At 42.3% G+C, this 134,948-nt stretch overlaps 10 protein-coding genes across 17 annotated transcripts in view; 2 read left to right on the top strand and 8 right to left on the bottom strand.

Annotated features, from left to right (window-relative positions):
• Positions 1-18,219: 18,219 nt before the first annotated feature.
• Positions 18,220-21,704, bottom strand: LOC105182004 (ubiquitin-like protein 7). 4 transcript variants are annotated; one of them, XM_011139134.2, is made up of 7 exons: positions 21,664-21,698; positions 21,509-21,599; positions 21,297-21,437; positions 20,720-20,925; positions 20,435-20,571; positions 19,161-20,192; positions 18,220-18,506 (listed from the first exon to the last, which is right to left on the bottom strand). In XM_011139134.2, exons 3-6 carry the CDS (start codon positions 21,433-21,435, stop codon positions 19,571-19,573), a joined length of 1,104 nt encoding a protein of 367 aa, XP_011137436.1. In that variant the 5' UTR covers positions 21,436-21,437; positions 21,509-21,599; positions 21,664-21,698; the 3' UTR covers positions 18,220-18,506; positions 19,161-19,570. The 4 variants fall into 4 exon arrangements, with proteins under 4 accessions (XP_011137436.1, XP_025153447.1, XP_025153445.1 ...); XM_025297662.1 differs by having other exon boundaries at positions 18,224-18,506; positions 21,297-21,599; positions 21,664-21,704; XM_025297660.1 differs by having other exon boundaries at positions 18,224-18,506; positions 21,297-21,675.
• Positions 21,705-28,106: 6,402 nt separating this feature from the next.
• On the top strand, positions 28,107-32,544 carry LOC105182003 (5-hydroxytryptamine receptor 3A). Its single transcript, XM_011139130.2, has 7 exons — positions 28,107-28,407; positions 28,652-28,696; positions 28,862-28,971; positions 29,547-29,760; positions 29,938-30,124; positions 30,235-30,387; positions 31,530-32,544. The coding sequence occupies exons 1-7, from the start codon at positions 28,177-28,179 to the stop codon at positions 31,871-31,873; spliced, it is 1,284 nt and encodes a 427-aa protein (XP_011137432.2). The 5' UTR covers positions 28,107-28,176; the 3' UTR covers positions 31,874-32,544.
• Positions 32,545-33,573: 1,029 nt separating this feature from the next.
• Positions 33,574-35,545, bottom strand: LOC105182002 (uncharacterized). Its single transcript, XM_011139129.2, has 3 exons — positions 35,090-35,545; positions 33,908-34,255; positions 33,574-33,810 (listed from the first exon to the last, which is right to left on the bottom strand). The coding sequence occupies exons 1-3, from the start codon at positions 35,397-35,399 to the stop codon at positions 33,653-33,655; spliced, it is 816 nt and encodes a 271-aa protein (XP_011137431.1). The 5' UTR covers positions 35,400-35,545; the 3' UTR covers positions 33,574-33,652.
• A 4,325-nt stretch (positions 35,546-39,870) lies between these two features.
• Positions 39,871-41,267, bottom strand: LOC105182013 (uncharacterized). Its single transcript, XM_011139143.2, has 3 exons — positions 40,961-41,267; positions 40,187-40,543; positions 39,871-40,055 (listed from the first exon to the last, which is right to left on the bottom strand). The coding sequence occupies exons 1-3, from the start codon at positions 41,265-41,267 to the stop codon at positions 39,871-39,873; spliced, it is 849 nt and encodes a 282-aa protein (XP_011137445.2).
• Positions 41,268-42,895: 1,628 nt separating this feature from the next.
• LOC105182012 (hydrocephalus-inducing protein homolog) lies at positions 42,896-66,486 on the bottom strand. The gene is made up of 41 exons (XM_025297612.1): positions 66,467-66,486; positions 65,878-66,124; positions 64,893-65,144; positions 64,521-64,698; positions 64,214-64,420; positions 63,948-64,127; positions 63,770-63,862; positions 62,618-63,051; positions 62,297-62,397; positions 62,114-62,240; positions 61,801-61,911; positions 61,398-61,640; positions 60,932-61,155; positions 60,624-60,750; positions 60,413-60,549; positions 59,918-60,154; positions 59,263-59,566; positions 58,936-59,196; positions 58,314-58,644; positions 57,896-58,192; positions 57,036-57,280; positions 56,083-56,385; positions 54,515-54,692; positions 54,070-54,298; positions 52,997-53,227; positions 52,247-52,551; positions 52,013-52,172; positions 51,747-51,942; positions 51,051-51,284; positions 50,420-50,592; positions 50,143-50,347; positions 48,982-49,556; positions 47,427-47,562; positions 46,427-46,717; positions 45,736-45,981; positions 45,515-45,628; positions 45,024-45,257; positions 44,644-44,871; positions 44,170-44,315; positions 43,568-43,751; positions 42,896-43,051 (listed from the first exon to the last, which is right to left on the bottom strand). Exons 1-41 carry the CDS (start codon positions 66,484-66,486, stop codon positions 42,896-42,898), a joined length of 8,880 nt encoding a protein of 2,959 aa, XP_025153397.1.
• Positions 66,347-68,114, bottom strand: LOC112588280 (uncharacterized). Its single transcript, XM_025297681.1, has 4 exons — positions 67,924-68,114; positions 67,104-67,184; positions 66,863-67,024; positions 66,347-66,790 (listed from the first exon to the last, which is right to left on the bottom strand). Exons 1-4 carry the CDS (start codon positions 68,024-68,026, stop codon positions 66,615-66,617), a joined length of 522 nt encoding a protein of 173 aa, XP_025153466.1. The 5' UTR covers positions 68,027-68,114; the 3' UTR covers positions 66,347-66,614.
• Positions 68,115-79,486: 11,372 nt separating this feature from the next.
• Positions 79,487-84,887, bottom strand: LOC105182009 (hydrocephalus-inducing protein). Its single transcript, XM_025297611.1, has 13 exons — positions 84,780-84,887; positions 84,490-84,708; positions 84,175-84,400; positions 83,977-84,115; positions 83,022-83,122; positions 82,523-82,844; positions 82,227-82,413; positions 81,944-82,068; positions 81,758-81,851; positions 81,076-81,299; positions 80,586-80,653; positions 80,302-80,516; positions 79,487-79,762 (listed from the first exon to the last, which is right to left on the bottom strand). The coding sequence occupies exons 1-13, from the start codon at positions 84,885-84,887 to the stop codon at positions 79,487-79,489; spliced, it is 2,304 nt and encodes a 767-aa protein (XP_025153396.1).
• Positions 84,888-85,952: 1,065 nt separating this feature from the next.
• On the bottom strand, positions 85,953-86,744 carry LOC112588282 (keratin-associated protein 5-4). The gene is made up of 2 exons (XM_025297690.1): positions 86,568-86,744; positions 85,953-86,405 (listed from the first exon to the last, which is right to left on the bottom strand). The coding sequence occupies exons 1-2, from the start codon at positions 86,636-86,638 to the stop codon at positions 86,186-86,188; spliced, it is 291 nt and encodes a 96-aa protein (XP_025153475.1). The 5' UTR covers positions 86,639-86,744; the 3' UTR covers positions 85,953-86,185.
• Positions 86,745-103,543: 16,799 nt separating this feature from the next.
• On the bottom strand, positions 103,544-110,340 carry LOC105181998 (beta-hexosaminidase subunit beta). The gene is made up of 7 exons (XM_011139126.2): positions 110,013-110,340; positions 109,244-109,469; positions 107,233-107,354; positions 106,414-106,786; positions 105,421-105,707; positions 105,006-105,268; positions 103,544-103,869 (listed from the first exon to the last, which is right to left on the bottom strand). The coding sequence occupies exons 1-7, from the start codon at positions 110,211-110,213 to the stop codon at positions 103,692-103,694; spliced, it is 1,650 nt and encodes a 549-aa protein (XP_011137428.1). The 5' UTR covers positions 110,214-110,340; the 3' UTR covers positions 103,544-103,691.
• A 5,960-nt stretch (positions 110,341-116,300) lies between these two features.
• brp (ELKS/RAB6-interacting/CAST family member bruchpilot) overlaps positions 116,301-134,948 on the top strand; it is a 105,566-nt gene continuing 86,918 nt past the window's right edge. For all 5 annotated transcript variants that reach the window (XM_025297686.1, XM_025297685.1, XM_025297684.1 and 2 more), the window contains exon 1: positions 116,301-118,009. In XM_025297686.1, coding sequence (XP_025153471.1) covers positions 117,221-118,009 — 789 coding nt within the window. In that variant the 5' untranslated portion in view covers positions 116,301-117,220. The remainder of the gene's footprint in view (positions 118,010-134,948) is intronic.

Below are 134,948 nucleotides of genomic sequence, written 5' to 3'. Positions count from 1 at the left end.
CTTTAATTGTCCGGGTGAACGTGAGGGTCTTCACTTTGACCCGGCAGCTACGTCGGACCCGCTCGGAGGCTCACATGATTTCACATACGCGCCGTGCACAACGTGTGTCTCGCCCCTCTCATCGCCTCTCCTCCGCGTATGCTGCCTCTCCCTCCCCTTTGCTGAAAAACTTCCTCGATTGCATTAATGAAGCGTGACTAACGGGGTGCGCAACATCTGTTGCATAAATAATACAACTTGACGCGCTCCGGCTGCTATCCGCGGCGACGCAGGTAAAGCGCACGTCTTGCTGGTCGTCGCGCGATATGCTTGCAAATTTCAGTTGTTATCTGTCGTAGACTCGTATGTATACCAACAGAAAAGGAATCTTAGAACAAGCGGAATCATCTCAATTTTAGAGGATTTTATTCTTATATATGGCTTTAAGAGGATTCCTCTAAGATTAAAGAGGAAAATATCACGAACACATTACTCTCTAAAAGTGAATCTGTGAAACTCATTGTCAATCAGCGATTATGCACCGATTGTCAGTGCTAAGTATACTACTGAAAAATTCAGTGGTATATTTAGCACTGAAGTATACACTGGGGTATACCACTGAAAAATTCAGTGATATATAATATTTAGCACTGACAGTCAGTGCATAATCGCTGATTGTCAGTGAGTTTCACTGATTCATTTTTAGAGAGTATTCTGAAAGTTACTGATAAAACTGAAAGTTAGTAGTAGAGATTATATATGTTATATGTATAATGCAAATCTTACTGATTTTAATATAAATTTCCTCTTATACACAGATTATTTAATCTTTTTTTAAGAGGATTATTATTTATTCTCTTTTTACTGTACTTTATTACTGGTTATACTAATTAATTTGAAAAAATTATTATTATTATTAATGTACACAGCGAAAAGTAATATATGTATATATAGATGTACTTCTGGCTCCAGTTATGCAATAAGTAAGCATGAATGAAATAAGATCATCATAACAAATAAATTTCCAATCAGTTTTGTTATGGGCTTCATAGCTACAAAGATGTTCATCAATGTAATAATGTTTTCCTCTCTTATTGTATTCCCCTCTCACTCTGTTCCTTTTTTATGTGATAATAGGCAAAGGGATGATTCCCAATATGAGTGGATAAGCAAATAAATAATTCGCACGGATTACATGGACAATCGTGCGTTTCCACCGAAGCTGTTCAGTCACGCGAGAAGACATTTTCACAAAATGTCCCGCGACATTTACGACCCGATGTATTTCGCGATTTTGTAATATCGTATGCGCGCGAGCAAACGTCGTTTCGTCGATTGACTTTGCGCAATTTATCGGCGCGAGAGACGCTCAGTCCGCAATATTTATGCCGTACAAGGTGCTCGCGCTTACGTGAGGCTTTTCCTAAATTTCTTCAAGTATATAAATCTCCATGACCCAGTATGTGCGCGTGCAATCCGTCCCATTCCGTCGCGTAACCGGCCGCCGCCGCGCCACTCGCATATTTTTATCCCCTTTCTCTTCACTCATGTCAGACGCTTTTATCCGCAGGTAGACGTCTACTTTTACTCTAATCGGTGTGCAGAATAGACACGTTTATTCTCCGGGCGAATAAATCTACTCGATAGCACCGCGCAACTTCGCTCGCTGATTTACACGCTGATTTTACAGGCTGTTTCACAGCGCGACGTACTCATCGTCCGCCGCTTAATCGCGATGCGTGATTTATCGTTAAAAAATCGCGCTTCCCTCGACGGAAAGTCGCGAGGCGGGAGGAATGCACACGCGGGTCCAGTATCGGCTATCACAACAAAATGAAGACGTTCCGTTGCGAGTCGTCGGACGAATCGGCATCGTTCTCGCCTGCGTCCGCGAGATGTTAGCCGCTGAGCAAACAAATTCCGCTGGGTAATTTCCGCTGGAAACGAAACGTCGCGCGTTACACACACCGGGGGATATACCGACGTGATTGTAACCAGAAATACCAAGGACAATCGGCATTCGCTTCACGCCTGGCTAACGCTTTTGGCATATGAGCGCACTCTCGAGCCGATCCGTGACTGAAAAAGGACACCGCGACTGAAAAAGGGAACGAATCTAGTGAATCACATTTTCTCGACTCACGCTCTATCCGCGAGATCGATGCAGCGAAATTTCGAGTTAAAGCCGCGTGAAAGAAAATCTCAGTTTGTATAACTAGTTGGCGGGACCAGACGTAAAATCGGTAACGAAAAAACGTTGTTGAAATTCGGAGCTTTAAGAATCTCGGAGAAAGAAAAATCGTCGTTGAGGTACGGAGCTTTATATACGAGAATATTATACAATTTTTTTGAAGTTCTTAAACATCTCCTAATACGTAAATCTTTAGGATTTCACAAAAAGCTTTAAGGATCTTTAAGAATCTTTAAGAAAAAAAGTCAAGAGAAAGTTAAGATGATTTTCAGAATAAAAATTAAAAATAACTTTATTCTCAAAGAAAATCTGGATATGGGGGCAAATTTATGCAAAAAATAATAAAATCGTATGAAAAATAATAATTATAGGGTAAACAAACAAAAAGCGAGAAATAATATCTGTGTTACCGCCGTAACCGGAACATTCGTTCTGACATTCAAATACGTTAAAAATTGATTGAGATAATTGGAAACGATTGTCTGAGGAAAAACCTCTTACAAGAATTTTTCTGCTACTATATGGGAAAAAAATACCGAATCAATGAAAATTTCAACGAAAGTTTTAGTTACACCAACGGAGTTGTCCCTTCGGTAAACCGCCTCGAAATAAAAGATCCGAGTTTACCACATCTATCTATTATTCAAAATACCAATGATGCAAAATATTGAATTATCTATAAAAAGATATCCAGCCAAGACTCAGTCAGCTATTCTCTGAATGAGTGAATGAACAATTAAGTAAACTCATTCAGCTTTACAACTCTCGCGTATTCACAGTTAACGCGTTATCAGCGTGACGCACTTAGGAGAATTCTCCTAAAATAAATGTTACCCTGCATTAGTCATTGTTAATATTTGGCGTTACGTTGCACGTCGCTTCTTCCGATAACAGTCTCGCATCGTAAAGTCACGTCGACAACGCATTGTCACGTAACGTGCGGCAATAAAAATCTGAATGGTAACGCTCTCCTTATTTGCACGTTCGTGATTTTATTGCTTTCGGCTGCCTTCGAACGATACACGCAGCACGGAATAATCGCGGGAGAGTTTTCCAGCAGTCTCAAACCGGAGAAAAATTTTGCAGCGGTTTTCCGAGGGTGGAGCGAAACAAAACGAACTCGCGGCGGCACAGCGGCGGCGACGACAATATCGCGTCGTCGCTTGCGTTCGCGGGTTAATTGCACAATTAACAATCTTTGCAAACGATTGTCGCGCGATGATTTACGAGTCTCTCGAGCGAATGCGTAATTAATACCGCGAGAAGAACAGGCGCATTGTGACTGTGCCATGCACATTTACCGCTCTGCGTATTCTTAAAAATGTGTATAACAATAGCGAGAAATTGTTCGTGAAGAAAAACAGAAAACAGGGAGGAAAATATCAATCGCGTGATCGAGAGCGAGCAAAATTTCCCGCCTTGACAAATATTAATCGTGAACTTTGTTCTGACCGCAGTGTTTGATAACGAGAATGTTAAAGAGCCGCTAATGAAAAAAAAAATTACGACATCTCTATATAGAGAAAAGTATCATTCTAGTGATAAGAAAAGCGATTACCCAATATACTTTTCTTCTTTTTAGTAATGTTTATTTTCAATATAGAAGACTTTCTTGATAATAGATCTAAAAAATACTGTTTATTCTCTTTTCGAAAACATCATAAAATGTGTACTCTATAAAGAAAGTAAGTCCCGAATGTTCATTTTGATTATTTTAATATTCTTGATTATAATTCTTGATTTTAATATTCTTGATTTGAAGTACTGAATTTAGGGTTGAGAATATAATATTTTGAATAGATTTGATTTACTTATGATAAACTTATAACAGATTTGCGGATATATAAAGTTATCGAATACTTGGAGAACAAGTAACATTTGTTTGAACGCAGCATGTATTTTTCTGTGTGTAGACGGAGAGAATTTTATAGTGAAAATTACTGCAAATTTTCCTGAGCGAAGCATTGACATTTTACAATTTATTATCTTTCTGTTTGATTGATAGTTTACGAACTATCTACGAATCTACTATCGCAAAACTTATCACGTATATGAAGTAGCATGACGGAAGAAGACTCGGTTCAAGGATCATGGCGGAGAGATCCTTGGCTGAAGCCGCGATGCTTTTCCCGCGGAGCGCGCGACTCTCGTTCGCGAAATGCGCGGGCCGCGCAGATTAACAGCGCGGGCCCGCATTATTGCGACTCGCGTTTATAATTTTAGATATTAGTTCTGCAAGAACGAGGCCTTGCCGATAAGACGGATAAGAAAAAAAGAATCGAGAAGCGGGTGAATGTCAGGCGCTTCGACATGCCGCGCGATTCTCGAGTGACGTCGAGTACGCGCGACGCGCGTATTATTATCACGAAGAATTCGTCGACATGTATTGATAGATTCGCGTCTATCTGACGATCATGTATGTATGTATGTGTGTGTGTGTGTATCTATCTCTCTGTTCGCCGTCGCATGTGCATATCTGCCTTTTATTCTTACGGCGCCAGCTTTCCACGTACGGCTGCCTTACGCTTCTGGTCTCGTACGTGGCGGGACAGTGGCGTCCTTCCGAGAAGCACCTTCATTACGCAATTCGCGTTTCCGTTCGTATAGCGAATTTCTATCGTGAAATTTTCCCCAAGACCCGCGAAAACGGAACGTCGCCTCGCGCTTAACGAGAAAACGAACGAGCGACGCGGAGATTCGCGCTTTTTTGTACGCAATGTACGCCTTCCGATTTATCAGCTTGGTTATTTAAGAAATGCATAAGAAGAAACATCGTTGTTTCTTCTCCCCGCGTCTGAATTTCGCCACTGCGGATAATCGGATCGTCCTATGATTTGACCGCGCTATCGCGCAATTACGAAACGTTTATAAATAAATCTTGAAATCACTATCACGATTATCACACGCGCTATCGTGTTTTGTAACATGCACTCGCGAGTGCACTTCCCCATAGATAAACCCGAGCTCTATCGCAACATCATTCGCAATCCCTGTAATCGTTGGTGTCGCGCGACGTGATTTACGAGCGCGCTCGATCAGCGCGCAATGCGCGCGATTTATGAATGCGAAAGTCGTGGTTGTAAGTTAAAATTGTCCTCGCGAAAAAGCAGTCGTGGTTGTAAATGTCAACGACGATATAATCCCGCGCGGGAATCAGCACGGCTAAATTCCAAGCGTCTCTAACGTTTTTGACGAGGCTCTCTCTTATCTACTTATCACATTCGATCACAGATACGAGCGAAGGGATTTCCCAATCAGGTAAAAAAAGAGCCGCTGGCACGATTTGTTCTCTCAGCTGAAATATTTAAACGGAATTTGAATACGAATTGTTTGACAGAATCTCCGCGTCACGCGCTCGCTCGTCAAGCGCGCCCGCGAGGCGACGCACAGTGGGGCCAGATGACATTCTTTGGTTCAAAATTCTCTAGAGACCTGAATTTCCAACCAATTATCGACACCAATGGATCAGGTTGATCCTGAATAAATTCCGAAGAGATCTGTCTTGCCAAAATTAAAAAAAAATTTTTTTTCTCAAATTACTAGCCCCAAAAGAGGAAAAATTATCGTTAAACGCGAGAAACTTGTGAAATATTCATTATTCGACATTTATTTCTATCTAATAGCGTATTCAGCGGATTGAAACTATGAAACCAATCAACAGACACCTCGAGATTTATCGATCTTGAACTAGAAACCCATTAACCCAAAATTCATATGCCGAAAATACAAAAACATCAAACATAGACCCGTTAAGCACAAAACCGAGGGATTTTGAGTCTTAAGTCCATCAACTTAGGAATCTATCAATCCAAGGACTTGTTAGCTCGTGGATGCATGAAGCCGTATATACATATTAAGAGGCCCAAATAGTTCAAGAACCCAATCTAGCTCGAGAACCTAATAATACTCGACGTTGAATTCAGCTATAAAACATTAAGTTCGAGCCCAGAAATGTACTTTAAACGATAAACTTTTAAGACAAAGCCTAAACCCATGAACCCTGAACCGATAATTTCTTCAAGATTTCGGCTAGACAGATCTCTTTGGAATTTATTCAGGATCAACCCCTCATCCATTGGTGTCGATGATCGGTCGGAAATTCAGGTCTCTAAGGAATTTTCAACCAAAAAATGTCATCTGGCCCCACTGTGCGACGTCCCGTTTTTCTTCGTGAGCCGGAGGAAACGTCGCGATAAAAATGCGAACGGAAACGCGATTTCTGGTTCTTAGAGCCAAATCCGGTTCACCGACACCGGTTAGCTCCTGCTTCCTGAACGCGTTCGTTCCTGAACGCTTCGTTTCACCGCTGTTGCGTTAAGTGAACCAACTGTTTCCTCCGCGCGTATTATAATTTTGTGAAAAACTGTCTCAGGACTTCTGAATCCCGATAATTCTGATGTTCCAGGACGCGTGCGTCCTGACCTACATTTACGTAGCAGTGTCTTGAGGAAAAAAAGTAGCGCTGTCTCAAGCATATTTGACCGGCGGACAAATTTGCTCGCTCGCTTTGAACGCGCGCGCGCACGCACGAGCGAGAGGCGCACCTTCGGAGAAGTCATTAAGGCCTCACCTTGTTGAGAAGAGTGGGATTGTGTAGCTCGTCCAAGGAGGGTCTGTGCGCCGCCTGGATACTCATGATATTCCTATAGTTGTCTAGCCTGGGCAAGGCCTCTCTGGTCATGTGCCTGAGGGACTTCTTCGTCTCCTGCTCGCCCAAGAGACTCGCCCGTCCTTCCAGACTGTCGACCCGGTTCACGTGGAATCTGGTCCTCCTCAGAGGATTCAACTCCACCGTCTCCGAGTCGGTATCTCCGCCGTTGATCCCGTTCTCGTGCGCCATGTTTCCGGCTTTTCCGGCGTTTCTTCGTCTCTTCCTCAGCTGATGCTGATGATCCTGCTGCGTCTTCCTCCTTTTCTTCTTCTTCCACTGGCGCGGCTACTCGGGGAACGCGCCGCGAGCCTTGAAGCTTGAAAATCGAGCGGCCGAACAAACGCCAATCTAATTTCCGCCTGGTTTCCTCGGGAATTTATCGATTCGTCACAGACGCTTGTTCGATAACAGCCGCAGCCACCTGTTGACAATCGTTGAGCGTTAACGTGCGTAGGAGAGGCGGGGGAAGCGAACATAAACATCGGTCTTGTGTGCGTTTCGCGTTGCGAAATTCCGAGCGCGGTTATGCAGTTGCACTTTAATCGCAATTCAGTGTAACGTAAAGTTCTGTCGCTATTACTTGTATCTTTATGAAACTGCGCAGTGTTCTAAAAGTGCGTGTCGCGTCGGCGGTGTTTGCAACGCGATGCGACGATAATGCGTCGCATTAATAACCGGTATGTTGAATTAATTTTTTATGATTGCGAAACGTGAGACAGAAATAGAACGGGGCGCCGCACCTGCTAGAAGTCGAATCGCGCGTGCGCCCAGCCGAGCTGATGATAACGCTTAATTAAACTTAATCAAATATACACAGATCCCGCGGGACACCTATGTCCACATTTATCGACCGGCCGAAATATCTCGACGCGAGAAGCGGTAAAAGCGATCGAAGATTTCAGGGGCCGCGATAACGAGCGCGATCGAAACGTTGTTTCTCGCAGGAGCTTTAATTGCCGATAACGATCGCCTCGGCCGCGATGCGAATTCCGCTTTAAGGAAGGATGAGGAAGGAAATCACTCGGAGTCATAATTCGCGCACACACGAGCGGGTCTCTCTCGTGAAAGTCGATTAAGATGCGATCAATATCCCCCCCCCCCCGACCGTGTGCGACGACTTATGTGTATATCATTAATAAAAAGCAACTTATCGCTAATGAGGTACGATGTCCAACATTGAAATTTTAACGACATACGACTTCGTGTGTAACCGACGGTTTATTGTTCCCCTTCCCCGAGAGAAGCCCGTGGGAGGCTCCAGACGAGAGATTCCGGGAGTTCAAGGTGAGAAGTCACGACGTGGCGAGCGCACTTCGCGGCAATTAAGTAACGAGCGTCGCGTGGGTGCGCCAATTATGAAATTACGCTTGCCCCGCGCGCGCACGATTATCGGTCCCCGGTGGGTTAATGCACGAGTTATCTAATTACTGAGCAAACTGCGCCTTCGACGCATCGCGTCTTCCGCGTCGTCCGTGACACGTCCGCGCGTTCCCACGCGGATACACGTGGACACGCGCGGATGACACGCGCGTGACACGGCGCTTTCCGGCACCGGGGCGACTGTTATCGAATCATTATCGCCGCGACGCGATTGCCAAGTAATTCGTTCTTAACTGCGGCGAAAGGATTTGCGGTGCGCGCACCGCCAATGCGCTCTCTCCGCCGACGACCGGCCGGCTCTTGGACAGTGTAAATTGTTTGGAGCGCGAGATTCGATGAATTTTCGTCTGTGCGAACATTTTGCTACGCGGAGGAAGATGATGAGCGTACGTTGGGAAATTAGCATCTGAATTTTTGGGAACTGGCACGTTTCCCCTGGAAAATCGTAACACCGAGATCCGAATGCAGAGGCAACGAGGTCGCGAAATACAATTTTCTCCGAGAGGACAATTGTTCTGCGGAGGAGCTGTTGCTTGGAAAACAATGCACACAGGTGTATTAATATCTACCTGTTTAGTTAGGCTTACTGTGTACTCAAATGTATAGATACCGCAGGTACTGTGCAAGACTGCACAGAAAATATCATTCTGCTGCTGAAAAGGCGATTGGTTTCGCTTTATTTTTCTTCGTTCGAGTAATGATTTAAGTGACGACGAATGATCTTCAACGAGAAATATTTTCTTGATAATAATGAAGTATACTCATTATGAATTTTAGAGAAGCTTATTATTATACTAGATAGTCAAGAGAAGAATTTATTCTCCTGTTAAGAATAATATAAAAATTATACTCTATATAGAAAGCAAAAGGAATTTTCATTTTAATTTAGTATTCTTGATTTAAGAACTAAACTTACGAAGGATTCAGAAAGTATTTTGAAGAAATTTGATACTTATGATGGATTTATAATGGATTTACTGTACTTGAGAAAATTATTTCGATATCACGACTTTTCGAGAGATTGACCTGTTTTTTAAATGTCGAAAAATTCTTTTTGAAACGACACATGTGTCTAGCAAAAGAACGCTTTTGTCCAAACATTCTAATTGTATTAAAACCCGATTGAGGTAACTGAGAAAAACTGACTATGATAAACTAAATAAGAACCTTCTGTAGAGATCTTTCTCTTCCGGCAAGCGAGTTTTCCGTTCGCTCCCTATTTTTCTCAGTCAACGAAAAATTTAGTTATACAAACGTAATTGTTCTTTCCGTGTAGCTGAAGATCCTCGTGCAGCTATGATCGATTCTGCGTAATCCAATGTATTTATATAGTATAATATAAATATACGCAAATTTGACCCGCAATTCACATTTGTCCTGCATTTTTAATAAAAAGCACAATTCCTCTCTGTTCGCGCCAGACAATTATTCTTGCACCTTCGTGCCAATTACATAGTGTCACATAATTATGTCCCGAATGCTTCTCCAATTACAACACGCTCTATTAATGTCATACACAGCCGCGACTAATGCTACATTTTCGGATGTGCAACATTGATCGTTCCAGCTCGCAGTCGCATACCGGATGTACCAGAGAACTGTTTCGACCTTAATTTCCAACGACGGATTCCCCGACGGATTCACCGCGAATGGTACGCCCGCGATGCACGAGATCGACTGACGGCGCGTAATCATCACGATGCGTCGTCTATGATAGCCGATCGATCGATAGATCTCGCGTTCGATTGACATGGCTAATTAATTCGACAGATTGTCGATATCTCAATTTGATTCACGTGCGCCGGAAAGCACACAAGTATCACGCAACGGCAGTCCCTAATTTCTCCTCCCCTCCTCTCTCTCTCTCTCTCTCACTCTCTCTGATATTTACATCGCGCGTGGAGTTATCTTAATTAGCAGCTAAGTAAACCGATCCGAAACGTGCGCGCGAGATCGAAGTGTTTGCCTTGCTCCGGCGATGGCGCCTCGTTCTCCGCCGCGCGCTCGGCGTCGTGCAACAGCGGATGCGGAATATTGTCAGGAGCGCTTTTATAAGGCCGTCGCGGCGCCCGCGAGACGCAAGCGGCGAGATAAGTCGTCGCAGTTAGGCGATTTATTCGGCGGGATTGCACCGACGCAACGTCGTCGAGCGACACACAGTGTCGGAGATGGACTTTGCCCCGGCTGGAAGAACCGCGAACCTATTGCCTCCTCCGTCGCGCACGCACGGCCATTTCGGAGCCCGAGATGCAAAATTACTCGAGAAATCACTCGAGGAGAAGAGTATCGGTGGGATTAACGCGGCAACGGACGAACCGGACGCGTTTCGCCCGAAAGTAACGGAGCTTGAACGCAAGTCTGTTTCGTAATGGACTGACCTCGCGATGAGCGGACCAAGCGCGTTTCGGTTTGGAGCGAACGGGATTTCTGGTCTTTTTCTTTTTTTTCTTGAGATCGAATCTGGTCCCTAATGAATTAACGCGAACGAACTGAACGAAGCAAACAGAATCTCTGGCTCGTAAAGTCGAATTCGATTCGTGGTATGAATTAAGGTGCACGGAGAAAGAACAATTCCGTTAGCGTAACTAAATTTCCCGCTGCCTGTGGGTGAACAGTGGCTAATTAGAAAACTCACTTGTACGGACAGAGGGAGCCTCCCCCCCCCCCGGGAGGTTTCTAATCAGCGGATTGTTGGCAATTATCTCGGACGGAGTTTTAACACAGCTGAATATCCTTCGGGAGAATTTTTTCGCTCGCAGTAACAGACTCATCTCTCTCGTTGTCGAATTTTTATCCGGTCTTCCTTCTTCAATTACGCCAACTGAGAGCTTTTTCTCCGTGTAACTATAAACGAACTAATCGCATTTTGGCCGGAAGAAACAGAATTGTTGGTTGTTATGAACCACAAGACCGGTTTTTAGGAACTATAAATTCCGTTTTCTTCGAGAAAAACGCTTTTGCTTCGTTCATAGTCAAGCCAATTTCATCGATCTTTTCTCTCTGGGTGTAACAAAAAAATTAATGTACGATTAAATATGCCCGCGACACAAGCACCTGTCGTCACGGTATTCAAAATTGCCGAATCGATTAATTTAGTTTTTCGCGAGACTGCCGGGAGCTTGCAGCTCCATCCGGTGATTCCAAATCGATTGTTCGTCGGAAAACGCGTTAGCGGAGTGCGGATATTTACCCGCGAAACGCGGCACGATGCGACGGAATTATTCTTCCGGCGTATTCTCGACGATGCCTGCGAGCGACGATAAAATATGCCAATCGTTAAATCTCGCCGGCGTACGGTAGATACTCGAGAGTATTACGAGTCGCATCCGTGATTTTCAAATAGCGACGATTTTCACATCGTCGTCAACGTCGTCGTCGTCGTCGTCGTCTAAGAATGCGACAACGTACGAAGAATAATGTAATGTTCTCGAATTTCCTGAGAACGCTCGCATTAATCGGTCTTACGTCGTCAGTGACACGTAATTTGATTGATTGAATTGGATCTCTCGAATATAATCTTGGCTGATTTAATATTAGTCTCGGAGGTATAATCAGTGTATTAGTTCGCTGAAATCCTAAAATAAGATAAATGCTCCAATTAGTGACTAAGTGACTTTGTCATAAAAAGTAATTATTACATCAATAATATACGTCTAATGACGTACGTGTAGTCACTAAGCTAAGCTACACAAAATTGATTTTATCAAAGCACTTAAACACCTGAGATTTTGTCGTTATAGTTTTGTGTTATATCTTTTTAAAATTTATCGAAAGATTTTAACTTGCTTACATTTTCTCAGAAACGATTGAAGTATCATTTAAGGGCATGGCAGTTTCATTTTGAAGAAGCTAAAGAATATACAACTATACAGAGAAAATAAATAGACGCTTGATATCAATTATTAATTTCTAAAATGTCGGCTGTTCCAACTGTCGTCGTCAATAGTATGTTTATAGTTTAGTGTAACGAAGTTGTCTCTGCTATAAATTTGGCAGTGGAATTTCTTTTACTTCCACTGGTCAAAATTCATGAGATATAAGACAGTTCAAGTGATAGTATTTTCACTGAAACTCAGTGAGATTATTCACAGATATTGATGAGAAATATTCCTTTTACTGATCCAATCGGAAATTTTTACCGATGAAAGAATTTCTACCGAATCATTTTTTAAAAGAGAGAGAGAGAGAGAGAGAGAGAGAGAGAGAGAGAGAAAGAAAGAAATCGCCAATCGCAACTACTCGCGCTGTCCGGGTCGCCGCAGTTGAGGAACAACAAAATGAAGCTCCTCGGCGAACGATTTTTACCCCCTGCGAGCGCGCGGAAAAATTAAATCCCGCCGCGCAACCGAGTCCGCTGAAGAGTGGTTTAAACCGGTTTACAGTCGAACAAGCAAATTCGCGCTTAATTGACAGGCGTCTTTATTAAAGAGCACCTCTCCGGAGGCATATTCTCATTCTAAATCGGACGTTAACCGATCCGGTTCGGATTCGTACAAACCAGTTTACAGCTCGGGTTGTGCGAATGTTATTCAACGATCGATCACACGATTAGAATGTGCAACGGTTCGTCAAGTTCTCTTCCTTTTTTATTCTGTTTTTAACGAGCGAAGTTTTGCCAGGAGACCGAACGCGAGAGAAATCGGAGTTAGTACAGTTTCCTTTTCTTTTTTTACAGAGAAACGACAATTCTCGTGGCAACGGACGACGGCCGCGTGACACCCATAGACACGTTCACGTATATATATATATATTTTTTTTTTTGCGGAAACACTCATCACGGGTAACGAAGCGTTGCGAGCATCAGCGAGGCTCGGCCGCCACCGAAATCCGCGCCGAGGAAAACGTTTTTACTGGCCGCTCGTGGTTGCTTATTGTGCGTCCCATTATAAAAGGTGTGAATAATGGATAGATCTTACTTTCGAAGAATATAACAGGCCAGTTGCGGTTAATGATTTACTGATCGGTAAAAGATCGAGATTCATTTTGTATTATTCGTATTCATGCGTCTTTTCGTGCGAGAAGATTGACGTCGAAATCTTACCCAACCTCGACGTGAAATAATTTAACGGTCACGGACTATACCTTTGTCAAGAATAAACGAAATGCAAACGGTTCTCGGAATTGACTTCGCTTGGGGCACATTTCTGTCGGGATAATCTGCTGCTCGAACGAACACATTCGCGCGTTGTAACACGGATAAGAGCTTAATCTTGCGAGATTAAACTCCCCCGATGATATATCGGTCGCGGAGATTCGAAAGACTTCGGGGAAATGTCAAACGGGTTCTTCTCTAGAGAAAAAGAGAGAGAGAGAGAGAGAGAAAGAGTGTGTGTGTGTGTGTGCGTCCTTCCTCAGTTCCTCTCTATCATATATGCTGGAGAGAGAGAGAGAGCCTTCAAGGAGACAGACAGATGCTGCTGGGATTGTTATCTTTGTCAAAGTCACACATCTCCAAGTGCTGAAAGCACGACTGATAAACATAACAGTCTCGTCACAATATTGAGCACTGAGCGATGAGAAATAACCTTCCTAAATAACTCAAATTATCTAGTTAACTAAAATAATTGGCAAATTAATAATCAAATTTAACTAGTATCTAACTACTAAAGAGAAAGAAAGAGAGAGGAAGACGGAGAGAAAGAGAGAGAGAGAGAGAGAGAGAGAGAGAGAGAGAGAGAGAGAGAGAGAGAGAGAGAGAGAGAGAGAGAGAGAGAGAGAGAGAGAGAGAGAGAGAGAAGAGAGAGAGAGAGAGAGAGAGAGAGAGAGAGAGAGAGAGAGAGAGAGAGAGGGAGGAAGGGAGGGAGGGGGAGAGAGAGAGGGTTGGATAAATTAATACATTTTTTAACTAAATAAAGTTTAAAGCCGAGGACGAAATTAACTTGGTTAATTTAAAAATCACTTCAGTCAAGCAAAATCTCAATCATTCAGTGCCTAATACTGTCTCATCAGCATCCAGCTGTCTCCTTGAAGACTCACAGCAGTGTACCATACGATCTTGTCTGTCTTTGTCCGAGGAAAATTGTAACACGAAACGGTCACATTTATGGCACTCGCGGTACCCTTTGAACATCTGATTTTGTCCACTGACCTCGAACCGTACACGTCCCGAAACACGTTTCGAGAATCTGAATTAACTGTAATAAGGCAGTCACGGCGTCCATCAGCTTTCCGCCATGTGTGCAAGTTACTACTCTATTCCGCAAAGTAACTTAAATTTTTACTCGGCTTTTTGCTCGGCGTTTTCGATCTCGCCTTCATGAACGAAGGTCGTGCGCCCTGCAAAACAATTTCACACACTTTCGATTTGCTCTTTTGTCCCGTCGCGCCACGGTCGAAGGCCGCGCTCTGCCTCTTCGAGCGCCGTGCTTTATCTTATGAAATACGAAGCGTATGTAGCACAGGATACTTCGGTAAAAACGACCGCCCAGGCGAAGTAAAAGGTGTTCGCAAAACGAGAACCCGTTTCGCGAAGAGCGGACCCTACGGTCCTCGGGTATCCTTAATCCTTAGACTGCGGAGCGCTCGGAAGCGAGACGATCGAAGTGTGGCGCGGAGCTGTCACAACGTATCACTTCCGCGATGTTAACGAATAAGGACGCTATTCGAGCTGTCTTCTCACAGCGGCGTAATCCTGTAAAGTCAGAATCTCGAAATTGGAGAAAACAACGACCCGAAAAGTTATAATCCTGAAGACTGAATGTCCAGTAGTTCGGAACCAATTTTGCGAACTACTGGAAGCATGAAGTCTGGCAAAGCCACATCAAAATTAGTATTTATTCCGCAAGGATAATAATGTCGACGGTATTTCACGTAAATCGACGTAACACCTATTTGAGAGATGGAGACGAGGAATATAAAAATATATTAACGATATACGGTCAATTAGACGATAAAATAACGGCTAATTGCCATGAATGACCTCGGACAGAAAGGTTGTCCGTGTCTTTCATATGAGCTGCACAAAGCATTCGTCTTGCCTAATGAGAGAATTATCTCATTAGAAAAAAGAAATTCCTTCGACTAGACGGATACATTCGGAAACTCGCACAAACATTACGGACAATCTTTCTGCCCACGACCGTACGTTTAAGGAAAAGTTTCGGCGCGCGTGTCAGGTTAAAAATCTAATACAAATAATCGAATTGCCACTACTACATTTTTAGTCCAAGATGTACACATAAGGCGGGAAAATTGTGTAAGTAATTCTAATCACGACGCGGCATAAGTGGCCATGCGCATCAATTTCGACTCTGCGGGGTAACTTTGAGCTCCTAATATTTTGAGAGATTGAAAAGTTGCATTCAATTTTCAGAATTATGACTTTTGGTTGCTTCGTTTCTTGAATTTCAATGCTCCTTTCTCAAGATTATGCCTGCCCCCGTCACAATGAAGACTTTCGCTCGGCGCATATTATTCGCGTCGCTCTCGCAGTCTGAAGGTTAAGAAGACCCACAGGTCTCTCCTGAAATCGAAAATCCACATCAACGTCGAGCCGGAATATCGTTAGGAATAATAGCGAGGAAAAATCGAGAGACAAGATTGAGTGACGAGCTTAATCCCGCCTCGCGGGAAACCGGGAAGAGACGGGCGGACTTTTAAAAGTTGCCGGCGCGCTTAGCAACGCCGGGCCGGTCGCGAGCGACGGTGTCGTGGTCTTTATTGCGAATACGAGTGTCGTGAACAGGGCCGGTGCGAGGTCCTGGCGAAAGGCCTGGCGACGTCGCCTCGCGCCTCGGAATCGGTCGAGGAAATCGCACCCCGAGCGCGGACGTTCACGACTCCACGTGACAGAATTGTTCCAGCTGACGGTGCCAACACTGAGCTTCAGAGTTTAGCGTCAAGCGACGAACGGCCGCGTCGCTTGCAGGAGGACCCAGACAGTCTCGCACCGGCCCTGCTTCCACGCTTCACCGTCGCACGCGACCGGCTCGTTTCATCGGAGGCGGGAGGGACCGCATTCTCGCCGCGTGTTCAGCGCGAAACGTGTCTGTCCGGAGGCCGGTGCTCGGTGCCGTGTCATCGTCGTCGAGCATCAGACCGTCGCGGACAGTCGCGAGCGACGGAGAAAGCACCAAAGGAGTCGTATTCGCATTGGAGCCTCGCTGCGATTATTCGCCCGATGTTTCCCTGTCGCAGCGAGTGATCCTCCAGGTGAAACACCGGGGAAAGTAAGGCCGGGAGAAACCTCAAGTTCTCACGCGACGAGAACATGACTCGCAAGCAATCGCTGTACGCTGTCACCTTTCAGAACTCGTGTCAAAACTCCAGGAGGAGGTCGCCCGTTAGATACAGGACACCCGGACGCCGGAGCCTGCAGATTTCCTCGCCATAACCTCTCGCACTATGAATAATCGGCTTCCCGTCGCTCCTACGGCCGCTGAACACGTGTCCGCCTCCTGGTGCTTCAGCCCGCTAACGAACCGTCCGCAGACGCGACCATCGCGTCGAGGCGAGAGGTCGCCGGCTGAGAGCCTTTCACGGATCTCTCGCTAAGTCTTTCTCCTCTTCCTCCTTCTCCTCCTTCTCCGCGACTTCTCTTCCTCTTCCTCCTCCACCCGGCGCCTCCGCTCGAGTACGTAGAGAGCGTGCGGCCACACGCGTGTATGCGCTGTGTGTGTATAGGTGTCCGACGTTGCGCGAGCACCACGTGCAGTCGATACACGTATACACTCTGTGTTGTGTGCGTGTGCGTGTGCGTCGTCGTCGTCGTCGTCGTCGTCGTCGTCGTCGGCGGCGGCGGCGGCGGCGACTGACTTCGAGCAGGAACTCGAGAAAATCGCGCGCTGCTCCTGCAGACCGTCCGAACCACGCGAAATCCCGATTCCGACTGACGGCTCGTCGTCGCACAAATCCCCTTTACTCACGCGCCTCGCTCGCTCCGAAGTGCGAGCGCGGAGACCGGCGACCGGCACACGCACCGCAAGCTAGCACGCACGCGTGCATGTACGCACGCACCGCAGTGCCGGCGCACTCCACGTGCAACTGCAAGCGCGACTGCATCTCCTCTCTGAAATGTTTTCCTTTTGTTTTTTTTTTTTTTTTCATTACGACGAGCAGTGATGCGTCACCCTCTCGCGTGGATTGCAGTTGCAATTATACGTATATGTCATTATTTTGCGACGCAATGGGTCCGAGTTTTGATGCGGTTATAGGCTTCAATCGGGTCTAAAATCTCCGAGTCTTGCCATATCCTTGCTGAGAATCCTTCAGGATAGTGTCTCTAAGCATCCAAGTCTTTTGATCTATCCACGTTGTTTCACTTTTGGAGCTGTCTGTTTTATATGTATTACGAAAAGATAAAATTTTCATTCTCCTTTCTCTCTATTTTATATTTTTTTCCATATTAAAGTTCATTGTCTTTCTATATTTTTCATTTCTTTACTGAAGTCAATTTTAAAATAAAATATGAAAAATAATTTACACTCATCTGATATTTTATATCACCCTATATTAAAATAACATTAAATTTTCGAAATAAAAGATCGAGATTCGACGGTACTTTATATATTTCGAGAAGAAATCATCTCAATTTTTCATTTCTCTAGTTTTCATAAATTTTTCTTTCAACTTCTACCTACTGGAAATCTCTGTTCAAATCGAACTTTGGAAACATTACTTGTGAAATAACTCTCTATTAAAGTAAATTACTAACTAAATTTCCAAAATGAAAAATACCGGGACTTAAAAGTTAAAATTAAGTTTCGAATTTCAGTCAAAATTCAGGCAAAATTATTTTGCTTATGCACTTAATATATTAGTTGGCTCCTGAAAAGAATATCCGAAGAGGAGACTCTTTTTCTTAGCAGGACATCGAATCTCATTATCTTGAAATATATACTTACTTATATATTATATAGTTACTTGTGAACACTCGAAACTCTCCGAGAATACCAGCAGGATGACTCATCGCGAGCGATGCTCATGCACGTCACACTTACGCGTAACTGCATTTTGCGACGCATTCGATTTCGTGTTAGCAGCAGGCTACGTCACTGCCGACACGGATGACGCATGTATTCTGAGAGCATTCGGCACTGATACATTTATATACAATGAAGCGTCGGCGCCACGTGGCTCGCACGCGGTGAACGAACTTTCACCGCGGCGCTGCACTTTGCAAATCTGATTAGCAGATTTTCGTCCGTCGCGAACGTAACGACATATGTTGTGCGAGTAGCAAGAAAGAAGAAGCATTACTTTGAGAGATCGTGCAAAATTAAGTTAACAACGATTACCGTTCCGATCGGCTCCGGTTTCCACATCGGCGCGCGTTTTCTTATGCTACGGGCTGTCTATACATAGGCGCTGAAAAGAACGAAAGAGATACATGATGAGTCGAGACGTCCGTGACCGTGTATCAGCATGATTAAAATTTGGTGATTAGCATTATGCAATATTCGTATCCGAGTAATAATTGTTGGGTCACTTGTGCTGTAATCGTGAGGTGACACCGATCGCGATGGACAGATGAAATCAATTTGTAAAACGAATGAAACTCTTTACGGAGTTTCTTGTCTCTACTGCGTACTCAGTCACTAAAAATTGATTTTGATAAGAGCCGCGCACAAGGTAGCTAATAGCAACTAGTTATCTTAATTGATGACGTCAGAAGCGAGGAACTAAATTCTTGCAAAATACGTTGAAATAAAATATGTGCTCACGAAATGACGTTTACAATCGATCGGGTAGATTTGTAAAATAGACCGAACACCTTCCTTTTGCTTTAACAATCAATAAACAATCGTAAAATTAACATGACAGAATCATGAAAAAAAAAATAACTTAAAAAGGTAGGTTACATATATGTGTGTAATATTAATCCTTTAATACATCTTCCTACTTCGTATCTTGCAAAAATGAATATTTTCCTCGCTTCCGACGTCACCGACGAATCAAGAGGGACCACGCCTTAACGTGTGAAGTTGTCACGACGTTTTAATTAATTAATACATAACATACCCATAACAGCTTACAATTTTATTCGATACGTTTCTATTGACATATTAATATTAATCATCTCATTGCGCGTTGCCATCACGAATGCAAATGTTACATCGTAAACTGACCTAGAAAACAATATTAAAATAGTAGTCTGTGAAGGAGTCCTCTCAGGAAAGATATACGCCAATTCTGCAAGCCCCCGTTGCGTCGTTATCGATAGCGCGAGTAGTGAACGATTACAAAAAACAATATCTCACATCTTACGTGCGTATGCTTCAACACCGACTTGCGTTACAAATTTATAGCACGCATACATGAATCGTGTCCAGATGAACCATCATCACTATAGAGACTCCAGAGGTCGTTTCCTCCTGTGTCTTCCAAGCATTTACATCAATGAATCCCGTAGTTCCATAGTCTTTATCCTATTAGTTGTCTCCGAAACCACTGAATACGAGCTCAATCGCCGCTTGCACGTCGCCATTGGTAAACTGTAGAGCCTGCACGTTCAACATATCGTCTTGGAGGCCCATCTCGTGCATCTGCGCCAGCTGTCTCTGCAGATCGGTGGTCTGCGGAGAGATCGGTGGCAATATCGGGGACAAGGATGCCACCGGGGACGATGCAGCTTGCGCCGCCGGATTGGCAGTCGCCAGTGCGACTTGTCTCATCGCTTCCATGAACATCTGAGGTGTTACCACACCGGTGCTCTGGTTAGCAGTCGCTGATTGGTTAGCACCTCCACCAGCTCCGGTCGACGTAGAAGACGCTGGATTCTCTGTTCGTTGTGATGACGCCTGGGAGTTGTTAGCAGATGGATCGGGGAAGCGCAAGTTGTCGTTCATGGGATGCGTAGAGAAGAAATTGGCGATATCACGCGCCATTTCCTCCTCCAAGCTCAGGTTATCCACGCTATAAGAGCGTGCAGTAGCCTGGGAGCTGGCCATCGAACTGCTCGAGCCGCTGGACGCTGCATTGTGCGCTTCTTCGTGCACAGCCGCAGCGATATTCTGAGCTGCCTCGATAAGTACAGGATGTAGCTCTGCGATTCTAAATGTACATCGAGACGAGAAGTTTTGATTGAAATTATTTCTTACATTTTGAACTACAAAGTTTCACGATGTATATATATCTATCCGAAAAATTTCTCACGGAATTTTAAGTTTGTATTGTGAAATGTTAGCAAATTATAAGAAACAGACGTTCTCATATTTTGTCTCAAAATGGACAATAAATTAAAATTCTAATTATTATTACAACATCATGCAAATTAGGATCCTACAATTAATCACCTTTTGACAGTGTCAATATCTGTAAAGTGTGCCATTAAATCAGGATCCTGTAGCATAGCAATGGCAACAGAATCTTCATGCAATCCAGGAGATGAGGAGATAATATTGTCTATAACCTCTGGCCTTTTACTCAAGCGCTGAAACATAGAGATATCTGTTTTTCATCAATGTATTAACCGATATCTAATGTGATATAAAGTTATGATTCATGAAAAATAAATACACTGAACAGAATAAGTAACACACATATGTACAAGTTAAAGATAATATAACTAGAATAATCACATGTAATGCGCTTCTGAATGCAGGAGTCTCATTGAAAGACTTAAATGCTGATGTAAGCTGTAAGATACTGTCTTCTGGTATGTACTTAAATGGTACTGGTGATTCTGATTCTTTCTTCGGTAGTGCATATACTAATGATCCATTTCTTAATCCACTAGATTCTATAGTAGCATCATCCTCCAATATAAGTCCGCAATAAATAAGTTCTGTCAACAAATATAGTATTCGTTATTATTATGTACTAATGTTAATCACACATATGCAATATCACACTATTCAAACTTGTATCTACCTGAAGGAATATTACAGAAATTCTAAACTTTAGTTACAAATAAAATATTAGCCTAGCAATTACTTAATAATAAATTTTGTTAACATATTCAGACTCGATCTCTTCTTAACAGAGATCCTAAATAGTATTACAATTTATGTTAAACTTCTTAATAAACTATATTAAAAGAAACAAAATTTTAGCTAAGACAATGAATTCATTTCAGAGTTTACTGCCAAGATTAATATTGAGTAACAAAGGTTTTGACAAAGAGAACAGTCTTCAAATAATACCAAGTCATTTTACCCAAGGTATCATTAGACAGGTTACATCGTTTTGCAGCTTTTCGCTTCAGTTCCTTCACTTTGGTCTTCAAGTTCACGTCATTCAGTGTGATAGTTGTCACTGTTTCTGGATCTATTTGTATTCCGAAGAGCAGCTCCATAGCTGTCATAATGGTTGTATGGATAATTCAATACTATTTAACGTTTCCAACTTGAGATTTTATTGTACGATACCTTCGATCTTTGATAATCGACTAATAATAAACTTTTTCGAGCTCAAAATGCATACGCTTCGGCTATGTTTGGACACTCCGATCTTTATTTTCTGCAGCAATACGAAACAAGTTAATTAATTAAAATTGCCGTCTTGTGATAAGACAAATACTCACACATGAATGATCGACTAACAACCGTTGATTTTGAACTTATAGCTAAAACACCAATTTTCTGCGACACCGACTTTCTGTACTGGGAAAGGGCGCCATCTACATCCATTTTGCGAGGGGAACTACGATGCTGCATCCACTTTCCTACATCCACTTTCAGGCGGTTTATGTCCGTGTTGCAACCACAGTTGCCATCTCTATGCCAGACTATGCCCGGGAGACCAAAAAGAGCGGGAGAGGAAGGGGAGAAGCAGGAAAAATAAAAGTACGTATTAAATATTAAAACTTTGAATATATATTCAGCCGTATCAAAGTTTCCTGTATAATAAACGATTTGACATATCTGGAGACGCATGATGTATCGTTACCCGCGTCCCGTTCCCTTCGTTCTGCTTCTCAATTTAGCATCCCGTCCGCTTCGGACATTCGCTCGTGGCACTGACAGTGGCCGTCGATTAGCATTCGATCCGCTCGAAGGAGCACGTGTTAATTAACGCGACGAGACTTCGATTATAAATATCCCGCGAGTCGACGAAATATCTGAACTTTAGAAAAAAGCATCAGAGAAAATCACGTTGATGTTGTCATGGGTGAAATCTCACCCTGGTATATATTTTTTATTTTCGAAATAAAAAAAGCCAAACGAATGCAATTAAATGTTATTTATCATCATTGAATATTAGATGAAAAGTAGAAGAGTTATTGTCCGGAGCGGATAATCTCACATTTAATAAGAACGAGACAAAATTCGCATGGGATGAAATTCCACTCTTTAACGCTACCATGACCTTTAATTATTCTCTGAAAACGGCGCCACAACAACTTTGACACACTGTACAATTAGTTGCTAACACATTTTCTAATCGTACACATTCCTCTTTAATTAACATAAAGCTAACAAATATCCGATGCTTCGACAGAATAATTTTCTTTATTTTCAGTAATCAATAAGTAAATCAATGTCGCGTACAGTTGAAAGGCCTTCTCGCATTCCCCTCGTTGTCCCGGAACCTTTCAGAAAAGAAGAGACGCCCAAGGGTAAGTCTCTCTTGCTTCAACCGCCGCCGAGGCTCGCAATGTTTACATCGCGTCGATTGTGTTGATCGGCTCGCGAGCGACGACACTTTTTGCCCTTCGTGTTATAATACTCGCGCACCTCGTGTATTCGACTTCATTCCATCAACAGCAGCCGTGCGCGACGCGCTCGTCACTTCCGTCTCGTACAATTAAAACAAATGTATCTCGTCGGTCCTCGAGATATTCAATCGGCATCGCGTCGGCATCGCGTTGATTAACCGCACAGTCGAATCGCGAATATCGGCGTTAGAAGCGTGAGTGAATGAAATCCGGAGGACTCCAGCAGCCGGGAAGCAGGGGACGCCGGCAGCGATACGTCACATTTTCAGGTATGTGGAATCACTTATTATGCGGGGGGTCTCCTATAACGAGAGCGGACGTTTGACGAATTTTCCGGGAATAAGAAGTCGGAATTTCGCGCTCGGCATTCACAATCCGTCATCATCCGACTAGTAATCATGACTTTATGAATCTGCAATTACTCTCGTCGATCTCTGTCTGTCTATCTATTTATTGCGTTGTTGTATACAAGAGATATTGATCCAGACGGAGACGGATAACGATCCATAAACGCGGATCTCTAATTTATTATGTTCTCAATCAAACATTTTGAATAATTCGTAACTGTATGAGTATACCGGTTTTGTGTAAAATATTCAACGTCATACCGCTTCTTAGACCGCGACCTTTTTTGTTTTCGGTCAGCGCTTCTTTCAAGTCTGTTTACTTTCGTTACGGGATCTAAATTTAAATGTTCATTCGTAAAAGAGTATTTTCGAGAGCATATAACTGTTGTCTCCGCTTCTTGTTGTCATTTTTTTTCGTCAGCTCTTTCAAGAGCTCCAAGTTCTATCTAGACTTTCAATGTTAATAAGGAAAAAAAACCGTAGCGAATATTCTCCACTCATCCCGACCAAACATTCTTTCTCTATCGCAGCTTACCAACCAGAAATGCTAAATTTTTGTTCCAGACGTTGCGGGAAGCAAGTCCGGCGGACGCGGATGCCGCACCGGAGGATCCGGTTCGGGCAGAGCAGGGTCGGCCGGAAGGTAAAGTTTACAAGTTTCCTACACATCTGTGTTCAACTCTTTACAATCTTTGCCTTTGCAACTTGTTCCTCATTAGCTTTCTTGAAAGCTTCATGTCTCATTTAAATTTTCAATGTTGGAACAAAAATATAAAAATCAAAATCTCATATCAAAATATTTCCGTATTTTCGACTCGTCTCGATCAAAGATATTTTCTCTCTACCGCAGATTATTAACTGGGAAAACTACTTTTCTGTTTCAGTTGTTGCGGAAAGTAACAACAATCCGGCAGATGCGGATGCTGTACCGAAGGATCCGGTTCGGGCCAAGCAGAGTCGGTCGGAAGGTAAAGTTTACAAGTTTCCTACACATCATGTGTTCAACCCTTTACGATCTTTGCCTTTGCAACTTGTTCCTCATCAGCTCTCTTGAAAGTTTCAAGTCTCATTTAAATTTTCAATGTTGGAACAAAAATATAAAGATAAAAATTCCTTATCAAAATATTTCCGTATTTTCGATTCGTCCCGATCAAAGATATTCTCTCTCTACCACAGGTTATTAACCGGGAAAATTACTTTTCTGTTTCAGTTGTTGCGGCAAGCAACAGCAATCCGGCGTACGCGGATGCCGCATCGGAGGATCCGATTCGGGCCAAGCAGAGTCGGCTTGAAGGTAAATTTACAAGTTTATTATAGTCCTCTGTTTGACTCTTGGCAATCTAGAGCTGGGATATAATTTCCGACTCGACTTGAATTACGATCGCAGAGGGTAAATTACTCTTTTACTCGCCCGTACTCGTTGGTCAAATCTAATGAGCGAATGTGAATTTTTTGTTACAGAGTTGAAGCGGAACGTAGCCGGCTCTGACTGCAAGTCGTTTCGGTGAGTCAAAACGAAAAGAGAAATAATATTCTGCATGACGGATGGGGGACGGATGGGACTAAAAATATCGTTCGAGTCAATGCAAATTGCAAATAGATTCTTGCATGTGTGTGTTTGTGACGTTGAATAAAATACATTACTCGAAACAATCAGGGGATTACTTACTCAATAGCCTGCATTACGTACGAGATTTAAAGTACCGAATGATTCTCTTTTGATTCGGTCATCTGAATAAGAGATATTCATATTTACAAACGCGATACGGTCATTAGCTGCTTTATTTTCATTTTTCAAGCGGGCCGCAGAATTATTTAACGATTTAGCTATTTGACAGTATTCAATTGTCCGTGTAAAATATATTCATACGCATAAATGCCGATACCGTTGGCTACTTTTCTTTTATTAGCAAAACAGGCTGTAGAATTATTTGGCAATATTGTCCACTCATCACGATCCCTATTGTTTCGAGTAGCGTATAATGCGCGCAGAAATTGCGCCAGTGCACGCCGAGCTTGAGGTATCCTCGCTCGCGTGCCTTTGAATATCGCGACCGCGGTTATCAAAATATGCGTTTTTACCCGCGCTACTAACAAAGAAAGCTTAAATTCTCATTTCGCCAAAGTATCGCGAACGAAGTAAACTTCGTTGTGACGGAGCTATGCGTGAATGCGGACGATGCGTGAAAACTTTGCCCCGCTTCTCTATCTTTGCGCTTCCTCGGGGCGACCCCCCGGGGTTTCTGATCGTCTAATATTTCCTCGCGTGCATTCGCGTCGCGAATATTTCACTCGTAGATTTCGATACTTCCACATTTTCGCGACTTTTCAGACGCGATCGCGAAAAACGTCATAAAAATCGTTGGACGAGTCGGTAAATTTTCACACGGTTCTTGCTCCTCGCCGATCGAGTTTATAGAGTCCGTTTCGCAGCGCGCAAAAAGTTTCCACCGGTAACAACGTAAAACGTTCGTTAATTGACGCAAATATCGCCGCTCTAATATAAATATCGACCGCGTCGCGAAAGTGTAGCGATCAACGTGGGACGCGCTGCAAGATGGATGCTGTACGACATGGAGAGCGGCAGCGGATATGAGCGGACATTGATGGATCTGGTTGGATGTAACGGGGCATCATCAATATCATCATCGGTGAGCGTTTGACTCAATGCTCGCAGAGAGCTCCTTTATTATTACATAGTGCATGCCGCAAATTTGCATTGACTTTTGAAACGAAAAATATATTCCATAAATTATTGCCATATATTATTGCCATATATTGTTGCCATATATTGTTGCCATATATTGTTGCCGTATATTATTGCCATATATTATTGCCATATATTGCCATGTATTCTCGCCATATATTATGGCCACTTGAAATCGCGCGAATAATCGAGAAAACTAAATTTACCGGTAATCGTAAAGGCGCACGGCAGACGTCACAGACGGATGTCAGCAGCTCGTCTCAGGGCTGCCCGATAACAATACTTGCTGCAATTTAACTTTAAACCTCAGCGGCCTTCGGTCGCAGGAAACTTTCTATCGCGGACTAACCTCAAGTGGAATGTTCCCGGAGAAGCGCTCTTGACAAACGCTGCTTGATAAACGCTGGTTATGAGCGAACTTGCTTCGTTAGGGCTTCGTCGCGGTATATCATTGTCGCGGAAAAAAGGAGTTAAACATCAGCCCCGTTGTGAAAAGAGGGGCGATGGCGTTCCTTCGCGAGTAGAATGTTAGGCCCTTGCCTAAGAACGCGAGCGTTAAATTTCACCGCGGCTGCGAACGTTCCCCGACTGGTCGCATTGGGGCCGGCTTCGTGTCGTTTGCGGCTGTCATCGCGTGGAATGACAGCTGAGTACCAGTTTTTGTATCAGAGGATTTCTTTTAAAAAAAAGGTGCGTGAAACCTCGATCTTGAATATATCAAAACGGGTGAAGAGAGAGAGAGAGAGAGAGAGAGAGAGAGAGAGAGAGAGAGAATGAGAGAGAGAGAGAGAGACAGGGAGAGACAGGGAGGGACAGGGAGGGACAGGGAGAGACAGGGAGAGACAGGGAGAGACAGGGAGAGACAGGGAGGGACAGGGAGAGACAGGGAGAGACAGGGAGGGACAGGGAGAGACAGGGAGAGACAGGGAGAGACAGGGAGAGATAGGGGAAGATAAGGAAAGACAGGCAGAGACAGGAAGAGACATAGGAAGACTCTTCAGATTTCTGTCATTAATAACTCGATAATTATTACGAATCTCGCAAAACGGTATTGAACTTTTATGTTTGTCTCAATTCAATCTACCTTCACACTTCGGGTTGGCAGTTAATTACCGGACACTTCGTATGATCTTCATGATATTAATTATACACAATGTCAATTCTTTTTCTTTTGTACATGTTAACATGTTAATTCATGTTATAAACGTGTAACAATGTGCGAGACCGTGCTTGTCAAGTACGCTATTATGGTTGTAGCACGGACATAAATCTCCTGAAAATGGATGTAGCACGGACTGCCACCACATACAGGTTTTATCGCCGAAATCTGAAAGTAGATGTAGCATCGTAGTTCCTTTCTCAAAATGGATGCAGATGGCGCCCTTTCCCAGTGCGGAAAGTCGGTGTCGTCGAAAACGCCGTGTTGGCGGCTCTCACGTTCTTTTCTGGTCACACTACGACTCAAAAATTTTCATTGCCGAAAGTAGCAACTCATAGCAGAAATTTTAAAACTAAATGTGACACATAACGGAAACTTGAGGTTGGAGTCTTAACTAAATATGGTTCGAATCTTGGTTATTTAGTTCGAAAATCTCCGTTATGAGTCATTACTTTTCTTACGTTTATTCCGTTCTGGAAAATAGATAAAATTCAACAAGCTGTGACATCAGCAAAAATAATATTGGTAAAATATTTAGAAAAGCATTTTGCAGCTTAAAGCTTCTAGTTCTCATATATATATATATATATATATATATATATATATATATGTATATTGCGAATAATAATTTCTTTGCCATGTTAAATCGTTCTATTTGATAATAAAAAAAATTTTTGCAACATTGCTTACAGTTCGAAGTAACAACTTATAAAATTTATTATATCTATATATTGTATTTATTTATTGTACTACATCAAATATAACGATTTAACATGTCAAAGAAATTATTATTCGCAAATAATATAATCTTCTATTGTTCTATCTCACAATCACAATCTTGTGCAAAATATTTTTTTTTAATAATTCAATAGAAAATAAAACAAAATAATTCTGACTTGTCATTGACAAAATTTGCTCAGAACTGACGTATGATTAACGAGTGGCCAGAATTGTAAATCTAAGAATCATTCTATACGGAGTCCTGTGATATGTTTTAAACATTGATAAAGAGCTTGTCGTCATGGGGCGGTCTTCGGGGTCTGCAGTTTTACATTTCACTGGGCGTACTATTATTATCGTCACTTCGATACGCGTGTTCATCATCGTTGGACGATAGAGTTGTCGCGCGTTCACTCGTCGTATGACTTTCTCATCGTACATCCAAGATGGATGGGAACGGTCTCCTCCTCATCTTGTTATTTATCTTCGACGTCGTATGTGTCGACGTGATAATGTCGTATAGTTCGAGACGGTGCAATGATGTCGAAAGCCAATCGAGCATGCTTCAATTGAAGAGGCACCTCCTCTGCGAGTACGACCCTGACGTAAGACCAGTGCAGAACAATAATAATGTGACGCGCGTGAAACTGCATATAATTCCGCAATTTCTGCAATATGTAAGTACCAGTGCGATGCTAGCATACGTAAATACCTTCGCCAGAAAATCCCCCTCCAACGTTTCAACAAACTACGCCGAAATGATGGTGATCAACGACGGAAACAACAATAATAATGTTGAAAGTTACGAAAGCCTCTAAATTCAAAACTGAGGGGAATTTCTGAGCCTGAAAAGTACGACGCGGTAAAATAGACGCAAAGAGGGAAGTTCCCCACTAAGTAAAGCCGCAATCTGCTTCCCAGATAAACGAGGAAGAGATCTTCGAACTGCACACGTGGACATCGATGGTACGTTTGACTCCGAACGATTGAGACAATTGGTGAGACATCGGTCGCCCGACCTGGGCGATCGATCGGTCGATTTCCGAGCATTCTTCGATGATAATTAACACCGTTTGTTTACCCTCCAAAAACTCAACGTAATGTTTCGTTCTTGTAAAATGTGACGAACAGACGTGGAACGATTCGCACTTGACGTGGGACCCCGCGCAATTCGACAACATCCAGCTGATGTTCGTGCCCGCCTACGAGATTTGGGTGCCGGATATTTATCTGCATAACGTGTAAGTAACGAATCTGCTTGACCGATTCAATTGCACGAGATTATTTGTGTGTGATACATCGTGTGTTGTACATGGGGTGTCTCGGCTTGGATGTTCAGTCAGCTCCGACGCAGGTAGAATTCATCAAGCTGAATAGAAAAATCATCAGTTTGTAAACGAAATCTTGGCTGAGAAATTCGCTCCACAGCATCATGTGCTTCTTTTCGTTCTATTTACGAGTCCTAATTGCACACTAGAATCGAGACGATTCGTTTGAAAATTCGTCTGAGCATACAACTGGCCGACTAAAGATCGCAGCATTTCCCCTCGATTTATTTTGCAACACCTTCCGTGAAACTTCCTGTCAAACGGGAGAATCTTTTTTGTTATTCTCAGGGGAGGATTCATTTCCCTACTAAATACGCGATACGTTGCAAAATTCATCGAAGGGGACTGTTGCAATCTTTAATTGGTCTTCAACTGTACAAAATATCTTTCATGTCGGTGTTGTTCAAATGAATTCAAGGGACACGGTTCGCCGAGACACGAAAGAACTAATCGAGCGAATATCGTGCGTACACGTTTATGTCCGTCAGGGACATAGACAACACCATGTTCTCAGGTTTCATGCAGACAAAGTGTTGGGTCTGGAGGAAAGGAATGGTCCAATGGTTAACACCGGCGAAGTACTCCACGTTCTGCGTCGCCGATAACACCTGGTGGCCGTACAACATCATGAACTGTTCCATACAGTTCGGCTCGTGGTCGCATACCGGCGACGAGATCGACCTCGTTCATCATACGAATCTGGTGTGTATGTGTGTATGCGCGATCATTTCTTCTCGTTCTTTCCCTCTTTTCCTTCTTCTTTCTTGCCGACAAGAATCGGTAGTTATTAATTCAGCAAAGGGTTTACACGAGTACTGCAAGTTCAATTGTAATTTTTTTCTCCTCATAAATCTGTAAATTGAATGATTCTCTTTAAAGACGACGATGGCGGATCTACACGAATACCAAAAGAACGTCGAATGGGACTTGCTGAAGATTTATGTAACGAGCCAGGAGGAAAAGCACAAATATAATTCGAACACTACCTCCAGACTGCTCTCTTATCATTTTATTCTGAAAAGACACTGGGGTATCATACGCATCGCATATGTGACACCCACTATAGGTGTGTACTGCGTATACTACACACGGTTATCGTTTTATTTCATGTTAATTATCGATGAGAATATTCTCAAAACGGTCTCGTGACGCACCGGTTCGCTTCTTTACTCATAGTGTTGATGGTGATGACGTTGACCGCACTGTGGCTGGAGCCGAAGTCCTTTGAGCGGATGGTGATCGCCAATTTCAACTTCATCTGCCATTTATTATGCATACAAGACGTGCATTGGGAAATGCCGAAGAGCGGCTTCAATACTCCCAAATTGCGTAAGTACAGTAGGAAAAAAAAATTTAATATCTCTAACAAAACTGTTTAGTTGAGGTATTTTTTAATAGCAACCAAATATCTTGTTTTATATAACAAAATATTTAGTTGTCTCAACTAAATATATTTTTCTGCTTTGTTCTCTGGACCAAAAAATGATTTTGTTGTTGGACTTCATATATAAAAATTAAGCATTTTAGTTATTTTATCCATAAAAATTACATAATAACGAAATATTATCTTACTTTAAACTAAAATAATGCTCAATGGATACTATTTTGTCTTTCTGTGCACTAAAATTTAGATTTTATATATTAAGAAAAAATTATAGTATTTTTAACAAAATTCATATAGTTAAAGCTTTTTGGTTGCTATAACAAAAGTATTATGTTATACGAACAAACTGTAATCAAACAAGATATTTGTTTACTAAGGAACTAAACAGTTTTGTCGGGCATATTTTAACCAAATTATTTTGTTGTAACAACAAAATTTTGGTTCACGCAACAATACATTTTTCCTAATGTTTGTTTATATAACGTAATACTTTTGTTATAGCAACCAAAAAGCTTTAACTATATGAATTTTGTTAAAAATACTATGATTTTTTCTTAATATGTAAAATCTAAATTTTAGTGCACAGAAAGACAAAATAGTATCCATTGGGCATTATTTTAGTTTATAGTTTATAGTTAAATAATATTTCGTTATTATGTAATTTTTTATGGATAAAATAACTAAAATGCTTAATTTTTATATATGGAGCCTAAGAACAAAATCATTTGGTCCAGAGAACAAAGCAGGAAAATATATTTAGTTGAAACAACTAAATATTTTGTTATATAAAACAAGATATTTGGTTGCTATTAAAAAATACCTTAACTAAATAGTTTTGTTAGAGATACTACATTTTTTTTCCTAGTGTAGTTTGCAATCGTGATTTTACACAATCTCATCTAATTTTATGCAGTTTCATAAAATCCTGCTTGCTCAAGTATATCTCGCGATATCTTCGTTCCTCGGCACGATTGCTTTCCGAAAAGAACGAAAGATGTGATCAGACGTTTATCTTTTTATCTCCCTTCATTGAATCGCCTCGAGAAGTCTCCTCGAGGTTCGTCTAACATTCATTAATGATCTCCAGTCACTTTCTATGAGAGCTCTTTTGCGATGGCACTGTTCGTGTTGATCCTCACGAATATCCTGCGACAACTGCAAGAACTCACCACCCCGCCGCCTGCGTGGATCTCGTCAGCTACGACGTCCCTCTTACGCAGCCGGGTCGGTCAGATTCTGTTAATTAGCATCCTGGATCCGGCCGTAACAGCTAAGATAGAAATTGACGCGGACGATAACGCCGATCTCGTGCAGTCGAACAGCAAGAAATCACCATGGAGCTACGTGACAGTATTGGTCGGCTGGTTGGCATTTTCGGCCATCCTCCTCACGTACATCGTGCTATTAGCTACGTGTCTGCCGACGATCTGAAACGCCGATGCCTCGTTAATACTTGAACTGAGCGCGGGACTAAGCAGTGATCGGCGCTGTAATATCGCCGCGTTTCATTAAAGCGTCGCGATGAACGCGTTAAGTTTCGGCGTAGACATCGATTACACTCAATTCATTCTTCTGCGTGTACTTTACATCACAACTATCACAGTAGTTGAGCAATTTTTTAATCTAGAGTTGAAACGCTATCAATACGGGGAGAATATTCTTTGTTACTCTTCTTTCAGAACATAACATATTGATTTCGAGCCTTTTAAATGTTAGCAATTCATACTGTCGGCTTTGAATTACATGAACATCTAAATCGATCATGGTCTATGTAAGAAATTAGGTACTTACCCGGCGAAAAATAATTATATTATGAAATAATTATAATAAATTTTGTCTCTTTATAGCGATGTATAATTATACGTAGTTATGCAGCGTATGCGTCACAGCAAAGTTTGCGTATCGTGATGGACACCTTGTATATATCTAGACTGAAAAAATGCTATTGGACAAATACAATTAAAGTGACTGCTTATGTCTACGGCAGTCCGTGATATAAACGTATAACTGAACGAAATAATTTCTTCTTCTCGTCGTTCAACGACATTTTTCTTCAGTGTCGATATATATATAATTTCATATAATTATATATGGAGATCATATATGGAGAGACAAAATTCTCGTGTAATCTTATATGTCAATTATATCTTTTTCTTATAATCTTTTTCTGATTGCGAAGATATTTAGAATATATAAGATTCTATATTAAATCTTTCAGCCTGTAGATATTCTTCAGTCAGTGAGATAATATTATTGGAACATACAAGTAGGGACCAAGTTTAAATCTTATCTCTCTATCTCTACCTTATCTTCTCTCTCTTATCCTCTATCCTATCTTATCTCCTCTTATTATCTTCTCTATATCTACAAGGAGAATGTCGTTCATTGGTAGGATGCTATCTATGAATTCCATTCGTAACACTCACTAGTTGCTTTATCTTCGCCGAGAGCAAAGATAGACAAAGATAGACAGTGTCAGTACGTACAATTTTCGAGCACCCCGTGGATCGTTGTATATATTTTAGCGCAAATGGCGCTATATTTATTCGAAAAAATATCTGACAAGCGACAGTATAATTATTCGATGTACACACGATGTAATTTTATCGAACAGTAACTCTTTTTCGACGAGGGTCACAATCAAATAATTAACCTGTCAGGTGTCAATCAACTTTATCATGCAAAGGAAATTTGACCCTTTTCCTCCGCCAAGAGAAGCTAACGGCAGTCAAAAATGTGCGGAACAAGCATTGGCCGAATTCAGCTTTCAACTACCTGCGCTCAGCCCTCCTCTTACTTTTTTTACTTTGAAAGACCAAAACGCCGCTATGTCCACTTTCTTTTCCAAAGGACTATCTCATTAATTCTGTTATTCATTTAATACATATTCCTTTATTTATTTCCATTTTCTTCGTCTTTGAACAGATATCAGATCACTCGTATAATTTCTAATAAAAACGGCAAGAAATAAAAATATCAATATAGATGAGGAGACGAACGCATGAACTTTGTAATTGGTAATTACAAGCCGGAGAAATGTCCAAAACATGATTGAAAGATACTTAGAAATAAAAATCAGAGAGTTATTATCTAACTAAATTGTTATATTATCTAATTAAATATCACAACAATATATTGTTTATGTCATATTATTATAATATATGTAATATTATAATTATTTTGTCAATGGTAAACGCATCTGTATGTACTTTACGATGTATGTATTTTATAATCGACCGCGTAGATCAGCAGGCGTTCAAGTATACATCCCGGTAATGGTAGCTTCTTTAAAGATTTCGTCATTAATTTTCCTTTCACCCTAATGCACTGGAAAATTACTTCGCGGCATAAACCTTGTAACGACAGTACTGCGGAAGTATAGAATAATATATAAATAACACAAGGGATATCAGTTCCCTTAGCAGGTCTCGTCGTTTGGCAGATCGACATCGTGCAGATACGTACCGTCATATACCGGGAGCGTCCGCAATTGCAGTACAAATTTGTTTAACTGAATCAGCAAATATTTTTGTTCTCTCGAAGGTAAGAGAAACTGGCTTTGATGTACGGCATATTTGTCCACTACGTATATAAAAGTGTCGTCTCTGTGAGGAAGTTGGTAGTAAAATATGCCTACAAGGTGACGATGTAGCAAGTCCGTTTGGCTATCTTGAAGGAGTACTTTCTTTTCATATATACTAAGCACGTGCCGACGCAAGATACTGAATAGAACTTCACTGCAAGATGGTTGCGGTATTTCTTGATTTTCGAACAATTTCCTAAGTAACCGCTCCCTTTGGTCTTGAGTAACAACTTGAGAATAAACAAGGAAACAACAATGTATAATTCAGCACACACATAATGTTTAAATGCACAATAAGCTACTGAATACTGAATGCGTCCAGTCATGTACACACGCGTGTGTTATTATATCCAACGGATAATTTAATATTTTGATTATTCTCTCCTTATAAATATGTCATTATACCGACAAGTAAATATTGACAATATTAAAAGCAAGACACTCGTATATCATGCTGCTGTTGTGTACCACGTATTCTTTGTTTAATTTTAACTTACAAGATATCTCGACGTATGTATGTATGTATGTGTCGGAGTATGAAGATAAAACTCGTTAAATTAAATAGAATAATTTTCAACCACTTTGTTAGTTATCACGATCACTAATGTGATATTAATAAAAGAAAATAGATATGCACGATAGAAAAAGCTTGTATTATGATAACATCCAGCATTACTTCCATTGTGACCAAAAGATTGTTTAGAGATAAATTCAGGCTAATTTCAGGTATAATTTCAAAATAATTTCAGATGAGGTTTTAGCTAAAGAACTCACTGACCGCGTTCTGTACATTGATTGACCAATCTTGTTTCATCGACAAATCAATCATTAACACTGCAGTTTACATAAAATGGTAGAAAATTTTTCCATGTAGTTTAACGAGTTCCACCTTCATACGAACACGCGGACATCTAAATCCGGGTATCCTACACGCAGATACAAATACATAGATACGGAGTGTGCAAAAATAGCCGTCGTCGTTTAACTTCAGAGAACGTATTATGATCTAACGTTTCTCAAGTACACAATCAGGGGCTCTGAATAATCGATCGGTACATACTTACACGGATAACTTGTATAAGAAGATCGTAAACTTATGAAAAATCTGTGATTCTGCGGATCTTCAACGCGATCAACGAGGCAACATTGCAAAAGATTAATGTATTTTATGTCTGATCTGCGTTTCGTTAATTCCACGAGAAAGACCTCGCATGGTTTCAGCGGCTTCTCACTGACAATGTAGGGTGTTTCAAACATATTATCAGGATCATCTATTATAGAGAGAAAAGAAGGTTGAAAAACCGCGATAGTGTTATCCTCATAAAGACTGATCGCTGGATGCATTGTGCGTAATTTGGGAGCACCCTTGTTCATTGTAACTATTTTTAATTATAACTATTTTATTACAAATAAAACTACACTCTCGCGAAAAAAAATCTGTGATAAGCGTCGATGAAACTTTGAAATCGTAGTCACTATTTTATAGAAAAGCGAGTGAATGATCATTTGACAAGCATATGTCTTCGTTAAATACTAACCGACGCTCCGCTCTAGCCAAGTTCTATATACTTGCTAGTGATAGGCGATATTTTAGAAAAAGTCAATTTCTGTATCGATCTGGAATCGATATAACTAGAATCGATTTACTAAATATCCGATTTGAGAAATCTTTTAAACATCATTTTCGTGATATTTTTCTGCTCGCAAGAAACAGCGTATAACATTTTGTCATCTTTTTGAAGTATTTCTAAGTTATCAGAGTCATATAAAAACGAAATATCTTTTAGAGAGCTATTTGATAATATATTATTGCCTGAGTAGAAATACCTGTATATCTAGGACTTAAACTGAATAACTAAAATTTTAATCAGTTGGATTGTAGTTATATTTGTATAACAGTTTTGCCTTCTTCAGTTTTATTTTCTTCTAAAATACATAAAGAGAAAGCAATACTCTAATTGTGTCAAATGTTGATTCTATCGTGAATTCTTTATTAAATAAAACAATATTGAGGAATAAGCATATCAACGGAACAAAAATCAATTTTCTATTGACAGAATCGACTTATACAGAATCGACTGAGAAAAATCGATTTTTGGATAAAGAAGACCCATTTTCTTGAAATCTAACAATTCGGACATTACTAAACTATCTGCTTATCCCTTCTTTTGTATTCAAAAAGAACCCTTTCTTTCCCTTTTAAAGGATTCTTTGTATTCCTCGTTTCTTTCATTTTTTAAATAGATACTAATTTTTAACACAGATGTGAATTAAATATTATTTGAATATGTATGAAAACAAATTGCATCAACTTTGTAAACAACAGTCATAAGTTGAAAATGCCCAAAATGACACTAAATGTTATTTAAAATATTTGGAATAAGGAGGGGGGGAGAGAGAGAGAGAGAGAGAGGGAGAGAGAGAAAGAGAGAGAGAGAGAGAGAGAGAGAGAGAGTTGTCATTATATAATTAAATAATATTGTTGTGTCCGAGCCACAAGGTTTGTGGCAGCGTCCGTTGTCCGTGAGCTTTAGACATCTGATGTCGATTTGGACAACTGAAGGATGATTGTCTAGTCGGAAAATCGAAAGAGGGGAAACAACAACAGCTGACAGAGAGTCTCCGGTAAGCTATCATCGAGGACAAACGCGAGAATTGTCAAATAGAGAATTATTCCTGTAAAAAGCTTGAGCGAGCTGCGCTGTAAATAGTAAAGCTTCTTATTCTAACGCGAGTGTTCTCATTTTCTCGAATGCGCGGCGCGAATGTATGAGTGAGCGCAACAATATATTATATTATATAATTATATACATTCCAATGTGTATACTATTATTATATAATATTTCACACAATCTTATTTTACTGTTTATAATCATACAACTAAATTTCAATGACAGATATTACGACTGCTTATTGTTTAAACCATATATTGCAATAGTTACAATGTGAGAAAGTTTCGAAAATATTAAAAATCTCGCGATTAAAAAAATTATCCGGTTCTTGCTGTTATATTCCAAATTTTCCTCTTCTCTTGTAATTTCTTTGTATGGGAGTATCTCTGCGTGAATTAATCTATTTTTGCGCATGAACCTTCAATTTCTTAGTCAGAATCGTCGGTAAAGACAACCTCTTTAAACGTTTCTTTGTCAACTTCCCTCTTCTCCCTTCTCAAATGCTGAAAAATGACTTCGCAGGATAATGCCTGTAATGACGGCGCTATAAATAGACAGAATAATATATAAGTAAAAATAGGTTGATTCTTTAATGTCATTTGACGGATCGATATAATTTCAATGGAACTTACCGGTATATAACGGAAGCGTCCGAAATTGCATCAAATCTGGTAGCATGTATATACACAGAGATACTGGTTTCCCCGGCGATAAAGGAAATTTTGTTGTCGTAATCATATTTTTAGCCACAATGAATCGAATACCTTTGTATTCGCTCTTTTCTATATAAAATATGCCTAGACGATCACCCGATAAATTGCATATAATATTCAGATCATCTGAAATATCATTGTGATGCACGTGCTGACGCAAGATATTATTGCTATAAACGTTGCTATTTTTACAATTTTTGGTCCCGAATGAATGTAGATGTTTTGGAGAAAAAGTCCAAATAAGAGAATTGAGCGATTCGTTGTTATTTTGCGTTTCTGTTCCAATGCAACAAAGTAGCCGATGACAACTTTTCATAAATAAGCTTGATGATCTCCAATATTTTGGCAGTAAAAGACGGTTTATCATGATGGGAATTTTTCAGTATACCTTCGGCTTTGGCTAGACGCCATTTGTACCAGCTCTCTTCATCCGACGGGATGCTGTTTTTTTTTTTTACAATTTGGGAGCGCGTTAATATTTTTCGTCTTTTCTTGTCCATTTCTATGGATTCTAAACTCACGAATAGCCTTATTTGCGTCCGCTTGCCTCGTTCAACGCCACGCTGTATTCTGCGTTCAGAAAGCAGATATTTCTTCAGACAGGTCAAAATCTATTGTGTGTTCGAAAGATCCTAGTTGTAGGGCATTTTACGATGTCTCCAATCGACTCATTCGTGCCTGTTCAACACATACACACACTTAACGCCAACACGACGTTCTATTGTGCGCCGAGCACTGAGCGCACGCCAGATGCCGCTTCCTATATAGTGATATAACTTTGTTAATATTGCGATTTGAGCGAAATAGTTGCACAGATATATTCTCTATACTAAATAGTTGCAAAAAAAATCGACTTTTTGAACCCGCTAGACCAAAATACTTCCTTAAATCGATTGATTGTTTAATTTCTTTGAAAAGATTCATGCAATATTTGTTTAAAAATCTATTTCATATATCTGACAGTTCTCAAGATGGCAGGAAAAAGATGAATCTTAAGGGACAATTTCGTCCCTTAAAGTTACATTTCGATTCCTCGTAGGACTAAATTCAGCGTGATAATTTCGTTACATGTATAATAGTTTTACCTTCTTCAGATTTATCTTCTAGAGTACACAAAGATAAAGCAATATACTAATTGTATTAAATATTGTTTCCGGGATGAATTCTTTATTAAACCAAATAACAGTAATGAATAACCATATCAATGGATCAAAATTCGGTTTTCTATTGACAGGATTGATTTATATAGAATCGATTCACGCATTGAACAGAAAAGATTAAATTTATAAAATTTATAAAAACCGATTCTGGAAGGAAGAAGAGAGAATCTTCTCGAAAGCGAACTAAATTTGGCCATTAAACTACCTGTTCGTCCCTTCTTTTGTATTTAGAAAAAAACTTTTCTTTTTCCTTTTAAGGAGTTCCTCGTATAATAGTTCTTCGTTTTCTACCTCTCCTTTTATTTATCCAAAGTTTTTCATTTTTTAGACATATATTGGCAATTAAAAATGAATGATACATTACGGTTATTCGGTTATGACTCCACACACACACACACACACACACACACACACACACACACACACACACACACACACACACACACCACACACACACACACACACACACACACACACACACACACACACACACACACACATATCGAGGATCCAAATAACTCTCATAATAATTAACCCTTTCGCTTCGGCAGTCCGAAGTGCCGTCACTGAACGGAAGTACGCGCCAGAAATGTGCACAATGCGCGTGGTTTATGTATATACGTTTTTCTAAGTCTTAAATAACAATTGTGCTTCATAAGACAATCGTTGCTCTAATATAACAAGTATAGTTTACATTTTTAATATGAAAAGACTTATACAAAATTGTATTAGTTATTCTAAAAACATTAGACCAATTACAGTTTACATATTTTTAGGTGTTTATATATTTCCAAGACTTTACGATTAAATGTTTAATATAATTAATAATGTAATGCAAATTAGTTAATATATAATTAGTTAATATATTAAATCTCTAAAAAAACGTATATTAAATATCGTTTCACTGTTGAATGAATTCGACAGATTTTTTCGATAGAATGAAACAGTAAACGATCGTTTTGATGTCTGAAGTATATTACTTAATACATTTTGATATCGTAACAACAAAGAGTAGTTTTAATATGTGATTAATCCAGTATATCAATAAAATCAACAAAAGAGGTTCTGCCGATAACGAAGAATTTATCATCGACTACAGATGACACTTGTATACACATCATATGGATGCCGGATATATCCGGTGCTCGAAGCGAAAGGGTTAATTATACAATTATACTTTTATCTTTTATAATTATACTATTTATTTTTATAATTATACAATTATACTTTTATCTTTTATAATTATACTATTTATTTTTATAATTATACAATTATACAATTTATATTTTATTATACAATATTAACAAATGAGGTGAGAAGAAGAGGTAACATAAGTGAATTCTACGTGTTGTTCGTGATTTATCAATTCTTCAGTCAGAATCTTCGGTAAGTGCAAGTTCTTTGCAGACGCCTCCGTCAATCCTTTGTTCTTCCTCTTAATGTGTTGCAAAATTGCTTCTCGGCATAACCCCTGTAGTGATGGTACTGTAAACAGAAAAATATATAAATAACTAATATATATAATATATAAAAAAATATATAAATAATAAATAACAAAAGGTCGGTTCTTTAATGCCGTTTGGCGAACCGACATAATTTCGCCGCGACGGACGTACCGGTACATAACGAAAGCGTCCGAAATTGAATCAGTGGCCTGTTCATGCGCAAATGCAGATATATTGGTCTCTCCGGTGAAATATCAAACAGTGTCATTAGAATAACATTTTTAGTAATTAAGAATCCAAGGCCATTGGAGTATGTCTGAAAGTTGTCGCATACCATGTAGAATATAGCTACACGGTCACCTGGTAGACTGGAGACGTCATATTTATCAGTATCTATAGGAAAATACAATTTTGGAACATAGTCCCATATGTGTCGATGCAAAATATTTAATACATCGGACTCATATAACTTCTCATATATAGTTCGGTCAACGCACCACTGAGAAATGAAATTGAACATAGCGTCAGCTAAAACAGTAAATGCAAGAATAATAAATCATAATTCAATGAATGCACGATGCGATTATAAATTCTGGATATGTCTAACAATATACACGCATTTATTATATCTATTAGTTAATTTAATACTTTATTATTTATAATTTATAAATATTTTCTTATCGAAATATTATTGTACTAATAAATGTTCAACGATATTAAAATAAAAAAATTTATATAATGCTACTGTTGTATAATACACTTTCCTTATATAGTTTAAAGAGACGATATCGTAGATGCGAAGAATAAAGGGAATATATATGTCATCGGCGCAAATTTAATTAATTGCAAAATATGCCGATTTAAGACACTTTAAAGAAACATTCAATAATTGATATAATCAAGTAGAACACAAGTTTTAAGTGAATAGACCGTAGGGGTACATACCATTTGAAGAAAATGAAATTGAATATTCGCCGCAGCTGGGTTGTGGCGCGGTAAGTAAATTATCATGGCTGAATGCCCACATGAATAAATCAATTTCAATCTTTACGAAGCCAAGAGTACTAGGGATCCTTATCTTCTCTATCTCAATGACTATTACTTCGAATTGCCGTAGCGGTTCCTTACTCACGAGATCAAAGTCACAAGTTTGATTAACTTCGGGTTTAAACGCTACAGTGTCCTCCGCGAAAAGCTGAGTTCGGCTACTAGTGGAGCGCCATTTGGGAGCAGCGTCGTACATTTTATTCATTTTGGAATGAGACCTACACTTGTACGTACACTTGTATGAAAATTATTTGCGATAAGCGTTGACAAAATTCTTTAACAAATATTAGCGACTTTAGCGGAAAACTATTAAACGTTCACTCAACGGAAACTGGACAGGCACTAAGCGAGCTTCACGCTCAAATATATATGCATATATATGTATACTAGTTCATCCCTTCTCCTCAGTTGTAGAAAAGAACTTATCTCTTCTCTCTCAGAGGGCGTTTCAGTGAACCTTCATTCGTTTCTTCACCTTTTCATTTTTCACCTTTTCTTCTTTCACGAGAAACAGAACTGAAACATCATCTCGGATTAGAAAGTAAACTAGAAATTGCCACTTTCTTTATTTTCGAGTAGAAACTTAAACACTGAAAGATATCACACTTTGCTCAAATATTTCTATCTCTAATAAAATACAATATGATCAGACGTATAACATCGATACACATGAAGAAGCATTGAGCTTTATAATCGGAAATTTACAAGCAGGAAAAGTACGAAACTAACAGTCATTTACCAAACAGAGGTGATAATTAACAAACCAAATGTTATTTTTTATATCTGTAAGCGGGCGGAACTAATTTTTTTAGTACCCGGAATCGCCCGTACTGGGCGTGGAAACTTGAATCATGCAAATTGAAATTTCGCTGAAGCGATGGTAGAGACACGATGAAAGTATTGTCATTCACCTCTCACAATCATTTAATATTAGAATTGCAGAACTGCAACAAGTAGCCGAGTCAGTTGTAAGTGTGCTCGCGCATAAATCTTCTAATTTTATTTAGGATCTCGTCAGAACTCACACGGAAATATGCGAAAAGTTTGTCGAGACGCCGGTCGACAAGGATCTTCAGATCATGTTAATGCGCAATTAAAAGAATCAGCAATTTGTGACAACATCGAGGTGTAACATCGACGCCCGAACAATTACACAAAATGTAGTGACTGTGATACAGAACGAATGCGGTCCCGAGTGGATGCGTCCAGAAACTCTTTGGAATCGAAAAGCCCGAAAAGCTTACCGAGAAGGAAAGAGAGTTGAAGAGAATTGTAATTCGATATTTTGCTAGTTATGGTTTTATAAAAATCAGCAATTGTCTGTATCTTTTAGTAAATCTTCGGAAAATGTCTCGAGATAGACAGCAGTCGGTAGACTGCTCGCTCTCGGCTGCGATGGTCTTTAGAAGCTTGACCTCACTAATGTGGCAAGCATTTTGTGACTCAATTGGGGGGTATTCTTTATAATGATCAGTCGGTGACTCAGGGATAATGCTTTGTCGAGGCGACCGTCACGATACCTGCGATACCACAATATGGACAATCTCCTGGAGTCCGCCTGAGCAAATATTGGTTCGTTGTACGACGAATCTTCCAACAAATTTTCCAACGTATCCGAGAGCTTCAAATCTTTTGAAAATTCGATTGCACTCTTGGTTATATTTTAAATAATATTATTACATTACAATATATATTTTTATTATGTAATATCACAATCACAATTTTACAGGCATTTATTTTATTTTACGGGCATCGTTGTTGTTCAATATGATAATATTTTGTTGTAATATTTCAACTGTTACATTGAGACATTTAGAAATTTGTCGTTTTCCCTCAATCATGTATACCTCTTAAATAATAAATCCAATTGATGTCAGATATCTTTGGATCCGTGCAATATACCAGAAGCTTTCCAGTTATCGTGAAGCTGTTTTTCAGTTCATTTCCTTCTCTTGAAATATCTTTTAGACTAACAGCGATATCGACCACCTTGTCGTATCAATTTGTTACAAGATTAGTGGCTATATCTTTTATTTTTTATCTTTTATTTTATTTTATTGTACGACGACTTACAATATTTGCACATTAGAATAATAAATCTGTTCGTTTTAATTTGTTGAATGATATTCTTCATGTTAAAATGATATTTTCTAATCTATTTATTTGCATTAGATTAGTTTGCACTTTCCGGACTTAAAAAGAAACAGATATATCGTTGAAATTGATGGACGAAAGAGGAAAAGAGAACCGTGCAGCAACAACGAGAAAGGGAAGATCAAATATTAATATTTTTCAGAAACCTATATTCGAAAACCTATATTCACAGCTATATTGTCCACATGTTATTAAGTTGATGTTAAAATTTAATTTACACTTAAATTATGCTTATATTCCTCGTCGGATCGCTAAAATTGTAAGTCTGACGTACTTATTCGATAAATAAAATCTTTTAGGCAACGAAAAAAATAGGGAATATAACAATCAATTAATATATAATATAGTTACCTGTTTCTCCTTCATATTTAATAACGACGTCTTTGTGCTAAAAGCTTTGGGATCGTCTAGGACGATCTCGAACGATTGGACACTTCTGAATATATTTTTGAATGGTATAAGAGCCGGTGTGTTGCAAGCAACTTCATAGGGTCCTCGAGGTATCGGTAATGAATACGTGCCGACGAGTGGAAATCTACATTTACACATTATATACACACACATATATATATATATATATATACACTGAGAAAAAATTATATAAAAATTAAACAAATATTTGGTCGAATACGACTGTGAATACATTTATTTAAATTAAGCAATTATTTTCTAAAATTCAAGAAAAAAGTTTACATTCAGAACCTCTATATTTCATTTTAGAAATTAGTCGCTTAATTTGAATAAATATGTGCGTGCATGCGCATTTCACAGTCATATTCGAACAAATATTTGTTTAATTTTAATACAATTTTTTCTCAGTGTATAGTGAGAAATAGAATTATCGACGATTATATCTCACGGGTGTGACTTATCGTATTCTTTAACTGCGTGTTAATGATCAAATAAAATGTAGAAATAAGGGACACGCGTTCGCCAGCGACAAATTGTCATACAAAAATTCCCCGGCGATCTCGGAAGTGGCTATTAATGTGGCGAAAATATTATCGACGTCGCTCGGCTCGTAAGTCACGTTAAACAAGGTACTCTTCAAGGCCGGCACTTCGATCTTCTTCGAGGCCTCGAAGCACTCGTTGTCCACCTAGCGAAGGATGGATACTCGCGTTATCGTGGAAATACGTGGCAGACGTTACGCAGACGAACCGAGAAGCATTCATTGTAGGAATAGGCTTGCGAAATGCTCTCTTCGCGAATTTATCGTAAGAGAAACTCCCTAGATAACGGAATCGCGAAATGGAGGATTCTCTTGGAATTTCATTAAAACTGGCGCAGCTCCTCAATAATATTTTATATTTTGGTTATTCGAACCTTCTCGTATAGTCAATCTCAATAATTGTTTCATAAAGGTATATCGAGCGAAGTTTTGAGAAGCTTGTCAAATGTGCCTCAGTTTCCCAGTTTCCACGCACCTTGATCGTAAACACAGCGTTCTTTCTCGTGATATTTCTGATGGGCAAGGAGAAGGTAACATTGCCGCCGAGCATCGCGATGACGCGCGTGGTCTCCTCCGCGGGCGCTGGCGCGGCCTTCAATCGCAATTCATACGGGAACAGGCCGAGTTTGTCGCAATAAACGTCCAGCTTCACCACGGTTTCATCGCTAGGATGTACAGGATGATACTCCAGATCGATGGTTTTCTATCGCATTTGTGTCGATTGTTATTTGCCTGTTGCCTCTTATGATAAACTATAACTCGGTGTGCAACAATGAAAGGATCATTGGTGCAGACATGCTGAAGAGTGTATGTCTACTTTATTCGTATATGTAAGGTATATTGTCTGCAACTAACGCTGGATAAAGGCGCCACCGTCTTCGGTACGTCATGGATCGTGACGTATGGGTGCTGACACGTCGCCTTGTACGTTATCCCTTGTTGTTTGAGTGGATTATCGAGCCTCAAAGCGTAGCACACCGGAATTCGCGCCGCAGTGACTAGCTTGATCGATTCGATCTCCTCGGGCCGCGCGATGTTGTATTGCAACTCGTAAAATTCATATTCTCCCTCTTGATTGGTAAACGTTACCTGGACGTGATGATGATGTAAGCGACTTTGATTATGTCGCAATGAAATGTACTAGAAGAATAGTCTAGAAGATCAGGGATCAACTCGAAAGGGGATATATCGCTTACATTTTAAGAAGTTAAGGATATTATCACGTATGTGAATTTGTATGAGAAAAATTGGTACATGTAATGTCTTAACGTGTCTTTATATATAAAGTACACTAATAATAATATCATAATTGGTTAATTATTCACGCTTTTCCGCAAACGACGTACCTTAAAGTTGCATCTCGATTCCTTGTAGGAGTAAAACTCCGCGCGGTAATCTCGCTGACTGTTCGCCGGCACGTCTATCTTGCTGTTACCGACGAAAGTGATGGCATTGAAAGCCTGCAAAAAAATCCAGAGAAGATGCATCTTATTGTCCGCGAAATTATTGCAAAATACTCAGAAAGCATTGCCACTAGCGTGCGACATTTTCAAACCTTGCTTGCTACCTCGGCGTCCAAATTTTCGATCTTGCACTCGAACAGTTGCTGCCTATCCGTCCAATTATAGACAGGCAAGAGCTCGATAAACTTCGTCTTCGCCGGGAACTGACGTGTGATCCTGCGAAGGACTTGCGGAGCTACACTCAGTCCCTTAAGAGCGTACGCCACAGGCGCTTTATCGCTCGGCAGCCTCAAGAGCAAGGTACCCTGAGATAATTTACGAAAAGATATCACGCTTATCGACTTGTTGTACTTTGCGCAGAATCACAAGATTGTCCTTACGCTCTACTTTCGTCAAAGTAGCGAAGAGAATTTACCAGGCGGAAAGTCAAGAGACTTTTTTATTTATTTCCCGACAGAAAATTAATTTTTCATTTGTTCCTTGCACATTTTCATTCTCCGATTCATTTGGAATATGTTGTTGTAACGATACAATAATATCCGCACTTGAGAAAATACAAAGGAGGTTTACAGAAGAAGCGTTTTTAGGAAGCTGTTCAGCTTCTTGTTCAGCACAGTTAGACTTTGCTCTGTGGAATTTGTCTTCGAGATATTGTTATTATATTAAAGTTAAAGAAATTAAAGAAAAATTGAAGAAACTAAAACCCTCATTTTTTTATCTGTCCCTTTATACCGTTCATACTTTGTCAGAAAACTGGCTTATTATCAATCAAATACTTTTCTTCGGTGCGGTTACCTTATGCGGTTTACTGTCGCTGCTCATGACTAGAGGGGCGTAGGTAATTGCGCATGGAGCCGAGTTCTTCGGCGGCACGTGTAAAACCTCGTCAACGGTGAAATAGTCGCCGTTGATCTCCGGCTTCAATCGCCATGGAACGCCGGTGTCATTCTCGACGCTCAACGACTTTGTCACTTTCTCGCGCACGTGACACGTGAAAAACAAAGTGTCAATGGGCTCTGGCAGCTTGCGGCAACTTCCTGTGATCCTTACGCCGAGGACACCGTATTTGTCGATTTCGAGCAACGCCTGCTCGAAATGCCAAATTTTAGCGTTCCCTGCTAATTATCGTTTCGTTTATCGTTTCATCAAAAAATCGTAATCGAACAACTCAAAGCCTCGCTATCTGGGTAATTTAAATTTCTCGGGTCCAAATTCAGATTATAACAAGAGATTTACAGCCAGCACCGAATTCGAATCTCCAAATTTGGACTGGAGAATTAAGAAATATTAATTTATCGAACAGTAGTTAAACTGACTGAATTTATTCATTGTTAATTCCTCGGGGGGGAAACGCTAAATCGCTGCGAACGTGTCTGCTTGGTCCATTCCACTGCGAACTTATAAATTCGAATTCGGATCTGATGCTTCAATTGTTATCCGGATAACTCGAGTTTGAAGCGTGACATTTATATTGGCCTTAGCAACAATTTGTCCCAAATGATCCGTTGAAACGGATCGTGGAGCGATTTGTCGGGACCGAACGGAGCCTCGAGCGTACAGGCCCAACACGTGCGCGAGAAACGTTCAATTTTCAAGTTCTGAACAGATGAATAACTCGAGAAAGTTAAATGCGATTCGTAAGGACGGCGATTGCACCGCGCTGCGCGCGGTAAACCGCACTCGCGCCTGGCGTACATTATACGGCAAGCGCGAGACTCCCGCGGAGAAGAGCGAGCATACGTATATTTGCACGCGTATAACAAGTACAGAAGATGGAAGTTGTATGTGCGCTCACATCGCCCTCGATCAACCTGTCATGCCGAGTAGGTCGGAAACTGACAATGAAGTTGACGCTCATGCCGGGAGAGCAGTAGCCGGCCGCTGGAGCGATGCTGAACTCCCGTGGCAATTTCGATGTGTTCCACTTGAATCTAGATCAACCGAACACGCATTGATTCAATGACGTCAATGACGTTAATGAGCACGAACGATTATGATATTAAACGACGGGCGATGCGTCGCCTCGAGAAATCTGAATCTCGATATTCGAGAATTGCGACAATTTCCCGGTCGTAACACCAAAATCCGAACACAGGCACGATTTCCCGAAATATAATTCTGCTGGAGCGTACTAATCGTTCCGACCGCTGCCGAGAACAATGTTACACATAGTTGTATTAACTTGCGTGTAACCATTCGGATGCACCTTGCTGGATTCAAATAAGTGGAAACTAATTCATCGAGTTGTTCAACGAAATAATTTAAATGTTTCGGCGAAATTGTATCTTGGAAAGTTTTATCGGTCTTCAGATTTCTCGGTATTGTGGCTTTTCGGGAAATTGTGTACCACGTTTTTTAGATTTCGATATGTTTTTTCTTGGAATAATACGTATCCATCGAAAAATTTAGATGAATCCAAAAAATCAAAATTCCGAGATCCGACAATAATTTTCGTGGGACAATTTTCCGAAACGTCATAATGTTAAAATTAAAATATCGCGACAATATAATTTAAACAGAATTCGAATCTGAGGCGTGAAAGGCTAGTTTCAAAGATGTGTTGTGTTAGAAATTGAAAAGTCGCTATGATTAATGACTTTCCCCGACATTTTTGCTGAAGAAAAATTGTGAGAAATTTTCATGAGAAATAGCGCTGTATAAATAATAGATCCTATACATACTTTTATGCCCACGTAGAAATTTCTCAAAGTTTTCCCAGCGGCAATGCATAAGTTCTAGATAGCCCAGACAGCACTAATGTCCAAAACCGAGACATAAGACGTCTTTCAGACGTGTTTAAGTCGTCTTTGAGATGTCTAGACGTAAGAAGTCTTATGTCCCAGTTTCGGACATTGTGCTGTCTGGGTAGAATGCCTAGATTTGTCCTAAAATAACTTTTCTCGCTATAGCACTGATTAAAAATCCGATTTTTATGCCAAAAATGGTTTGTTTGCAATCGGAATAGAAATATTGTGGGAATTTGCACTGTCGCTCTCCACAGATGAAACCGGTGTATGTTTTATGGAATTATATGAGGAACTCTCTTTTACATCGAGTATTTAATTAAATAAAATAAAAGAGAGAAATTGAAGGCACTTGAGATACGTGTGCACTTTTTGCATATTCATAACTATAAAGCACCGGAATAACAATCGCGGCGAATTAATATTTGTAACTGATAATTATGCAAACATTCAAAGTGTCTCACGATTCGTTCATCGTCTCTGACATAAAATGACGACGAGAAAAGAAATCTTCGGGAAATGTCTGGCGGACTAAACGAGAAAAAGTCCGTTTAGAAATGTTCTATATGGTTAAGGTATTCCAAACGGAGATTTTATAGGAACAACCTTGCACCAATTTCCCCCGTATTCAACAGCGCAATCTTCGTCTCATCTGTGCAACCTTGTACCACAAATCCGAAGGAAAGGTGGGTCTTGCTGAGACGGAAATCCTTTCCAATGCAACTGCCGCATAAGGTGAATAACGGTTGAACGACGAAGTCGGCCTGATATGCCACCTGAGCGACGAAAGGTCGCATTCTATGCGTGGGCTTGTATTTAACAATGACATGGACGATTTTTGCTGGCCGCAGAACGATCGATCCTGCTGGTTCGATCTTGAGAACCTCGGACGACAGGTCGGGTTCTATTATCTGGAGAGCTTTCTCGTCTGTGTCTGCGCTTTGTATTTCTGTGACCGAAGCACGCGTGCGATCCACCTCGGAGTCCTCGGGATCGCTTCTCTCCCGACACGCTTGAATTCCTCTGCGAGACTCGAATCCTGACAGGCGTTTCGTTAGATCGAACCGCAACTCGAGCGCGGCACGTCCGTCGTTTATCACCGGCACTTTCTTGATGATCGTCTTATTAATTGATAGATTACCAAGATCCACCGACTTGTCGCACGTGTTTACCAGACGCACCTGTCGGAATAATTACGATTCTCTGGAGGACGAGTTCTTACGTCGATACGATAAACTGTCCAATTATGAGTAGCTGTCCGACAATGAGTAGAACTTATTGAACACGTTGACTGCCGTATGCGGACCGTACATGCGGAAAAAATAATTCCATTGGTGTAATTGAATTTTCCGTCAGTAAGAATAGAATATATTAATAGGTGGAAAATTTCGTTTCTTTATCTGAACTGAATTTTAATACAAATGAATGTTTGAGCAAATCTATTTTTTATGGTAACAATTGTGGTAACAGAGATATCATTTCTCATCACTGAACCAATTAAAAATAATAATTATATTTATCCCTCGGCAAAATTCACAATAAAAAATTATTGCCGCAAGAAAGCAAACATGTGCTGGTTAATTCGCACACCTTAACTGCGCGCAAGATAACCCGTACTTGGCAGTCGATGCGTCATGTAGATGCAATTACGACAGCTAGCGTGCATGGAATTAACATCCATGCAGTGCAGTGAATTAAATTAAAACTTCTCTAATACACTTTGTACTACGTTGCGCTACGTTTGTACTGCGATACACGATAATGCACCTTATACGCGATTCCTTCGCCTGTAATAGTGATTTCCTTCTCAATCGCCGAGTCGATTGTGAAGCGCAGCTTGTCGCGATAGCACATCCGTTCCAATGGGCGAAATCTTATCGGGATGACGACGTTCGACCGGGCAGCTATCTTTTCCGAAAGGGCGTCAAGGGTCACAGAGATGTGCGGCTTCTCCTCGAATTCGCATTCCAACCTGAAAAGATCCAACCGAAATTTCGCCTTAATTGATCCGCATTGTACGTAACGCAGCGAACGGATCACGCACATGTACGGGACACTGTCGAAATTCGTAATACGTAGATCGACGTGATGCTGAACCGCGGCGAAGGTGTCTTGCACGTAGCAAGGTCCGAAATCGTGATGATTGAAACTGAACTCCAGAGACGGCTTATTTGCAGTCGCTTTCAGGCTTAATCGGTACGTCGGCCCTTTCGAAATCTGAATGAGGAATGAGGAATGAGGAACGTGTTCAGGAGATCTTTTTCAATTGAAATTTCTGTCGGATAAAGAGAATACTTGTCAGACTGTAGTACTTATGTAATAAGTACTTATACATTATTTATGCATATCCGACGCTTGTGAGAATCAAAATAAAATGTGTTTGCAATTATTACTTGTTTATTTATTTATTCATTTAAGAGAATCACCCCTGATGTGTATCAGGGCACTATCAGAAAAAAGTCGAATACGAGAAGAAAATTAAAAAAATTTAATAAATCTAAAAATAAGAAAGAAAAGTATAATAATAAAAGAAAGAAATTATAATTATAAGCTGCGATTGAATTAAAATTGGTATACATTAACAATGAGAAACGCGCCTTATTGAATTTGTATATTTTTTTCTCTTTCGTAAAAGATACTTATTACTAACGTTTAAACACACACGAGAGCAATACCTTCAACAGGGCGCGATGACCTTTTACCACTGTTTTTCTCAACCCTGTTACGGTGAGACGACAGACGACTCGCGACTCGCTGGTCGCGTGACCTTGCTTTTCGGACACTGCGAGCGTGTACATGTTTCTACTAACTATTTCCGATGTCATGCCGAGATCCCAGGAATAATAAATTGTCATTTCGCTCGAGTTCGTTATTTCGAACGTGATCACGACGGGCACTTTCAGCATTAGCTAAAGATAAAGATCACTTGATAATCATGAAAAAAATATACTGCTGCTCTTCATGGGCGAAAAAGATTATATATAATTGCATAAAATTATATATAATTATATATAAATTACATGTAATTACGTATAATTATATATTAATTATATATAGCTCATATATGAAATTTCTTTCTACACAGCCACGTATACAATCGTGTTACACGGTAGTAAACGTTCGCATCGAGAAAATGCTGTTAAGTGGAGAGAAAGGGACAGTTTCTTTCAAGTAATCCACATCGCGAGCTCCCACAATCATAAGGAGCTCTCGGTTGTGTTTGTAGGACGGTTATTTGTTTCTACGTGGATGTATAGTTGCACGTAATTAAACATGGCCATATGGAGACAAGATTCATATACACAGGTACAATGCGTACAATTCTGTGTTTTCGGGTCTTTAATTTTTATTAAAAACAACTCGACACCCACTCTGCCGCAGTCGACGATATTTTCTTGATCCTGCTCGAGTCGCACGAGCCGGCCGTTCCGGTCGACATAGGTAACCGACACCACGACGTCGTACGTAATCGCCGTAACGAGGATGGTGAGCGGCGCCTTCATTTTCTTCACGGCGCATTTTACAGGGAATTGAAATTCACCGACCAGAGTGGGCTGATACTCGAGCCTGCCAAGTCGCGCAAGTACGTGAGTGCGAGCGTTCTAAAAATTGTCAACTTGCTGTCTCTCGTATTTACCGTAGAATCTTCTCGCTCCTCGCATTTAAAATTCCGCTCATAGGCGTTATCTTCAAGTACTGCAGGCATCCCTCGGAATACAAAGAGTCGCGCGTGACTTCGAAGGGCATCTGGAATCCCTCGTCGTTGATTATACGTATCGAGTCCCGTACGTTGGTACCTAGGAAGTATAGCAGGACTTTGTTGAGCGAAGTTCCGAGCAATTTTCCCGTGGCTCAACCTTCTTTTTCTAACCCAGTACAGTCGGTCTCGTCCTCAGGTAAACAAGCGGACAATAAACAGACGGTTCTCTGACGATCGCTACTATCAGGAAGAGGCACTGCAAGTTGTACTTCTCGATGGAAAATAACCAAAAGGACTCAAAGGTGCCGACGCGCTCTGCGAGAAATGCGAAAGCAAACTCAACATGCTTTCCACGCTCGGCGACTCCCTCCGGCAACACGCAGTGAAAATTCGGAATCTCGCCTTCCGCGTGACGGGTTCGATCACTCCATGCGAAACGATAATCGTCCGATGTTGGATTTAACATTCGAAACTTTCTGTAATTTCGAACAAGACGATTTCTGCCTTCTGATAAAGAGAGTATTATTATTTATAACGAATTACAAAATCGATTTTCGTTTTCTATCAATACATGGCGGTATTTTCAGTACCGCGATTACGATTCGATAACTTTAGAAAATGAACTGTCTCTCGTTTCGAGTGAAATTCATCTTAACCCTTTGTATCCTGGATTAATTTTCCGAGCGACTTTTACTCGACAATTCCGGCTGAGGAATTCGTACGCAAATGAAGAACCACTCTATATTAGTGAAAAATCCTTCTATATGAATGGGAAGTCACTCGATTTGTGAGAACCGTCACTCTGCTCTTCGAGCGAGATTTCAGCCCAAGAAACTTTGAGATGACTTTGAGGCTTCCGCGCTATTCGCGCTCGCGCGTTTGTACCCGCGTTTTCGCTCGCTTTTCTCACATCGGCCATACCTCACGTGAGTCTCGCCGACACCGACCACGTGGAACTCAATTACTCTCGTATCTGCCGGAAGCGAACCATCACCTGCCGCTTGATAATCGATGGGTCCTGGCAGTTTCGCGTCGCGCCTACCGTCGGACGGATAGTTGCTTTCCGGTACGTCAAAGTGGCAGTACGGCAGCAAACTTCTTCCCGCAATGGGAATCGCCAACTCGTTCAGTCTCGGGTCGGGATTCTCCACTCTGTTGGCCGATAAACGGATATGCATGCGTGCAAATAGTATCGGGAGTTTACGAGGTTTGATCGGAAAGTACCGAGAATTTTTAATGTTCTCGAAAAGTATTTATTTAATCTTCAATGTCAATCCCATCTCCTTCAAAGTAGGCCCCCTGTGATATTATACACTTATACCAACGTAGTTTCCAGTTTGAGAAACACTGGTGGAACGCCTCTTTAGGTTATCGTCTCGAGCTGGATCTGCGATTTCGCCTTTATCTCATCTACTGTTGAAAAACGTTGTCCTTCTGAGTTTGGGAAATAGGAAAAAGTCACAGGAAAAAGTGACATAGTATCGTCGCCAAAGGCCTTCTTTAACATTTTGAACGCTTCGCTGCACTTAATTCCGTTTTTAACACAAACTTTCAGACAACTTTCAGACTCTCTGATCCGACTGATTTCGCCACACAAAAAATCGCCAAACACACTGAAGCACGTCTTGCTCATTCGCTCGTCAAACACAAACCAAACGTCGCAGCTGCCTGAAAATTGACGCGTACGTCACTGGTAGTGCTACCAACACACAAAGAAAGAATCAGCTGAAGATAGACAAGATACAGCGCGCGCGCAATTTCAAAATTCTCGTTACTTTTTGATAAAACCTCGTATCACGACGCAGTCGACGGTAGATCCGATGGACGAACGGAAATGCATGCATCTCTTTCGCGTGCGCTACGCAGAACGAAATTCGCGATCGCAAGCCGCGAATTTCGTTCTACGTAGATCTCATAGATCCGCTGCGCTTGGGCATTTCTGTTGCTCAAAGCGTCAGATCGTCAGAGCGAACGAGTCGCAATAATGATCGCACTTGCAAATGAGACACGCTCTGTAGTCGAACACATCCATGGGGGAGAATCGCAGAGTGAATTCTGCCGATTCACCCGGCGGCAGGATTCCTTTTTCGGGCTGAATCCCGAACGGCAAGTCGTCGCTCTCTAACCAACTGTCGCTACTGCGCTCTGTCAATCCGGCTCTGCTGCTGAAGAGATCGGACGGGACGCAAGCTTTGGCAAATGCTTTTATCTCGACGATGTCGTCTGTGGAAAAAAAAAAGTAATTTAATTCGTAACGAGATTTGCCGGCACACGACGACGAAGAAGCTTCTCCCGGTAGAAGTATGCGTTTTCTCTGTGCGCGATATTGATTGATAATTGATCAGCTGATTCTACCGACCTACCAACCTCGCAGCTAAAACTAAAATTTCCGAGATCGATTTCGGAGCTGACCTCATATTGATCTCTAATGGAACTCACGAGTCGGGCGTGCGGACAAATTAGTCGCGGACCTCGCATCTGCTCGTGGTGGTCTCGGCGTGGCTCGCGAATAATTTGCGGTCCGTCTCGTCGGGTACTGCTCGTCCATATTTATCTGCCACGTGTACTCCACGTCGACTGTGCCGGTGTTCGAGAAAGTGAATACGTACTCGCGCGTCTGCCGGGAGATAGGTGCTAATCACGATCATGTTGTATTTCAAACTGGCGGATATTCAAATTGAAAAGCGCATCTTCGCGCTGCTTGATTTGGCGGAGACGAAATTTGAAAAGCGCCACGTGATTCCACATGAAAAGTTATAGTACCGAAATCTAAATGTCGAAACGTTTCGGAGTAGTAATTTCTTCTCGAAATAATCGCACGCTTTAGGAAAGTTATCATATATTGGGCAATATCGTCACGGTATTCGGATTTCATCATTATGATTTTCAAGAAATGACAGCAATTGCTAGATTTTGATTTTTTCGAGCAGCGCACGTTCAATCTTGATTTCTGAGTCATTCGGATGATCAGGCAAGAAAAGCGCATCTTGTTCATACTTCGAGGTGGTGGAGAAACGGAGATTTTTATTTTCTTACCCCCGTGAGAGAGAGAGAGAGAGAGAGAGAGAGAGAGAGAGAGAGAGAGAGAGAGAGATTCACGTATTACGCCAACTTTAATGGAAAATCAGTCGAATGCTGCACACGCACACGGTAGTTTTAATATTTAACGAACAACAGCTGGAATTGCTCGGATATAAAACCAACAACGACAGTGTCTGTATTTTACCGCCGGTATTCCGTGATATTTATGCCACGCGATGCTCGTGTACGCACCAATTCGGAAAATCCCCGCGTTATTATGAACAAATATTTAAATTCGATACGGGCGAGTGATTGTGAAGTTGTTTATATAATTCCTATTTTTTGTTTTCGATTCAATGGCCGGACCTACGCTACAATCACAACGAACAATTCTGCGACTGACGATCAAGTCGTGTTACGCAATACGGAAGAGCGAAGCGATACATATCGGTAAAAATTTCAAAAGTTTAAAATATTCAAAACGTTATTGTGTCCAAATATGATAATTTCAAGGAAAAAGAAAATTAAGGAACAAAAACATCGCGAAAAGTATTCCTTTTCGAGAACGTACAACGTTGAAACTATCGACGATTAACGTGATTTATTTCTACCGGAGCGATGAAAATGACAAATTTTTTTTTTTTTAATACGTTGTGCAAAGGCAGAAATGTTTACTTATCGCTTTTTAGTTTTACTAAATAACGTTCATTAAAAATATAAAATGCATCGTTGTATAAATTTGAGTATTCTCAATAAAAAATCCGGTTATATAAAAAAATTTGAGCATATTAAATAAAAAATTAGAAACCGATCGTACAAAAGTTCGATTAATTTTTATAAGAAATTACAAAGCAGTCATTCGACCATTTAGTAGTTCCAGCGTTAAAACGCACCCCCGCTAAGATTTCCATGAATCGGCAGCGCAGTCTAATTGCGTGAAGATTTAGGCAAGAGATAAATAGAGAAGTCTACAGGATCTACGCAACCTGAAACATTAACGTGTCCTTGAAATTGATCTCCTTAACGAGGCAGGAGTACTTGGAGAATGCCACGGTCGCGTTAAGCAACACTTGGATGTACTTCGTCGTGCCAGGTACGATCTCGTGGCTTGGCTCGTTAACGGGCTCGACCGCTTTTCTCGCGAACGTTCCCTCATTTGTTCCTTGCTCGCCGGCCCCATCGTTGGAATTTATCGCCACCCAGCACACCTCCGTCTCCCGATCGTCCCAACACGGTTCTTTCGCGGGATCGACGAGCTCGATCGCACAGACCGTACAGTCGAGACGCGTCTGAATAGTCGTTACGAGATTATTAACCTCCTCCTCGTGCTCCATCGTGGTGTTAGTGAAATGAATGCTCCGCAGAGACGCAAATATCGGGAGCATCAGCCGCCGCTATCGACCGTTATCGTAACCGTTTGTGAAATATTGGAGATCTAATAAGAGAGTAATTTCGGATATTTCAGGTACAATGAAACAAGATTATAATAAACAATAAATGATCAATTTATTATTAATGGCCCTTTAGCTAAAAAATGTTAAAGTAGAGCGAAAATAAAAATAAAAATAAAAATATAAAAAATGATTACATTATTTGCACATAAGAAAGAATTGATAAATAAGGAAGCAGGCAAAGGAGTAAACAAAGTTTATAGAAATATTAGAACAAATAAATAAATAGATGAGAAATATAGAAACAGAAATATACACAGAAAGAATTATAAAAGAATATCCATTTTATACATTTTATATTTTTATTATACTTTTTTGTTATAATTTTGTGAAACTATATGTGTGAAAAATAGCGCAGAGCCGTAAATTAAAATAATTCATTCTTTCGCAGAATTGTAACGACATAAAAATACAATCGTTTCATTTTACCTGAGAGATCCGAAAATAACTCATTGCATAACAGACCAATACAAATTTGATCTTATTACATCGACGTAGCTCGCCGGTTCCGAGGAGAGGAACGTCGCGATGATTTCCTTGCAAGTCGAACTCTTGAGATGACCGATGGACGGAGTGAATACAACGTTGGGATGCGCGCCCCATTGGAATCGCAAATGCCGGTCCGCCGATTTATTGGTGATCTTGAAGCTCTTCCTGTATATCTTGTTAACGAAGCAGCATCCGTACTCCAATTTGTAGGTCAACGAGACCGGTAGCGCAGTTGATAACGAGACTGTAAGGTAATAAATAAATTAATAAACAACCGGTGAAGATAATAAATCAATGGTTAACTTATTGACTGCCAAGTACGAGGTATCTCGTGGTTGGTTTACGACAGAGAACTGTCCCATGCGGATTAACTTCTACGGGTTTTCCTTTCTTATTCGAGAATACATTTTATTTGTTTCATTTAATATAATCTAATGATCTAATAAATAATAATTAAAAAAGGAATAATAGAAATAATTTAATTTACTTAATTCACTCAATTTACCTAATTTATGTAATTTAAGAAATTTAATTCATTTCACTGAATAATGAATGCTAATTTATTAGCATGTTAAAATAACAAGCAAATTTAAGAGCGACATCGAAAATAAAATTTCCCGATGTAGCAGTCAAAAAGCTCGTATTTTAAAATTAAATTCCCAGTGAGGCAAATTATAGAGAATATATGTGAAAAGTATACTTTAATCAAATATATATTTTATTATTTATGAGAAGAAAGAAATGTGTCTGAAATTATTACTGAGATTGTCAGAAATCTCGGCCGACCGTGGCAAATATACAACCGCTGTATAATTGCTCTTATATCTCTCTTTATCTTTCTCTTCCTGAGTTCCTTTACCTCCCGTCACGCTGTCCGACCGTGAAGACGATCTTCGCAATCTGAAATTTGATTCCCGTCTCTCGTTGACAACGACGGTGGACTTTGCACTCACGAGCTTCAGCCCCTCCAGTACAATTAATTCCGCGTATACCTCAGCCTTCAGGTCGATCGTCAGATTCTCGTAGGGATTATCAGCTACAAATAATCGCACCAAGCCCACGTACTTGCCGACCTCCCGCGGGCTGAATTTCACGTCAAGCGAAACCGTTTGTCCGGGCGTTAAGTGAACCACGAGGCATCGATTACCACCCAACGCTGCAATGTTTCGTTGTCGGAAAATCGGATGTTCCTCTTTGAGTTTATGATCGTTATTTCAGTTTATTTAATATACGTATTTAGTTCAGTATATTTCATCGTAAGGAAAAGCCGAACTCACTTCGCTCTGCTCCGTAATCCCGTCCATCCGTCGAATCCTCGTCATTATCGTCGTGAGAGCCGATAGTGAAGAGGCATTTCGGATCCTCGTAAATCTCGACGATCACTTTCGCCGATACTACACCGACGTTTTGGAAGACGAAGCTTTTCGTATCGGTATCATTTACGAGCGTACGGCCGAAGTTGAGCACAGCTCGTTCTCGTTTTCCATTCGGCGGCTCTACTATCGTCACTTCTGGCACGCAAGCTTGTCCCGTTAATTTAACGGAGAACTTTTCGTCCTTCAAATGCGACGGCTGCTCGACCTCTATCCCGAGGACCGCGTGACTCGTCTGTAATTAAGAACATAACACTGAACACGGTGGAAAGCCGACGTGAAAAATATATTATTAAATTATTCCATCAGAGAGAGACAGAGCGACAGAGAGAGAGAGAGAGAGAGTTTCTCCATTTATCTTCCTCCGCTCTTTAAAAATCTTTTCTAACTTTTGGAATTTTCCCCGTTCCTTTTTTAGGGAAGCTGAATTTCGCTGTTAGTTTGTAAGGAACCTCAAGGATACATTCTTCGGCTCTAGAATTTCGTCCCTTTGCATCGCACGCTTTGTCTTTTGTGAAAACGTTACCTCTAGTAACGTCGGCTTAAACGTCACGGCAAATTTTTTCTGGCTCATCGGAGGGATGCTTTGTTTGTCGGGTGCCACTACGAACGCGTCGGGTTGAAAGATGACCGGTGAAGATGATTCTTTGTATAAGGTAATTTCTACGTTGGCAGGTATAACGTTTCGGTTGTAAAGCTCGAAATACGTTGTATGGGTGTGATACACTTTGATGTGCCGAAAATACAGACGTCTCTCTTGACGAGCGAATATAGTATGCGCGTCAATCTGTTATAATAAATGATTAATGTGGCAACTTTGCATTTTTGCAAATTGATAAAACAGGAAAGTCACCTCTTTTGGGCAGATGAAATCCTGGATACGATTCACTATGTAATTTTCACGGAACATGGCGTCAAGATTGTAAAGGTCGACGCTAGGTAGGCAAGAGTTTACGGAAAGCGTTACTAATTTGCCGCTTCGATCCTCGGGCACGCTGTCTGGCACGAAAATTAGTATTTGCTCTTCTTGCGACCCAACGAATTCCGGGTAGCATTCGATTGTTACAGTATCGACTATACCTGGCGCGACGTCTCCCTCGGTCTTGGTTACGGTAAAAGGACCGACTTGCAACTTGGTCGTAAATTCTGGAATTTTCCTGTGCGAACAATAAGACGTTACTAAATCAAAAGCTACGCCTCTTACGTGTCGTCACTTAAGTATCGGAACAATTAAAAAATTCAGCTCGCGATCAAAAAGTATTTTGGCCGAAAAAATTACCGAACCTTTTCAGTCAAGTTTACCTTTATTGCATATTTCATGGAAACGAATTAGTGAAGTAATCGCAATCATACTCTGTCGTTCATACATCACTATCGCACAAAGTGCGAGTTGATTTATCATCGAAAAGAGTATAGAAAATTGAATTTCTTGACAGAGAAATTTTTCGAACAAGGAGAAGAAAGAATTGTTTCATTTTTTTTACTTGGTGCTTGAGCTTTCGATCGGCGACTGCTTTTTATCCTTGCTGTCTAAATTATCTGTCATTTTGTCGGAATCTTTTTGGATTATGTTCTCCTTCTTAATCTGCGTCATGTAGGTGACCGACGGGTGTTCAATGGGTGTCTTCTGGATGAAATAATGAAGAGGGAACTGTCCAATATTTTCCACATGCAAGTACATCGTCTCTTCGGTGCACACGGCGAGAGAGGCGAAATTAATTTCGGGGTAAGGAAAAACGCGGAATCTATGATTGAAAAGAACAATTAACACGATATCGAACGGATATCTGTCTTCTAATAATATACTGATCTGATCCCTAAGATATAATTTACTAATAAAAATTGAGATCAGCTAAGAAAAAGATAAGTAATCTAGTCGAGAAAAAATCGAGAGAAAGAATCTTTCGTTCGGAAATATGATAAAATTTAGAAATATACTATTAATACTTTGAATGTATTATTAATATTTATGCTATTAATCTTCTCTAAAGATAATACTTGACCTAGTGTAATAAGCAACTAGAGAAACAGTCAGTGGAATTTTCGCAACCATGGCAGCTTGTTTATTTATATCAAGAAGATGACATTGAAGTATCGGACACTGTTTCAGCGTAATTTCGTTTCTTGGTCGAAAAGTTATCTGAAAAGGAACGAAATTTTATTTCAACCAATTGATTCGCGTTTATTATTAGACAAACAATTTCTTCAAAGTACTTGTACGGTTGCCTCTTTCTGCGATTCGATGAAACCAGACGCAGGACTAATTTCGATATTTTCTTTCAGTTTGGCAGACAAATCCTGTGCGATCATAGCCAGCTTGTCTGGCTCATCCAGAAGTATACTAAACGAACAGCATACCAATAATGTATCATAAATTTAACATGAAAATAATTGTGAAAAAAAGATACGTCGCACGAACGAATATCGATAGCGTTAAACGAAAATGGAGATGAGGATTTCAGCACATGTTAGCTTTTAAATATCTTACAAACTCGCGAAAACATACTTTTCTCTACACTTACACATATTTTACTTCGTAATTTCCCCGATTGCTTATTGTGAAGTTTGCACTTGTGGGACAACCAACTTTCACGTACTTTAAATCAATTGGATTTACATGATTAATGTCAACAGCCACGTCGTACGTTTCGCCAGATAGAGAGAGGCTTTCCGTAAAAATCGATTCCACATCGTTCTCGTCGATGAAGAAAGCGTCGAAAGTCAAACTCGCGTCGACCGCTCCAACCTAAAGCCGCAGAAATTGTATTTTTGAAGAAAAATTTCATCTTTACTTTTTCACAAATGAAAAACCAACAGCAAAGCCAATCGCCAAAAAAAAAAATGCAAAAATCGACCGAACCAAGATGTGCCAACAATTTCCGCTCAAAAATTGTCATCATGTTGAAAAAATATCTCACAATTTCTTAAGGAATTTAAATTTCAAATAAATAAACGCCATATATTTATTGCTTTAATGCGATCTCTCACTTTGCTGGCATGGTAACAAAATTCAATCTCTTGATCACTCCCGGCTTTCACGATTCCGCTGATCGGGGCGAATGATATTTGAGGATCTAAGGATTCATCGGGCATTAGACGCCAAAGGATCTGAACCGGGGATCTGTTTCGAATGGCACGAGTGAGAAAGTCTCTCCTATACAGGAGCACTTGGCCGAAGGACACTTGTTTGTCTTCGAGTTCGATATCCAATTTCGAGCCGCTGCATCGAAGCTATTATAGAAGAAGTCGCATTAACATCAATGTTCTGCGACGACCTCACCATATTTTATATAAACGAATTATTTTATTTTAAATAATATATATTTTAAATAATATAACATTTATTTTAAATTATGCAAAATACCTTAATTTATCGACGTGTTATATTCACCTGGATTGTATCGACGTGAGGATTATTCGTCACGCATATGTGCAGCTTGTCGGTAAATGAGCCGAGTTTCGTGACGCCTGCCGATATCTTCAGCGATCCGCGCTGTCCAGCCTGCAAATGCAAATTGTATTTATTATATAATTACGTCAAGTAATTTCCAAACGAAGAAAGATATTTGAGACGGCTCTGACGGTGTGAAGAAGTAATTATCGTGCCCAACATCTAGCGACACTTTTCATCAACCTCTTACTGGTCGGACGATTGTATGAAAAAATACAATGTAAAGGAAGAATCAAAAATATCTACAGCTCACTGGAATGTGAAGCTTCTCTTCTTCCAGGATGAAAATATCCGGTATATTTTCCTCTAAGTAGAAGCACACCTCCGCATCAACCTTGGATACGTTGCGGAATTTGAATTCCGCCTCGCGACGATGTTCACTGTTTGCAAATTACGCGTCTGTAATCTTCGTTAGAGAAAATACTTCGAAACGCACCTCTTGTCCTTTCGAAACACCAGCAAGGAACCGAAATCGTAAGCACCAGTGTCGGAGAAGTACGCAGGATCATGTATTTCGGCGATCTTCGATTCCTCCACCTGCGCGAATCGCGCATTTCATTAGTCTAACAAACCCATTGTTTACACATTTTTCTAAGAAAGTTTTTTTCTAAGAAACTTTTCCAGTTTAACTTCGGTTAAACTGCTGAAAGGGGGAAACAGTCAATATCCTTGATAGCTCGATAAAAATCACAGAGAGGGGACTCGGCGAAATTCTCTCGTGTCGAATGTTTTGAATTATGAATGATCACATTGTTACTTTTGAAAAGACGACATTAGGATTCATATCCAGGCCGGGGACATCCGCGATTCCGCTAACATTGATCTCGTAAGTTATATCATCGCCGTCGATGACGGATAACGCGTATGTGTGTCGGTGAGTTCCCATTTCCTCGGGTTGATATCGGATCTTGAATTTCTGACTCTCGCCGGACTGCAAGATCCATCGTGGCTTCAGCGTCTCCTCGAGCATTGTTGTATTCGCGTTGTTGGATTCGACGGTGTCTTTGCTCCCGATCGTGGATGCGTTCAACGACACAGCGTCCGCGGTTTTACCGGCGAGACGCGATCGTTTTCTTCGTTTCGCCTTCTCGACGTGATTCTCTTGGTTATCAAGCGCGTTCGCTCTCGAAGAATCGATCCCAGCGAGCGTGGGCTCGCGCATCGCGCACAACGAGACGATTCGATAGGTTCCTGATTAACGGTATAAAATAATTAATCAATGAGTGATGGATAATATAAGAAGGGATATTAAGTAAGTAAGGGGTAATAAGTAACAAGTGGGTAAGAACGATATAAAATAACGAATCGGTAAGAAATATTAACCAACGATTGCGACTAATTATTTGCAACAATAATAACTTTAGATTGTGCGAATGAGTACTATTTACACAAGAGAAGAAAACGAAACGAATGTACGCGAAAGGCGAGACATCAGCATGAAAACGCTGTTCCAAGACATAACTCGATTAATAAAAACACAAAAAGTCAAGGTTAATATTGAGATTGAAACAGAAAAGAATAATCTAAAATAAAATTTAAAAAATTGAACAAAAAGTATCTCAGTAAATTATACAAATATCCTACTACAGCAAAATATAATATAAATAATTATTAATATGATAAAAGTGTCGACGCAGTCGACGAGGTATTGCATACATTCGAAGCTGCGGTATAATCCAACTTCGTAGCTTCGAATCTTCGAATTTTGTTCGGAGATCTGCGCGATTAGCATCGTTTAAATGTTCGAATGTTGGAATATTCCAACTTGGAAATCTCGTTCTTCGAATATAATGCCCCCGAAGCTTCGAAGCTGCTTGAGAGCCTTAGTACAAATTCTCATGAGCGAAATAACTAATTCGTCCTCGCGCAAAAACACGTTACGTTGAGAGACGAGTTGTGATATACTCGCCATCATTGCCAACATCTCGTTTCCGTATGTCACTCGGCTTGAGAATGTAATATCTCTTCGGCTGGAGATCCGGCTCTGGCGAAATTTCCACGGCTAAGCGCGAAGTATTATTGTTTCGTTAAATTTTACATTTACATTAACTTGAGGGGTTCATTTCAAAAGTGATCGCGTCGCTTACGAAGAGTTTCTCTGGCCGAGCTATTTTCGCTCATCTGGTTAACCAGCACGTCGTACATCAGCCGGTCCCACGGATCCGTGGCATTTACGTACCAGATACGAAATTCGCTCGCGTGTGTCTGCGGAAATAAATTATAGCGGGAGTTTCCGCACAGCAGGCTCATCGGAAATACAAAGCGTGCTAAATTATACATCACCTTCTCACTGAAAGCGGGGCTCTTGTCTCCTGGCTTATCGGTTTGCACGATTTTGCCGTTTATCGTGAACAGCGAGTCCTAAAAATCGATGACGACCTATATAACTCCCAGTTTAATAATTTATACGAAGGTGCGCAGTACGATAAGATCGCGTGAAATATTGCCTTCCTAAGAGGATCCCAATTTTTGATGATGTTTTCTATGGCCGAAAGATTATTGCGGTAATCGTCCATAGCTTTAGCAATATTTTCCAATTCTTCCGACATTTCCCGCTTCTCTGAGGATCCCAACAGATAAACAGATGACAGATAAGAGGGGGACCCTAATTTACCCTTGCTGAACAACTTAATCTCTGTCAGGTTCAACTTTGGAATTACCTGGTTTCTCGTCGTCGCTGTTTTTCAGATCTTTAAGATTTGGAATCGCTTTCTTGCCAACTGGCGCTTTGGGAGCGCGAGATTTATCCTCCCGATTGTTGAATTTTTCGCTCTTCGTTATTTTATTCGTTCTCCTACTTTTCGCGGTGTCCGACTTGGAAGATTCAGGCAATGATTTCTGTAAAATATGAATTTTGTCGACGAGTAATATTCATAGGAGAATCACAATATTCTCGTCGACGACGAAAAGCAAGATGAAAACATTGTTACACACATGCACCCAGCTATGTAGGTCTTTATATTTAAAATTCTCGAGAATGGAAGAAAGAAAATTCCGACCATACGTCTGCGTAGTTAAATTAAAGTGGATACTTTTCTTCGCCTTAGCTCTGTCATCTGTTGTAGAAAATCCGTTCGCCTTTGTAGCGCTTCTTGCTTCTTTATCGGCAAAGTACGTTCCAGATACAATTTCTTCTCATCTTCTGCAAGTAGTTCATACTCAGACAACCACATTTCGTCGATTTCTTGGATTCTTTTGTCAGTTTCTTCCGCCAATCTTCTCGCTACATTCGTACGATTGTTGCAAGAACTTGAGAACTCGATGCAAAAACTTAAAGACATAATCTTCAAGTGATATAATCTATTAGATCACAATTCACCTTCTGATTCTCGCAATTCCTCCATTCTTCGAATATATTTATGCATCGAATTCATAAAAGTCACAAACAACGAGTATTCTACGTATCCGACGATGTCGAGTAGTACGAGAAGCGTTGCAATTTCATCTTTGAAAAATGCGTTCTTCAAAGTCTGCAGCACAAAGCCCTTCTTGAAGCCCGGCAACAATAGCCTGCTCGTTGAAAAAAAAAATAACGAGAAAAAAATATATAGAGAGTTCATAGAAAACATGTTTATAATACCCAACAAATTACCCGTATTTGCATGATTGATTATTATTGTAAATTTATTTACGGGTAAAAAGACACCCTTTGAGATGTGAACGTGACGAGGACAAAGTAAGCAGTGAAATTAAAAAATGATTAATAAATGTCAATGAAAAATAATTAAGTAATAAAATTTAAGGAAGACAAAAACGGTGTAATACGTATATGTAAGATAAGACGAGATACCATAATCAAATTTTTTTTGAAAATATATTTTAGTCGCTTAAACTCTACCTTTCTCGAAGAATTCCAGTTAATAAGCGAACATCGATTCCGAGAAAAGTGTTATCCTCGGACTCCCCGGCACTCCTCCTCTCGCCGGGAGATTTGTCTTTCGTCAATTTTGCCACATAACGCGACAGATTTTCCCGCAGCAGCGAGATCACTTGAATCTTGCATTCGTAAAGACTCACGGGATCCAGGAATTTCAAATCTTGTTCGCGTGGAATTTTTGCAAGTCTCCCTTCAGGTAGAATGATTGATTCACTAGTCACGTCGCTCTCGGAATATCTTCTGTTCTCTATCGCCGTTTTCGGCTTGGATTTAATGGTTGTCAGGGATTTCGGTTCTTCAGAGGATATCTCGTTCGCCACCGCTTCTCCGTTTTGTTCTACAAATTTGTTTACTTCTGCTCTTGGCGATGCAGTTCTCAAGACGTCTCTAGTGTGAAAAACCAATTCGAAATTATCTACTCCCTCTTCAATGAGGAAACACTCGAATTTTTCTCTCGGACACGAAACTCTTACAGAGATTCTCTATTTAAAAATTCAACTTCCAATTAACACGTTCGCTATCGAGGTTTATTTCGGGAGAACTTTCCCTACAAGTCATCTCGTTTCCTTTTTTCTTTTGCCCATAATTGTGCAAAACAGATTTAGCTTGATAATTCTCGATTCGCGAAAAGGATATGGGGAGCAGAAGGTAGAAAAGAAAGAATCGTCGCAACACGAACGTGACCCCGATCTCTCGTGAGAGATCGTTGCGTCACACTTCATATATTACAACATAACACGTCCTGACATCATCCAGGATGTCTATACTTAGAACGTCCTGAGGCACTCTCCAGGAATTTTCAATGTGTCTGGAATAGTTCTGCGATGCCTTGTGCTATTTGGGGCCGATGGCGCGAACGTGTTAATTTCTCGTGTGATTACTTGTATTTCTCCAGCTCTGACAGGCATTCTCGATACACGTCGTCGATGATCCGTCGCGACTCGACGGAGAACTGGTCGTCGCCGAGTGCGATTCCCTCAATCATAACGTTGTCTATGCACAGCAAAGGCACTCCCAGTACCCTGGCGCTTCTGCATGCGGCCTCTTGATATTCTAATAACGACAGCGCAGTGTAGCAAATATACCTCCCGCGCCCCAACATACTTCCGTCGTACGCGAAATTACCGGTGAACGGCGCGCCGTGGAAAATAATGCAGACTTTCTTGGCCGGTCGGGCAGGGTCGGGCTCTGGGATCGATTTCCTCTCGAGACTGTCAAACAGTTCCTTCACGGGATCTTTCATCCTTTCGCAGAAATGAGCTTCTTCGCGCAGAGCCTCTATGTAGCCTGCAAATATGCAGTCATATTTTCACCAGACGATAACGATAATTTCGCAAAAATATTCATCGACCGAATAGCGACTCACAAGCGAGCATGTGTCCAATCTCTTCGGGTCTCCTCGTCAGCCATACTGACCGCTCGGGAGGAGAATTCTTGAGATTTTGTTCTACGATTAAACGACAGTTGAGTACAACTATAAATTATATTTAAAGCTTCTGTTTACTTATTTATTGCAAGTACAATACGACAATAGATATATTTAAATGAAATATAAAATGTACAAATAAAGCAGACAAAGTAAAATAAAATTTCTATGTATAAAAGTAGAAGAGAAATAACAATAAATTGAAATAGTCTGTACTTATCCAAATTATCACAATAAAACAGATAAAACAGATCTCTTAAAATTATTAACTGAGCTCGTACAAAATCGCATGATTTTAATGTACAATATGCAAATTACACGATTTTATGATTGATCCATTTTGAGGCAGAACATAGAGTAAGGATCTTTCGGAAACGCCGCTCCCGGGGACATAAATTAAAATTAAGAAGAAACAATGGATTAGAACAATCACAATATTTCCCACTATACATAAATATCCGAAATTTTTGAAACTTTGAGAACTCGAAAATATACAATTAAATATATACGGAATTAGTTCTATTACGAAGTTTGATATTTAAAATTTTCAAATAGAGTTCTCAAGGATTCAAAGTTCCCAAGTCGAATTATTCGAAGCTTCAAAGTTTCGAATATGTCAATTATTATAGTACCATCTCTATAGTTAAACGTCATGATTTGAGAAAGAGAAAGAAAGAGAGAGAGAGAGAGAGAGAGAGAGAGAAAGGGAGAGAGAGAGAGAGAGAGTTTATCTTTGATTATTCTCAAAGTGCGTACATACCGCTCAACGCAGAGACATTTCCCTTCTCGATTGCTTCCGCTGACAAAGCATGCGCCATCTCACTCACAAGGCTATTATAGAATTCCATTAAAAACGACGGCATTCTCTCCCCGAGTTTTCGAGGCGGTAATAGGATTTCTTTAACTCCATAGTAACGAATCAGCGCCTCAGCCGCTCGTTCCTCTTCCGGAAAGAGGCTGCGAACGCGTCGCCGTTTATTCAATGAGGTACATCGCAGGATGGCGCGCATTCTGCGCCATTTCACCCATTACTCTCACTGTCGACTCTCATTGGACGTAAAAAGAAAATGAGCAAACAGATGAACAATGCTCTTGTATTTTTTTCCTCTTTTTGTTTTTCATCATAGCGATTACCACAGATGCACGAGGCCGGCCGCGTTTCGCGTTGCAAATTCCCATTTTCGATCCGTCGTGGAAAGAACTTCCGCAAAAAGGGTCGATTTTCTGCCCGTTTTTCGGTCCTCGATTTTGGAATCGAATTTCATGCCAAAAGATAGTTCATGATGAGACATTAATTATAAAACAGTTTTACGTTGAGTATACGATTAGTTTCAGAGATGTAGAGGGTCAAAGTGATCACCTACCTACCTACCAAGAAATGGTATGACACTAATAACGATTTATCGCACGAATTTTTGCAAAATTCGGTATCTATGGGTTCTTTGAGTTGCTGATTATGAATCTATTGTCAGATTTAAAAAATTCAAGATAGCAGGTTCAACATGGGGGACACACATAGTGAAACAATCATTTACTTTTATTGGAACTGTTATATTGTGGTTTTTTTGGCTAGCTGATTGCGAAGTTTCCATTAGGTTTTCGAAAGTAATTTTTTCAACGACAATTTTTGAGTGGAAAAAGTATATTTTTTTAATTGTTTTTTCATAAAAAAGTACCAAATTCAAATTGATACGTTACATGACGCATAAAGGATAACGTGATAGTTTTATTTGTTATATTTAGAAGCTTTTTTGCATTGCAGCAAATGCAGTAAAGGTAAATGTAAATCTGATAGAAAATTGGCAATCAACTAGCCGAAAAAACCACAACATAATAGTTCTAATAAAAGTAAATAATTGTTTCACTATTTGTGTCCGCTATATTACATCCGCCATCTTGAATTCTTTTAATCTGATCATCAAATTTGTAATAAGCAACTCAAAGAACCCATAGATACTGAATTTCGCAAAAATTCGTGCGATAAAACGCACGATTATTAGTGTCAAACTTCTAGGTAGTAACCACTTTGACCCTCTATATCTCTGAAACCAATCGCATGCTCAATGTAAAACTTTTTTGTGATTAATGTCTTATCATTTCGCATAAAATTTAATTTACAAATCGGGGACTGAAGAACGGGCACTTCTTGCGGTGGTTCTTTCGAATTCGTTACTCTTACGCGACTCGTCACTTACCTATCGAGATGATGCCAGAAAAACTCCACCGGATGCCCGCAGACGTTCTCGATCGTAAATATCTTCTCCTGCGCTCCGACGAAAGGCGTCGCAGGGGGAAAATCGATGTCGAGATCGCTTATCCGCAGCTCGCGCTCTACTCCGTGACCGTGCAATGTTATCGTTCGCTCCTCCAGCCTCGTCTCGACGGTGACTTTTAGTTTCGCCGATGCATAACACTGCGAACGATCGACGACGGTCATATAATCGTGCAAGTACGCGACGCTACGTGCGTTACGGCAAGTACCGTTTTACGTGGCTTGAAGTAAACGTTGATGACGTCCCAGCGACCCGGCGAAAGCAGCTCCGATTTGTAGCTTAAATGAAACTGGCAGTCCTCCTGTCTCCTGCGAGTGCTCGTCACTCTCGCTTGCCAGCGACAATTGATGAAGCCTCTGAAAATTGAGGCGCGTCTCAGTTTCTCCGTAAAATCAGCAGAGGGAACACGGACACTGAAAACGGATACGTCACTCGTTTTTCACCAGAACCCTCATCATCAGACACTCTCCCACGATGACAGTTTGAAAGTCCAACGATTTGGTGTTCAGAGTCACGAATGGGTAGGTGATGACGCCTTTTATAATTATCGGAATGGTGGCACCGCGGGATATCTGCGAAACAATACAAAATGTGACTGCAATACGATTGATTTTCAGATTATTTCTCTATTTATCCGTTTACTTCTTTACTTGTAAGGGGAAAGGAGAACATAACGTGCACACACATGCGTATAAAATAATGGAATAAAAAATAAACAAATTATCGATATACCCGAGCACGCTTCGCTACTTCAATTATACGTATCCATGTGTGATTATTTATTATTCATTAGTTAATATTATTTATTGTTTAATATTTATTTATTAAATCACTGACACATGCCAAATGTTGCGTCCACGCAACGCAAACGTCGACCGAAATCAGTCACGTTGAAACAGCCCCGAACAATTAAGACTTTACTTCTAAATGAATCGAATGCTGTTCCATCGTGCTCCTCTCGGCATATCTGGCCGATGTCGGTTGCCACGTGACAGCCAAGGGTGCGGTTTCCCCGACTTTGAGCAGCAGCTTCTTCGATTGCACGACGACACCGGAGCTCTCGAGTCGCTTCTTATCCAATTTCTTCGTCGCAATCTCCGCGTTCCACGGCCCGCAATTGATAATCGTCGTGGAGTAACGCGTCGTGCGATCGATCGCGACGTAGCCCATGTCTGAAAATGTCGATCGCGCCGTTAATTACAGAGGTCGCGCATTTTTCTCGCCATTCCGCCGTAGGTCGCATTGCAGATATTTCGAGATCAGCGTAATATTCCCGCGAACGTACCAATGATGTATGCGGGAGCGTGGAGATGAGGAATGACGGCCTTTTTATGCGGAATGGAATGTTTCATCAAGACGAGAGCATTCTCCTCAATGAAGCGAGTCGCCAGGAGTCTGTCGATCGCCATCTCGATGTCGACCACGCTGGGGATCGTTTCCTCGGGCACGATCAGCTCCCACAGATCACCTGTGGGGAGAAGAAAGAAATCGCTCGGGATTTCGCTTTGTTTCGTTAATTCCGCCAGTTTTACGTTCGACGTATCCGCGGATATATTATTGCGATGTTGCATTCTATTAATCATATTGTTGCATTGAATCTCATCATTTTTCATAAACGCGTCAACTCTATTGTTCACGATCTTACTAGACAAAATTCTCTCGTCCCATTCGGACATACGACTCCACGGCCTGTCATCGCACCGCGCCGTCACTTGCCGTTTCTGCAACGCAAGACGTTACAGGGTAGTCTCGTTATTTTTCGCGCGCCCAGACAAAATTTCGCACCATCGCGAGACAATCTGGAGTTAATAATTGAATCGCCCGGTATCCCAATTCGACGGGGTGTCGCTGAAAAATATCGTCGCGTGGGACGCAGGGGTAAATTTGCGGGTAACCTGTGACGCCTTTCACGGTAATCATCTGCGGGATGACACAAGCCACCTGAAAGGAAGAAAAAGAAATATATATAGGGTGTCTCAGAGTTTACGCGATTTCAATCCTACCGAGAGATCTTCTGAGCTGAATTTGGAGCTAATTTTTCCTTGACGAAAAAAACGTCGAGACATCGATAGCTCTTTTTTGTTTTTAGAGATGCAAGCGACCAAAAGAATCAAGATTTCTCGCAAACCAAGTGAATGACAAGACTATTTTCCTCGGTGAATTTCGAGTGGACTTTACTTCGACAGAATTTTCCTTTGAGCTTTTAATCCCAAAGATAGAAGTTGAGCACTGAAGAGTCACCATGAGTAATGACCTCCCTCGACATTCCCGATGAGGGAGAATGAACTCCAAATTGCCCAGAGAATTTTTCGTAATTGCCATGTGTGTAATCGCTATATTACACGATCACGATCGAGCGATCGATAACGCGAGCGATATTGATTCCCGTTTCGAGGCCCGTATCTGTATTCAATGTACATGGCAGTTTCGTGATCACGCGAGTAATTGCTTCGTCACGATAATTTGCATCGCGCATCGAGTTTGACATCGGGATAGCCGTTGTACGCGGCTGTGTCTCAACACACTTGCAGCTCCAGCCCGATCGCGAAAGCGCCGAGCAGCGCCGGTCGGAATTCGATCTCAATTTCCATCGACGATAGCGGATCCATAGATCCTTTATTCGGCTCGACCACTAACACGCTGATTGCGCGGCGGCTTTTTCCCGCGTTGGATATTAAATTCCTCTCGTTTATCTTGTAGCTGAGGGATATTGCGCTGCGATTGACCAGAGTGAAGCTCGAGCGGCACGTTTCGCCGTACATCTACAATGGCGATCGATAGAGATACAAAGTTGAGTTAGCTTCCATGTGTGCATTACTATACGCGTATTTAATTAGAGATAATAAATATCGCTAGTCAACACGCTCCGGGCCGATTATACGTGATCTTTGCCGTCCATGCGCGTGCACTGATAGAAATGTACAGTTGAATTAACTATAATCTCACTATAATTTATAGTTAATTTTAGCGTCAACCATATTTTTATAGTTCGTGGAAACCTGCAAAATATAGTAGAATAAACACAAATATATAGTCAATGATTGTCTGAAATAATTGTTTAGTTACTTTTACCACATATATGGTAATTTCTCATTCGCAAATATAGTAAGATTTAATATTCATATAGTTACATCTGTCATCATTTAGCAAATATTCTAGTAATATTGACTAGTAAATTTGACTATATAAAAGAGTTACTTTTACCTACTATTTTATATTTGCATCCATACAATAATTTTAGTTTAACTTACTATAATTTTTAGTAAAAATATTATATGGTTGGTTATACTATGCCTATATCGTAATTATTACCGATACGTATTATGGTAATACTTACTATAAATATGATATTTCGGATTATAATTTAGTCACTATATCATTATAGTTCCAAATATCATATACTTTTCTCTCAATGTGGGTCACTAATTGATGACCCACGTTGTCTTATTACGGCACATCTCTGACGAGATAAAGGGTGCAGAAAATTAAAATGGGCAGGTTGCTCACCACTTGGCCGAAATCGATGACTCGCTTGTCGACGGAGAAGCGGACGGCGTCGGCATTGGCGGTGACGTTGACCAGCTCGGTGCGACCTTGAATAACATCGAGAAGCGCGATGGCTTTGACTCGCACAGGCTTGGCACCGCGAAAGATGAAGCACGCGTATCGCGAGGAATACGGGACGATGGTGCCTTCGTGCGGAATGATATCGAGGATCTGAATAGAGTGGACAACTTTCGTGAGATCGCTTTTCTCTCAAAGAGATTTTTAATTTCTTAAGCGGACTGAACCTTATCGAGAGGTGGAGCACGGACACTGTCGAGGGAATCCCTCGAGGCAGGCTCGGTAGCGGAATCCATCAAAGCGAGAATCTCCGGGTCTTCCAAGCATGATAAATAGGACATTTCTATCGGCACTGCCGTCGTCGAAAGAATGCTTCTCAATTTATCGCGCGTCGCATTCAGCACCCGCGAGCAGAGCACTTTTGCCGACGAACGGCTCTCCGACGCCGTTTTCCGCGGCCCTGCAGATTGTGAAAAGCACACGAGACGAGTGTTAGACCTTGGCGTATGTACGACTCGCGCGAGGAAAACGCTAACTCTTACGAGGGAACTGAATCGAGCGGTTCGAATGCGGCGCATCAGACGGAAAGCCATAATGTGCCGGGTCGATCGAAGGGTTCGGTCCGACTTTTTTAGGCAAATTTCATTTTATCGCTTATACATCTTTGACCTCATGGGAGTTTGAACTAAACCTTCTGAGTAAACCGGTAATCATCTCGAACGCGCGGAGAGAAAAAGATCAGTTGAACGGGACGATGGATAAATCGAACGCGTTTTGGTTGACGAGAATGGAATTTTTGATTCTTGGGATCAAATTTGATTCACACACTGATAGAAAAATATAGTTGAATTAACTATAATCTCACTATATTTTATAGTTCATTTTGGGGTCAACCATATGTTTATTCGTGGTTGCAGGTTCGTGGAACCTGCAAAACATAGTAGAATAAACACAAATATACAGTCAATGATTGTCTGAAATAATTGTTTAGTTACTTTTACCACATATATGGTAATTTCTCATTCACAAATATAGTGAGATTTAATATTCATATAGTTACATCTGTCATCATTTAGCAAATATTCTGATAATGTTAACTATATAAAAGAGTTACTTTACCTATCATTATATATTTGTATCCATACAATAATTTTAGTTTAACTTACTGTAATTCTTAGTAAAAATATTTTATGGTTGGTTATACTATGCCTATATCGTAATTATTGCCGATATTATGGTAATACTTACTATAAATATGATATTTCGGACAATAATTTAGTCACTATATCATTATAGTTCCAAATATCATATACTTTTCTCTCAGTGCAAGAGTCAGAAATTCTGCTTTCTTCGACCAAAATGCCTTTGGCTCGTTCATTCGTGAAAAAAGACTGTCGAATCGATGAAATTGATCAGCAGTATTACAATTGATGTGAATCTTCTTGATTCGATATACAACAATATTATTGAGACTGATTAAAACAATGTATGTATTAATATGTTATATATGATATATTAGTTTCAATAATATTGATTAAGAGTATCTATTCCAATTACGACGCTGCTGGCCAATTCTATCGATTCAGCATTTCTTTCCACGTTGTCAAGCAACCCGCGTTAACTCGACAGATCTTTCCTCTTTGTGCGCGAATTAATAGATCAATACAAAAATCGCATATACCGATACTAAAGTGCTTCCTCCAAAGAGAATGCATGAAATAATACATACTGTAGGACGATGAAGCCGACGCTGTAAGCACCTCCGAAGATCCGTCCTCGTTTCCGCGATCCTCAGAATTTTCCTTGCAATTGCGCAGGCCGAATTCGTAACCTTCCGCGTTGCTTTGCACTTCCGAATTGTCCGCGAAGTCCTGTCGGCAGAACGATGTGCCTTAATTACGCTCTAACGATTACACGTGTGTATGTGTGAAGTTGGCCCCGCACTTGTCAAATTTTGTATTTTTTCGAATTGTGCTGCATTGTGCTACGTTTGTGCTGTATCGTGTCGCAATCCGCAACTTTGTACGGCACAATTCGAAAGAATACAAAATTCGAAAAGTGCGAGGCCAACTTCACACACGCAACGGTTACTGAAAAATATTTTTATTTACGCACACACGTCTCAAGGTAGCTCACCTCGATGTCACGAGTGACTTGGTGAATGTCGATGCTCTCTCCCGCCCACAGAAACTTATATTTCACGGGAATTGGCCCATTGTTGGTCATCTTGAATTTTGTCGCGGCTCTCGAGCCTAGGATGCAGTCGATGGTTACGTCTTTGCACAGTAACGTAACACTCGGAAAGTTCACGTTGCCTTTGCACTGAATCCTATCCTGAAGAGGAACAAACGAAAATTATACACCGAGGGAGAAATAGCGAATATTGTGAATCCTTAAAGATCACCATGGGTGAAATTTCAGACCGTACGAATTTTGTTTCGTTCTTATTATTAAATGTTAAATCATCCGCTGTAAACAATAACTTCTCTACCTTACATCCAATATTCAATAACGATAAAGTATTTAATTGTACATTTGTTTGATTTTTTTTGTTTCTAAAATAAGAAATATGTACCGGTATGAAATTTTTTTTCCCTCATGACAGCATTAACGTGATTTTCTTTGATGGTAGCTTTTAAGAGTTAAAATTGCTTTTCGTCTCAATTATATCTTCTTCTTGCTTTAAAAGTTTAAAAAAAAGTACGAGATAAAATGTACATACATGGTTATTATCGCTAACACACTCTGATACTTACTAATAAAAATAGTTCTAACTCCTGATCCTTTCGTTATGCGATTATAGTTACAAATACTAAACATTTCGTTTTTCAGTAAAAGACCGGTTCTCTTTATTCGTCTAGATATTGGCGGACAGAAATTCACCAATACTTTTGTATTGGACTATCCATGATGTTAGTTAACTTCGTCGTCTCACCTTAATAATTCCTGTTTAAAAGAAAAAAATGAAAGAAAATCAGGCTCGCGTCTGCTACCGTCTAGACGGATAAACGAGAATTCGGCCTTATTCGCCGATCGTATAGATCGACCGGCGACTTTGCAATGCAAATTTTACGGACCTTATTAGGATGTTCGTTATACTCGAACCAGAGCGCACTGTTGTAATTTCGCGAGCAAGGATTATCGAGATTTATACGGGGCGAAAAATTCATCGGCAGCGTCGCGGTGGTGCCGCTCGTCAGAACGATTTTCCTCTTGCTCACGGGCTTCTTTTTATCAGCCGTCAGATAAAAGGGAGGGTCAACGTATAATTGAACGTTTAAATCTAGTCGCGACTGATTCGTCACGACTAGCTCGTCTGGAAGTTAACGAATCGTTGGATCGTCATTATCTTATTGAATATAAGACACCGTGTACTCAAGCCAGATTGCATGCGCGGGCAATTTTACGAGTTCGATGTACTGTACGCGAGATATGGCTATTAAACAACTTCTAAAATTTTAGTTCTTTGTTCAATGTGACTTTGTTGAGATATTATGTGCAGTTTAACTTCCAATTCTGCAGATTAGGCGATTTTAGCGATTTTAGTGCCGTTCTTGCTTTGATCGCCTTCACAGGCTCCCCTTCGGCGTGTTTGTAATTTTCGGGAATAAAAAACCCCACACAGGATGTCAGATCTGAGGAATAAATGTTCTAGCGCTGCGCTTTCCGTAGATAGAAATTATTTTTGACTAACTGTAACTAAGGTGCATTTTCTGTCGACGGGACTGCACAGATAATTCAGAAGCTGCAAGAAGAGAAAAACTGCTTCACAGGCAGGCAGTGCGAACATTGAAAGTCTTGATGAATCAATTCATCGTAAAAACGGTGTCCGAGTATCAACTAACTCGGCTCTTTCGGCAGTCGGAAAACAGACTTGTTCGACTTGCACGAATGTTCGAGTTCAACTGTTTGTCCTTCCTCCTCGGCTCTTGGTTAGTTAGTTCTCAGAACGCACGACCCGGTTATTTAATAGCCACACCTCGTATCGTATTGATCGTGTGTAAATTCTGACGCGCACCGAGGCGCACCTTATTTACCAACGTGTCTCCACTGATGTACTAGACTGCCTAACTTTTCAGTTCTCTTTGCCGGAACGGTCCTGGACAAGACAGACAGTACAGCATTTCCTACCTGCTTGTTCTATCTTTCCCTCGTCGGGACATATATCGATGCGAAACGTTAACTCCCTCTTGTTGAACGAGATCCGTGGCTCTATAAAAGTCGCCTTGAATGTAGTGGTACCGAGCAATTTCCGCTTTCTTTGTCCGTGTATGTGACCAAACACGTGCCAATCTTCTGTCAAGACTTCATTCCTTCAATTTCGAAAAGACATTCCTTACGAGATCGAGATTCAGAGCTGGTTGCGATGAGTAAAGCAGACACACGCTCGCGACGCGAAATTGTAAAAATTTAAAAATGAGAACAAATTCCAACTTGAAGAAGGCTGGATAAAATTATGAAAATTCGCCTGCTCGTTCGTAAAACCGAGCTGTGTTCGATCTTGCGCTTCAAGACGGAGGATAATCGCAACTCACGTGTCCCAACATATTTTGCATTGAACCACTTTCAACTCGCCGGCTGGTACGTCTACGATGGCCGGCTCGACTTGGAACTTGCTACTGCAACAAATAACTTTCTTCAGCGCTTCGCAGTCACAAAGTGACGCAGCTTCTAACTAAAATCGCACGAGTCATTACATTGGCGGGGCGTGGGTCTTCTGAACGCGCGCTTCGAGATCGCTCGACCATATTATTTGATGGCGATGGGTGCCAAGGTTCTTGATAGTTATCGGTAGACTCTGATTTTGACGGCTGGTAAAAATATGAAATAATTCAGTCAAGCGGGCTATTCGCGTTGACGCCTAGCCAGTCAGAGCGAGTTAACATTTCGATCGGTAGGCTTTTACCTAAAGAGGAAACCCATGTCGAACATTGGATATATATGCGGCTCGAAAATGACGCTACAGCCGATTCCACTTGCAATAACGTTAATAGGAATTAACCGGCTATTCGTGACCTGCAGCATTACAGCGCCGGTGTATTTACCGGGGTCGCGTAGAAATATTTTAACTTCGACTTCCGTGGACTCATTCGGGCCAACTTCGCCAGAGATTGGGTTTACGAGCCACGGTACATGTTTCTTATCCTACACAACGCGAGGCAATCTGTAAATCTCATTTGTCCTCTATTTCTCATAATTAGTAGAACGTAGGTGTGACGAGAGGGAACTTTTTTGTCTACATCAACTTTATCGAATCGAATCTATTTTGTGCATTTACGTTAAATCGATTTATTATTCTAAAAAAGGAAACATTCTTATTGAAAGAACACTTACCGCAGTTAACTTGAATTGCGCCGGTATCGGTGAATCGTTGATTATACGAAAATATGTGATTTGCTCTTGAAGCACTTGGATGTCCCCAAACTCAAGATAGGCAGGTTCTACGGATACTACCGGACCTTGGCCGTTGCAGATGATTGTACAGGATGTAACCGGTGCTTGCTCGCCCATCGTCAGCATGCTGAAACGAGAGAAATGATGCGTCTTCTGAGTGAAAAGTAATTTATTTGCTTAATTGGACGCGCATATTTGCAAGTCCAACAAAAATATTTAATTATAATAAATGTAAATGTAACATAAATATATATATTTAATTTTATATTTATACAATTATAATTATAATATATTTATACGATTATATTCCCTCTCGTTAGAATATAAGATTATCGCGTCTGACAACTCGTCGATCGGCTTTTGTCAGCTATTTTTATTTTCATTGAATTATCCAAAGTCTATATATATATGTGTGTATTTGGTCTTTAAATTAAAAAAAAAATGTTCCTTATAAATATCTCCGCTAATTAAGATCTAAAAATTTCATCAAGTCGGTCACTCTCTGATTCTATAAAAGTATCTCTATATAAAATTATTATATAGGATAGCCCAAAAGTCGATTTAAAATTTTTGCAAAGTTTTAATGCAAAAAGGATTACAGACAAATTTATATCAACTGTAAAAAAAATTATGAATCTTTTAAATCCATAACTGTTTTTTGAGCTACTCTACATTAATCATCGTACTTCAGGATAACTTGCTGTTTGCCCAAAACTTTCGTAATAACTGTAATGTCGATCTTCATCGACTGACGCGCTTTCAGGAAGCCTTGATGAGACGACATCGAGTATACCACCGGGATATCCTCGGATATCTAAAGAATAGAATCGTCGCATCGTCTGCTTCATATACTAATCATGTCACTTAATGGCATATTCCTTAAATTATATAGAACGGTCCAAAAATATTCGGCTACACTTTAACACTATATTCTAGAGATATAAACAAGTAAAAAAAGATTCACTAATGGGTCAAAAGATCTAAATATGGATGCGAAAACTAACCATTGACTAGTTACATTAATTTAAACTTGTTTATCAAACCTTTCTTGTTTGTTTTCATTTCTAGAATATAGCGTTATCATTCTTAGAATTAACTATTTTGTGAAATTGGTTCAGCGCGTCCTACCGCCTGCGGTACTATGTAAAAATATCCGTCCAGATCAGAATTGTTTTCCACATTAATAGAACGCAAATACGGGAAGTTGAGGAAAGAGAATCGTATGGGAATCTCCGCTGGCGTGATCGACAAGGTAGGAATGGCGCCGCAAAATGAAATCGGCAGTAAAACTGGATCCGACTCGGAGTCCCACATGTCGACGCGAACGGTCGATTGTCCGCTTCGTACCACGTTTGCTGTATACATCACCTAGGCATTTGAACATAAAAATATAACAACAGATGCTAATGTGCATAAGTCTTGTTCCTTATGAGAATCGAAGCCAAATAAATCATCCGTTTTTATTTGCAAAATCCAGAAATACCGTCTCGATAACGTAATAATTTTATTGGATTTGATAATAATCCAATTCGTCTTAACGAGGTTTATTAGAATTAATGATCTGATATTTCTCAAATAAGATAAAACCATTGTAATTTTTATGTCGTTATAATTTTATAAAACGACACATGAAAATAGCCACATCGGAAAATAACCACGTTAAGCGCCAATTTGATCTTTATCTTCATATTTTTAATCAAAGAGCCTCACAGCCTTTCATTTGAAGTATATTGTTATAAAAATTGTTATAAAAATTATAGCGACACATGAAGATACACGTATAATCGTTTTATTTCATCTCGAAGAAATTCCGAAATTGCTCATTAAGATGAAATTTAATTGAATAATAATTCAGCGAAGAATATGAATGTGGTGCACGAAATCCAAAGACATCATTTGTAACTTACCTTCAACTTAAGCGAGCTGTACGCCTGCACCACTCCCTTGTGCGGGATGACGACGAACTCGCGAGGATTCGCCGGGAAGCTCGCCCGGGCATCGGATCTGGCGAACTCTTCGTGAGTCAACGGTGCCTGGTCACCGTCGTCCATTATGGTCGCGCCGAACGAGACCGCCACCAAAGACAAGTTACGAAGATGTACCTCCTGCCTTTTGCTAAACCCTGCAAATGCATGCAGCAAATTGCGGTATTTGCTAATTGCACTGCTATCAATTACCGCGGACGGTATACCTAACCCGACTACGCCGAAGTCGAGGCTGCTCTTATCGAAATGCAACGTTGGGCATACGACACATCCCCTGCGGACACACAGAGAAGTTCGTCGATAACAATCCAATCGTAGCAATTAAGACAGTCGACGCGTTTTGAATCGACAAGAAGAGAAAAGCCGATAAGAACCAGCGCGAGCGTTTCGTTTGCGAGACCCACTCGATGGTGAAAATAAAAATCAGTTGAAGAAGGAGCGCGGGCAAAAATCCTACAAGAGTCTTCGACAAAAAGTGCTTTAATAGTCATTACTTCTCGAGTAACGATAATAACGAGTTACTTTATTTCCGTGAGTAACGAAAACGCGTTTCTTCGTGAAAGTATCTTTCCCAAGCCAACGGTTCTCGTTGACTTTTTTCATCTTGTCGAGCGCGCGCGCGTCAAACAGTCTGTGTCGTTTGGTTTCGCGATGGGCTTTCGTTTCGATGACAATAGTCAAGCTCGGAAGTCGCACTTGATGTGCAAGGACAACACTTCGGAACTCTCCTCGACGACAAAGTCGACTCGCTCCATGAAGTCTCCTTTCCGGTTCGAGGAGAACGACAAATTGAAGGACTTGTACTCGTTCGGTTCCAAGATAAGACAGAGCGGGCTGACGGTGACGGTGCCGCCGAAATCTGTCGGTCTCGCTTTGTGAATCAACGTGCCGTTGATATGACCTTTATTTGCTGCCACGATCTATAATGTTTGTGTAGTCGATCCGATGACTCAACTTGTGCGCCCACCACGAAGATGAGAAGGTTGAACTTGTGTATTGGTTCAATCTTCAGCAATCACCGTTTGAATCACCGCTGACTCATTTACACCATTAAAAGATTCAGAGAACATGACCGTATCGTTAAAATTTTCTTAGATCAATGATTCGTCTTCAGTAAAATAACCACAATTATCCGGCTATTTTTTTGTGACGGCCAACGACGAAACGAACGGATAGATGCAAATGGGTCGATAACACCCGAATTAATTAAATGGCGTAATTTTTAAGTAATTAATTTTTTTAAAGTCTTGTTGCGTAGATGACCTCACAGAAAAAATTTTAACATTTTCGTGTTAATGAGATTCTGCATTGGATCTAAACGCAAATTTTTTGCAAATGTTTTCGCACGAAATCTAAAAGTGACTTTTCGTCGGTCTACCTCGTAATTGTGCACGGAGCACAAGTAGATGTTCTTCAGGTCCATCGTGATGACATTGAGACGGAGAAGCGGTCCCTTGCCGACCCCGTGAAGGCTACACCCATGAAATTAGCGAGAGAATTCCAAGAGGAAAAAGAGCGAAAGCAGTCGCCGGCGATAACGGTATACTACTTTTCCCCCACAAACCTCAGCGATATCCTGTCCTCGCGGCCCGTAACTTCGAGATAAGCGACGCTCGATATCTCGCCCACCTTCGTGGCCCGAAAAATCACCGTAACATCGGCGCACGAGTGCGGCCAAATTTCGCCTTGCTGCAAAGTGCAGGACATGCGTTCGACAAATCAACGGAAAAGTGTTGCCAGCAGCGCGGGCAACGGACGTGAATAAGCACAAATAAGCGAATTATCGCATGATGCGTCGCGCGATTAAGCGGCGAGAAACGGCGAGAGCTATCGCGGGACATCATCACCTCGGGTGTAAGGAGGAAGGATGCATGGTTGTAGCGGAAGTCCTCGTTCATCAACGAAGCGATCTCGTCCACGTAAATCCTCTGGCAGATGAGCTCGTGAGTATCTGGCAGGCAAACATTGTAATGAACGAGGTCGACGCGACGTGCCACCTCCGTATCGCGCACCAGCTGAAACAGTCTTCCGTACCTGTCACCGGGCAAAACAGGGGGGAGAGGGGGTGGATGAGAATCGCTGCGACATCGATCGGCAATTACGCGGGATAACTTTCGGGTGACAATTTTACGCGCCGGCTTACTCGTCCTTTCGCTCTACGTCGCTGCTCTTGTCCTTGAAGCACATCCATTGGAATTTGACTGTGTGGTCGCTCCTATTGTGGATTGTGAGGACCTTGCTCCTGGACAGGCCCAGATAAGTGTCTTCCATTCGGACACTGCTCCTGTCGATGCGTATCGTGCAGTTCGCCGACGAACTCTGCAGCGACAGGCAAAGCTTCTCCCCTGCCGACGATCTGTAGTCAGCTGATTGAAGCTTGCGACACTTGTCCTCGATGGCTGTTGCAAGGCATTTTGTATCCAGTAGAAAGAATGTGTCTTCTGAGACTTGCCGAAGGTCAAGTTCTGGATACGAGATGCGTCGCGACACTCGTAGAGGAGAAGTGTTTGCAATCTTTAATCAGCTGGCAACTATAAGTAGCTGTCGTATCGTTCAATTTTATGTCAATCTTAGCGAGATATTAATATATGCACGCGGAGTTTAATATCAGACGAAGTATAAAGTATAAAGTTTCGTGATACCGGATTCATAACTGAGGAAAAGATTCGCTTTAAAATCGCCGGATTTCTCGGACAAGAAGCTCGCGGTGAACTGCATCGTCTCTTCTTCCCCTAGTACGCCTCTTGAAGGTTCGACGGAGAAGTACGGACTGGCACGTTACGTGTAATAATTATCATTGTTGTTTGATTATTAATTGCGCTGTGAATTAGATAACTTAATGTCCTAATTATTTTATAAACAACTCAAAATACGCGTTGATTCTATATGAGAAATTCTACTAGATTCTACTCCGAGAAATATAGAAAGTATAAAACACAGGATGATTCTTCACGCATACCAGCTATAAGATAACTCGTCAAATGAAAAAAATGAAGAGTCTTTGAGGCTCCTACGCAAGGATTTTGTAGTTTAATAAAATTAATTTTTTACGAAATTTAGAAATTTATCCAAATGTTCCTGAGTGCGAAATATTTTATTTTTGACGATATTCAATATCATGACAGTTTAAATATATTCGTATTCCTGTCACGTTTACCACACTGACGAGGGTTCAAAATAAAATTAAAACGTCCGAATAATAATAAAATAAAATTAATCTGTTGACTTTAAAAAATCAAATATCGACGTGTCTCATTTGATTCCACAGCATTGCGAGATTTGTCTAAAAGTCTGAAAGATTTTACTACACTACCGTGCATGTGTGTGTTAAGTTTCTAAATAATTTAAATTGTCAATTGTCTCGAAATTTTTCAGAAACAAGTTCTCTCAATAAACCACCGGGGGCTGCGTCCAGAAGCAAAAAGGTTCAAAAGAAAAATTCATCCGAAAGAAACCGTTTTGAGAAGCTCCGTATGCAAGCTCTTTATGCTTTTCATTTGATTGAGAATATCAGCAGCAACCCCTCCCAAAAATGCACTACTTTTCCGGCTAATCGTGTTTAGCAGTCAACTCGTCGATAAATCTGGCACGACGTACTGGTCCGAATAGAAATTGAAAGTCGCCGGCGCGTCCCCCACGTTGCGTACTACGATCGTCCTCGAGGAGGAGATCTTCACCGCGGTGGTCGGTATTTCGATCTGATCAGGAATATCGAGAACGGACCTCGGACCGATGGCTGCAACAATATATTAACTTGACCCATAGGGCACGTGACCACGACCACGTCTATCTCACCGATTACCGGCACCGCGAGGACGTCGTCGTCGTCGTCATCCCGGTCGCCATCACCGTCGACGACGAACTCGACGCGATATTCGTAATCTCGGCTCTCGGCCGGGCTGAAGCTGACGTTATAAGCGTGGATGAGTCCGGGCGCCACGACGTTGCTATAATTCAAACCGTGATATTCCACGGCGAAAAAGGGATCGGGGTCACGAGAGATCCTCAAGCGACGCGAAACCTTGAACGTAAGATTTAGAAAGTGGGATCGAGGTTGAACTGGTGAATATTGCACGGGGTGGTTTCTCACCGGACGACACGTTTGCGCACCTTTGACACGTTACGTATTGTTAACGTCGTGGTGTACACGTCGCCGGGGGCGAATCGTTGGAAGAGGACAATGCAGGGTGTAACCTTGAAGTGGCGGCTTTCGGCAGCACCGCGTAGAGCCCGCATGCTCACACCGCGACCCGGTTTCGCCAGATAGTCGAGTCTCTCTTGAGCGCTCATCAGCATCTGCTTCATGTACTCCGAGGGTGCCATGCCGTGCTGCACGGAAGTATCGATGGGATTAATAACGCGAACGCGCGATTATCCTACGCGAGCCTCCCCAAACGAACTTCCTCCAGGTCCTTCGGTGATCTGCCAGTCACCGCCGCGAATATCTCCACGGAATTGTGTATCGTCGGGTGACGCGCGGCCAGACATATCTCTCTGTCCTCGTCCATCCTTCACAATTAAAAGTTTACGCGGTAAGTACACGCGAAAGTATTATTAACTGCGTGTGTGTATACATTAATTGTAACTAAAATGTTGCTCTGGTCCGTAGAGTTATTTCTGGGACGCACTCTGAGGCAGCGGAAGCTATCGCTGTTTGATGATATCTGTTATCGATACTTGTGCACTGAACCTCGTTCAAGGCTGCTGAAGTATCGCGGGTTTCAGATAATATGAAGATCTGGATGAATACCATCAGCTCCTCGCGTTTCTCTTTTGTTTTTCTTTTTGTGTTTCTCGCAATTTCTCGCGAAATCCGCGAGAGCGAAATTGTTTCCGATGACCAGGGCGAGCGATGTAATCATTGGCATTTCGAAGCCATTGTGTGAAATTCTCCCAGGGTACTATCGAAGAACATTTAAAATGTTCATCTGAAATATCTCGGAAGAAATACGTTAATCACGCATTTATAAATAAATAAATGCATAAATTAAAGCCAAAAATTGATTTGCTTCTTTTCCAATATAGAATACAAATTTCATAATATTCTTTAAAAGAGAATGAAAATTCCTCTTTTGAGCACATAAAAACGAGCTTTCCTAAAATTTGTAATGAGTATATTTTAAAATTATTATGACATGATAGAAAATATATTTTCATAAAGATAACCATGATTTAAATGCAGAATAATATTATAAAATAGATACCGTTGCATAGTAGACAATAGCGATGCAATCGCATAGTGCGTTATTAAGTATTATTAGTAGGGAGTATTATATTAAGTTATTCAATAAAAGAAATAACAGAAATCTTCGCAAAAATAGTTTAAATCCAATAGTTTTATTATTAAATAATTTTATTTAATAATATACTGACCGTTTCTTTTAACAGCAGGTCATTGAAAAGTGAAAAAAATGAAGTTATGCCTAACTTCTCCTAAAAATCCTTACAAACATATCAAACACAGCCCGACGCAGCGACGCGCACGTAGATAACAATGAAGCAAACAATTTTCCTCAGCGATTCGTATCCTTTATTTCCATTTCTTTAATAAAATAAGAACTACTTTCCCTCCGACCCTTTTCTTGCCGTGACACAGACGGCAGGTGCCGTTTCTTCGGACGTTTCAACCATATGTGCCAACACCTTATTGATCCAACAGTGCGACAAAGACGGTGCATTCACGACTCGTGCATGATTATAAAGAACAGGATAGAGGACTCGCTGAAATCCTGATTGATCGTGCGCTATTGGAGATCGCTAGAGCCGTTTCTGCCGTTTTCGGGCTTCCTCGATTCATGTTGTCCGATTAACAGCCGCAGCACGATGAGCCGGTCGCACTGAGCGAGTAATTCTTCGAACGACGTGGCACCCGACAACAAGATGCCTGGTGACATGATAGGTCACGCGGCATCCACGACATGCAGCAGGGATCGCAGGTCTCTCCACGACAGCACACCCCGGGGCAAGGTCCTCGAGGACATCCCAGAGGAGGGCAGCTTGCGTTGCAAACTTCGGGCTCGGGCTTCCTGGCGAACGGAAAAGGGAGTGTATCGCGATTCGTAACACCTGTCGCAATATCGAAGGCTCCATTCGCTCGGATATTTCAGGATTCTGGACGTAATCGTCTTTGCCGACGATTGTTATTAGATCTAGCGAAGGAGGCTACGGCGAGAGAGATCCTGGCTTACAAACGATCGATCTCGCATAAGATGCCGTGAAACTCGTCCATGAAATTGCGCCGTCGGTCGCGTCTGTACATGTTGAGTGCACCGTGGGAATTTTTCTGCCGATTTTCGCACCCCCAAGTCGAACCTGCACGCCGAAAAGTCCTGGGAGACCGATGGATGCTCCTCTGCCTCTGCGACTGTCAATCGCTCGCTTCGTTGCCTTTGATTCCGAAATCGATGAAAAACGCGAGTTGTATTTGTTAATTATAACGTGGTCAGCCCGTGACGATACAATGAAAACAACACGAAGAATAATCTGTGACAAATCTATGCTTATAAATATGATTACTTTGATTCTCTGACGATGGCAAGATAATATCAATTTTAAACTTACGAAATATTTGGTAATCTATAAAGAAATACTGATAATAATAAGAATAACTTTACATATAGTACTTTGGGCTAGGACTGCATGCGCTGCACAATGGCCGTGTTCAGCGGAGAAAGCTGCTTTGTAATTTCGACTGACTCTAAAAGACTCACACACCAATCAGACTCACGAATTTTACAACAGTTGCAGAGCAACTTTCTCTGCTGAATGCAGCAATTGTGTAAAAACATCGTATCGATAGATGTATATACGACTAATAAGCACGTTAAGGAGAAAATAACAGGTTAGTTATGGGGAAAATAACAGGTTAGTTATGGGGAAAATAACAGGTTAGTTATTATTTATATAAACTATATTATCAACAATTGTATACTTTTCATATCAATTTCCGTAAACTGAGCGAGTAATTACTTGTGATACTTGTAATTACTTTGTGATTTTTTTACAAGTCTCTTTTATCGTCTCTCGGTTTTTCATTAAAAGCATAAGAGTAATTTAGTCGCTTGAATTGAAAACGTGATACACCGGCATGGAAATATGTGTTTCTTTTTTCCAATTGGTATATGTCGGTATACTTTTGTGTTATCAAATTGGGAATTCCATTTTTACACCAACTATTATATTCCACCGAATAAAAAATATAAGAAATATATGTAAAATGAAGACTGAAGAAGATGTTGAGAAAATTTTTTACTTTTCTACTTAGGATTATATATCTGAAACAGATTTCGAATTTGAATCCATGGAGACTTCAAAAAAGAAAAATTGCGCTAGATCCCAATTTAGATCTCGAGAAATTTTCTGTGTAGGAATTATATCAGCTTCGGTATCAACTTTTTTCTAACGCGTGTGTGTTAAATCGTATTTCCGTTAATATTTAAAAACATTCTTAAGGAAATGGTCTTACGGCAAGCTGCTTTGTTTCACTCGTCGCATCATCATCTTAATCTTTCACTTACATATCACACACGATACCAAACACTAAAACGTTCAGTGTTTTTACAACGGTTTTTGCTATCGCAAATATTTATTAATAACATCTGCATAAAATGCGGATATAAATATATATACTCTCCGCTTTACGCTGAGAATATCCCCGCGAGGCACTGAAAATATCAAAAAGAGAAAAGGAGAGGCAAGAGCATCTAAAAATATAAACAAAATCAAAATACACGCTGTCGGAGTTACGTAACATGCGCTCACAATTTCAGCGTATAAACAATACACACATACACACACACATACGTACATGTACATACGCCGAAGCATCTCGCCCAGAATAGAGGAGATGATATAAAACCGAATATACCCGACGGTCTCATCCGCGCTTCTCAATTTCGCTCTGATTAAGACTGCGTTTCGATATTCACTGGCAGTGCAGAAAATCTGTAATATACGAAACACGAAGTACAGATTCTCAGTATTCAGCACAGTGAATATCGAAATACAGCTGAAATAATACAAAACTGCAAGGGAGGTCAGCACGAAGCCGGGGCTCACTCTAATAAAACAAAGTAATATATAGTCATCCATAAATTATATCTGTATCATTATTTATGATCCACACTTACGAAATTTGTCTCTACATAGTCACGTATATGATCACACAAAGTCACACTCGTCTTCATCTTAGAAGAAAAAACATATAAAAAGAAACGCAGTCACTCCCATTGAATTTCTACGGCAACGTTTTCTGCCCACGTAGAGACGCGTGCACGATTACAAATGTTTATACACAGCCAAAAGTCACACACACACTGTGGTCACAGATATCTTTTATCAGGGCAGACAAGATTGTCCCGCGGGCAGATCGAGCTCTAAAATATCATCGGCGGCTGCTTGCTCGCGAGCAACGTATCCGGCGAGACGGCGAGGCCGTTCGGCACGTGAAAACGTACCGCGGCGCAATCGACGCTCCTCGCCGGGCGGATATCCGTTCGGCCGTAGGAGCCGGTCCCCACGTCGATCGATCGCTCGTCGTTCCCGTGTTTCTTCGTCGCCGCGCCGTCGGCGCTGGAACTCTCGGCGAGCGCATCGCTGCCGGCGCGATCGATTCCTCTGGCACCCGGTGCATGGGGCCGTCGTGTGCTCGCGATACCGTCACCTTGGCCGCCATTGTGTCTCGCCAGGTGTTCCCCCCCTTCGTGCCAGAAGTTGCGTGCGTGCAGTTGCGGTCGCTGATAAAGCGGAGCACCTCCATACGGGAGGACCACGGCGTTATTGGCGGTCCGTGCTCGAGGTGTAGGCGCGAGGTGGGTCGCTTGATCGCGAGACATCGGTCCCGCGTCCTGAGCGAGAGAAACTGCAGCTGCGTGATCGTCCCGTTGCTGTGAGCTCCTGGCCGTCGTCGTCGTCTCAGTCGACGCGCCGTAATAGGTTAGGTTCTGGCTCTGCCTTTGTCGCGGGTACTCCTTTGTCGCGGGCTCGTCGAGTGTCCTCGGTCGCAGGACGCGTGGCGCGGGATTATCCGGGTTTCTCTCGTTCTCCAGGCCGTTCGCCGAGACCTTCTTCGGGAGTCGCGAGACGTCCTCCAAGGAGATCGGCCGTTGTCGCAGGTCTTCTGGGATCTCGTCAGCCTCTTGAGCGCCGTTCAACTTGATCACCGCGACTTTCCTCTTGGCCAGATTAGCCAAGTACTCGAGACCCTTCTTGCTCGTCGAGTCCTTCAGCGCCTCGAGCGCCTTTTGAACGGTGTTTAGATCCTGCAGGCCGTTGTTGCGCTTCTGCGGCTGGATCACGTTCTTGTACACGCGCATCTTCAGTAGACTCGACGGCTCGGTGGGTCTCTCGCTTCGTAGATGCTCGTGAACAGCCTTCGCCGAGGCTGCTTGCTTTCCAGTCGAACTCGTGGAGGTTGCGTTGGGCTTCTCCTCGGGCCAGAGAAGCTTCTGCTGCTCAGGATGCGCTTGGTACGAAATATGAGGCGCGTTGTAGGGGTATTGGTATTGGAAGCCTTGTTGAGGCGACTGGTCGAGTCCGTTGAAGCTCGGCCAACGGTAGAAGATGTTCGGGACACTCTGCTGGCGACCGTAAGGGTAACAACTCGCGTAACCGTAAGACGGCCGCTGGAAGTTGCTTCTGAGTGGCCAATTGGCCGCTTGCTGTTGCCACTGATGAGGGTTCATCCGCAAGTACGTTCGTTGCGGCGAAGCGACTTGAGCGATCGTCTCTTCTCTGGGCTGCCGGTATGGTTGCTGGGCAGGCATTGTCCTTCCGGCATCTTCGGCCGCTTGATCGGCCGTCGTCTGCCGTTCGCTCGAAGCTCTCTGCTTAACCCTCATTCTCTCCAGGTCGTTGTACGACACCCGCGGCGGCGTGATGCGCACCATCCACTCCGGCTTCTCGTCATTCTCCGGCCGTCTCTTGGACACCAGACGGCAGGTCCTCTTTACCTCCGGTGCGTCGGCCTGCCGTTGGAATTGCGCGACGTAGGCTAAGTGTTTGCGCTGCTCGTTCAGCAACGCGTCGAACTGACGGCGCATCACGTCGTGGGGCACTCCTTGCTGCCTCATTGCCGTGACCAATAGCTCCTGGTCGCGAATCATGTCCGCTGTGAACTGCAGCATGCTCTTCCTGTCATTCTGCCGAGCGTGGGCTTCTACAGGTTGCTGCAGGTCGGCGGCAGCCTTGTCGTAACTCGTCTGGTGCCGCGACGGCACTGGCTGATCTTGGATCAGCTCGGAGAGCTGCCGGGTGTAACCTGAATTCTGCGCGTCCTGGCAATAGCAGCCCCATTGCGGAGGCGGAGGTGCTTGTTGCTGACACGAATGTTGCTGATTGTAGCTCGTCCATCGTCCGTCCGGCGGCCACGCGCCCTGACCGACCGGGTAGCCGAGATTCTGCTGATACATCGGCTGATTGTGTCGCGTCAATCTCATCTGACTCATCGTCAGGTCCTGCGGCGAGGTCATACCCTGCACGGGAGCCAATTGCGCCGAGGACAATCGCTGATTCTGGTATATATAGGGTGTCCCGGGATTATTGTGCATCTGCTGTTGCTGCTTGAACATCGGTGGTGCGTGATTGAACGCCTGCGACATTTGTTGGTGGTACGTTTCGTGCTGCGGCTGCTGATAGATCGGCCGATGATCCTCTGCAATAGAATTTATATAGTTATTCGTTTTATTTATTTATTACATTTATTTACTTGGTTGCTTCTTTACAGAAATCGTCCCTTTGGTGCAATACATTAAATATAATTCAAATAGACAGAGAAACGAGAAACAAATGCACGGCGAGAAGAGAATTTGTTGAATTAACATGACGATAAAAGGTCCAAACGCGTCTTGGTTGGAGAATACAGAATTTCTCAATCTTAAAACCCATGAATAATAATTTTGCTTCACAAGAGCCAGGAAATCGGTTTTCCTTCAACCAAAAGGCGTTCAACCGATCTTTTGTCTCGAAAAACGAAAAAGGTCATGCAAAGGTGTCGAACAGGCACCTTGAAAGCGAACACCTTGACCTTGACTCGCGTCTTGCTGTTGTTGCTGTTTCTGCATGATCATCTGTATGTAATGGGCCGCATTTCGGCCGCCGACCGGTTGCTCTTCGTCCTCGAAGACGGTAGCCCCGTCGCAATTTCGGTCGTCGAGCACGCACGAGGATCGCTCAAACGCCCGTTTCGTACCTCGCGCCAGAGGATTTTGAGCTGATCGATCGCGTAAGATTGCTTTTTGGTAGACATTCGCTGCAAGAGCACGCTGTACTTGTCCTGCGGGAGATCCGATTTGTCGAGTATGCGAGCTATCTGAGTGTGGGCACGTTTGATCAGTCTGCTGATGGTATGGCACTACCTGTTGCTGATTCGGAACGGTGGCACACGATGGCTGAAAGTGCGAAAATCATACGTCAGAGAGTCAAACTCACTCGATTCGTAGAAGAAATATAGCTCGAGCTTCACACAAAAGAGAAAGAAAAAAAACCAGAATAAAATTCATAAGCGACGTGTAGGAGTCAGTCGTCAGATTGGTCCCGTGACATAAACATTAACATTATTATTAATTAGAGAAAGATTAGAATTTTAATATCAATATCTTGTAATAATAACAATTTTATTTATTTCTTCAAGCTAAATTTCTACTAATAATGTGAATATCAATAGCAATAGAAATATTGATATTAATTTTATTATTATTATGTTATGTATTTTATTATATATCGTGTCTTTTATCGTATATTATATATTGAATAATAAAATAAATATTAATATTATATCTTAACGTACATATATATCATATTAATATAATAAATAACAAATTTGCTAATATCACGAATCAATTTTACTCGTGACACGCGATTTTAATTGGTGCTGATAAACGAAGTCTGCGGCGCTCAGAATTTACTTTAAATTGCTGATGTGCCTGCGACAATTCGACAGACACTGTATCGTCGCGATCACAGTTAATTCCAGGAGGCGAGCTCGTCAGGAAGACTTCCCGGGGATCCTGTTGCATCGTCGCTACGCCAATTTGCTCGGACGAGAATGCTGGCGAATTATTCAGTTTCTTAATCTTCTCAGCGGGGAAGCTCTTGAGTCGCGGTATGCAGGTCGCACGTGCCTCTTTCGACCTGTCTCGAGAGCTGAATCTGGTTTTCGGTGGACGCTTCTCGTCCCCTTTGTCAAGCAGCATTGTTTGATCGTGTTTAATCCTTTCGTGAGCTTACGCAACGAGGCTGAATCGAACTCTACCAGAGACGAGGATTTGCGGATTGTCTTCGACGACGATGACGACGACGACGACGACGAATACCGTCTTAGGTAACTGGCGAATTCAGACGCGCAAACGATCTTCTATATGTAGAATTCTTCTCGACGAAAATTTTCCTTGAGGAAAATTTCCCGTAGGAGAGATTAAACGCATTTGTCGATACGATGAGCGAGCCTCGGGATCTCTCACATATTTTCTTTTCTCTCACGACTGTAATTGATTTTGCTTAATTGCGAATTTAGTGACGCGACATTAGCCGTGAAAAAGTCTCATCGTCGTTTAAACTCGACGAGAAAATTCTCGGGTCGGATTTTGCTCTATCGCCGAAAGGACACCGCGTGTTTTGATGAACGTTTTAAGAAACGAGGGACAAGTGTGTGATTTGTTGTCATGGATACATTCACGTTGTCGATCGAGTTTGGGCTATTTCTGAACTTTTGTAAAGCGCGATATCGATATTGAAAGTTATATTCGCGTTATATAAACGTTCATATTTCTTTAATTCAAACGTGTGAAACGTAAAGGACCTTTTTTTATTTTTCTTCTATTTAATTTTTCTTCAATTAAATACTGTAAGTAAAATTAAAAACTGAAGGAACAATACATTCATAAGGGATTAATAAGAGAATCCGAATATTTGATTTATTTATAATTTTTATTTTTATTTGTGTACATATATATATATATATATATACTAATTACACGTACATTTAACGTAATACTTTGGGTAAATTATATTATTAGTTTTAAAACTATTCTCGATATATAAAATTATCTCCAATGAAGCCGCCAATAAAAATTACCGATGAAAGTGGACGTTGAGCATGAAAATAGCTCGCAAGCACTCGACTTTGTATTTTGATCTTCACGTTTCAATTATGCTATAAGGGAAAGAATTCGCAATGCAAATAAAAGAATATTAATGAGAGATAAATCGAGTTAAACTGTTTGAATAATTAATTAGAAAAATTCCCGTAAGAGAGATATATGACTGTGAATATAGTAAACAACGTCGTAAGCGTCGTTGGAATGTTTAATGTTCCGACATAAAACACTCTCTCTCTTCATAAACATGCATAAGACGCTTGTTTACCGTTTATGTAAACTCGCAGATTAAACGCGGCTGCATGTTGCATAATTACTGATCGGTCACTCGCCAATTAGAACATCGTCTCTCAGCAAGGCGGACAGGGTACTGCGGAAGGAGAAACTCATATTAATCTCAGCGACAAATCTTCATAAAAGAACCATGATAATAACTGACCGCATAATGACTTGCAGAAAGAGCGAGGCGGTGGACAAGGTACGCAGGGAGAACACTTTGCGGTGAAAACGTAGAAGCAGCTAGTCGGAGGGCACGGTGGTGGACACGGAGGAGGACAAGGAGAAGGACAGCATAATGTAGGAGGTGGAGGACAACATGAGACTTCGATTTTCGGTGGATAAGGCGTGCAGCAGCGTGAGCAAGGTGGCATATAAACCTTTTACAAAAAAATCGTTTGATCTTTCCTACCAAAGAGGCAATGTCATTAATCATCACTGTCTTCGACAGTACTAATAATTATTGCATACAAGTAATATTAACAATTATTGTCTTGCAGCGATTGTTACGCGCGCAACTATCGCGATTGAATCTCACGTGGAATCTCCGTTCCCGTCGTTATCAAAAGATAACATGTAGATAGAGATATATCCAGTCTAGAATATGTCGTGATAGATTATTTTTATTATCCTCGTGCGTGTACAGTTTGGTCAGTTTTGCGCCAATTTCGCGCGTGTCTCGCGGAAGCCACCAGCGAAGATTCGACCAGACGAGATTCTTCGTGAGATTCGAAATGATTCTCCTGAAAGACACATACCGTCGCCTTGGTGGACTTTGAAAGACGTCGAGGCTGAGGAACTGACTTGCATTGGACGGTAGGCACGCGGGAGACGCAGGCGAAACTCACGGGCGGGGTGCAACAAATTACAGGACACGGAGCTGGACACGTCAGTTTGGTGCAGCACGTTTCAGGTGGAATGTAGGAATACCTGCAACACTCGCTTCATTCCCACGCGAATTATTAAATAATCAGAAGCAATTATATCAGGAGTTGATGCACAGAACAAAGTGAGGACTCGTTCGCTCGGAAATAGGAAAGCTGTACGTACAACACTACGAATTCGACTGGCGACTGTATCACTCCAGGAAATTTAGAGAAAAATACAATATCCCGTGTAATAAATAATTTTACGTCTCCGGAAATATACGATAACTCGCTGCGTCCTGTGACCTCCCAATTCTCATTTCAGGATCCCAGCCACTGGCAGAAATACGTCAATGTTAATGTTTTAATTAACACGATAGCGATAAGAGCTCAATTAAATATTTCAATAACCAACGAAATATTGAATTGTGTAATAACTTCAGATTTTCCAATAGACAATCACAATTTGATCGTATTTTAATTGAAAATATTGTTTATTGTTATCTCTCTCGTCTCTTCCCCCGGCAATTGGCAGAGACTAACTTCGCTACTTTCGCTGATTTCTTTCAATATTTTTGCGAGGGTCACTTATTTTGCCGTAACATTACGTCCCTCGGCAAGCAATAAACATATTCGTGAAGTACGCGTGTCATTACGACAATTAAAATTTGTGTCGGCTGATTAAAATATTTTGTTGACTCTTAATCGGACTTTCGTCGGCAATCGTGTGTTAATTGACACGTGTTCCTCCGGTCGAATCGTTTCTACACGAGTATTCTTGTCACAAATAATTATCCAGGACGACGGAGCCAGCCAGGAGCCGGGATACTGAATCAGAAAGTTACGACGGAAGTTTCAGGATGTCCGGACACGGTCAGACATATATTATATATTATATTTCCAAGTGCGTGAAATCTATTAAACGGAAGATTATATTTTCTAAATTTGTTTCAATGAAATTTCATTCAAAAAGTGCTATCACCAACGAGTCACTCAAATTCGAATGATTCTTCTCTCATACAGAACGAATTCCTCACTCTGAATCGTCGAGATTTTCACTGGAAACTGAAGAGTGACTCTGCTGTACTTCATAGTCACAGAGACACATTCGCTTTAATCGAAAATATCGATTCATATCGGAGCGAGAATCCATTTTAAGCTAGAATGAAACATTCACTCTTCGCGATTTCGTGTTTCTATCATTATCTCGAGTGAACATACTACTACTTTTCATTCGTTTTCAGAAAGATTCTATTGCGAAAGAATTGTGAAATATCAGCTTTCCTTATTTTGAATCGCTATGACCACGAAAATATCGTATACGAGATCGCACAAGCGCGTACTCGTTTGCTTCAATACACGATCGCTAGCGCCGACTCGTCCTGGCTATGACGTTAGCTTCGACTGCGGATCCTTTAAAGTATCGTTATGAATGGGTGGATACATCGCTGGAATTCCGCTCGCCGCATATCTCAGACATCCGTCTACACTATTCGCGTTCTTCCGCAGTCTCGGCCTTACCCCCACCGCCGCCATTGTGTTTTGTAAACACAGCTGTCGGCCACGCGGTCTTGCGTGTCGTTGACCAGTTGACGCGCTGCCTCCTGCAGAGGGCGCCACTACCCGCTAACCATATTAACGCGCGTCCGCCATAACTCGTCCATTTTGCCGCCGAACCGCCAACGAGCACGAGGATTCTTTGCTCCAATACGACACAATTACTCGTTGTATACAACAAATGAGGTAAGAAGATATTATATTGAAAGTGGGAAAATGGGATTTGTTGGCCAAGGAGAATAATTTTTAAACGCATAAAACATCACTTGCGAGACATATACTAGACTTTATAACGATGAATACGATGATAACGATGATTACGATGAACTTAACGTAACGGGACGCGACGGGACGTGAAGTGACACAAAACCTAAAACATATTGTTTTATATGCGGCTATAGTTACGATCGACTTTACGTAAAATATCGTGACGTAAAATATCAGAATTTAACGCAACGTGAAGCTTGCCAATGTCAAGTTTAGATGTCACGTTTCGTCAAGTCGGAGTGTTCATGTGACACTTTCAAAAACGGAGTTCTTCCATCAGGTTATGCCCGTAGCCAAACTAAATTCTTCTTCGAAAAATATCTCTCACACTAATATAACCTCAAATGTCAAATTCACGTAACGTCACTTCACGTCTCGTCGCGTCCCGTTACGTAAAGTTCATCGTAATCGCGCCTTAAGTCCGGGATAGATGGATATAGGTTTTTCAATTGCAAATAACTCATCTGTATTAATGCAATAAATAGCCAACAACACATTCAGTAGAGGATAATGTTTAAGGTACAGAAGAGTTTTTCTGGAAAAGAATTTATGGGACGCCAATAATAACGAAATATTAAAAATATTCTGTGAGGGTTAGAGGGTCAGATGTCCAGGTTAGATGGTCATATGTTAAGAAGGAATAGTTACGGGCATACGTCATCTCGATAATGAATTTTTAGGTTAAATACGATGTTTTCTAGTCGTTCAAGTTCAGGTTTAATATTGTAATTCAAAATAAATCATATTCGCAAGGTATTATTCCGACGTGTGAAACATTTTGGAGATTGATAGAAACATAAAACATTTATTTACTCATAATAACAATGTTTTTGTGTATCAGGAAGAAACACACCTATTCGTAGTACATTCAACTCCGATTGACCGATCGGTGTTGACAAGTTTGACGTTTAATGTTAGGTACCAGGGAAAAATGACAGTCGAATAGAGATATTGTACACTGCTGAAAAGAATTATGGCATAGACAATTTATTGCCGAAAATTGGCCAACTTTGACTGACGATTACTTCGCGAAAAATGATTGTAGACTAATGATTTTTTTTTTCAAAATGAAGCTTAAAGTCTTTGCTTTAAGAATGTATCTCCAATTTTTGCATGCGATGCACCCCTACCCCTGTAACCCCTGACATCTGAGGGCATGTTTGGTATACTGAAAATTGCAAAGTTTGACAGAATGCACGGACGTGGACGATTTTTTTTCGGGGACGTCGTTTGCATCGTCATAATGTTCAAATCTTCCCTTTCAATTTGAAAAGAAAAATGGAGTCGCTACAATTTTTCTCGCAAAGTTACAGCCCTTCAAAAATATCGTTATTTTTGGCCCTTCAGGCCAAGTACCGACCGGCGGATTAAATGACTGGAAAGCATAGTGGAGCAACGGCAAAAGTATTTGGTGACATACGCACGCAAGCATGCGCGCATGTTTTTCAGCTCCTGGCTCGTGTTTTGATCACAGCCAACATTCCTAGCATCGGCAAACAAACTCTCTCCGTATTCTCCACGGCTCCGTATGATATTTTTGAAGGGCTATAACTCTGCGAAAAAAAATTGTAGCGACTCCGTTTTCTTCTTCAAATTGAAGGGAAAGATTTGAACTTTATGACAATGCAAACGGCGTCCCCGAAAAAAAATTGTCCACGTCCGTGCATTCCGTCAAACTTTGCAATTTTCAGTATACCAAACATATCCTCAGATGTCAGGGGTTACAGGGGTAGGGGTGCATCGTATGCAAAAAATGGAGATTCATTCTTAAAATAGAGACTTTAAGCTTCATTTTGGGAAAAAAATCATTAGTCTACAATAGTTTTTCGCGAAGTAATCGCCAGTCAAAGTTAGCCAATTTTCGGCAATAAATTGTCTATGCCATAATTCTTTTGAGCAATGTACATATCTAGAAAATGTCAATCCGATGTTCATTGCTTGCTATTTCTCCCTAAATAGACTGCCCATCTAGCCTTGAAAAAAATGGACCATCTATCCTCGTAGGGAGAGTTCGCGTAAAAATGCGTATACTGTGAAACGTAGTTTCTCGGTGACGAATTTCGAGATTAAATATGAAAATACGATGTCTTTTTTTAGCCGTTTTAGGTCAGGTTTAATGTTGTAACTCAAAATAAAGCGTATTCGCAAGGTATTCTTCCGACGTGTGAAACATTTTGAAGGTTACTAGAAACATTAAACATTTGTCTATTCACAATAGCAGTGTTTCTGGGCATCAGGATGAAACATACTCGTGGTACCATCCAACTCACAACTGACCGATCAGTGCTGACGCCTAGCATATATTAACAAAATTATAGCAATTGACCATCTATCCCCTATGCCCATTTATCCCGGACTTACCCTATATTCGTAAATTGTTGACGAACTTTACTCGAGAGCATAAATAATTCCAGATGTCCTATTTATGGACCGATAAATCAAGAATTATTGCTGCGCAAAATAAATACAGAAATATGTCGGCAAATAATCCAAAATTCATAAAGCTATAATTATATATTTAATAGTGGCTATAAATGTCGACCTTAATTCCGCGACTCGGTTATTTCCATCGTCTCATTAAATTCAAACGCCCGTTAATATTGCAAGCGTCATATCATAATCAATAATTAAACGCAACTGAAAATATATTTATCGTTGCCCACGTCTCGGCATCCTCAATCCTACATCCTACGGCTTCGCAATTTAACATCCTGCCTCCAATTTTTTGCCGTCGTAGCATTTCCTCGCTGCTGACATTTGCATAGATACTATTCGAGCCGAAAATTTAATTAAAACAATGTGCTAACAAGAATTCAATATATTAAATATTTTATAGATGTTCAATATTTAACAGTTGATTTGTGATTATTCGATTACGAAAAATAAAATTGCGAAAAAAAAACTCGTAAAGCAATCAGCCAAAAGGGATACATTATGTGCTATCAGTCGCTAACCGATATTCAACGGTGGCGAACTTTCAACGCAATCAAATTTACCTTCGTTTGTCGTGTGTACTTTTTTGAATATCTATTACTTGTTGAGCTGGCTGTCGATATGTGACAGTTGCAATTTTCGTCAAATGATTAACCCTGATAATAACAACAAGCGCTTTCAAAACGTACTGGTGTAATTTCCTCGTACTCAAAATTATGTATGAAAACTATGCATACATGAAAACCATGTTAAAAATAAAACAAAAAAGGAGCGATGATTACAATCTACAATAAGTGATTTTAAATGATTTAATAAATTTAATGATTGAAGTGAAAACAATTTGATAAATTTCCAAATAATTTTTTAATAATATAAATCTATATTTCCAATAATAGAAAGATGTAAGATATATTATTCAAGCGCGCAAAATGATTGTATTATATTGTTAAAATTAAAATATTACCACAGCAAAGTATTATGAAGCTGTAGCGCGTGAAAATTTCACGCCATTCTCGCGATGCAATTTTATTCCGATTTTATTAATAATTTTGTGGTCGATTTTAAATTAACGATTTTTTTACATGTATTTTCTCACCGCGATTACTTTGGAGATTTTGAATAATATCTAGAGCGAATTCGTGGAAAATAAATGTTTACGTATAAATGTAATATCTCATCAGTTGGAATACTTAATCGAGTTCTCGTCAACGTTGCATAATTTAACACTCGTTTTTTTTTCTATCGAATCGTATCTAAGCGATCGCAGAATCACTGTCAATGTCATAAAAAGTATCTGAGGTGTGTCACGACGAAACAGTCTAGATGTTGAATTAAGAAGGATAGAGAAACAGAATGTCTAGACGCGAGCAGAAATACATCATACATTTTCAAGTTTGTGAAATCGTTAATTATTTCACGAACGTTTAACAAACCTACCGAGAATAAAGAAACATCTGAATATTCTGCATCTTCCTTATCGAGTATCTCAATATTCTCGACCCTTAATTAGGAAAATTATATTTTTATTTTAAATCTGGAAGATCTTATAATCAAGTTATGAAGATAGTTTTGTACTTCCGACGGAAGAGAATGTCGTACCGGAACATCTGGTTCGAGCCGAGCAAAATCGACTTAAAAATAAGTTTATAAATTTCTTGTTCAGCCCTCTCCGATTTAAAACTAAATGTAATTCTCTGTATAATTTGAATAACGGTCGCGGAAGATTTATCGCTAAATCGAATTTTTCATTTTAATTAATAATTTAATTCGAATTTTTATTCTTTTGTTCCAGAAGCAGAAGAACGTGGCCGGCTCTGACTGCAAGTCGTTTCGGTGAGTGAAAAATAGAAAAAAATTTTAGTTAATGAAACTTTACAAAATAACGTTCAAATCAATGCGAATTGCTGATTATGATTTTCCAAATCCGCTGAACAAATCTATAAATTGTAATTCCGATTTTATCTTTCATCATAAAACAGGCTTGGTTTTGATGCAAAGAAAAACTTTAATTGATATCATCTCGATACGATGTAAGATACAGGCTGCAGGAGAACGGTGTATTTCATTCATTAGTGAACCTTATTGAACATCGGTGAACCTGATAGACGTTATTGAACCTGGCGAGACACCGGTGAATGTCAATGCTCATTGGTGAATGTTCAGTTCAAAGCTCGCCTAGAACCATCTCAAAATATGATGCATGTCGCAAATTCGCATTGATTTGTAACGAAAATAGTTGTACATTACTGAATATTCAGTCGAAATTTCGACTCAATTATTTATGTGAGGTTGAAAATCGTTATCCTATCATTAACCCTTATAATTCTGACATTTGCTCGAATTCTAAACGCTTAAATTCACGCGGCTGACGTTTCTAATTAACGCGAATCCTATTAAGAGATTAAGCCCCTGTTATAAAATTTACCTCGACATGATGCTTTAGCGATGCGTACCGTACGAAGCAGTAGACGACGATCCGTAGACAACGAGTACCGTTGACAAAATCGTCGAGGATTTTGAAAAGTGCGGTCGAACGTGAAATCGTCAATGGTTGCTTGTTCCGACGTGAAAGCACATCGAGGAAATGATTTGATGTCACTTGGAATTTGTCGATTTCTGCTGAGAAATACTGCAAAATTTAAAATTAACCGTCTCTCATGATAGTAGATCGGCTGTGAAGATTGTTAAGCCAAGGGTAACCTTGGTGACACGTGAAAATGTCGATCGTCGGCTTTCGCGGAATAGATTGCGCGGGGAATCACTCGTAGTAATTCCCGCTTCTTTGTCGTTTCAAAGTGCACGAGATGACGCTGACGCGAATCGCCGACATTGAACAAAAAGCGCAAGCGTCAAGCAGCGTTATCCATCACCGATAGCGGATCACCTTTAGCCTTGAAGTAGCAGGAACGAACGCGATATTTCGAAACGAACGACGCAATCGACGAAAATTCCAACTGGTCGTTTGATTTGCGCAATCCGCGCGTGTCAGTTTTCCGATCGCGCGGAAAAGACAACGTACTTATACAAAAACATCCCTCTTGCGTGAGATGCAATCTCTCGGTGAACGGCATTTATATGTGTAAACTTTTGCTCAGTGTCGAGCATTTGGTCGACTAAAATGGTTAAAATTGATATCGGGTAAATAGCGATTACACAGAACGATCGTTTTTCAATCGATTATTTTGATTTCTTCTGTTTTTCCTTTTTCTTCCGAGTCTGATCAAAGGGCCTTCGAATCCTCTTTCAATTGAGGCTTATTTAGAAGTTTATTTAAGATTATTTTAAGTCATCTAATATCGCGCTCTCGCTAGAAAGTATTTTTACTCTAAATCGCGATCGCGCGCGATCACCACCACCGACGGAAATCAATTTCGTCACGGGTTGTTTGACTTTAAACAAAAACATTCCTTCGTCCAGCCGACGCAACCGTCCGCCACGTATCCATTTCGACAATACCCTCGATGTACACATCAACCATCGCATTCCAGTGCACTCCGGCGATGGTTCGTGAGCTCGATTGAAAGGCTCATGACAAAAGCAGCGTCGTATCTTGGTTGTAACATCTACGTCTAACAATAGATCATAATTTCACGACACCGCTGCGGTAGGGATAACAGATAGGACAGGTGTTGCACACGACCGGCATGCATGCAAATCAGTTTTACGCAGTTCAACGCTGCTACGCACTAGGCAGATAGATTGGGGGAGAAATTTAATTTGACGTGTAAAAGTATGCAAGATAAATCCACGACTGACTGATTTTCAATATGCTGAAAAACACGGCCGCGTCGAAGATTCGACGCTTGTATCGTCGTTTTTTTTTTTTCTTCTTTTTTCTTCATACTTATCGAGAATCGCCTCTAATGGACGCGCTCGATTGTACAGGGTGGCCCGTGTAAGGCTCAGCAATTTAATATGTCGAAAACTGCGCGATCAATTTTCATATTTTTGACGTTGAATTTCGTTGATTCCGGAATCCGTTAAATCTATGTCAAGACTTATCCTTCTTGAAAGACACAGAGAAAAATATCATTTCTACTACTAAGAGAAGCGGTCAATTGCTTTATTTTTAGATAATGATTATCTTTAGTAAAAAATATTTTCTTGATAATTCTTAAAGTATAATTATTACGAAGTTTACAAAAACCCATTATCATGTATTCGAAGGAAAAATTTATCTCCATCTTTTCCAAAATATTATAAAATTTATATAGAGAGCAAACCGTACTTTCTTTTATTTAGTATTCTAATTTCAATATTTAACTTGATATTCTTCATTGATATACTAAATTTATCAGGATTTAAAATATATTTTGAATAAATTTGACATGTATGCCGAACTTATGACAGATCTGCGGATATGTAAACTTATAAAATACTCGAAGAGCAAGTAACATGCACTTATGCAACACATGTAAAAGATGATTTTTACATGTCAAAGAGTGAACTTTAGTAGCGCTGGGATGACATCACTATTGATCCAACTTTTTTCCCGTCTCACTTTGTGTGATAAAAATATATATATACATACTCCATGTGATGTGTCAGGAAATTGGCATGTGTAAAAACCATCGTTGCACCATCGTGTCAAGAGAAATCGTCTTAAAATCCTGATAATCGACTTTTTACACTTTGCACGTACGAAAGGTGTAAGAAAGAAATACACACTCGTTCTCGTTGTTCAAACTGTATTTATTGTGACAAACATCGATGCGACAGCGGTGAATGAGTGCGGAGTGACGGCTTGTGTTTCTCTTTAGCGTACGCGGGCGTAATACAAGGGTTAAACGGGAGATTAGTGTCAACTGACGGGTGCACGTTACGTCACGCAGAATCCCGGTCCATTTGCTGGTTGCGCGGGTATACCGCGTCTGTTCATACGACAGGCGTGCTCCTCCAGACGCTGGGCCGCCACGTTGTTGTCCTGCTTGTTGAGGCTCCATAAACGCTCGGCCGCTGCGCTTGCACGCGGCCAAATTCGGGGGTGCACGTTGTTCCTAAGAGCAACCGTAATGAGGAACCATGATGAGGAAGCTCGATGTGAGACGTGCGGTATAAGAGCAAAAACATCAGCAATGGCAAGATTAAACAATAACGATCGATCACGCTTGAACACTGCAGAGAGAATAATCGACCGCGCTCGTCGTGGTGAACTTGCTTACTGTTTGGATGCTATTGTTTACGTTTTCTACGTGACCCCGACCTAGTACGTCCGCTATCAGCGTCAACATGCATGACGCACCGGTCTCTCACGAGAGAAACCAGCCTCGCCGCGTCATACGTGTGACAGCGAGTTTTCTCTTTCTTTATCTACACGGATAAACTGAGAACGTCCTTTGTAGTCGAATGTTATGTTTAAGATCGTCCAAAGTTCACTTCCAGGCTCTATACAGACCGTTTTCATTGACTAGGGGAACATTTGATGAAGATAAATTTAAGACGATATTAAACATTAAACCGGTGCAAAATATTTGTCGTACTTGTTAAATAAAATATGAAATGACTAAATGATTCATCAAAGATTGGTCATTTTTGCAAATGAAATGAATAATAAATGTCGACTTTCGACTATTTTTTTTTAAACATCTAATGAGGATTTCCTGCTTTCTTAGATTGAATGAATTGGTAAAATATTTCGATGATTAAATCAATAAAATTTCCGCCGAAAATCAATGAGCATTTATTGATTTTCAGCAGAATACTCCCATTTAATTGCTCCATTTTATATCTTATTGATTTGGACCGATGAAAATAAAAGTTCACTGCGAAATCGCGTCGAAGGAATATCAATTAATACTTAGTACCCAATTATGAATAACTTTCATTGTATTAAGACCCAATTAATACCGAAACTTTTCGCGAAAAATTTAATACAAAAATGACAAATATTTCGCACCAACCTATATCGAACTACAAATATCGGCCTAATTGTTTCGCGCAATTACATAAAAAGTATAGGATAGTCTGTAGAGAAAGTTTCCCATTTATTCTGCAACTTTCAACGACATGATCGTTATCGTTATCGTAGCTATCACATGACACGCAACGACGCATGCGTTGTAGTTACAATACGTTAATAAATCGCAGAATAAGCCTGCTGGTAGCAAGCGTGATGAAGAAACGAGTCACTTACTTGTCCACGAATTCCGCCCACATGCAAGTCTCGCCGCCGAGCATGAGATGCGTGCGATTGGGCGTGATATCGAAGTTGAAAGGATCACAATCGTAGAACTTGGTCCAGTCGCCGCCGCCGGCGATGTGGTCCAGGTACCAACAAGAGGACAACAAGACAGGGTGGTCGGCCATGATCGCTCTCTCCAGCTCCTTCTGCCACTGTGGTAATTTCCAAACGTGGACCACGGTGGTCGTGGGCAGTTTGACGCCGTTGTCGAAGACCTGAGAGGCAAGAATCAGCTCGAAAGAAGTCGTATGAAAAATGAATAACAAAAATGAGGGTGGCAAAAGCGAGAGGAGAGAACTGGTCGGCGGTTGAGGGAGACGGAGGTCGCAGTGAGAAAGTAAGAAAAAGTAATTCGCGAAACACTCACCTCTTGCCAGACGATGGTGTTGGCATCCAACTGCTTGCTAATCGCCAGCACTTTCGCTATGTACTCGTTCTCCAGGGACTCGTATCTGGACATGTTATGCTCCCTCATGTACGCGATAATTTCCGGATTGCTGGCCCAGCACTCGAAGGGCACTTCGTCACCGCCTAGATGGATATATTGATCGGGGAACACTTGCACGATTTCGGAGAACAAGTTGCGCACGAATTCGTACAGTGCTGGCTTCGTCGGGTTCATCGGGCCCAGTTTACCGTTTGGCTTGCCGGAGTCTAACGGACACATGAAACGAATTAACACGATTCTCGTCGTTGGGAAAATATTAATAAATTCGACGCGCGACGAAGCAGAGACTTTGTTGCGACGTTTTCGCTCAGAGGCTCTCGGGACTTTAGTTCGTCAAGTTGCGTATAATAATTTCGTTGTTTGTGACGAAGGAAAGAGACTGAACGTTCAGATACTTGCAATTTGATTAGATGGACTTTCGATTTGTTTATGTTGGAATCATTATTTAGAGAGAAAACGTTCGGTAGCCGGCATTCTAATACTTTTCAACGTTTCCTACGCGTATTTTACGAAATTTTGAGATTTATGGGAATTTATGAGTCATTTATAAATTATTTACTAACTATTTAACGTAATTTATTTTATTAATTATTTATTAAATATTTAATTATTATCAATTATTTCTTCTCAAACCCCATATATTTTAATTACTTTACTTTATCACTTATTTATCATCTATTTATGTGCAGCGAATCCAATATAATTATATAATTTCACCGCATATTTAGCGTTAAAATATTCAGGTCGTCCAATCTTGAGATCTACCGATAAAAAGATCGCATTATATACACTCGAAAATCCAACGGTCAGCATTTTTTGACGTTGAACGGAAACACGGACTTGTGACTTTGGTGGGAATGACCAGGCGCGTCTCGTACAGGACACATCGTGTGTCTACGTTCATTTATTTACCGTAACATGCAGTCAGTAATTCCGGATAGGCCAGGCCCCACGATCTAGTGTGTCCAGGTGTGTCGAACTCGGGCATCACTCGGATCCCACGTAGTCTTGCATAATTGACAACTTTCTGCACGTCGTTAGGTGTGTAGATCATCAAGGGATGATAAGCGCCCTTGGCAGATAGGTCAGGATACCTGGTGCTTTCGTACGGGAAACTATTGTCGTCGACGATGTGCCAGTGCAGAACATTGAGCTTGTTGTACGACATCGCGTCTAGTGTCAACAGAATGTCGGATAGGGGCAGGTAATGCCGAGAGGTGTCCAGCAGGAGACCCCGGTGCGGCAATTTCGGCTGGTCCACGATGGTCTGGCACTTCACTTTCAACTGAAACGTATGAATAAACTCGCATTTCGCCTGCTGGATCGCTCTCGAGCGAACAACCGATTGCTCATGCCCGCTAAAATCCCAGCGTAATCTTACAGGAAGCTCGCGACGCGATCAAGTTTATAAGTGTGATGTTCACCCGGTGAAAATATTATTGATAATTATATAGAAAAAATTACACATTTAAGATATTTTTATTTTGATATGCGATCTTCTATATAATTATCCTGTTATTTTCCCCCGTCGACAAAGGTCAAATAAGTCGATGACGCTGTAAAAAATTGCAAGCGACATTTCCGGGAATATCTACAACGCAAAAAATCGTAGATTTCATCGTGGTGTTTCCGCTCAGAGGTTCTCGTGACTCGAATTCATCAGATTGCGTGACAAAATTGCGTTCTTGCGTGAGAAGGTTGGCAGGGGAGGGTAAACGTTTAGATACTTACAGTGGGACCGTCGCCGGACGGAGCCAGCACCTGCGAGAAGGTCTCGAGTCCTCGTAGGATTCCCCAGACAGCCTCGGCCCAGAGAATGGCGACCGGCGACGTCTCGTTTATTTCGAGCATATCTGGAAAAGTGCGCGACAGGCCGCTAAGTCGATTCAGTCGTTGTGGAAGAGTGCGCGCAGATAAAATCGCAGAATTATGCGCGCGCTAATCACCGATATTACGATCTCACAACGCGGACGGCACTCTTTATACGGGACGATAAGAAACTAGAAGACAAATCGAGCTCTGTGTCTCATTGTCCGTCCTCGTCTCAATTGTTTCGCTGATTACACCACTATTGCTTAACTCGCTCGAAAATCTTGCGTTCAGCGCACACTCCGTCATTCCACGACGCGCAGGATCGCCTTGGATTGATCGAAGTAAATTAATTGTAATTCGCGCCGCGTGGCTAAACGATCGATTGTTGAAGCTTCAAGGCTCTCAGATACAGCCGGACGCTGTAAGGAATAAATCGTTGGATCTCTAAACTAGAATAGAATCGCATCTGTTGCGATGAACTTTACTCACGCGGAGTCACCGGAGAAAATCACCGAGATAAGACGGTCAATTTTACGGAAATTATAGCCATTTCTGGCGTCAGCTATATCTTTTTGTTCTAAAATGTGATGATAACAATATACATATAAGGTTATTATTATTGACATTATGATAACAGATACTAAGAAAAATGATTCCGAGATAATATTATAATTCTTTCGTTGTATGATTGTGATTACAAAAATCTTTTTGTTTTTGTTTTTAGTGATTATGATGACTTCGTATATTTTTCACAGAATGCTGGATTTTAATGCGAATTGCATGAACAAATTGATTCTCCGTCATTTTATAAGAAATATGTAGGGGAAAAGTCGTTATTGTTAGGGCTGTAAATTATATGTGGAGCTTCAGTTATTTAAAGCTTTGAATTTCTGAGCCTTCAAGACGTTATATTTGTATACAGAAATTCCGAAGAATAAATATTCGAATATTCAAATATTCAGCACTTCGAGATCTCGAGAATATATTGTTCGAAAGGACTCGAATCGTATAAAATTTATAGTTGAAAAGTGCAGCTCTTTAATCCCATTGATCTACTTTGACAGATAATATAAAACTATACAAACAACCGATTGAAATAACAATTAATGCGTTTATTTAAATATAAACTTACTTCTAGAGCTTGCTTCTATTAAGAGCTTTGATATCTCAAACCTTTGAATAGAGTTCAATTTATATCGATTAGTTTATATTGATCGAAGCTTTGAACTTTTCAATTTTAAACGGATTATATATATGACGGAATAAAACTGAAGTTTCGAAATTGCAATATCATTTCATGTATCAAATAATACCACTTTTAACAAATATGCTTTGCTCGTACTGTTTAATGTAAACTATTTATTTAATGTAAATCGTTAGGAGTTATCAGATGAATTCGATAAACCGGTTTCGATCACCGGATAGGAGAGAAGGTACTATTGGGAATCGTAGGAATTCAGTCCGCGCACACGCGAAAGCCCGTTATCGACACGAGTCGGCCAATATCAAATCGAGGCTACTAGCGAGACGTCCGTTGACATCATTCGGTTAATATGTTGGTGCACCGTTGCTTTGTAATGCAAACTGTACGTGCAAAGCGAGCGCCACCTTAATTCGCCGTTATACAGAAAACGTGCCTCTGAATCTTGCTCAATTTTTTACCGAACCGAAAAGAACAGCTCCCTCTCTCATTGTTACCTTTGGTTAAATAATCAAATTGGTTTACCGTTCGAAACACGCGCAAACAACTGATCGAAGTGGCTTCGGTATCTGCCGCAAAATTTATCGCAAATACCGAACTGCATTTAACGAATGCAGCTTTCAGTCGCGCAAAATTCACGATACCGACAAATTGCGTTCGGTCGAAGGCGCAGCTCATTTTCTTCCCCTTTTCTCTTAATTTTTCACACAACACGACACACAAACTTACAAGATTCGTTCATGTACAAGTGTGGCCAATGATCGCCATTCTGCTCGCAAGGCTGCAGAAGGCGGATGCTCAGGGCCTCAAGAGTGCCTCTGAAGTGAGGATCGTCTCGTACGGATGTTCTTGGCTGCCCTTCCGTGACCAGCCTCGCTATTCTGGCTTCCGTCAAGATGATTCTCGTATACCGTTCTATCGCCTCGGTCACTATATCGCATGTCTCGCTGTTTACCTAAGCAAAAAGCAAAGTATCGTTGAAGAGCAAAACATCGAGAGAGAAATATCGCGCGAGAAAATCGAGCATCCTGCAGAAGTTGTGAGAGGAGATCATTCTCGTTGGTCTCAGGATAGATCACAGCAATATTTGACACATAGAACGGAGCATAGAGACAATATTCTAGGGAGAAATAAAAACGTAGAGACCTGATTGCCGCGCCGGTGCAAAACACATGGAATCGCGAGCAAGCGAGCACCGTGTAATCAGAGTCCTCCGTTTCCGCAGGATTCATCGGAACGACAATTTCGTTCAAACGGCCGCATCGCGTGCGCACGCAAAGCTCGCATGGCAACCGTCAAGAAATTACTGCGGCAAAATTGAGAATGACAAACGTGTGTGATCGGGGATCCGTCAATCCCTCTCGACAATTCTGCATAAGTGCGCGCGTCGACGAGTCGTCGCGTGCCGAACGGAGAAACGCCGCGACGCGACGCGACACGCGCGAGGAGATCGTCTAATAAGAAAAAGGCAACGAAGAAAGAAGGGAAGAGAGCTCACTCGAATATCGAAGTTGGACGGCCGCAGCAGGTAGAAGTCCTCCTTGAGCACTCGCGAGTTCGGCATAGGCCAGATTTCGCCCTTGGTAGATTGAAACCACGAGCCCGCGTCCGAGTGCAAGGAAGAGGCTTGCCAGAAGAACGAGGCGACCAGCAGGACTAGGACGATCGACGTCGACGACGACGACGTTTGGTACCGCATGTCTGTTTCGTGAGAGCGGACGGACGGACGAACGAACGAGCGAGTGAGCGATTCACGTGCGAGATCAACGAGGAACGATGCGACTCCACCGAGTGGTCATCGTCTACTGGCGATCGCAGGACGGATCGCGCGGAGAACGGTACGCGCGTATGATAGTGGTAACGACCTTAGCCTGCGCCACTTAAGTTTTATCACTTTGGTCCCCGCGAGAGCCTCACGGTCAAGTGGGAATAAACCAGTCCTCCTGCGGCCGGCGCAGTCTCCGTTTTATCCTGAAGATCTCGCCGCGACGGGGTCTCCTGTGTCACATACCGTGTGCACACCGTGTCAGAGACGACCGTCAGGAATGTCCGTTTGCCAACTTCGCGATGATGGCGAACTTTCTTCCTATAATAGTTCCGCGAGCGGGGCGGGAGCGGCGAGGGAGCCGAGCGGATGAGGAAATGTGAAAGATTCGCGGATTCTTTTCTTTTGTATTCATATGACAGCCTTAAATATAATTAAGTGATTAGAATTCTGTAATTTTCCGAACGCGCATGACAGTTTCCGCGCAACGTCAAGTTATCGCAATTAGATTACTGTCTCGACAAATGATGTTTCCGCTCCCTTGGATAATCAATAAATAGTAAACCGATAATTCGTTAGGTTAGGAAAGCTTAATAACCTAGTTGCATCTTAAGGCTATTATGTCGACTTGTATACGACTTTTATGCGTCGGTATATTTTTTAATCGCAGATTCGACCTATTTTCGTCGACTTAGCTGTTATTTCGCGCGTTATCAGTTGCCCCCCAGGTGTAAACAGATAACGCTCTTATTGAAAATATGATATAACGAAAAGAGAAGTATTTGTGTGATCGGTAGATAAGAGTCCCCCCCCCCTTCCGTTTCGTCCTGCATCCGTGCTTTGTTTTTATATCTATCGTGTTCATAATTTTTTTTTTCACTTACATTTTAACTCGCGATAAAAGACAGGTCAAAAAAGCAACGTGAAACATTGACCACGAACTATCGTATCTCGAAACGTATCGACATTCGTTTCGCTCGATAAACGTCGTGCTTTTAAGAAAATACGCGCCGGGGATCATGCATCTCTCGCGCGAAACGGCGAGATCGTTCCATATCGGCATTATATCATTATCAAAACATTAGCAGAAGGCTGTAAACAGTCGAGTGCAAAGGTCGATGATCTCTGTCGTATCAGCGTCGGCGAATTAATATTAGTATCGGTCCGATAATCGTTCGAAATCATTTTTAAGATACCGTAAGAATCACGTCGGATTGAAGATCTTTCTTGTCTTGCACCTCATCTTGAGATGCTATCAAGCATCACGAAAGAGGTTATGTAAAAAGACGTTCTTCTTTCTGCCTGATTAGTCGGTGATTTATCCGCCGTATTTAGGGAATGTGAGTCAATCAAATATCAACGATAAAAGCGACGATGAAAAGAACGGCAAAGTACGCGTTACAGATAACAAGAACGGTCTCTTTTCTATTTGCTTCGCTTACGTCGTGCAATTGTCTTCTTTCTCTTCATTAATTATTTTTTCTTACTCTTGCTTATGACAAAGCGTTGGAAAACAGGAAACAAAGTTTCTCCATTCATTTCGTCCACGTCATCGAACCGATCATTTCTCTCGTATATTTTTTTCACCTTTCCCGCAAATCCCGACAGCGAAATACGCATTAGAATTAAAAAGAAAAATGATTTCTTCCTCTTTGCTTCGTCATCGACTTGATTATCTTCCTCGTTAATTATTCTTTCTCTTTTCGCGAACAAGAGCGAAGTGCGCGTTAAAAACAAATGAAATTGAATCTTTATCCATTTACTTTATCCACGTCACTGCACTTGATTATTTTTCTGTTTACGTGTTTCCTTCTTCTCTTTTTCTGCGAGTCGATTGATTTCGCAAAGTTGGAAACTTGGCGAGCGAACGAACGAGTCGCTATAATGACATGTAATCACGAATGCAATCAGATACAAGGCAGAACGCGCGATACGAAACTGCATTCATTAAGAGTCGGGGATGTACGATACACACACATCGGCAGATATGGTAATTATAGCGTCGCGTTATAGCAATTATCACAAACTTGGATGATGCGTGCAGCGCGCCATTTACTCGCGCGGCTCTTCCGAACAAATCCGCTTAACTATTTACGCGAGGCAACTCGATAAAGCAGCGTCCGCCCCAAGATTTTCCTGAATTCGCTCCGATCTCGAGGTACACGCTCGCGTGCGTGAGATCGAATGAAACGATCGGGCTTGCGAATGAACGGCGAATTATCGTAAGGCCTGCCGTCGCGAAAGAACACAGGCGAGTTCCTTAAATCTCACAATGCGTAATCACGCGACAGTAACTCGCGGTTAACAGAGGAAAAGAGAGAGAGGAAGGGAAGAGAGGAGAGGCCGTGTGCTGTGTAGATCATGAATCGCAGTGCGCCGATCAGAAGGGCGCGTGTTAATTGACCGACCAGCGCGTTGTAAATTTTATTCCCAGGCGGCGCGGCAGCGGCGACTCTCTCTCTCTCTCTCTCTCTCTCTCTCTCTCGCGCGCGCGCGCGCCGCTGTTCTATGCGCGGCACTATTTTACTACGTCAGAGAGACCGCCGTAATCCAATTCCGCGATGATACGCTACTGCTCGGTGAATCGTAGCTTCATTGATTGCGACGCTCGTACGCCGGGTCGACGGTCGTTGCGCGGCGAAGGGAGAGAAGTGGTTCCAAGTGGAACGTGTATTCAGGGTTGGAGCGCGGGGTCAGAGTGCCCCAGGGGGCACTCGCTCACGCTCCGCTAACCTTTTCTTACGATAAAGCCATTTTCATTAAAGACCCGCCGCGGCAATAAACGACAGCGGTATACAAGATTACATTCGGCGCAGGTCAAGTCCACTGCCGCTCTCGAGAGTCTCGAACTGTCGGGGATAAACAGACTGTGGAGAGCTGTGAGAGGGGGGTGGGATTTTCATGGAGAGAGAAGTAGAGGCAAGGGGAGGGAGAGAATAAAAATCGTCCGATTGTCCTCACCACAGATACAAAAAAACTGATAAAAATTCGGGAGCTCTTATCAGTCGCTTATCAGTTAAACAGCGGCAGAGGGGGAGGCTCCGACTTGGTCAGAGCGGCTGTTTAGGGCAAAAAAGTTTGCTCGAACCAACGTGACGCGATGAACAATGAAGCAGCGAGCGCGTTTTGCGCTCGAAGGTTACGAAATTTCCGGAAATTTAATCGCGAGCGTCAGAGAGATTCTCGTTTCCCGCCGTCCAGTTCCCAGAGACGCGTCCGTTCCGTTCGTTCATAGTCGCGTTGATTCAAGCGGCCTTCCTGCTCCGTTCACATCAGGTCAATTCCGCCACGTGCGTTCCTCGTCATCCGCGGCTCCCCAGCCGGCCCCCCTCCCCCCCGACTCAGCCCTTCTCATAGGGCCACGTTCCGGTAAGGACTCGTATATATATCTTCCGAGCTCTCCTTCACGAAGTTCACCGTTCCCTCTGTACGGTGATGTTCCGCGCGCGACGCCGCTTTCTCAACGCCTCGCGCATACATGGATCGACGGGTGCATCTGCGCGTTGGGGAGCCACTCCGAAGAAGAACCCACCACACTGGCCGGCCACTGCGCCGCCGGCAGGGCGAGAGGAGAACTGGGTAGTCGTCGGAGCCGGCGAAGGGAGGAGAAAGGGACGATGAGCGACGAGCGCGCGATCGGGGGTGTAGGGAAAATCGAGCGGGTGATATCCACGCCTCGGCGTAGTGGCCGTCGCGATGACGTCGGTGACGTCGGCCGGTGGCGCTACCGACGCTTTTACCCTTCGTCCTCCGACTGGGGTGGGGGCGGGTGGGTGAATCTCTGAATGTGTGCGGCTGCATGTGTGAGTGACTGCGACGAGGAGCATGGGGACATACGCGGTGCAGCTTACTCGCAACGTAGAGAACATTCCGCGTCCAGGGAAGTGGCCCCTACGATGGCGGAGCTGGCAATGTTGGTGGTTGTGGTCTATAGTGATGGTCGCGGAGATGGCGGCGGCGTCGTTGGCGTTGGCAGTGGTGGTGGCGCCGGAGCAGGAGGAGGAAGAGGAGGAGGTGCCGATATGAAAGGGTGGCCTTTCTCGCTCGGTCATAGCCGACATTAAAGTATTCTCTCAGTGCGCGCGGACTCGTCGCGCGTCGTGCCGTACCTCCTTCTCGTCTCTTCCGCGAAGAGACTCTCTTTTTCAGTGCTGGCTCCGCGAAGGGCGCGTACATATATACGCATCCATACATACCCGTATCTGTACCTACCTACACAGGAACCGGCGAAAGCGGGGATGTGATCGCGACTGGCTCGCGCAATCGCGAATGTATACGTGTGTGCGTCGCGGGGTGGCTGGCCTGTATTCGACTGCGCGAACGATAGAGGAAGAGAGGGAGAGATAACGAGAGAGAGAGAGAGAGAGAGAGAGAGAGAGAGAGAGAGAGAGAGAGAGAGGGAGGGAGAAAGGGAGAGATAGCGAAAGAGAGAGGGGGGGAGAGAGGGACAGGGAAAAGAGCAGACGGGGAAAAGACATAGAGAGGGTGGATAGGCGCGCGTGAGGGTGGCGGTGAACGCCGGTGGCGGCAACGGCGGCGGTGGCGGCGTCAGTGCACGGAAGTGGCTGTGCTCCGGTAGTGGACGGTGGATAGTGTAGTGCGGTTGGTCGGTTGGATCGGTTGGTTGGTTGGTTGGTTGGTCGGTCGGTTGGTCGGTCGGTCGGTCGGTCGGTCGGTCGGTCGGTCGGTCGGTGGGTCGGTAGGTCGGCGCCGGTGGTTGAATCGCCGTCCGTCCCGCCGCACGTCGTCGTCGTCGTCGTCGTACACGGGGGTTGTGCGCGAAAGCGACGTCGGGTATCATCTACGAGGCGCGGGCGGCGAGACGACGACGGGACCGGAAGAAGAAAGAAACGGGAGAGGGAGAGGGAGAGGGAGAGGAGAGAGAGAGAGAGAGAGAGAGAGAGAGAGAGAGAGAGAGAGAAAGAGAGACAGAGAGACAGAGAAGCGAGAGAGAATGAAATCGATAAGGAGGGATCTTAGGCGCTGGTTTCACGAAACGGAAACAGCGAAGCGCGACATGTAGAGAGAAAAAGGGACAGACAGAGAAAGAAAGAGAGAGAGAGAGAGAGAGAGAGAGAGAGAGAATAGCGGAGCGGAAGAGATATCGTATACCCTCGAGTGTATAGGTGTGTGCGCGCCGTAAACGCACGCGACGTACGTACACAATTTTTACGCGCGTACATATACGCGTGCACTCTATCATACACATATATATATACAGTATACACACACACATACACACGCACGTACGTACGTCCGTACGTACGTACGTACGTACGCAGACCCACGCAAGCGCGGGTGTGCGCTCGTGCGAGCGCCCCGTCGCACACGAGGGTGGAACGAGCCCGCGAGGAAAGCAACGTAGTCGGCTCGGTTCGTCGACTTGGCTCGCTCGCTCGAAAGGGCGGTTCTTGGATCCGGAGCGCCACGACGGAGGCCGAGGGAGAGAGCGAGAAAGACCGGAAGAGGGAACGAGAGAGAGAGGGGGCACGCGAGAGAGAGAGGGTTCGTTCGTTCGTTCGTTCGTTCGTCTGTACGTTCGCATCGGCTCGGGAACCGGAAGACGGAAGAAGAGGGAGTCGGCTACCTCTCTTTCTCTCTCTCTCCCCCTCGATCTCTATTCGCCCTCGCTCGATGGGCTACGCCGTCGAAAGAAGGTCAAAGATCGATTCTCGGGCCGACGAGGGTCGTGACCTCGCCGTACGCCGCCGCCGAGCACGAAGTGACCCACGCGCGTAGTAGTACTATCTGTTAGTAGTAGTACGCCGGCCAGAAGCGCGGAAGTTGTTCTCGCCGAGGGGTGGAAAGGGCGGCGTGGGTGGAGAGAGAGAGAGAGAGAGAGAGAGAGAGAGAGAGAGAGAGAGAGAAAGAGAATCGATCGGACGGAGGATCATCATCGCGATGCTGCGATGAGGTCGATCGACCGGCAGAGGAGGGACCGAACCGGCCTTCGTTGAGATCAACCACACGCGGAGAGAGAACGAGAGAAAGAGAGGGAGAGAGAGAACGAGAGAGAGAGAGAGAGAGGGAGAGAGGGAGAGAGAGAGAGAGAGAGAGAGAGAGAGAGAGAGAACTCTGTCTGGCGGATACGAAGGAGAACCTCGTCAATGGTCGTCGTTCACGAGCGAGCCGTCGCAAGTAGAGTAGAAAGAGTAGAAAGGTTCTCGCGTATCCCGCGGCACGTTCTGCTGCTTCGACATCGGACATCACGAAGGTTCAGAACGGTCGGAATCGCGCGACGTCCTCGTCATCGCCGTCGTCGTGGTCGGCCATAGCCGGATGCTGGAGGACATCGGGAAAGGAGCGAAAATCGAGTCGCCGGCGAGAGGGCGATCTCGCGAAGACGCGGGCCTCCATTCTCCGGCTGTTACTCCAATTGAACCCCGTGGACAGGCAGACGGACGTCCCGCTGCGACCGGGAACGGGAAAGCGCTCATTGACGCTCGCGGCCGCCGTTCTCGATCCGACTGATATGAGCGTGAAAACGCCGCGCGACGGCGACGAGAGACTGAGGAACGGCCGTGAGGCGTGACAGGAAGGCCGATCGAGCGATGATCAGCGCGGCGACCAGGACGGAGGTTTAGGGAGAGCACCCGGGAGAATCCGCGGGGTTCCCTCGCGGCTCAGGAAAGGTAACGAGTACTGCCGGAACACGCGGACGCCGTCGAGGTATCGCAGGTCGCGCGTATTGTGGTCGATCGCGAAACAAGCACGAGCGCGCGCGAGAGAGAGAGAGAGAGAGAGAGAGAGAGAGAGGGAGGAGGAGTGAGGGAGAAAGAGAAAGAGAGAGAGAGAGAGAGAGAGAGAGAGAGAGGACAGAGGAAGAAAGAGGTCTGTGAGAAAACTTCCGCAAGCGTCGAGGACGGGAAGCCACCGACCGATCGGGACGATCCCACGGCGAGCAGGAGGCCGAGGTTCGACATCGCGGAGAGCCTCGTAGAATGTCACGGGATCCTTACGCGAGCGGCAGTGGCGTGGTCGGTCCCGGTGGTGGCACTCGCTCGCCACGCAGCGGTCGTCGCGTGGGCGAATTGCCGACCGTCGACCGCAGCCCGTCGAGGAGTTACGCGAGCGGTCGTGGCAGTCCGTTAGGTCGTAAGCAACGAGGCACCCGCAGCGGCAACAACTCGCCGGAGCACCTCGGCTACGGCAGCTACCATCACCATCAGCTGGGCAGCCCGTACTACTCCCGCGACGAGGACCTCGGCAGTCCCGTGATGCTCGAGGAGAGGGGCAGGAGTATGTCGACCGGGGGCGGTGGGGGCGGACATCACCGATCCAGAAGCGCCTCGAGACCCGCCATGTCCAACTCGGCGGGCATGGTAGCGCGTTACACCAGCCTCGACCGTGCTTCCGCCGGCAATCTCGACCATGATCGGGAATTCGTGCCGATCCGCGAGCCCCGCGAGCGTAGCCGCGATCGCAGTCTCTACCTCGAGGAAGAGCTCTACAGCTCGAGGTCGGCGCGCCAGAGCCCGAATCCGCACATGCTGCGCGAAAGCGGTGGCTACATCGGCGAGCTGCAGCACCAGAACAACGATCTGCAGCGGGAGCTCGGCAACTTGAAGAAGGAGCTCGAGCTGACGAACCAGAAGCTCGGCAGCTCGATGCACAGCATCAAGACCTTCTGGAGCCCGGAGCTGAAGAAGGAGCGGGCGCTGCGCAAGGAGGAGAGCACCAAGTACAGCCTGATCAACGAGCAGCTCAAACTACTCAACACGGAGAATCAGGTCAGTCGAGATCATCGGACTCCTCTCTCGTTAGTCCTCTTATGACGTTTCGGCCACTCCGTCATCACCGTGATGAGCCTTCTATGGCCGGCGAGTGCGCGAGTTCGTGTCATCTTTGACGAGTGAGAGAGCGTGAGTGCGTGCGTGTGGGTGAGTGAGTGCTTGAGTGCATGCCTAGTGCGGTCGCATCGAGACGTACAGAACGACGGGATTCGATTATTGGATTCCGTTGCTTCCGCGCGCTATGGCCAACCGTATACCTGACTACCTGCGACCTATATCGGTCCTCGGGATCAGGCCTCGCGGTCGCGACGCGGTCCAAGTGGACCCTCTCTGTCTCTCTCGGCCGCGGAAATGCGCGGAACGTCGTCCTGCGTAATCGCGCGCGCGGCTGTCGTCACGCGCGTCCTTGCTCGAGTTCGCCGAGGCCATCCTCGCGGAATCAGGTCGCGGGATATGTCCTCGTCTCTCTCTCTCTCTCTCTCTCTCTCTCTCTCTCTCTCTCTCTCTCTCTTTCTCTCTATATCCGCCTCTGTCGCTGCTGTTTTCCCCAGCTACGTGGCTTTAACCCTTTTCCCGGCTACGTGCGGCGTTGCATATCTTAGCGCGTATGTCTGACCCAATTATTTAGGCTGCCGTGCGCTTGAAAGATCACACTACCTAATGAGACGTTTGTCCAAACAGCGGCTCCTCGAGAAATGGGTTCAACCGTCGCGCGAGGAATCCATGTCGGCCACGCTAATGCGGGTCTTTCGGGTCGCGCGAGCGAATGAGCCGGAGAGATTACGAGCGAGATCATACATTGTATACGTGGACTGAGCAAGAAGCCGCGAAGACCACGTCTGAAAAAGATAATTTATACCTCAGGCACATTCGATCCTCGTCTAGCTTCATTCTCACTGCAAAAAGCCAGATAGCTCGCCTGTGGACAGTGGAAGCGGAATATTATCTGTCCTTTGTATTTTGTCCTCAAATCTCGCTCATAAGAAAGCGCACAGTCTACGTGTATAAATTTGTAGAGAAATATTAAGCGCATCGATTCCTCGAGCGGAGCGAGATGTGAGCCTTTCTTTCCCTTTTCTCGCGGCCGCGCAGGAGCGGTTGTCTCTATGGGATCGTAGACTTGCGCGGGACGCGCGTTTTTCCTTCCCTTTTTTCAACAATCGTAAGTCAAGGGGGGAGGCGGCTTAAAGGATTGCGTACGGGAGCGATCCGTCGGTCGGAAATGGGTTAACCCTCTGACGGAGCGACGCGACCTTTCTGCGGGCGCGTGACTGATCGTTATTTCCGCGGAGACATGCTGTACGTCCGATATCCATTTTCAAGAATGAGCAAGTGACGAAATTCATCACTCACGAGGCTACTGGCGAATTATTTGCCTCACGGGTGTACGGATGAGAGAAAATTCTCCAAGGCGCGTTCTCATTTTCGCGACACTGCGACGCGCATGGATTTCTCACGGAAGAACGAATATGCGCACACACACACACACACACACACACACACACACATATACACGTTCGAGATTTCCTCGAGCAAACGGCGACCGCTGCTATGTCGGTTTATTCCGCAGTAACATACTGTTGCAGAGCTTTATTATCGATTGACGAAAAATGCAACGCAAAGGTGGAGCCATCTTTACGCCGATTTCGCCGACGTCGCGATAATCGCCGGCGAGAATCGATTATCGCCGATGTGTCGATTACTTTTGCTTTTGTCTTTGTATTGCGCGCGCGCGTTATTGCGACGCGTTTATTTGCGAAATTTTGCGACGATTTCGCCGCAGCTGCCTGCGCGCGTGAATGTCGAGTAAATCATTCATAATCAGCACGGCAACAAGTTACTCTAGCAAGCGGCAATTTGAATTTCCACATGCATCTCTCTCTCTCTCTCTCTCTCTCTCTCTTTCTTGTTGCTCTCTCGCTTTTGCGAAATATTTTGCAACATATCTCCGTAGGGAAATGCACTCGCGCTCGATTGTCAATGAAATGTCAGAGCCGGCTCGCTCGCAACGATCGCACCGCCTCGGTCTCTCCCGCAGAATTTTAGCGCAATGTTCCGCGCGAAATCCGCTATGGATTCGCGATACCTTCCGCGTGCGTCATTTTTATTTTCAACACTCGATAATATCGCATCACCCCCGGCGGCAGAATTAAACTGCCGGCGCGAAACGCGCACGTTACAATTCGCAATACTCGACAACGTATTAACGTATTCCGGAGATTATGTAGGTACACCGGTTACCGGCATATAAATAAATCGTCAGGCGATTATTACAGAATCAATATTTGCAACGGTGTAGCGCGTAGAGTGAAATTCAGCGGGATGGATTTCGTTGCGTATATAAATATATAAAATGACACGCAACACAGGAAGAACTTTCGCGAAAAGCATTCTTTTCCGCTGCAATTCTCCGCTAAATACACGCATGTACAGGCAAGAACTCGGATCGCCATGAACTCGAATCATAATCGAGCTGGATTGCATAGAATTTTGGAAATCACGGCTCGATGGTACTTTTCCTCTCCTGGATCCAAATTAAATTCAATCGCAACTCGGTACTTTCATTTCGCAATTGTGCATATACTTCGCTTAGCGATTTCTCGGGAATTTCCTCGAAAATAGTACAGAGATTTTGATTAGAATTCCTAAATTTGCCGTCTCAAGATCGGTTTTCCGATTGCGATACTAATTGGGTGTCCTCTTTTTACATTCCACACGAATTCTCTGTCTAAAATCAACCAGTGGAAATATTTCGAAAAGTTTCCGATTGGAATTGTTCAATTATTCCTTAGATTTCTGTTATGTCTTGCAGAAGAAATAGAATTATTCTGATTGAAAACCATTTCCGAATAGATACCTGTGAAGTACTTTTTGTTTATTTGTAGGAATTTACGTTGTTTTTCAGTTAATAACGTCGATGTATATATAATAAATAATACATACTTTGAATAAATCTAGATATGCATACTTTAAATATGAAACTTTATACTAACACATCATTGCCCATTCAAAAATATAATACGTATTGTTTTACTCCAGGTATTTATAATTTACTTCAAAAAGAGATTTAGCAAAATATCGGAAATAATTTAAATATTTTTAAATATTTATACCTACAAAGTATGTATAAATAGATCATTTCAAATGTTTTGCTCAGCATAAATATAAAACAGAAATAAGAAAAGGAATTAGAAGAAAAACGTTTGGCAAGAAAAATACGATCAGTTTGAGCTTTCCACTTGGAATCGCATCTTTTAGATTATACTCCTAATTCTTCTAAAAATCTTCTTAAACTTCCCAATCAGAACCGACTAATGTTTTGCAAAAACCGAAATGGATGCCAGAAATTTTTCTTAAATCTGCACGAACTTGAGAAAATCAGACAAAGTCACGATTAGATCCCAAGAAAATTTTTCCACGCGAGACTTGAACCCGCGTAGGCTTTGGGAAATCGGACTAGATCGCAATTAGACTCCAAAAAGATGCACGAGTACGCACGCACGCGTGTGCTTTCACGCATGTGCACCGACTACAACGACGACGGTAGTGTTCGAATAAGTCATTGGCCCCGGCGAGTCTGGTGGAATCTTAAAGAGCCAGATATTTCTTTGGCCGGCTGCCCACGTTCATGCCTGCCTCCATCTCCGTCTATCCCTGAATAAACGGCCGCTGTCGGACGTTTTCCTGCGACGTGTGTGCGAATACCCCGGACTTACATCAGTCCATTATTCTCTGTTCGTCCCGCCTTTCGCACGAGATTCGCGATCATGGGCGAGCGCCGCGAGCCACGCTGTAAATTACCCGGACGATGTTTTCGCGCGTTTCCTACTCGTCGCCGCCAGCGATCGGCCGGCGATTGCCTGATAAAACGAAGCTGATGAATTTCAATTATGTTAGCATGGAAAATAGGCAGTACAACAGCCATCCATCTGATGGGATTCGCAAGGCGCGACGATGAATATCCGGCTTCGAGATATAACTCGTTTCTCGGCTCTCGACTGTTCGCGTCCTGACTGTTACGCGATTCTTTGCGACCTGGGAAATAATGGTCTCCGTAGGAAATGATAAACAATACGATTGCGCAAACGCGCAGGCGGCACCGTCACTCTTTGATTATCTCCGTGTTCCTAGCGGTCCGTTAAGATCCGAATATCCGCGCCCATCGGGCTTCAGCCTTGCAATTTTCGCGTGATGAAAAACGCTTTTAATTAAGCGCGCGATCTCATATTAAAACACCGTTGCGGTGGACGCAACGACGCTCGCGTATAATAACCCCGTGTGCAAAAAGCAGGAATCTCCCGGGGAATTTGATTAAAGTTCAGCGCGGAAGTTAACGGCGCTCAAACGCATCGGTTTATCCCGCTTTCCCGGCCGCAGTTCAGTCTCTGCGGCCAATCGTTCAGCCGGAGGACTCGAATGAGCGAGATGTGAAAGATTGTATGTAATTTCCCGGAAAAGCCGGGCCGAACTCGCTGAACAAGCTAATATCGCGCCGTGTCGCGTCGCGATAAGAAAGAAGCGTGCTCGGACGCAGGAAGAAACATCGAAAGAAGTAATCCTCTTTCGCCTCCCCCCCCTCTCTCTCTCTCTCTCTCTCTCCTTCGACCGAGTCGTCGGGAGAGAGAGAGAGAGAGAGAGAGAGAGAGAGAGAGAGAGAGAGAGAGAGAGCAAGTGGAGTCTTCGATCGATCCGGAGCCTCCATACTGGGTCTCCTCCTGCTCCCTTCCTTCCTTCCTTCCTTCCTTCCTTCCGTCCTTCCTTCCTTCCATTAACATTGGAAACTGGGAGATGGAACGCGCGCAAAAAACGCATTAAACTGTCGGCCAGGACGGAAAAAACGGCCCCGAACGCGCACGCGGAGGGGCGGGAGGGGGGCGGAATTAATTTCCCTCTCTGTGCGCGACTGAGAGAGGACCTGCGAAATTGGCGTGCGACGCGCGCACGTGGCTCGCGAGAGGTGTCATTGGGCCTTTGCAATCTCGTTACATCTCCGGCTGGTATTCTTTCATGCTCTGGCGACGCGAGACGCGAGATGCGGTGATCGTAACTCGCGCAAATTGCCGCGAAATAACCGGGCAACGCGACTCTCCCGCGAGCGAATGTCGTAGATGTGTGTGTGTGTGTGTGTGTGTGTGTGTGTATGTGTGTGTGAACGTTATGGAAATATGCTGAGAATATCGGCCATGCTGAAAGTTCGATAATTAAGTGGCACGACATGGCAGGTTCGATATTTGAAGCATCGCGTAGGATCGCGGGACGTCATTCGAAAAATTTGCGGACGCTGTTAAGAAGAAGGGAGATCGATGCGTCAGCGGCGCGTGAGATCCTGAGGATGTTCGAAGAGGTATCGCGCACATCCGCAGATCGGATATATATTCCCTATGTATTCGAAACATACGCTGTGTTACGTGCACAAAAATGTACTGAGAATATTTGCACGCCCACCTTTTCTGGCATATCCGAGAAATATGTTTACATTCTATGTATATTCTGTATAACTGGGGAATATCACAGATTCATATATTTCTTGGAAAAACTTGCTACATATTAGAAAACATTTCCAATACGTAGCGCAGAAAATGGAGAAGCTGGACTGGTGCTCGATATATTTAGCGTATTTGCATATCTGGAACATGCGGCGAATATATTTGCTGTTTTTGCGATGTTCTCGCTGTCAGAAGCTAGCGACGTAACCATTAGCATCTCACGATCATGGGGAGGGGGGGGAGAGGATTGTATAAAAAATTTTAGGGAATAAAATTTCCCTATCAGCGAAAAGCAACTATACATGGAAATAATGATAACAGTACTTATATACAGTTGCTTTTTTCTGATACGCTGTACATACGCTGTAATAAAAGAACTTTATTTCTTAAGATTTTTCATACGTCCTGTTAATGACTGCAAAAATGCCGATGATTATATCGCTTGCTCTGTATACGGTGTTAAGGTGATCTCCAAATTTTTTCGGATAAAATTGCACTCGAAAAGCAGAGCGACGGCCGAGTCGTTCGAGTGAATCCTTCGTTGCGAATCATCGAATGGGTATTTTCGCTCTAAGAAAAATTGAGAGAGAGAGAGAGAGAGAGAGAGAGAGAGAGAGAAATGTTTGTTCGCAAAAAGCACGAGAATACTACGACAGCCGAGGAGAAGATTATTCGAATCAGCGCGGCGTTTCCTCGACGCGCGATCGGTTTAAATTGCACTCTGACGACTCCAGTCCGGAAGGAAACGCGCGGACATCTTTTTCTTTTTTCATTTCCGCACGCGACAGCTCGTTTGTCGCTCCGGCCGGAGTGAAATGGACAAGAATGAATGTAAACGAGCGCGGACGAGCAACTAATAACGAGCGGGCTGAGTAATCTTAAAGTCGTCTGTCTGGATGTGGGTCGATCTCGCGGCGTTAACGCGCAGAGAACGGCGTTGTCGGGCGCGCGACGTGAATCCGCTCGTGTCTGAGTCCGCCGACAATGCCGTCTCTCATCTCACGAACGTTCGCACGCCACTGTAATTCATCTGGAGCTGCAGCTGCCAGCCAGGGCCGTGGCTACGCGAAGTATCTCGACTTCGGGCGCGCCGTTATTGCGCTGTCACCGATCGAAAAAGACACAATGGCAGCGGGTAACGCGTCGTTTGTACCCGCGTCTTAATTATCGCCTCATTGTCTGCATCCTCCGTGCGTCGAGACGCCGTAAGGGCGACACGGTGCATGTCCCAGTTGCGCCGAGAACGCTCATGAAGAGTTTACACTTGCGATACTTGCTCTCACCGAGACGCCCTGAATATTCAAACGCCGCGGCATTGATTTGCACCCCGCCGCATTGTGGGAGATCGGTGAAACTAGCCGAAATCCATATCTCGTTAAACACGTATAAATATCTAGCAACGACATGTCTGTATAAGGTTTGATGTCAAAATGTAGAAATTTAAAATAGCGGATCCAATATGGCGGACGAAAAATGCTAAAGATGCTCCGATTGTGCTGCAATTTGGTACTAAAAGATTTTCGGGGTCGCTGATTTCAAATCCGTAACAAAGAATTTAGAAATTACAAATGATTGATCCAGTATAGTATGGCGAACGAAAATGCTAAAGGTACTCCGATTGTGAGTTGGTACAATCGAATAGGAACCAAATGAAAATTTGATAACGAAAAACGTTTCTATTATCACAACCGAAAATATTCGTCTGAACATTCAGTGACATTAAAGCTCAGTTGCGGTAACTAAAGAACTGACAATTAAACCTTGTACAAGAGTCTTTCTTACAATCTCTTTTGTTCAAACAATCGAATTTCCGTCGAGGTCTCCAGACAATTAAACATTCAGTTACACTAACAGAATTTTTTTCCGTGCAGGATAAATATAGTAAAACAAAAATTATTTTGCTGTTATATTCCTTTCATAAAGTTGATGGTTTTTCAGTTAGAAAAATTATCGAATTTGATATATTTTCCATTGTTTAAGCATGAATAACTTCTAATATATTAATTTTTAAAACATTCTTATTAAATATACTAGTTAAATCAATTAAATAAATAATGCCATCTGAAGCATGTAAATTTTGAGCCAACATAAATAAGTGCTTCAACGTGCCGCGCGTAAAGAATGGTGAATGAGGCCAATTCTCCGCGCGCGCGCGCGCGCGCTCTGTGATATATTTACAGTTTTCTGTGAATTAGTCAAAAAAGTGTAAAAAAGCGCAGACTCAGTTTACACTGAGAGGAATGCAGTGATACCTCATTTTTATAATTTAAATGCAGTAAGTCGCAGTAAGACGTTTCGGCTGAGTGAGCGCAATTGGAAAACAGAAAGTAACGCATATAAAATCGCTTGCATTATTATATAAAATCGTATGGCATTTTATGAATTTTCGAGCTTTCTGTGCTACTTTTATGATAGATATACACAACGAGATGAAGAAATTATCGATGTATAATTTAATTCTTCAATATACATTGAAATTTTCGAAAAATTGCAGGACAATTATTAGTCATTCTCAAACGCAATTTTATCTCAATTTTAAAGACTTACCAATGGAAGACTAATAGATAAATCGACTTAAAATTTTCACAAACAATACTTTAACTTATATACTTGATACCAATATACTTTATTAGGCGAAAATCTGAAACTGACTTTTGGCCAGTTTTCCGGACCTGCTGACCCACAGTGCGCCGATGGAAAGGGTTGCCCTTCCAAAGCGAGTGCTACTTCTCCGCACGATTACGACTACAATCGACAAAAATAGCCAGTGACCGGCCGGTGACAATTTATCATGTCCGGAGAATCGCCTCCCCGCATGCGCGCGGATAATCGTCAACGATTAGTCTTTTTGCTTTCGCACACAAATGTCGTAACTGTAAACACGGCACGCGTAATCTGAAAAGGACATTAAACGCCGATGTAATGAAGCTTTCGCAGCCTGCGTTTTTCTATTTACTCGTGTGATTTTGTAAATGCTCTAGTTAGAGTAAAAGTACAAATGTCAATGAACCGAAGAGCACCCAAGATTACACAAGTCAAACACAAGAAGAGAATTTTTCAAGTAAATTCTTCTTCACCTCTGGCATGATCTGAGGTGTTGCTCAATTCATTGACATTCGTTCACGTCCGCTGGAGATGAAAGCATTTACCAAATAGAAAGACAGCGCAAACTACGAAAGTTGCAATATATCAGTATCCCTAAAGCGATATCCTGATTGATTCTTCGGCTGAAACTTACGTCTTGCAGTTGCAGCAACCGCTATGCGAAAGCCATTTCCTCCTCTAACCGCCCGTCGATTTCGCCGTAAGATACGGGAATTCGCACATGTTGCACCCTCCTCCAGACGAGCAAGTAAAATTCTCGATTAATCCGCCGGCCGGATCCATCGTCCGTCCGCCCGTCTCTTCCTCGAACCGTCCCATTTTCGCGTCCGACGGATTCTCGTTGACTTTGTGAATTCGCACTCCCCACATTCCCACATCTGTTCATTCTCGGTCGGGTCGGAATTCACGTCGTCCGGGTTATACACCCTGTCCTCTTTTTCCTCTTTCTCCTTCTGATATTCCGTTTTCCTGCCGGAGCATCTCTCGTGTGTACCGCCGTCACCGGCTGGAAGGGACGAGACCGACGCATATATTAAGGGCTTAAAGGAGCTCTCGCGAAGGCCCATTCGGAGAAGAACGTACAGGGCGCTTCGCGGTTTCACTCGCAATTCGCGGATCTCCTATCGACCGCGGATGCTTCCAACACGGGAATATCATGAGCGCGCGCGGTTGTGTAAACGAAACGAGAGAGCGGGCAGAAGTATAATGAAAATGAACAGTTTTCGTCCGCGTCAGGTCGCGTTATAACGTCACAAATACACGCCTCCGGGGCGCGCGCGCGCGCGCGCGGATACCGAGAGCGAAAAAACATGACATTTTTTCGAGCGCGCACCGAACGAGAACACGGAGGTTTACACGGACGGGCCGAGCGTGTGACATAAATGCATTTCTATAGGCCGATATATCTCGCTAATGACCCTCCGCGTTATGAATGGGGAGGGGAGAGACGGGGGGGTTAATCGCCAAGTCTGACGTTTCTTCCATTATCCTGTCCCTCCCCCCGCGCGCACGTTATGGTTAATTTACATTCTCGTATTTACATTCGGCGCGCGTATTGATCGGGTCGTTGTTAATTCTGACAGTGCGATGAATGATTAATAAATGGCGGAGAAGCGTCGAAGGACACGCGCGGCCCAATCGCCGGCGGTAGTGGCGGAAGATATATCCTTGAGACGTTGAGGAAATACATTTCTCCGTGCAAGGGCGAGCGAAGGAGAGAGAGACAGAGAGAGAGAGAGAGAGAGAGAAGGAGAGTAGCGGAGCGGTCGAGCAGCTTAGTCGCTGAACTCGGAACAATGCGGCCGCGCCATACTTATGCTACATGGTATAGGGTCTCGTTAATCCGCCTCGTTATATTTAGGCCGATCGATATATAGGCGGATATTGTGCTTCTGCACGACCACAATCACACACACACACACACGCACGTGCGCGCGCGTGCGAGCGTGCTAGCCGCGAAAACTGTCAACTCGCGAGCGCTGCGTGACGCGCCCGAAATAATAACCCGGTGTACATCTGAGGGGATTATTTTCGGAAGTCCGGTGAATCCGGTTTCGAGGTGTCGCGAGGAGAGTGCGCGAGAGGGAGAAGGAGAGAAAGAGTGAGGGAGGAAGGAAGGAAGAGAGGGACAAAAGTTTATTTATAAGAGAAGGATACAAACTAATGAAATCAGCAATTATCACAATAAAGAAGAATAGGTTAGATGTTCACGTAAGAAACTCAAAGCACGCGAAATACATGATTAAAGAAATCGCAAGTAAGATAGACAATTAAATTAATAAAGAAGTGGTACATATGATTAATACGGTATAACAATACGGTAGATTTTGGTCATGATAATCAATTTAATCGCAATTATTTGATCAAACAATTGCTAGAGATTTGAAGAATTCGAGGAACAATACCGTGACCCTATATTTCAAAATAGTTACCGGCGCATTCTAATTATGATGTACGATTTGATAGAAGGAAGAGAGGGGGGAGGAGAGGACGCGGAAATAAAAAACAACGCGATAATATCCGTATTGATCACACAGGACATGAAATTTTCGCAGCTGGAGTTTTGTCGCGCTTCCGCGGACCGCGCGAGCCGATCGCTTATTCGTCGCTCTTATTGTTCATTAATCGACTTAAATATTTATTTCCTATTTACACGCGACACCAAGTTGTCGCAACGGTCACATCAGTTCCCGGCGCAAAATTGCCGCGCTAAATTTTGCCAAATTAGCGGCGCTTGAATTTTAATGCGCGCGCGAATCATATGCGTCATAATGTGACCTGTTTTATAATTCATGCGTCGATTAACGTCTAACGGCGGTGCGACAATCCCCGAGCAGAATGAAACTTGGCCCCTGAAGGAATTCTCTCTTTCGAGATGCTGCATTACGTCGGTATTCTTCGAGTAAACGAGATATTGCTCACGTACGTAGAATAGTGTTATGTTGATTTCACGCAACATTAATAAGCGCCGCTGACCATAATCGGTCTGTACGCATACAAACGCATATGTATTCTTTTTTACTTAGATCCGACTAATGAGAAAATCACTCGCAATTATTTCAGTAGGCGACATTCTCGCATATGTTGAGCGACCGAAAATTTCGTGGCATCTAATTGAGATCTAATCTCTCGATCCGATCTCTCGATGTTTACGATTTCTCCATGCTCGAATAATAATTATTGTATTTTTATTGGACGCTTAAGAGGACTATGTGCTATTTTCTAAACTATCCTAAAGGCATGGTCACAGCTTTACAGCTGATACTTGCCATATATGATGCAAAAATAAAAGAAAATACGCGAAGGTGATAAGGAGGGAAACCCAAAGTTTTCCCAATAATTTCTCGAGTCTTCATTTTACATTAGAATCTACTTTCTCTTATTTTTTATTTTATCGACCACGACAATTGATGTGCAAAATGGGACTCCCTGCTCGATATCGTGAAAGTGTATCGACGTTACCGACTGGAAAGAAGGGCGAGTTTCCATAGTACTTCTGTTTCGATCCTGTTTCGGAACAAGAGGGTGGAATCCTCAATTGACGTCGTAATCGGACAACCGATTTTAAGGCAAATTTGCGTATTCTGATCGGAATCTATGCTACGTCTGGGAAAATCCTACGAAATGTCACGTGACAACGTAACGTTGTGGTGATATTCATCGTTACCTTCTCGAACACCACTTGTAATGCAAGCTTGACCTTTTTCGAAGCTACACCTCATCTCCCTTCGGGTAATCGGCTCTAGTCGCCTACGATCGTTTCACACAAAATCCCTAATTCCATTTGTCACGATGAAAGGGACATTCGCCCCGACGTCAGGGTAGAATGAAATCGATTCCAATCCGATCTTCATCGCGAAATCGATCTCTCTCATCAGAGGAACTCTTTTTCTCTCTCTCTCTCTCTCTCTCTCTCTCTTTTTCTCATTGACCGCGTTTTTATTTTGAGACTTCCCAGACACGCAGGCTACAGTCGATTATGTAACAACCTTGAGGCTTGGAAAACACGATAACTAAGTCCAGCCTCGGACACGATCGATATCGGACGGATTTACGAGGGCGAGGAGAAAAAAAACTTCGTTCTCTTCGCGGACGATAAGTTGAGCTCGGGGTAAACGCGAGTGTAGCTCATGGGTTACGTAAATTTCAAAGGCTGCAGTTCTAATAGTTATCAAGGCTGATGAACTCTGCGGCTGGTTAATACAAAGTGGTAATTTTCCATCGATCCCCGTCTCGAGGAAGAAATCACCCTTCCCCCCTCCTCCCGCATTATTCTTTCTTTGTTTTTATTTTCAACGAAGAATTCCGTTCTCTCGTGTTTCTTCGCTCGTTTGCGGTCTCGTTGATGCTAAAAAACCAAAGAAGAAGAACATTTGCGAGCTCGATTATTCGATCGCATTGCGGTGCGGTTGACCAATTGAACAATTCTCACGACGTACGTTCGTCAATTAGATCAGCTGTATTATCGATAAATCAGAAATACGTCCGAGCGCGTCGAGAGTTCAAAGAAATTCATTTCATTTGGCAAGCTCGCCTTTCCATCTGGGTCGCGTGCTGGAACATCTGGGTTATATCGGGGACATTCGATAAACTCCACTTTTATTCGACGTTTACGATCGATGGTTCCACCCGTGTTATCGAGGAAAACGCTATTCTTCCGCGTATACGCGACCCGCATTCGTCGCCGATCGAAACAAAAACCATCAGCATGTACCTCGTCGATTTAATCGAGCGCAAAAATGTCTGTCCAACTGGCGTTCCACAGGTTTATCTTGTGTTCTCCTTTTCCCTCTTTTTCCCCTTCCTCTCTCCCTTCCGTGGTTATCCTTCATAGACTGATGAAAATTAATTTTCATGCTTTCGGAATTCGCATTCTTGCAAACGCGTTTATACACCTTGCGGATTCGTCCGTCTCTGGTTATCGGTTTTATTTCACTCGGAGGAAATGGAAAATACTTACGAAAGACTGACATCTAAATCGCATATCTGACTTCAGTGCGTTAAGGCGGTTGGTCCGTGACAATATTGTTAACTCTAGAACTACCAAAGTGATGTGTGGAAATGACCGGTTTGTAGTTTCTTGTAGGAATTCCTCGAATTCTTATACAACGATGCATATTTTATATTTTTAACGGGCGTTGAATAAAATTGAAGGAAATAGAGAGACATTTTCGTCCTTGCACGAATTATAGTTTTGCAAAAACTTGTCGCCTCGGCCGTCCCGATTGGTCGACTTACATCTGTCGGTAGTTCCAGTGCTAAAAAGTTGACTGATTAACACGACGCGAAGAAGCCCGACAAATCTGTGTTTTAAGTACATTTACGTGTATGATTTCTGATGTATAACTTTAATACTATCGCCGAGGAATGTGTCGGGCAAACTTATATAATATCTGAAAACCCACAAGGAAATTATTATTCATCTTAACGTGTAATACTTTTGCCTGGGATTGCCTGCGCTATATGCATTTGCATAAAAATATCACGTGCACTGATAGACACACGCCCTCATGAATGCTGCTGGGGAAATGACAGGTCAGCTGTCATATATGTCAACCGCTATCAGAAACTGTGCGCTTTTCATATCAGTTCCTCGAAAACTGTACGATCAATGATCTCGCGATATATTTGTCATATTTCCGCGCCGACTTCTTGTTTCTTATCAAGAGCGCAAGAGTTGTTTGCTCACCACAGTTGGAAACGTGATATCGGCATCAGCCTCGTTCACACGCGATACGTGTCTCACTTTGGCACCGATTATCTCAGCTCGGGCACGGTGAACTTTTTCCCTAATCGTATACGTATGTAGATCGTATCTCTGTTAATGTACTGTGAAGTAACATTGAGAGCGAATCAAACACCTCGACTCTTACAATTCGGTGCGTTAAGACAAAAAGCGAGACAGACATTAATTTCTCTAAAGTAAAACTAACTGTGTACGAGTCTCACAAATAGACGCATTTGATATTAGCGATTTACTTTGGAGATGTCGACAAATAGGTTCGATTTTTGTCGCTCGTTATTGCGACGCTTCAGCATTCGCCATGACGTTTAATTTTTCTCGAAGCTCGTCATAACCGATAACATATAAAATTTAGAGTAAAGACTAATCTCTTTACATAAGATAAATACGAATCCCTGATAACGCTAATTTATTAAGGGACTGGAGAGTCAGATTACTGAAAAATCGTGCTTGTTTTGAAAAATTTTGTTTATTAACAAATACTCATATAAATATACGTCCACTTAAATTTTAAACGCGTTTTTCTCGAAATTTTATTGTTCAACTTTTTGCAATGATTTCTCCGAAACTGAGCTTCGTATCGATTTGAAATTTTAAAACAATAATATTTGTTCATCTGACTCTCAGATGAACCACGGACAATTACGTCAAAATATTTCGTATCGAGATATTAATTTTTTTATTGTAAAAGAACTGAAAAATTTGGATTTTTTCCTATAATAGCTGCCATTTTGTTAATTCTGTTCGATTTTTTTTTGTACTGGTTCATCGGATAATGATAAGCCTCCTCAAGATTTTTAGCTAAAATTCGTTCTGATCGGACCATCGAGAGCCGAGATATTACTGCAAAAATGACAACTTGAAAAAAAAAGGAGAGTATTTCAGTTATATATATCGTATTTATATCGTATTTATATCAGTATTTGTTAATAAACAAAATCTTTCTACTCTTCATATGTTGTATAAATATACCTAAAATTTTCATTCTTGCACATTTATTCAGTTCGTCACAAAATATTATCCAAAATAAACACGATTTTTCAGCAATCTGACTCTCCAGTCTCCTTAAAGAAAATCGTCGCAATTATCAGGAACTTTGACTCTGTCACTGATTGGGACATTCGCTTTACGTTACATTTATCCGCCCCTCATTCGAGACAATGAAGCATCACGTTCGTTTGAACTGCGTTCGCGACAACGAAGCGTTATCGCGGACGCTATCGATCGTCGTGATGGGAACGCATTTTCCGTCTCCGACGAAAACGAAAGCACCGCGAAGAATCGCGAAATGACGAAATCGCCGAGACGACGACGACGATGACGACGGTCGCCGTTGACGTCGACGTCGCACGGCGCTCGTGCATGACATTCCTATGCAAACTGCAGCAATTGATGCACCGTCGCGGAGGGGAGAGAAATCAATTGTCTCGTGACATTCGCCGGCGAGTAAACGAGCGCGCGAATCGATCCGTTACAGTTTACCGCGCAGATTGAAATAGGTTCGCGACGGCGACGGAGAAAGAGAGAACAGAGAGAGAGAGAGAGAGAGAGAGAGAGAGAGAGAGAGAGAGAGAGAGAGAGCTGCCAATAGACCACGTCGAAGGTAGACGCGACACCGTCTACTCTCGAGTGCGCGCGCGCGATGAACGATAAATTAACGTCAAGATCACGTTGCAGCTTACTACGTGAAAGTAGAAAGGGAAAAATGAAAAACGACACAGGCGTGTGCTCAATCGTCCGATTTCCTCGGCAGACGCGACACACTCGCCGCGAGAGATAAATCGACGTCAGGATCACATTGCGATTTAACGAGCGGATGTAAAAATACGCGCGAGGAAGAGAAAGACCGATCGCGAATTAACGCGGCATTTAACGCGGTCGGCTTTTTACGCGCTTCGACCGGAGGGAGCGGAATTTCGTGGCGTCTCTCGGACCGAATTAGCTCCGTAAGAAGCGGAGAAGAATCCCCCCTCAAGCAAGGCGCGTCCGGCTCGTTCATTGTCGCTTATTCAACCGAACCTTTCCCCCTAATCTGCCCAACTTCTTCTCCGTGCAACGCGAAGAGAAACGACACGTGTGCGTGTGTGTTCCTCTTCCCGACGTGCGATTATGTCGCTTCTACGCGACCTTTCGAACGGGAAATATCCAGGCTGAACATTTTGTCACGATGCGAAGGATCTCCTTCTTGACATTGACCAAGGAGCAAGGAGTAAGGACTAGGGTCTCAGGGGGCGCTTACGGATACGCAAAAGATATCGCGTGCGAACGATATATCGCGATCTCTCTTTCGTATCGTCGTTCGGGCGATATGTGGCTATCGATTCGCTCGCGGCTATTTTTTACCCTACCCTCCCGCCCCTGCGTTTGATTCGTCGCAATGATATCAGCCCTCCCTCTCCCTCCCCCTTCATCCCCAACCCTACCGCTGATTCCATGCGCGTTTTCCATGCGCCGGCATAATTAGCGTGCGGGTGCGACCTGTGTACGCGCCGTCGTAATTGCAGCCGCGACGCACAGCGGCGAGATTACGACGAGCGGTTAAAGAGGAAAAAAATGGAGGAAAAGCCACAAAAAATAATCGCCGAGATATCGCGCGCGCGCGCGTTATGAGCGCGCGGGAACCGCGAGAACGAAAAATCGTTCCCGGCGCGGCGCGAGACAATGGCGCGATGCGCGTTCGGCAGGAAAGCTGCTTTGAAACTATCATCAATTTCGCGAATGTGATTGATTGTGCGAGCGCTCTCAAGCCTGGCTGAAGCCGAGAGAGCGCACACCAAGCAGATTCGCGAGAATTTTGCAAAGCAGTTTCCTCTGCCGAGCGCGGCTGATGCGACGCGCTCTTCGTACAAACGCCCGGCGTTACAGCGTAAGATTCGTTCAGCCAGATACCCGGAGAAAAGAGATCGCGATTCATACTTCCTCGCGCGCGGCGGTGCGCAAACGGGAGAGAGGGAGAGAGAGAACGCGGACGAAGAATGCGCGAGACCCGACGAAGGGGTAGCTGGGGACCCGCTGCGTCGTTCTTTGCGTCGTTGAGCCGTCGCGCGAAAACTCGTCGGCCGAATAAACGCTGTGAGGCAAGTACGAGCTATTCCTCGCACGC

This window comes from Harpegnathos saltator, unplaced genomic scaffold (genome assembly GCF_003227715.2).
Source record: "Harpegnathos saltator strain DR-91 unplaced genomic scaffold, Hsal_v8.6 scaffold182, whole genome shotgun sequence".
NCBI lineage: Eukaryota > Metazoa > Arthropoda > Insecta > Hymenoptera > Formicidae > Harpegnathos > Harpegnathos saltator.
The sequence above is the reverse complement of the archived record's forward strand: the minus strand, read 5'-3'. Positions and strand labels throughout refer to the sequence as shown.

Coding starts and splice junctions, on each gene's coding strand:
- LOC105181998 (XM_011139126.2), bottom strand. CDS start 110,213: ATGCGGTACCAAACGTCGTCGTCGTCGACGTCGATCGTCCTAGTCCTG. Junction 107,355..109,243: donor CTTGTACATGAACGAATCTT/GTAAGTTTGTGT, acceptor GCACTTTTCCAG/ATATGCTCGAAATAAACGAG. Junction 106,787..107,232: donor CGTCCGGCGACGGTCCCACT/GTAAGTATCTAA, acceptor CATACGTTTCAG/TTGAAAGTGAAGTGCCAGAC.
- LOC105182013 (XM_011139143.2), bottom strand. CDS start 41,267: ATGAATAAAATGTACGACGCTGCTCCCAAATGGCGCTCCACTAGTAGC. Junction 40,544..40,960: donor AATTTCATTTTCTTCAAATG/GTATGTACCCCT, acceptor TTACTGTTTTAG/CTGACGCTATGTTCAATTTC. Junction 40,056..40,186: donor GACGCTTTCGTTATGTACCG/GTACGTCCGTCG, acceptor TTCTGTTTACAG/TACCATCACTACAGGGGTTA.
- LOC105182012 (XM_025297612.1), bottom strand. CDS start 66,486: ATGTCAGGACGTGTTATGTT. Junction 66,125..66,466: donor ATGTCAGGACGTGTTATGTT/GTAATATATGAA, acceptor TTTTCACACTAG/AGACGTCTTGAGAACTGCAT. Junction 59,197..59,262: donor ATTTCATCTGCCCAAAAGAG/GTGACTTTCCTG, acceptor TTATTATAACAG/ATTGACGCGCATACTATATT.
- LOC105182002 (XM_011139129.2), bottom strand. CDS start 35,399: ATGAACAAGGGTGCTCCCAAATTACGCACAATGCATCCAGCGATCAGT. Junction 34,256..35,089: donor TTCTTATACAAGTTATCCGT/GTAAGTATGTAC, acceptor TTTATTCTCAAG/TTGTTACTCAAGACCAAAGG. Junction 33,811..33,907: donor GACGCTCCCGGTATATGACG/GTACGTATCTGC, acceptor ATACTTCCGCAG/TACTGTCGTTACAAGGTTTA.
- LOC105182009 (XM_025297611.1), bottom strand. CDS start 84,887: ATGGACGAGGACAGAGAGATATGTCTGGCCGCGCGTCACCCGACGATA. Junction 82,414..82,522: donor GACGTAGAGCGAAAGGACGA/GTAAGCCGGCGC, acceptor GCCCGGTGACAG/GTACGGAAGACTGTTTCAGC. Junction 81,300..81,757: donor GCTCCGTGCACAATTACGAG/GTAGACCGACGA, acceptor CAAACATTATAG/ATCGTGGCAGCAAATAAAGG.
- LOC112588280 (XM_025297681.1), bottom strand. CDS start 68,026: ATGCCGTCGTTTTTAATGGAATTCTATAATAGCCTTGTGAGTGAGATG. Junction 67,025..67,103: donor GATTGGACACATGCTCGCTT/GTGAGTCGCTAT, acceptor GCATATTTGCAG/GCTACATAGAGGCTCTGCGC. Junction 66,791..66,862: donor CCACGGCGCGCCGTTCACCG/GTAATTTCGCGT, acceptor TGTCGTTATTAG/AATATCAAGAGGCCGCATGC.
- LOC112588282 (XM_025297690.1), bottom strand. CDS start 86,638: ATGTACAGACGCGACCGACGGCGCAATTTCATGGACGAGTTTCACGGC. Junction 86,406..86,567: donor TTATGCGAGATCGATCGTTT/GTAAGCCAGGAT, acceptor TCCGTTCGCCAG/GAAGCCCGAGCCCGAAGTTT.
- LOC105182003 (XM_011139130.2), top strand. CDS start 28,177: ATGGATGGGAACGGTCTCCTCCTCATCTTGTTATTTATCTTCGACGTC. Junction 28,972..29,546: donor GATATTTATCTGCATAACGT/GTAAGTAACGAA, acceptor TATGTCCGTCAG/GGACATAGACAACACCATGT. Junction 30,388..31,529: donor CTTCAATACTCCCAAATTGC/GTAAGTACAGTA, acceptor AATGATCTCCAG/TCACTTTCTATGAGAGCTCT.
- LOC105182004 (XM_025297662.1), bottom strand. CDS start 21,444: ATGACAGCTATGGAGCTGCTCTTCGGAATACAAATAGATCCAGAAACA. Junction 20,926..21,296: donor CCTGTCTAATGATACCTTGG/GTAAAATGACTT, acceptor ATTTGTTGACAG/AACTTATTTATTGCGGACTT. Junction 20,193..20,434: donor GATATTGACACTGTCAAAAG/GTGATTAATTGT, acceptor ATGTACATTTAG/AATCGCAGAGCTACATCCTG.